The sequence below is a fragment of the Schistocerca cancellata genome, chromosome 6, assembly GCF_023864275.1.
Source record: "Schistocerca cancellata isolate TAMUIC-IGC-003103 chromosome 6, iqSchCanc2.1, whole genome shotgun sequence".
NCBI lineage: Eukaryota > Metazoa > Arthropoda > Insecta > Orthoptera > Acrididae > Schistocerca > Schistocerca cancellata.
Window position 1 is genome coordinate 238,147,718 of NC_064631.1, and position 144,179 is coordinate 238,291,896.

Below are 144,179 nucleotides of genomic sequence, written 5' to 3' on the forward strand. Positions count from 1 at the left end.
GTCCCATAGTGCACAGAGCCATTTTTTTAATTAGGTGAGATTCGACGGTGCACTCTCATGTGTAGTCTGACACAGCATGACGCGATGTAAATATGATCCAGGGAGATAGAAACATGTCATGTGTTAAAATAATGTGCTACTGGTACAACAAAATAGACATCTTAGATCTGTTTTATACATCAGTACAACTGCTTTTCTCTCGCGACGTATGAGTCGGTTATAGAGTTTATAGCTTCTTTTTTAATCGTTGACGCTTGAAGTTTCTGTGTGAATCAGTTGAAAAACTTACAATTTTCCTAACAGTTGCAACTTGAAAATTAAATGAAAATATTAAGCTTCTAAATGACTGACCAGCAAACAGGTATCTGAGAAGAAACTTGATTTAGTAAAGCACATGCCTTTCTTTCCAATGTACCGTATATTTACAGTTACGAAGTGTACTTTTCTAGAATAAGCTATTGTTAATCGCAAATTTATTTGTTTTTCATCAGCTGCAGTACGAAACAAATGGAAATAGGATCCGTAAAAAATGCAAGACTGCCTTGACTTCCATGCCAAAGTCAAAAATATGTATACTGCTGCTCAGTACTCAGCCCCGTACTGTTACCCCAAGCTCCCTCATGATTGTCTCGTAAAAGCGAATGGCCACGCTTTTCTTTAGCTGCTACCCTCTTCGACACCCATATGGTTTCCAACTACACCATCGTAAACGTACCTTGTTTTCGCTGCTCGAAGACGGAATACAAATGTCTATAGAACAAAGAAGTCCTTCGAATCATAATGCATTGACGAAGAATGAAAGTATTTACTATTACTAAAATAAACTGTCATTATGTTTGTTCAGTACTGTCTTGTGTGCACACTGTCGTAATTCTTCAGCGTGGCTGTCTGCAGGGACCGCACTGCAATACTCAGTTGGGAGATGCAGCATGTCAATCCGAGCGCATGCCTCACTTGGTCTAGCTATACTTCCTGCTGTGGCCATGGTGTGGTCCACGTCACGTTGAATTATTTACTTTCGTTTTCCTATTTTCGTCACTAAATAAAAATAAATATTTTTCTTTCAGAAGGGTAAGTTAAGTACATCACCTGCTTTAGTCGTAACATTCATATGGAAACAACAAACTGGTAGACGAGATGTGATTCACTGTAACGAAGATGAAAAATATATCATAGCTCTTGAACTATGCATTTTAAAACCTATGTTTACTAAGATTTTTGCTTCGTATGATCGTCCCTGTCATCTCTCTGAATGTTGACAATCCCTCCTGGGAAACCTTGTATGAACGTGCACGTAACTGTAGGTCAGGGGTGTTTCAGCTTACCTGGGCCGCACTGAAAGAGGATTAGTATTTTTGAGTCAAACATAATATATTTAACACCAACAATAATAACAGAGAAGAAAGAGGACGGTTGGAGGCATTAGTTAACACATTTAAGTAATTTAGTATCCATTAATTTGATGCTTTATTCTAAAAAAAGCAAGATGGAATTAACTTGAGACTTTATTAATAATTTTATATACAGTATAATTAATTAAAACTCATAAAAGTAATGTGACATTTGACTTTGAATCTATGAAACTAATTTGTCAGTATCAGGTTCAATCGATGTGGTTGCATTTCTCAGGGTGTTCCTAAGATGTTCGTCTGAGATTTTTGTTCTGTTTCTATTCTTTGTATACTTTACTCTTGAAAATAAATGTTCACAAACGTATGAGTTTCCACACAACGATAAAATACAGGGTGATTATGCTGTCCCTAACTATGGGTTTTATGCAACCCTCAGCAATTTCAAACACCAAGTGCAAGATTTTCGTATTATCTACCTCGCTACCTACAAACTATTAGCTCCACAGAAGAAATGAGCAGGACCTTTTGGTAACAAATTTAATAAACTTAAATTTTGTACTGGTATACGGTTTTCGTTAGAGGCCACAATTATCAAATTATTCAAGAAAAATGTACGAATGTGACCTCCAAACGAGTTTTTCTCTAATAATTCGAAAACACAGGCCTCCAGCGAAAGCGTAACCCAGTATAAAATTTAACTACACTAAATTTCCCTCAAAACAGTTCTGTCCCTTTTTTCTGTAGGACCAACAGTTTGCGTGTAGCTCGCGAGAGATTACGAAAATTCCGCCGGTGTTTCTTGAGTATATTGTGGGTTGTATAAAACCTATAGATACGGGCAGCTGAATCACACTGTACATGAAGCACGGCTGTGTAGCAACGGATATTTGTCTCTGTGCAGGAATAATTTGCAAAAGTCCAACAAAGTAATGTAATAAAATTTTTTCTTTTAGCCTGACGTCAGACTGCATTTCATCCGATAAACCACGTTATAAAGGACTTTCTCTGTTGTGGGTGGTATGAGGGGAAAGAGCATGATGATAGCTGCGGGCTGACGAAGGGCAAAGGAAGCTGCTTCCGCCATCACGTGTAGTACCAACACAGCTTGATTTGGTACGACAGAAACTGCATACGAAAAGTAATAAGATTTTGGGAAAGCCCATTATAGAAACGTTCGTGTTCAAATGAGGTTCGTTTTTGTAGCAATGGATATAATATGAAATTAAACCTGTTATAATAGAATTATAGTACTGTCAGGTAAACATTGACAGTAGTTGCAATTCACACGAAGAATTATAGCTCCTAGCGATTAGTAGTGATCAGAACTACGGAAAGAAAGGTACTTTATCACAATTGTACCGAAATAGCAAGTATTTCCTTGTATTTTCACAAATCAGTTTCATTATGTGTCTCTAAATCTCTCGTTTCACACTTGCAGCTGAATTAGCTGTGAGGCACCACCGCGTCTGACAGATTGGCCGCATATGAGAACGAGACTCTAGAGGTTCAGGTATAGCACGGGCGGCAGTGTTAAGAACAGGATTAACCAATGGGAGAATAACATCGTGTGGGCACTAGTGTCAGATTGAAAATACTCGATTTAGCATAACTTTACATAAACGGATTTTTTTGATAGGTCTTCTGATAGATGCTCACTTCTTGGGCCTCATGTGGGCCGCGGGTTGGACACCGCTACTGTAGGCTGAGGAAAAGACCGATTATTGACGAACGTTTGGCTGAATAGGTGGATACTCAAAGGCGGTTTATCCATATAGCGTTCGCCAACGGGCGCGTCACTGGTGGAGGACCTGCTGCCTTGGGCGTCAGCAAAAGTTGGGTGGAAGATACGAAAATTTCAATTTTTAATACAACTGATTCTGTGAGTTTGAGAATGTTTCATGCACCAAAAACTAAATCTGAAAGGCAGTCCATAAAATGTACTGCATCTCAAGCGACTGATAGGTAACCAGTGAATGTTGTTATTGTAGATTACGCATACCTAAAGGGTAAGCATATTCCATCAGCAGACGCCAAGTGCATCCTTTTATATCATCAGAACGCCTTTCTCCTCATTTAGTGCTGTCATGATTAAAATCTAACATATCCTGCGAGTTACTACAAACAAAAAACAATACTATTATACGTATACCGGTGCGGTTAGGTTGATACCAATAATTAAATATCTGAAATGGAAGAAAATCAGAATTATTGAGAACATTCTTGTTGTATAACAACAAAAATATAAAGCAAAAAATACCACATTAATCTTCCTGTAAGTGGCGAAAAAGAAAATGAACGTTAAAAAGCGATTATTCAGTTTTGATATCATCTATAAAACTTTTCTTGATTACAAAACTTTGACCATGTTTATTCTGGCGGAACCACAAGCGCCGGAACGAAGATGAACGCAAGAGAAGAGAAGGCGTTCAAGCGACTTCGGCCACTGGTGCGATGATTAGGACCGCACAACGACAAGGGAAGCCTCTTCAAGAGAAGAATATAAGCGCCACTCCTGCCAGATTCGGCCTCGGGCTATTTGCAGAGCTTTAGGACAGTATATGGACAGTCCTAGCAGAGAACGCTACGATAGCAGTTATTAGTGACCCACAAGCTGTGTGTCAAACCTGCATGAACACTGTATATAGCAAAGGACTCGTATTTATGTTGCATGTCACCCATAGCTTGTGATACCATTGTAAGTATAGGTTAAGTATTGTCAATTTACTTTATTGAAATTAAAACTACTAATGTTATTTGCTTGAACTGTTGTATTGCATTACGAGAACGTAGCATCATTTAGACACCCTATACGAGACGAGTGGGTAAGACCCCACAATGTTATTGGATTTGTCTCATTTTCACGCCTACCGTTATTTATTGTTGGCCGTCATAATTTAAGGTGCACGAATAATGTTCAGAAAGCTATATTTTTCGGCTGTTTCGTGGAAACCGTAACCTACGGCGGCATTTAGACCAGGTGATTGTGATAAACCTCCAGAAACCACCATCAAACTGACCATTATAGTCGACTTTTAGTAGCTTAGCTCTGTACTAAGGAGGTCCCAGTCTTCGCAGTTTAACACATTATTGAGCATATATGCCAATTGGACTGCAGGATTCGTACCTTTATGGCTGCATTTCGTGTTCAGTTGCACCCTATAGATTGAGAAATTCTCAATTCCTGCCATGGACATCTTTCCAGCCTTGAAATTTCACACTCTTTTCTTATCGTCTCGACTGATTCTCCTAGACACATAGATGAAATATAGATTATCACACATGCAGGATATTAGTGTTCTTCAGAATCTGCTACAAACACCTCTGCTGTGTATGGCAGAGTACAGACTCAGACAGCCGTCAGGCGTCTTCTTTGTCCACGGAGAAAGGGTAATTTATTGTTGTGATTACTCTTAAGGTGCACAGTAGGCGTATTTCTAAACTGCAGCCAAGTTGATGTTGTGCTGGGAGTTGTTGCTAGGATCTGCACGCCGTTGGGTTGGAGTAATGTTGCCATAAATGTTGGTACTAAAATCGACACAAAATCCACAAAAATCCAGTCGTAGGATGAAGGTGAAGAGGGACTTCAAACGCCAAGAAAAGTTAACCAATGCGCCACCACTGAGCATAAAACACTTGAAAAGAACAAAGGATAACATTATATTCTTGCAAACGCAATTGTTACACAGATCGGTACCCATGCGACAACATGCACTACGTAATATTCTCGCAAACGCCGCAATAAAAGCGGAAATTTTCCGGGGCTCATACCTTCGGTTTAACTGGTGATAGAAACCCTGCATAGCCCTTGGAATACGGACCATTTTTATACCCAACAGGAGGATCGCCTTACTGTAACTATTCTACTGTAAAGTATCAATTTTTTTTCAGTATTATTCACTTCCTCCGACTTACACAAATGGAACAAATCGGCAGGTCCTTTTTGGATTAGATGTGGAATACGGTGCGCCTTGACGGGCTTGTTGAAGCACCGTGAATTTCTAGTTCATTGGCGTTTCCTGTGAAAACTCGAAAAACATGGTTTTTGAATAATAAAATCAAGCCGCAATTCCAAGACATAGCAAATGGCTGAAATTCTTAAGATATGTTCTTACGATCCTGATCTCGAACAACCTTTAAAATTTTAATATCTTTATCAGTTCCCCAGACACAGGAGTTCTTAGTTAAACTACTTGCACATGTGAATTCGGTGTCAAGGGAAAACGTGGTTTCTAAAGTGACGTAGCATGGAGAAATATGCTGTAAAGTGTCTCCGTTCTCACCAGAATGGTTCTCGGAACCGCATGGAGTTGTTGTATTGAAGCACATGGAAAATTCCTGCACACCTAATGCTAAAACTACAGAGCAAGGACCAACTCGCTTTGAACATTTTTTATTATGGCAACTATAATAAACCACCAACAGTAACACCCTCTTCAAAAGCCGGCCGGAGTGGCCGAGCAGTTCTAGGCGCTTCAATCTGGAAGCGAGCGACCGCTACGGTCGCAGGTTCGAATCCTGCCTCGGGAATGGATGTGTGTGATGTCCTTAGGTTAGTTAGGTTTAAGTAGTTCTAAGTTCTAGGGGACTGATGACCTCAGAAGTTAAGTCCCATAGTGCTCAGAGCCATTTTGAACCCTCTTCAAAACAAAAAACAAAAAAAAAACAATAAGGATCCCTTCTGCAGATCCAGCGAATAATTAATTCCTATAATCAGAGTTCCCTTCGACTCTACCTGTACGACTGTTTCACGTCGAAGGCGGATACTAGCAGCAGCTGGTAGACGGCCTAACACGACGGAAGCGACGTATCACAATCATTGCAGAAGAAAGGATGGTAGAGGTGCCACACCGCTGGACGGGCCTATCTTCTCCGCACTTGGCGAGTCGAGAACTACCTGCTGAGCAGCCGAGCGCCAGCGTATCTAGCCCCAGGTGGAAGAATATTTCCCGGACTATTTGTACACACGTGATCGCCAGGAAATAGTTCGTTGATCGTCGTATCCCCTTCCTCTGCTGCTGGTTGATGCCCTCTGATGAACCTTGGCCGCAAGTACATGTTTGTTGTCAACTGTGGTACTTGGTTGTAAACACTCTTGCATTGGTCATGTAGGCGCCCCAGTAGTCCCGGTCGCCTACGCTGGACTGGATGGCCGAGCGGTGGACCTCTCCAGTTGTCAGGATGCTAGGAAATGGCTGTAGAAGCGTCAGAAACGCCAAAGAAACATTATTAATTCATAACACCTTTATTCCTGCCGAGTACAATGTGGTTTGGTGATATCAACGACCTTCCCTGAGTCCTCGCTGACTCGTAGCGATGACACCAGATCCGGGCCGCACAGTCTTTCTAGGGCAGCGCCGTGTGCTGTGACGTAGCGGAGGAATGTCCTTACTTCGGCCACGCGTGGCTGGCAGCGCCCCACTGGCCGGCCGGTTCGCGGCGGACAGCAGGCTGCTGCGCGTAGAGGCTCCGGGTTGGAGTCTCCGGCGCTGTCGGCACGAGAGGCGTTCTCGTAGTGTGGAGTGTACTCTATCCCACCCCGTCTTCTTCCCTGCTCCTCTGCTCCTCCTGGTGGCTCGTCCGCGGTGGACGGGTGCAACGGGCTGCAGTCCCCCAGCATCCCCCCAGGGGGTCCACAACTCTTTTGTGGATACGTGCGTAGCGAGCACGGGACCCTGAGCTAATGTGGCCTTCCTTCCTTTCCGGGCTGCATACCTTCCCTTTCTGCATCCTTCCCCATCCCGCATCGTCGCCCCTCCTCCCCTCACCTCTGGCTCTTTACTTCCCTTTCTCCCAATCTGGGAGTATGGTTTGTGCCTACGTCCGGAGACGGACGCTCGAAACTGTTCCAACTTCCTTGCTTTCTCCACTTGCAAGTCTTCGTCCTTCCTCTGTCCTTTTCTTTTCCTTTCCTCTTCTCTTTGCCCTTTTCTCCGCTGCGGCGTTTGAGACCCCTCTTCTTTCCTTTCCTCTTCTCTTTTTTCCTCCCTGTGTCTGAAGGCCGACCCACGCACCTCCATGCGTAGCCGGTGACGGGGTAACGCGTAATCCCCGCCCCGGGTAGACAGGTAGGACACGTACGTACCCCCTGGTAACGGCCAGGCCCAGGGAGGGGTGATTACCCGAGCTGATACCTTCCGAAAGTGCCGATTGGTCCCTCCGTCCGTTTGTCGGGAGGTGTGACCTGAGGTGTGAACAATCACCTAAGGCGGGAGTGCCCTCAGTGAGGGCCCCCACAAGGGAGGAGCGCGCCATCGGAGACGCCGGTAATCATGGGGAATTCTTCCGCAATGGTTTCCTCACCTTCCACTATGTCTGCTCACAAACGTAAGTATACTGAGTCTCAGCCACAGACGGTTCTTCCATCGTTGCCACAGATCCTTGTTGTTTCTCGGTCTGACGAAGGTCACGACTTCTCCACAGTCAACCCTTTCATTATTCAGAAAGGTGTCGACGCAATTGCAGGTCCTGTAAAGTCTTGTTCCAGATTACGGAATGGCACCCTGTTGTTAGAAACACACAGTGCCCTCCCGGCACAAAAATTGCTGCGTACTTCTCTGCTCCACACCTTCCCTGTCCGGGTGGAACCGCACCGTACCTTAAATTCCTCGCGTGGAGTCGTTTATACACGATCCCTCGATGGATTGTCTGACGAAGAAATTCAGCACTACCTGTCTAACCAGGGCGTAACGGCTGTTCATAGAGTTATGAAAAGGGTTGACACAAACATCATTCCAACCCGCACTGTCTTCTTGACGTTTGACAAAGTTCAACTCCCATCGAAAATCAAAGCGGGCTAGGAGATAATTTCCGTTCGCCCTTACGTCCCAAACCCTACGTGTTGCTATCGATGTCAGCGGTTCAATCACACCTGCCAGTCCTGTTCCAATCCGGCCAAATGTGTTACGTGTGGCAAGGATGCCCATGAGGGTGCTTGTCCACCTCCATCCCCTCGCTGCATCAACTGTATGGGTGACCACGCTGCTTCCTCTCGAGATTGCCCCGTTCTTAAGGACGAAAAGCTCATCCAGGAAATAAGAGTGAAGGAAAAGGTGTCGACCTTTGCTGCTCGAAAACTATTCGCCAGTCGACAGCCCACCGTGCCTCAGACAGGAAAATACAGCACTGTCCTTGCTTCTCCTCGGCCAACAAAGGAGGCGGCCACGCAGACTTGCGACCTCACCTTTAGTGCCACGGTCGTCAGATCGGCCAGCACAAAGATCGCCCGTTCAACCTCACCACTTTCGCCTGCCCACTCTATGGCTCACCCTTCATCGGGTTCTGCTAAATCTCGAGCCCAAAAGTCAGACACCAAGCCTTCCAAAAAAGAGCATACTCGTGAAGAGTTTTTACGTACCGCAACTTCCCAACCATCGGTTCCTCCTTCATCTAAACATCATACTTCTAAGAAGGCTACAAAGAAACCCAGTTCCTCTCCTTCTCCGCCAAGGCGTGTCCCATCTACAGCACCACCTGGCGGAAATCGCCCTCGGCCGTCTTCTGTGTCGCCGAGGCGCACTGCTGGTGGCCGGTCAACCGGCCGATCGCTGGTGGCAGGAGCTGCTCCTGACCAACCTATGGATCAGGATCTTCTGCCTTCGGCTGACTGCCATTCCATGCTGTCGGTCGCTAGCTCCGAACAGTCTTTGAGTTGACAGCAACTTTGGTCACATTCCTCCATTTTCTGTTCACCCCATGTCCATTATCCACTGGAATATCCGCGGCATTCGAGCCAATCAAGATTAATTGTCGATCCTCTTACGATCCTACTCGCCGGTCATCTTCTGTCTTCAGGAAACAAAGCTGCGTCTCCATGACCGCTTTGTTCTCCCGCATTTTCAGTCGGTCCGATATGATCTCTCCTCTGTTGAAGGCTCTCCAGCCCATGGAGGACTCATGATTCTTCTCCATGATACTCTGCATTATCACCCAATCCCCTTAAACACTTCCTTCCAAGCTGTCGCCGTCCGTCTTTCCCTTTCCGGATACACGTTCTCTCTTTGTACTGTATACATTCCATCGTCCACACCAATGGCACGAGCTGATCTCCTTCATCTTCTTGGTCAGCTTCCACCCCCCTATTTGCTGGTTGGGGACTTCAATGTCCACCACCCGCTTTGGGGATCTCCACATCCTTGTCCACGTGGCTCCATATTGCTAGACGTCTTCCACCAAGCGGATCTAGTTTGCCTCAACACTGGGGTCCCCACATTTTTGTCTGCCTCCACGACAACTTTATCTCATTTGGACCTTGCGGTCGGTACTGTTCCACTAGCTCAGCGCTTCGAATGGTTCGCCCTTGATGATACACACTCGAGTGACCACTTTCCATGTGTCCTCAGACTGCAGCCTCAACTGCCATATATGCGCCCGCGACGCTGGAAGTTTGCCCAAGCCGATTGGACACTTTTTTCGTCTCTAGCGACATTCGATGACCGTTGCTTTCCCAGCGTCGACGATGAGGTCACACATATTACCGACGTTATTCTTACAGCTGCGGAACGTTCAATACCACGCACCTCCGAATTGCCCTGGCGCCCCCCAGTTCCTTGGTGGAACGAGGCATACACGTTCTCTCTTTGTACTGTATACATTCCATCGTCCACACCAATGGCACGAGCTGATCTCCTTCATCTTCTTGGTCAGCTTCCACCCCCCTATTTGCTCTTCGCATTTTCCGTCACCATCCTACTTTGGCCAACTGTATCCGCTATAAGCAGCTCCGTGCGTGATGCCGTCGCGTCATCCGCGATAGCAAGAAGGCAAGCTGGAAATTCTTTATTATCTCATTTAACATCTTCACTCCCTCCTCGGAAGTTTGGAGTCGGCTTCGATGGTTCTCATGCCGAAACCTGGAAAGGACAAACATCTCCCCTCTAGCTATCGCCCCATTTCTCTCACGAGTAGTGTCTGTAAGGTTTTGGAGCGTATGGTGAATTACCCTTTAACTTGGTGGCTGGAATCCCGCAGTCTTTTAACACCTGCCCAATACGGATTCCGAAAGCATCGTTCTGCAGTTGACCATCTTGTTGCTCTCTCCACTTATATCATGAATAATTTTCTCCGGAAACGCCAAACAGTAGCAATATTTTTTGATCTACAGAGAGCATACGATACCTGTTGGAGGACAGGTATCCTACGCACACTGTTCTCTTGGGGCTTTCGAGGTCGGCTGCCCCTTTTTCTTCGGGAATTTATGGCAGAGCGCACATTTAGGGTGCGGGTGAACACTACTCTCTCCCGTACCTTCTCCCAAGAAAACGGGGTACCACAGGGCTCCGTGCTGAGTGTTGTACTGTTTGCAATTGCCATCAATCCAATTATGGATTGTCTCCTTCCTGATGTCTCGGGCTCCCTCTTTGTGGTCGATTTTGCGATTTACTACAGCTCTCAACGGACCAGCCTTCTTGAACGACGTCTTCAAGGATGTCTCGATCGCCTCCACTCTTGGAGCATCGAAACCGGCTTCCGTTTTTCTCCCAGTAAGACCGTTTGTGTTAATTTTTGGCGACGTAAGGAGTTTCTTCCACCCTCCTCACATCTAGGACCTGTCAACCTTCCGTTTTCAGACGTCGCTAAATTCTTGGGTCTTATGTTTGACAGAAAACTATGCTGGTCCTCCCACGTTTCGTATATTTCGGCTCGCTGTCTGCGATCCCTCAACACCCTCCGTGTCCTGAATGGTACCTCCTGGGGAGCGGACCGAGTGGTCCTTCTCCGCCTCTATCGCGCCTTAGTGCGCTCGAAATTGGACTATGGAAGCATAGTCTACTCCTCTGCTCGGCCGTCTATTCTTCGGCGTCTCGACTCTATCCACCACCGTGGATTACGTTTAGTGTCTGGAGCTTTTTACACCAGCCCTGTGGAAAGCCTTTATGCTGAGACTGCTGAACCTCCTCTGTCCAATCGGCGAGAAGTCCTTCTGAGCCGTTATGCCAGGCATCTGTCTTCCATGCCTGCTAATCCAGCCCATGACATATTTTTCGACGCCTCCTTTGATGTAGGGTATGCAGGCCGCCCCTCCTCCCTAGTACCACTGGAGGTCCGCTTCCGTCAACTGCTCCATTCTCTTTCCTTCCGCTTTCCTAAAACCTTCTTGACAATTTGGGGTACAGCACCGCCTTGGCTCCGTCCCCGGATCTGCCTGCTCCGTGACCTTTGTCGATTTCCCAAGGATGGTACCCTTTCACTTGTTTATCGTCGGGCATTTGCTGCTCTATGTGCACAAATGACGGAAGCCACATTTATTTACACCGATGGCTCGAAAACATCGTTAGGTGTAGGGAGTGCCTATGTTGTTGGCGACACCCCAAATCACTTTCGGCTTCCCGACCAGTGTTCGGTCTATACTGCGGAGCTTTACGCTGTTCTCCGGGCTGTCCACTACATCCGCCGCCATCAGCGGATACAGTACGTTATCTGCTCCGATTCTCTCAGCTCTCTCCTCAGTCTCCAAGCTCTTTACCCTGTGCACCCTCTGGTCCACCGGATTCAGGACTGTCTGCGCCTGCTCCACCTGGGGTGCGTCTCGGTGGCGTTCCTCTGGCTCCCGGGACACGCTGGTATCTGTGGGAATGAGGCGGCCTATATAGCGGCCAAGGCTGCAGTCTCTCTTCCTCGGCCAGCTATTCAGTCGCTTCCCTTCACCGATCTACGGAGCGGTATATGTCGCAAAGTTGCTCAATTATGGCATGCGCATTGGTCAACACTTCCCTATGATAAATTGCGGGAAGTGAAAGCCCTTCCTTGCGCTTGGACCTCTTCCTCCCGAACGCGTCGTCGGAAGGAGGTAATTTTAGCTAGACTCCGGATAGGGCACTGTCTTTTTAGCCATCGACATCTTTTAAGCGGCGATCCTCCCCCACTCTGTCCCCACTGCTCTCAGCTGTGGACGGTAAGACACCTTTTAATTGAATGCCCCTATTTTAATCCGTTACGCTCCCGTCTACAGCTGTCGCCTGATCTATCGTCGATTTTAGCAGATGACACGCGCTCAGCCGACCGCGTTCTCCAGTTTATTAGTGACAGTGAAATGACTTCAGTCATTTGAAGCTTTTTTTTGGGACAACCAACCCCTTTCTGTAGTGGATTTTTAAGCATTCCTTCTGCTTTTAGTTTCTCCAATTTTATGACTTTGTTCCCATTGCTGCTGGTTTTAAATTTCGGTTTTTTACTGTTTCCTAAGTCACGGGCTGGGCGCTAATGACCATAGAAGTTTTGCGCCCTAAACACCAAAATAAAAACAAAGTCCTCCAGCATCGTCGGCTCACCCGGTTGTGATGCCGGATGCACAGGGTCTAGGCCCCGCATGATCTCGACGACGGCTCACTGATGTGGTCAGCATTGGCGGCAAGTGAGTCTGCCGCAATGTCTGCTAATCCTGGGTTGATGATTCACAGCGGCAGCAGAGAGGACCAGAGCTGGTTCTGTCCCCTCACGTCTGCTGCGGGATGTGCCGCCCTTACTGCAACATCTCCTTACTAAAGATTAACACGTCAATCAGCGAGCTGAGCGCTACGCAGCGGCCCAGTACACATCTACACTCCTCAGGACTGCATACGACCGAGGCACACAGGGCCAACACCGGCATCATGGTGTGGGGAGCGATCTCCTACACTGGCCGTACACCACTGGTGATCGTCGAGGGGACACTGAATAGTGCACGGTACATCCCCCATCGTTCTACCATTCCTAGACCGGCAAGGGAACTTGCTGTTCCAACAGGACAATGCACGTCCGCATGTATCCCGTGCCACCCAACGTGCTCTAGAAGGTGTAAGTCAACTACCCTGGCCAGCAAGATCTCCGGATCTGTCCCCCATTGAGCATGTTTGGGACTGGATGAAGCGTCGTCTCACGCGGTCTGCACGTCCAGCACGAACGCTGGTCCAACTGAGGCGCCAGGTGGAAATGGCATGGCAAGCCGTTCCACAGGACTACATCCAGCATCTCTACGATCGTCTCCATGGGAGAATAGCAGCCTGCATTGCTGCGAAAGGTGGATATACACTGTACTAGTGCCGACATTGTGCATGCTCTGTTGCCTGTGTCTATGTGCCTGTGGTTCTGTCAGTGTGATCATGTGATGTATCTGACCCCAGGAATGTGTCAATAAAGTTTCCCCTTCCTGGGACAATGAATTCACGGTGTTCTTATTTCAATTTCCAGGAGTGTAACTGCGAGTCTAACTGCGAGTGCGAGTGCCTTGTTGCTATCGAAGCTGGCGTATTTAAAGGAAGCACGAGCGACGTCCTGATGTCATGCTCTTTTGTAATGAACGCATTCGTTCCACTTATACTGCTGATTCATCTGTCGTACTCGCCCCTTACGTGTTCTTGCGACAGAGTTACGTGTTGTTGCGGTAGACGTACTCGAAGTTGTGAAATGCAGTACAGCTGGCGCTATACCTCTGTCTTGCACTCTGCGAAAGTCTCCGTCTAACACAAACCCGCGTGCTAAGCAATTCTCTCGCCTGTTGTGTGTAACCAGGCCATTGCCCCTGCCTGACGACACATTCCATACATGTGCAATCCTCCTGCCTCTTGGCTAACCTACTGCCTCTGGCTCTCGGCATAGGCAACGAAACTTTGACAATATTCCACGTTTCCAACTCTTTACTATTCTGCAACACTACAGTCAGACTTCGCAGCGGAGTCGGCAACCCGCATCGCAGGTGTGTCAGCAATGTTGCCTATGCAATGGGCGTCTGGTGACTGCAGCACCTAAAATCTTTCTGAGGTGTAAAATCAGTACTCTATTATTTCAGTAAATTATCACAATTTAACTGACACACAAAACTCTTTTCATATGAGTGACATGTCCTGCTGTAGCAAGGAAAAGAAGGGAAACAGTTGAAAAATGCTCCTGTCAGAATACAAGAAAGGCGAATATGATCATGTTTATTAAAAGACTGTGATTGAAAAATTGTATACCAGCTGCCTCATTCTGCCTACCTCAGCACTTTAAAAAATTTCCTAAAAACTGTGACACGTGAACAAACACATTCGTGCTTTCTTTTATTGAGAGAGAAGGAGAAAGTGGCAGTGGGAAAGAGACAGAAAATTTAAAAAAGTATTGGAAGATAGCAGACGGTGGTTGTGTTACAGAAAGAGCAAAGGAGACAATGGCAGTGTGAGAGGAAGAGTATTACACACCTGGCAGTGGAACATAGTTAATAGTAACAGAGCAGAGCTAGGAAAAGAGTGAAGGAGACAGTGCCAGTAGAAAAGAAATGAACAGAAGGAGAAAGTGTAATTTGGTGAGAACCAGTGATAATGAGACAGTCTATGACAATGACAATAAGGCAGAGAGAGAGAGAGAGAGAGAGAGAGAGAGAGAAGTGGGAAGGAATGAATGAGATAGTAGTAGTAAGAGAGGGTGACAGTGACAGTGAGAGGAGAGAGTATTATTAGGACAGAACGAAGGGGACTGTGGTTCTGAGGCAGGGGGTTGTGACAGACGTCCAAAGAGCTAATGGCAATGAGTTGGACAGAGTGAATGAGAGAGAGAATTGGTGAAAGTGGATTGGTATGAGTGGCTTCAGCAATGGACTAGTGGGTGTCAGCGAGTTAGTTATGAGAGTTTCTGGGAGTGAGAGTTGGATTACATGCTAAAAATAGTGCACATGTGTTCACATGCCAAAATTTTTGAGAAAATTTTTAAAGGTGCTGAGGAAGCTAGAATGAGGCACTTCTCAGTCGGTCTTTCAATAAACAGGAGCATATTCGCCTTTTTTGTGCTCAGATATGAGCATCTTTCCGATGGTTACTTTACAGCCACTCACACTTTTCAGTTGATTTGACAGCCTTTAGAAGATCAGTTTGTTTATTTGCATAATTATAAAACTCTGCATAGATTCTTTTATAGTTACAAGTACACAACAAGAATCTCTCAAATGTTTATACATTCAAATGATTCCGTTCCTCAGCCTAGTGAGTTCCTATTAATTAAGAAATTCCCTCAACGTTAGAATTATGTGCTACAATTGAAAACATACACTCCTGGAAATTGAAATAAGAACACCGTGAATTCATTGTCCCAGGAAGGGGAAACTTTATTGACACATTCCTGGAGTCAGATACATCACATGATCACACTGACAGAACCACAGGCACATAGACACAGGCAACAGAGCATGCACAATGTCGGCACTAATACAGTGTATATCCACCTTTCGCAGCAATGCAGGCTGCTATTCTCCCATGGAGACGATCGTAGAGATGCTGGATGTAGTCCTGTGGAACGGCTTGCCATGCCATTTCCACCTGGCGCCTCAGTTGGACCAGCGTTCGTGCTGGACGTGCAGACCGCGTGAGACGACGCTTCATCCAGTCCCAAACATGCTCAATGGGGGACAGATCCGGAGATCTTGCTGGCCAGGGTAGTTGACTTACACCTTCTAGAGCACGTTGGGTGGCACGGGATACATGCGGACGTGCATTGTCCTGTTGGAACAGCAAGTTCCCTTGCCGGTCTAGGAATGGTAGAACGATGGGTTCGATGACGGTTTGGATGTACCGTGCACTATTCAGTGTCCCCTCGACGATCACCAGTGGTGTACGGCCAGTGTAGGAGATCGCTCCCCACACCATGATGCCGGGTGTTGGCCCTGTGTGCCTCGGTCGTATGCAGTCCTGATTGTGGCGCTCACCTGCACGGCGCCAAACACGCATACGACCATCATTGGCACCAAGGCAGAAGCGACTCTCATCGCTGAAGACGACACGTCTCCATTCGTCCCTCCATTCACGCCTGTCGCGACACCACTGGAGGCGGGCTGCACGATGTTGGGGCGTGAGCGGAAGACGGCCTAACGGTGTGCGGGACCGTAGCCCAGCTTCATGGAGACGGTTGCGAATGGTCCTCGCCGATACCCCAGGAGCAACAGTGTCCCTAATTTGCTGGGAAGTGGCGGTGCGGTCCCCTACGGCACTGCGTAGGATCCTACGGTCTTGGCGTGCATCCGTGCGTCGCTTCGGTCCGGTCCCAGGTCGACGGGCACGTGCACCTTCCGCCGACCACTGGCGACAACATCGATGTACTGTGGAGACCTCACGCCCCACGTGTTGAGCAATTCGGCGGTACGTCCACCCGGCCTCCCGCATGCCCACTATACGCCCTCGCTCAAAGTCCGTCAACTGCACATACGGTTCACGTCCACGCTGTCACGGCATGCTACCAGTGTTAAAGACTGCGATGGAGCTCCGTATGCCACGGCAAACTGGCTGACACTGACGGCGGCGGTGCACAAATGCTGCGCAGCTAGCGCCATTCGACGGCCAACACCGCGGTTCCTGGTGTGTCCGCTGTGCCGTGCGTGTGATCATTGCTTGTACAGCCCTCTCGCAGTGTCCGGAGCAAGTATGGTGGGTCTGACACACCGGTGTCAATGTGTTCTTTTTTCCATTTCCAGGAGTGTATATAGGCATATCTTTAGCAACTCTGACTTCTGAAAGCTGAAATATGTATTTTCGAAAAATTTCAGCCATTCGTTCTGGCAGGTAATATTGACTTACAATTATAATCTGAAACTTTTCAAGACAGAAAATTCTTCAATCATACATAGTGATCATACATTGCTGACTCACAAATATCTAATTCATAAACCAATGTCCTCTCTATTTTTTCCCGTACCACTTCTTTACTCAAAGATATCTACTCAAAAATATCAAAACCTAACAACTGATCAGATCATTTTGTAAGATAAAAAAACATGTTTATGAAACTTTTATGTCACCTTGAAATTTCTCGATGATTACTTCAAGAGCAATGGTCTCCTGCATTTTTTTAAAAAATTTCTTTAGCTTTCGCTCCCAAATAACCCAGTTTCCTTTCTGTTGTTATGAAGTTATTATTCTCAATAATGACCTTAATTTCTATCACATATATGTTGCTAGTCTGTTTTCTTTATTTGATTACTAAATAAACTCACTTGATGGTCAGTAAACCAAAAGTATGCCGTACTTAAAGGAGCAGAGAAAAATTCTACCAAGATCTTCAGTGGTTCTCCTCCTGATGAACAAAACAAGATTTCAAAGCTTCCCACAGCTGGAACATTCTCTCGAATATAGTCTTTAAAGACAGTCGTCTAGTTTTAGAGTGTGATAAAAGTTCTCTATAGCAGGTATCCACAGATTCATAAAAGTAAGAAAGATCTGAGGTTCTGTATGTGCAAATGGAAAACTAGTTAAAAAGTTACACCACAACTAACTCGATATCAACACACAAAATGTCTGCAGCAGTTGAAACAGTGTTATATAAAATGTGTTCAAAAATGGTTCAAATGGCTCTGAGCACTATGGGACTTAACATCTCAGTTCATCAGTCCCCTAGAACTTAGAACTACTTAAACCTATGTAACCTAAGGACATCACACACATCCATGCCCGAGGCAGGATTCGAACCTGCGACCGCAGCGGTCGCGCGGTTCCAGACTGAAGCGCCTAGAACCGCTCGGCCACCAGCGGCAGGCTATAAAATGTGTGCTAGAGAGCTCACTCCTTCAAAGTTCTTCCCAAGTTTCGATTTTAAGCAACTGAATATGTTTTCACTTCTACTGGTCAACCTCCCCCGGAAACATGTGTTCCAGCTGTGGCCACAAAGTGCTATACATTTTTGTGAATTAATTTTAATATCTGTGAGCGCTAAAATGCATAAGTTAGATACAGCCTGCGATGTTTTGTTTTGTACAGAATTCAGCTGAATTAGCTTAGTTTTTAGAGAGATTTGAGAGCGCACGGAGGCTTTCAGACAGTCGTTCTTCCCGCGAACCATACGCGACTGCAACAGAAAAGGGAGGTAATGACAGTGGCACGTAAATTTCCCTCCGCCACACACCGTTGGGTGTCTTGCGGAGTATGAATGTAGATGTAGACGTAGATTGATATAATGAACAACCGTAGACAATAATTTCAATGGTTTGTGATTGCCGCTATCACTTGCCTGACTTTTTCAAGTAAAAAGTGCAAATGGATACAGAATGAGGAACAAGTACATGTTCCTTTATTGCTGTGGCTTTTGTTCTTGGCACACTTTTCTTTTTATCAGTAACAGAATCAGGATACATAACTGAACACAATTTAGTCGTGCAGTCAAAGTGATTTCGATGAATGATGTTTTCTATATGTAATCAATTCAACGGTAGCAATGAGTACTTCCTCTCTTGCACCCGGTTTTACAAAAAAAGTTATTTCGAACTGGATGCCTCTCCTTCAGACCTTTTGTTCTTTTCGGTCTCCGTATGACGAGTTACGTCAGATTTCCTAGTATACGCAATTGGAAAAACAGGAACAAACTTTGCAAAATGATTCCCCAACTGTGTTGCTTCTTTTTATTTCTGTTCATCCGTCACAGAAAGAGCTTTTACGTTTCGCTTTTGGCATCGCAAAACAATGAGAATTCACACACTATAACAACAAATGGTTGTTATACAGCGTTGCCAACTGCAATCAGATAAACTAGATATAGTATGAGAATAAGTTACTGGCAGTTTCTTTTATGTTATATATTAATACATATTAATATATTGAATCAGTAGAATATAAATTGTAGATTCTCTTACTCGAAAATAGGGACATGTAGAGCCCCGACTGAACCATTTTTAGGTCAACGGGACACATAGTGAAGAATTGTAAGATTTCCGATTAATCAGGAACTCTCTGGAGCAGTTCTCTCCTGTAACTTGATATGGGATGTGCGAAGAAGCGACGGAAAAATAGATTGTGGAATATTTCCGTTCTCTTCCGTGAAGTTTCATGCCCACTTCGACTGCATGACAGCGCCAAAACCGCTGCATCGTCTACGTAACGGCATAATATCCCGTTTATTATGTCATAGCCAAAAGAGTCACAATAATATCTTCCAAGGTTTTCGTGAACGTTAAATCTGCCGTTTATTATAATCGCCGATAATCATTATCAGAAACTGGTGTGAACTTCAATGGGAATGAAAAACCTGTAGCTCAGATCCTACAAAGGGGGAACTCTCAGAGGTTTTTAACGGAAAGTAATACTGCATGAGATTATGTTTGCAAAATTGTACATTATTTTTAAAGTACTGAAATTAAATGTTACTGACATAAAATTGTTTTTATTTTGCAACGTTTGAGGTACATATTCGCTGTAATCGTAATTTCTTGCAACACATTTTACGTTTTATACATTGGCACAAGACTTTTATTTGTCGTTCCGCTTCCACTCTGGTTTGCCGTGCATTGTTACGAAATTGTGACTCAGTGTTGTCAACAAAGACATACAGATTTCTATTATTAACAAAGCTCAATAGACTTTACTTATTGATACACCTTCTCAGCAAATGACGTCGACAACTAGCGAAACTGACGCATAACCATGATATTACCAAAGCGTGGTAACGGTTGGTTTTAATCAAGGGCAACGGCAAGCTGACTTAACTTGCTGTTGTTTTGACGATCCTGTTTTATATTAATTTCACTAATTTTCAGACCGTCCACTGTATGCCTATAGAATATCTTCACCATGTTTCAACGCGTCCCTTTAACGTTTTCATACATGCTTTAATGAGGAACCCATTCAGATTTGTCGCGCTAGTTGTCTCCCGGCGAATGTCGCCATGTTGGGTTTCCAGCTTCCACCGCTAAACATAACATAGGTAAGTTTTTTCCAGCCAGTACTGTACTAAGGCATTTGTCGCGAAATTTTATTTTATTCAGCGTGCGGGTTTCCCACGATTTGTCCTAGTTTTGAGAGCGTCAGCGGCAGTCCTGGAGAGGGGGGGGGGGGGCGGGGGTGATTGTACTACTCTCCGCGGTAATCACAGACCTTTTTTGTGTCTGAAACAATACGACTGATTTGAAATCAGTGGATTTTAATAAATCTTAGTTAAAATTCACTAATGACGACTGGTGCATAGGTAGTTTCGTTCGTTTTCTACCAAGGAAACCAGCGGCAAGCACTCTTAGACACACCCCTATACACACATTGGTCTGTGCACGAAGGCGCGCAATGCAAATATGTTAAAAAAGCCTCGCTTGAAAATATTATTTTTCAGGCGGTCGTATCTCTATCTGTATTGATCACAGAGATAGTCTCAACTGCTTTCGATAGACCTTGGCCCTGTAATCGTTTGTATACCTATCCGAAGAACGTGTATACTGTACCTGTCCTACAGTACAGGGTCAAAATTTAAACATTACACACATCCTCCATCCCACGCAAACTGAATTATGTGTGGTTTATGCCGTACCTTAGGTGGTTATAAAATCGCCATTGTGTCCATGGGTGGTTCCTGAGAAAAAACCGTGCTTTTTGGGTATGTAAAATGCCAACTGCGGGGATCGCATGAAACGGTAGAAACCGGTGTTTAGCCTTTTTTGCACCTTGGGCGGCAATTATCTAAACAACTAACCACAGCAAATGGCTTAATTCTTAACTGTACGTTCATACAGAAACATATTTTTCCGTTTTCGTAAATTTGTATCCGTTATAAAAATACACCCGAAAAACCATGAGTTTTGAGTACCAAAAATATCAGTTGTGGGAATGATCATTCCACAGTTCCTATTAATGGCAAATTCTCGACTTTTTACTTTATCTCTTTAAGATGTTGTTCTGGAGGAACATTGAAACTGTTTTCGATATCATTATCCGTTACCGAGATCTAGAGATTCAAAGTCACCATACTTATTGCACGTAACATACGGTCTGAGGCGTAAATAGTTTTAACAGACGTAGTGAAAGCGTGGTAAGGGTTCTGCGGTCATCACAAGAGTTCTGAGGTCCCCAGACTACGTTGTTACTCAATATTTTTTCACCAATAAAACTTCATGACGCTCTGAATGTGTATATTGGACACTTCGCGTCGATACATACAGTTTCTGCACAGAATGGTAGTGCAGTGGCTAAAAATGGGCATGCCTGAAAAGAAAAAGTGACTGCCAAAAAATTTTGCAAAACTGGATAGACTGCAAATTCAGTACAATATTCATAATAATATTTTTACTCTTTTAAGACATAATCATAAGCCGGGCTTTTTCGATACATAGCGATTGATAACCAAAGTAGCCAGAGAAAATATAAAGCAAACAGTTTTCTGTTAACCTTATATTGTGTGTACTTATTTGCTGTTTACATGTTTCAAAGTAAATAAATTGTCAAAGCTTTACTGATTTATAGGCTATCCTAGAAAAACTGCGACAAGCTTTAACGACAGGTTCCTGACACCAAACCAAGAAAGAAATGTCTGGTAAGCATGTGCTCTAGTATACAATCCTTAAGAGCTATGAGCACTTCTTCAGTAGAAGACACGTTTCACACTAGCGAAGATGAACAACTGCTCATAGTTCTTAAAGTATGCATTTTAGTCCCCCTGTTTACTGCACTTTTTTTTTCTTGGTTTGGTCCGTACTACCTCCTCCCAAAATATGCGAAGCAAAGTCCTTCGATGAAAGAGATCTGTTTCGCAGCATGGAAGCTGAACTAGTGCTCATTGCTCTTAAGGTATGCATTTTACAGCCCATGTTCACCACACATTTCTTTCTTGTTTTGATGTAAGGAACCTATCCCTAAAGATTGTCAGTGGCTGTTTTTTTTTTTTACACCATGTATAGATTTTGTTTTACAGGATGCTCACAATAAAGTGTCGAACACCTTGAGATGTGGTAGTACTTACAGAAACAAGGAAAATAAGTCCAATAAAAACGCGTCCGAAAACGCATACTATCAGAGATAAGATGGGCCGCGCGACGCTTGGTTGCGGATATTAGCACAGTCGTTGCATTGGCACTCTGTCAAATGTGTCGACAGGATATTATGATATCTAAGTCACAGTACTCTACTTACAATTAAAAAACTCAACTCCGCGCGAAGAGGCCAGAAGGCCCAACAGTACTGACCGGCCGCCGTGTCGTCCTCAGCCCACAGGCGTCACTGGATGTGGATATGGAGGGGCGTGTGGTCAGCACACCGCTCTTCCAGCTGTATGTCAGTTTACGAGACTAGGGCCGCTATTTCTCAATCGAGTAGTTTGCCTCACAAGGGCTGAGTGCACCCCGCTTACCAACAGCGCTCGGCAGACCGGATGGTCACCCATCCAAGTGCTGGCCCAGCCCGACAGTGCTTAACTTCGGCGATCTGACGGGAACTGGTGTTACCATTGCGGCAAGACCATTAGCTGGTCTGAATTAGTTGTGTGGTTCGAGTCGTGTTGTAGGCTACGATAGTTTTCGTCGTGTTTGTGTGCCGCATTCTACAGTACTGTCAATCCTTGGTACGTATCACGGTATTCTACCTTCTTCTGTTACTGCGCTGTTTATACGTACACACGGTGCAATACATTCACATTTTCTCTCTTACATCATTTGTTAGCGTGGAAGCTTACTACTCGATAAGTGAAATGGTGGATATGATACTCTGCTATGGTATAGCAAATGGTCGTACTCTGCAAGCCCGTGCCCTCAACCCTGAAAACTATCCACAGCACAGAATGTCCTGTAATAAGCTGTCCCGCAGCGTCTTAGGGACACAGTTCCCCTTGCACCTTGGAAGGCTGACAGTGGAAGCCATCTCACAGTCCACACGCCTGACATGGCGGACCGTGTGCTACATTCGATGGAAGAAACCCCTGGGATCAGTGTGCAATGATTAGCAGCAGCAGAAGACGGGTCTCACTCTCTGATCTGGGTGGTACTTCATGAACAATTGCTGTACACTTATCATCTACAGGGCGTTCAGGCCCTAAGGCCACAGGATCATCATGGCAGACGGTGGTTCTGTCCGGCTGTTGCAGAGGTGTGCCGCAGATCCACTTTTCACACCCTAGATTTTATTTACGGATTATGCCCTAAATGTCCGTGTTTTCTATACCTGTCTGGGATCAGCAGTTTGAGAGATGGCAGGCCTAGCAGAAAGTCATTCTTCGCAGCTATAGAAAACTCCATTAAAGTTCCTATCTCCAACAAAAATCAGTACAAAAAACGAGAAAGTCACGATGAGCTATGTTTCTGTAGGGTCTCTAAGCATGCCAAAAATCCGTTCTCAGTTTTAACTAGAAATGAACGGAGTTAATTTTTCCCCTAAGTACGTAAATTCCTCGTGAAGGAAACAATTTCAGATTTACGTCATATCTCGAGAACTATTAAACTCACTACAACATCTTTCTCTTTTTCATTGGTTACCGAAATATCTAGTTTGGTAATGGATCAGTTACGTATCCCACTGCGTTTGCTATCTACATGTTTCAAAAATTGACATTAAGTAATTTTGTCAATATATGACTCTAAACAAGGGTAAAGTTTAAAGTCTGTATCTGCTACAAAAATCACGTTAATTTTTGAAATCAAATACGGCACTGATCTCTAATATCTAAATGTATCCCTAGTTTTAGTTAGGACCGGAACAGATTTTTCTTGAAACAGACTAAATTTTACCAACAAGAAGCGTCCCCTACTTGAGAAATGACAGTCACAATCGTTTGGGCAATTGAAGTAGCAACACTGTAGTAGCCGACAATGCCAGGCTGCCATTGATATAATGCTGGCAGGAGCAGTCCAGCATCTTGCTGTCTAATGGCAACTGGTTTCAATCGAATTAATAACTTTACAACTATGAAATACGACGTGTTTTACTTTTTAACCTGAAATGTAGGTATTTGTATTCAGTTACGGGACAGTCTGTACAAATTAGTTGCTGCAGCTGAGGGAATCTGAGTTCTATGCACTGGTGAATCGAGCTGTAGTAAAAATTTGATTTATGATTACCATGTTGTTTTCAAAAATATGTATTAAAAGCAATAATGTTCTTATCACTTGGTCAGTTACAGTGTATACACCACCCACTCAAAAAATTTTGAGACTAATTTTATTCTTAGTGTAATAGCGATGTCAGCGCATTAACTACTGTGGTAGCTTGAACTAACAACTGTAAACAATAAATGTCCCTTCCGCCAGTCAATTGTGAGCAAGTAGTGTTAATTAGTGGATCCGCGGGAGTAGCGTGTCAAGGTTGTGTTACAAGTAACAGTTGAACGACCATTCAAGACACTTTCCAGAATGTTTTGAAGAACAGAAAAGTGAGTGCAAAGTTTGTCCCACACATCTTGATACCACAACGAAACCAAAGACGCGAGGACGCTTGCCATGACGTGACTGAAACGCAAACACACAGCTGTTTTCAGAAAAAAAATCATCACGGGTGACGAGACTTGGTGCTCTCAAAACGGACTTACCACAAAAGGACAAAGTACAGAAATTCACATGAACGGTGAACACTTTGATGACATACCCGACATTCAAGCCGACGTGGCGGGTGAGTTGAATAACATCTCAAAGGAGGACTTTTCTGACCCAAGTTGGGAGAAACTATTTAGGGCACCTGACGTAATGAAACAACCATTCTTAACTTTCCGTAGTTTTTATTACTTCAGTCCATAAGCATTTTGGACTGATAGGGTACACGGCTTAAATAGCGATTGTTGCAAGTATTTTATTTTACTTTTATTGTGGAGAGATCTATGATTCACGAAAGGTAAGTGACTAATCTTTTCAGATTTGCGAGAGTATTGTCCAAGCAACACGTAAAGTGAGCAAAACGAAGGTTCTCTACAGTATTTACGAGAACATATAATACTTATACTAAATATAGAGCTGAATAGTAGCAATTTGGTTACCATCTGACCATTCGCAACGTTTTTCGACTCCGGTTTCAAAACCGGATCTCGTTTCTTCGCAGTTGATTGCTTTTGTCAATTAGGCAATCTGACAGTCAAAGATATGTTTGATCGAATGAACGGCATAAATCGAGACAGTTCAAAGAAGAGCAGCACGTCTTCTATTATCGCGAAATAGGGGAGAGAGTGTCACTGACGTGATAAAGTATTTGGGGTGGACATCGTTAAAACAAAGGCGTTTTTCGTTGCGGCGGAATCTCTTCACGAAATTTCAATCACCAGCTTTCTCCTTCGAATGCGAAAACATGTTGTTGACGTCAACTTACGTAGGGAGAAACAGGAAGAAACGATCATCATCATAATAGAAGAGAAATCAGAGCTTACACGGAAAGCTGTGTGTTCGTTTCTTCCGCGAGCTGTTCGAGACTCAAATAATAGAGAATTATTGCGAAGGTGGTTCGATGAACCGTCTACCAGGCACTCTAGTGTGGTTTGCAGAGTATCCATGTAGATGTAAACGTAGAAGGGACAAGGTGCTGGCAGTAGAACGCAAGCCTGGCAGACCCCCCCTGCAGGTTCGGGGGTTAGAATAGGCCCGCGGTATTCCTGCCTGACGTAAGAGGCGACTAAAAGGAGTCCACCCCCCTCAAGGGGGTAGTTAGCGCCTGCGTCCGGAGACGGACGGTTTCACGACCTATATTTGTGGTCTTTTTGGTTTTTCACTTCTCGTTTCTTCCTTCCTTTGGTTGGTTCCTTTCTTTGTTCTTCTCCATCTCACTGTCTTCCTTACTCTTTCCCTTGCCTTCTTCTCCTTGCCTTCTTCTCCTTGCCTTCTTCTCCTTGCCTTCTTCTCCTTGCCTTCTTCTCCTTGCCTTCTTCTCCTTGCCTTCTTCTCCTTGCCTTCTTCTCCTTGCCTTCTTCTCCTTGCCTTCTTCTCCTTGCCTCCTTCTCCTTGCCTCCTTCTCCTTGCCTCCTTCTCCTTCCCTCCTTCTCCTTGCCTCCTTCTCCTTGCCTCCTTCTCCTTGCCTCCTTCTCCTTGCCTCCTTCTCCTTGCCTCCTTCTCCTTGCCTCCTTCTCCTTGCCTCCTTCTCCTTGCCTCCTTCTCCTTGCCTCCTTCTCCTTGCCTCCTTCTCCTTGCCTCCTTCTCCTTGCCTCCTTCTCCTTGCCTCCTTCTCCTTGCCTCCTTGCCTCCTTCTCCTTGCCTCCTTCTCCTTGCCTCCTTCTCCTTGCCTCCTTCTCCTTGCCTCCTTCTCCTTGCCTCCTTCTCCCTGCCTCCTTCTCCTTGCCTCCTTCTCCTTGCCTCCTTCTCCTTGCCTCCTTCTCCTTGCCTCCTTCTCCTTGCCTCCTTCTCCTTGCCTCCTTCTCCTTGCCTCCTTCTCCTTGCCTCCTTCTCCGTGCCTCCTTCTCCTTGCCTCCTTCTCCTTGCCTCCTTCTCCTTGCCTCCTTCTCCTTGCCTCCTTCTCCTTGCCTCCTTCTCCTTGCCTCCTTCTCCTTGCCTCCTTCTCCTTGCCTCCTTCTCCTTGCCTCCTTCTCCTTGCCTCCTTCTCCTTGCCTCCTTCTCCTTGCCTCCTTCTTCTTGCCTCCTTCTCCTTGCCTCCTTCTCCTTGCCTCCTTCTCCTTCTCCTTGCCTCCTACTCCTTGCCTCCTTCTCCTTGCCTCCTTCTCTTTGCCTCCTTCTCCTTGCCTCCTTCTCCTTGCCTCCTTCTCCTTGCCTCCTTCTCCTTGCCTCCTTCTCCTTGCCTCCTTCTCCTTGCCTCCTTCTCCTTGCCTCCTTCTCCTTGCCTCCTTCTCCTTGCCTCCTTCTCCTTGCCTCCTTCTCCTTGCCTCCTTCTCCTTGCCTCCTTCTCCTTGCCTCCTTCTCCTTGCCTCCTTCTCCTTGCCTCCTTCTCCTTGCCTCCTTCTCCTTGCCTCCTTCTCCTTGCCTCCTCCTCCTTGCCTCCTTCTCCTTGCCTCCTTCTCCTTGCCTCCTTCTCCTTGACTCCTCCTCCTTGCCTCCTCCTCCTTGCCTCCTCCTCCTTGCCTCCTCCTCCTCCTTGCCTCCTCCTCCTTGCCTCCTCCTCCTTGCCTCCTCCTCCTTGCCTCCTCCTCCTTGCCTCCTTCTCCTTGCCTCCTCCTCCTTGCCTCCTCCTCCTTGCCTCCTCCTCCTTGCCTCCTCCTCCTTGCCTCCTCCTCCTTGCCTCCTCCTCCTTGCCTCCTCCTCCTTGCCTCCTCCTCCTTGCCTCCTCCTCCTTGCCTCCTCCTCCTTGCCTCCTCCTCCTTGCCTCCTCGTCCTTGCCTCCTCCTCCTTGCCTCCTCCTCCTTGCCTCCTCCTTCTTGCCTCCTCCTCCTTGCCTCCTCCTCCTTGCCTCCTCCTCCTTGCCTCCTCCTCCTTGCCTCCTCCTCCTTGCCCCCTCCTCCTTGCCCCCTTCTCCTTGCCCCCTCCTCCTTGCCCCCTCCTCCTTGCCCCCTCCTCCTTGCCCCCTTCTCCTTGCCCCCTCCACCTTGCCCCCTTCTCCTTGCCCCCTCCTCCTTGCCCCCTTCCCCTTGCCCCCTTCTCCTTGCCCCCTTCTCCTTGCCCCCTTCTCCTTGCCCCCTTCTCCTTGCCCCCTTCTCCTTGCCCCCTTCTCCTTGCCCCCTTCTCCTTGCCCCCTTCTCCTTGCCCCCTTCTCCTTGCCTCCTTCTCCTTGCCCCCTTCTCCTTGCCCCCTTCTCCTTGCCCCCTTCTACTTGCCTCCTTCTCCTTGCCCCCTTCTCCTTGCCCCCTTCTCCTTGCCCCCTTCTCCTTGCCCCCTTCTCCTTGCCCCCTTCTCCTTGCCCCCTTCTCCTTGCCCCCTTCTCCTTGCCCTCTTCTCCTTGCCCTCTCCTCCTTTCCTCCTTTTCCTTGCCTTCTCTTGGTCTCCGCCTCGGCGTTTGAGACAGTCTGTCCTCTCTCTCTTCCTGTTTCTCTTCTTCCTTCCTCCCTGTGCGCGCCTGAAGGCCGACCCACGCGTTCGCACGCGTTGCCGGTGACGGGGTAACGCGTAATTCCCCGCCCTGGGTAGACAAGTAAGGCACGCACGTACCCCCTGGTAAAGACCAGGCCCAGGGAGGGGTGACTGCCTGAGCTGATACCTTCTGACCATGCCGATTGGTCCCTCCGTCTGTTTCTCGGGAGGTGTGACCTGAGGTGTAAACATTCACCTAAGGCGGGAGTGCCCTCTGAGAGGGTCCCCATAAGGAAGGAGCGCGTCATCGGAGACGCTGGCAATCGTGGGGGATTCCTCCGCAATGGATTTCTCTTCTTCTCTCTCGACTTCTGCCCACAAACGGAAACATGACCAGCCACCAGTGACAAAAGTACTACCGCCTGCCCCACAGTTCCTCGTAGTTTCTCGATCTGAGGACGGAAAGGATTTTTCCTCTGTCAACCCTTTCGTTATCCAGAAGGGCGTAGATGCCATAGCCGGTACTGTTAAGTCTTGTACAAGGTTGCGTAATGGTACCTCGCTACTAGAAACTGAGAGCGCCTTTCAGGCACAGAAACTGCTTCGAGCCACACTCCTGTACACGTTCCCTGTCCGGGTGGAGGCTCACCGAACTTTGAATTCGTCTCGTGGTGTGGTCTATACTAGATCTCTTGACGGATTGACTGACGAGGAGATTCAGTCTTTCCTCGCTGAGCAGGGCGTGACGGCTGTCCATACGGTCACGAAAAAGGTCAACAATGACCTTGTACCGACCCGGACACTTTTCTTGACCTTTGATAGTGTTCAGCTGCCATCGCGCATCAAAGCGGGCTACGAGGTTATTTCTGTTCGCCCCTATGTCCCGACACCTACGCGCTGCTACCAGTGTCAGCGTTTTAATCACACTCGCCAGTCTTGTTCCAATGCGGCTAAATGTGTCACTTGTGGCAGGGATGCCCATGAGGGTGACTGTCCACCTCCGTCTCCTCGTTGTGTGAAGTGAACTGTCAGGGTGACCATGCAGCGTCCTCCCGCGACTGTCCCATCTATAAGGAAGAACGATGTATCCAAGAAATTCGGGTCAAAGAGAAAGTGTCCACCTCGGCTGCTCGCAAGCTATTTCCTAGTAGGAAGCCCACGCTGCTTCCAGCGGGTAAATACAGTACTGTCCTCGCCTCTCCTCGGACTACCAGGGAGGTGGCAACCCAGACATGCGATCTGACCTTCAGCAACACGGTCGTCCGTTCGGCCAGTGCTAAGATCGCGCGGTCGACGTCTCCTCTTCCTCCCATCACCCCACAGACACAAGCCCCTTCATCAGCTTCTGCTAAGACGAAGACCCAGAAGTCAGATGCACGGGCCTTCAAGAAGGAACCGTCCCGTGCGGACTTCCTACGTACCTCGACCTCCCAGCCATCGACCAGTTCTTCCACCAAACGACCTTCCAAGAAGGCTCATAGGAAGCACAGTTCTCCTCCTCCGCCACGGCGCATTTCTTCTCCTGCGCCACCCAGCGGTTGCCGCCCCAGGCCGTCATCCGTTTCGCCTGGCCGCACCGCTGGTAGCCGAACATCCGGCCGTTCACCAGCGGAGGAAGTTCCCCCTCCCGGCCATCTTACCAAGATGGCCGATGAACCTATAGCACCAATGGACGATGACTGTCCGCCTACTGATAGCGGCGGCAGTGCTCGCTCGAAGCCAGGCCCTCAGTGGCCTTCGAGGTGACCCCTTCTTTCATCTTCCTTTTCTTCTTACGATGGCACTTATTCACTGGAATATTCGCAGCATTCGCTCCAACCGAGAGGACTTGAAGTTGCTGCTCCACTTGCACCGTCCGCTCGTCGTATCCCTCCAGGAAACGAAGCTACGCCCATGCGATCAAATTGCCTTGGCACACTACACCTCTGTGTGTTTTGACCTACCCCCTGTGGTAGGTATTCCGGCTCATGGAGGGGTTATGTTGCTGGTCCGGGATCATATTTACTACGATCCCATCACATTGCACACCGGCCTGCAGGCAGTTGCCATCCGAATTCCTCTCCCCACTTTTACATTTTCCATTTTCCATTTGTACCGTTTACACTCCATCGTCGTCTGCCGTTACCAGGGCAGACATGATGCAAATTATTGCTCAGCTACCTGCACCATTTTTGTTAACTGGAGACTTCAATGCCCACCATCCCCTTTGGGGCTCTCCAGCATCGTGCCCGAGGGGCTCCCTGTTAGCAGACCTTTTCAACCAGCTCAATCTTGTCTGCCTCAATACTGGCGCCCCTACTTCTCTTTCGGACACATCTCACACCTATTCCCATTTAGACCTCTCTATATGTATTACCCGACTTGCACGCCGGTTTGAGTGGTATGCACTTTGATACATATTCGAGCGACCACATCCCGTGTGTTATCCATCTCCTGCAGCATACCCCCTCTCCGTGCTCATCTAGTTGGAACATCTCCAAAGCAGACTGGGGGCTCTTCTCTTCCAGGGCGACCTTTCAGGATCAAACCTTCACAAGCTGCGATCGTCAGGTCGCACACCTCACGGAAGTCATTCTCACTGCTGCTGAATATTCCATCCCTCACCCTACTTCTTCTCCACGTCGCGTACAGGTCCCCTGGTGGACCGCAGCATGTAGAGACGCTTTACGTGCTCGTCGACGTGCTTTACGCACCTTTAAACGCCACCCTACAGTGGCGAATTGTATCAGTTATAAACGATTACGTGCACAGTGTCGTCGTATTATTAAAGGAAGCAAGAAAGCCAGCGGGGCTGCTTTCACAAGCACCTTCAACAGTTTTACTCCTTCTTCTGTTGTCTGGGGTAGCCTGCGCCGGCTATCTGGCACTAAGGTCCACTCACCAGTTTCTGGCTTGACGGTCGCGAATGACGTCCTTGTGGCCCCTGAGGATGTCTCCAATGCCTTCGGCCGCTTTTTCGCAGAGGTTTCGAGCTCCGCTCATTACCACCCTGCCTTCCTCTCCCGAAAACAGGCAGAGGAGGCTAGGCCACCTAACTTCCGCTCCTCGAATCGTGAAAGTTATAATGCCCCATTCACCATGCGGGAACTCGAAAACGCACTTGCCCGGTCACGGTCCTTCGCTCCAGGGCCTGATTCTATTCATATTCACATGCTGAAGAACCTTTCTCCTGCTGGTAAAGGTTTCCTTCTTCGTACTTACAATCGCATCTGGATTGAGGGACATGTTCCCGCATGCTGGCGCGAGTCTATTGTTATCCCGATTCCTAAGCCGGGGAAGGACAAACACTTGCCTTCCAGTTATCGACCCATCTCGCTTACCAGCTGTTTCTGTGGAGCGAATGGTTAACTCTCGTTTGGTTGGCTGCTCGAGTCTCGACGCCTACTTAACAATGTACAATGTGGATTTCATAGGCGCCGCTATGCAGTTGACCATCTGGTTACCTTGTCGACCTTCATTATGAATAATTTCTTGCGGAAGCGCCCGACCGCGGCTGTGTTCTTTGATTTGGAGAAGGTTTACGACACCTGTTGGAGGGCGGGCATTCTCCACACCATGCATACATGGGGCCTTCGCGGTCGCCTCCCTCTTTTTATTCGTTCCTTTTTAATGGATCGACAGTTCAGGGTACGTGTGGGTTCTGTCCTGTCAGACACCTTTCGCCAGGAGAATGGGGTGCCACAGGGCTCAGTTTTGAGCGTCGCTCTGTTCGCCATAGCGATCAATCCAATAATGGATTGCCTCCCAGCTGATGTATCAGGCTCCCTTTTCATGGACGATTTTACCATCTATTGCAGCGCGCAGCGTACATGTTTCTTGGAGCGCTGTCTTCAGCGTTCTCTTGACCGTCTTTACTCCTGGAGTGTCGCCAATGGCTTCCGTTTTTCTGCCGAGAAGACGGTCTGTATTAACTTCTGGCGCTACAAATTCTCCCACCGTCCTTAAGACTCGGTCCCGTTGCTCTCCCATTCGTGGAGACAACAAAATTTTTAGGTCTTACATTTGACAGGAAACTTAGCTGGTCTCCACATGTGTCATATTTGGCTGCCCGTTGTACCCGTTCTCTAAATGTCCTCCGTGTTCTCAGTGGTATGTCGTGGGGAGCGGATCGAACAGTCCTACTTCGTCTATATCGGTCGATCGGCCGCTCCAAGCTGGATTATGGGAGCTTCGTATACTCCTCTGCACGGCCATCCATCTTACGCCGCCTCAACTCCATACAACATCGGGGTTTACGTCTTGCGATCGGAGCGTTTTATACTAGTCCCGTCGAGAGTCTTCATGCTGACGCTGGTGAATTGCCACTCACCTACCGGCGCGATATACTGCTTTGTCGGTATGCCTGACGGCTACTGTCAATGCCCGACCACCCGTCTTATCGTTCCTTTTTTGACGACTCTCTAGACCGTCAATACGGGTTGTACGTCTCTGCCCTGCTACCCCCTGGAGCTTTCGTCGCCTCCTTCAACACCTTAATTTTTCAATCCCTGCAACCTTGCGAGTGGGCGAGAGCCACACGCCACCTTGGCTCCAGGCTCAGGTTCGCGTTCACCTTGACCTCAGCTCGCTCCCAAAGGAGGTTACCCCCGGTTCGGTCTACCACTCCCGTTTTGTCGAACTTCGTTCGAAGTTCATTAATATGACCTTCGTTTATACAGATGGCTGTAAGACCAATGACGGTGCCGGGTGTTCTTTTATTGTCGGGGCACAAAGTTTCAAATACCGGCTCCATGGCCATTGTTCGGTCTTCACAGCTGAGCTCTTTGCCCTCTACCAGGCTGTTCTTTACATCTGCCGCCACCGACATTCTGCTTATGTCATCTGCTCCGATTCCCTGAGCGCCATCCAGAGCCTCAGTGATCCGTACCCGGTTCACCCTTTCGTGCACCGGATTCAACGCTCTCTTCAGCAGCTGGTGGACGTCGGTTCTCCGGTTAGCTTTATGTGGGTTCCTGGCCATGTCGGTATCCCTGGGAACGAAGCTGCAGATGCCGCGGCCAAGGCTGCGGTCCTCCAGCCTCGGACAGCTTCTTGTTGTGTCCCTTCGTCAGATTGTAGCAGGGTCATCTGTCGGCGCATTTTATCGCTGTGGCATGCCGATTGGGCTGTACTTACGGACAATAAGCTTCGGGCCTTGAAACCTCTTCCCGCGGCTTGGACGTCCTCCTCCCGCCCTTCTCGGCGGGAGGAGGTCGTTTTGGCCCGGTTACGAATTGGACACTGCCGGTTCAGCCATCGCCATCTGCTGACGGCTGCGCCGGCGCCGTTCTGCCCATGTGGACAATTGCTGACGGTCCGCCACATTTTAACGTCCTGTCCGGATTTTAACACACTGCGTCTTGATCTTGGCCTGCCATGTAGTCTAGCTGCCATTTTAGCGGATGACCCACGAGCAGCTGCTCGCGTTCTTCGTTTTATCAACTTGACCAACCTCTCTAAGGACATTTGATTATGCCGTTTTTTTTTTTAATCCTATGCCTGTCAGTCTGTCTTTTATCGTGTTTTCCCTTTAGTTGCTGTTTTAAACTTGTGCCTCGCGGTGCATTCCTACGTAGTCTGGGCGCTAATGACCATTGAAGTTGTGCGCCCTAAAACCACAAAAAAAGCCTGGCAGACTAAAAAACCTGTTGCAGTGCCTTGAGATGAGTTTCTCCATGGGTGCCCACAGGCTGTCCTATCAGAAGGGGCAAAACATTTGCCATATGCACCTGATTTAGAAATTCTGAGGACGCTGTTACGTGCTCTTCAATTTCTCTTCTTGGTTGCTACAGAGCAGTTTTGGAGCGTAGCCAATGTAATTAACATAAACAGCTCCGCAGTATAATGTCCTTACAGTCCCAGATTTTATGTTGTCCGCCATTTACGTTATTTTTCTTTTGGTGCCACCGTAAGTCCCATTCTCTAAAACATTATTTTCGTCCCAATTAAATTGCAGATGGATAACATTTACCACATTTGCATTTTGAAACCGCTACCACATGTTTCAACATTGATTATCAAATCCGGTTGTTTGGAATCTTTAATCTGTAAGATAATGCATCAAATAAAACTGCACAGTTTGTTTCAGAACCTAAGTCATTTTGAGCTACATAACAAATCTAATATTTAGGAAACGTTTTCGCAATGCCTCGTCACCAAACTACCCCCAACTGCAACAAATAATCAAAAACAGCATTTGAATTCGTTTTCCCTATTGAAGGCAAGTCATATAATGCACAAAACAATAAGCATGAAACAATTGATTTCAACCAGCAACTTAGCGCGATTAGTTGGTTACAGCTTCATAAGATTCTCACTGACGAGTTCTATACTCGTAGTTTCGGTTGCCATATCGTTAACAAAATTACTTGACTTTTCAACTACATCTTTATGCCATTCGGAATTGATATGCATTTTTTCAGGTATGTGAAACTTTTTGAAATTGCTGAATTTGCAGTTTAAGAATGCGGCATGATGTGTGCCATGTTTATACGTGGCTGGGAAAGAACATAACTTAAAATCGCACCTTTAATTGCTTTAGAATAAACCAACGATGGATTTAATGACAGCCAGTCCAACTGTAATTTTCTCTTTACGCCGTCTACGGTATTTCAGAAATTATAATTTTTGTCCGATTTTCATGGATTCAGCAAAATCTTGCAATTTAGGGAACTGACAATCTTTTTCTTTTCGATACAGTTTTCGATATCTGAAATACTATTGAAGGGGCTACTCCCCTCTTCATCAAATCATTTGAAGCAAAGATAGATACCAGCTACGACTCAACTTTCTCAATCAACACGATTACTGATTTTTTAATAGAGATATCTGAGTTTAATTCACCGTTTCTTTGTGATATTTCATAGCAGGAACTATATATTTTACATTTTTCTATTCTATCGGTTGCGTATGACTTCATACACGACAGTAAGGGGAGATGGGGTACAGAGTTGTAGCAACTGTCAACATAGGAAAGCTGGATAAGAGTAGTCACTAAACAAATATATTATACTATAACTGACATGTGATTACATTTTCACGCAGTTTGGGTGCATAGATCCAAAAAATCAGTACCCAGAACAACCACCTCTGGCCGTAATAACGGCCTTGATACGCTTGGGCATTGAGTCAAACAGAGCTTGGATGGCGTGTACAGGTGCAGCTACCCATGCAGCTTCAACACGATACCACAGTTCATCAAGAGTATCCCCCTGCGGGTCCGGGGATTAGAATAGGCCCGAGGTATTCCTGCCTGTCGTAAGAGGCGACTAAAAGGAGTCCATCCCCCTCACGGGGGTAGTTAGCGCCTGCGTCCGGAGACGGACGGTTCCACGACCTATAATCGTGGTCTTTTTGGTTTTTCACTTCTCGTTTCTTCCTTCCTTTTGTTGGTTCCTTTCTTTGCTCTTCTCCACCTCACTCTCTTCCTTACTCTTTCCCTTGACTTCTCCTTGCCTACTCATTGCCTTTTTCTCCTTGCCTTCTCATTGCCTTTTTCTCCTTGCCTTCTCATTGCCTTTTTCTCCTTGCCTTCTCATTGCCTTTTTCTCCTTGCCTTCTCATTGCCTTTTTCTCCTTGCCTTCTCATTGCCTTTTTCTCCTTGCCTTCTCATTGCCTTTTTCTCCTTGCCTTCTCATTGCCTTTTTCTCCTTGCCTTCTCATTGCCTTCTTCTCCTTGCCTTCTCTGGTCTCCGCCTTGGCGTTTGAGACAGTCTGTCCTCTTTCTCCCTCTCTCTCTTCTTTTTCCTCTTCTTCCTTCCTCCCTGTGCGTGCCTGAAGGCCGACCCACGCGTTCGCACGCGTAGCCGGTGACGGGGTAACGCGTAAGTCCCCGCCCTGGGTAGACATGTAAGGCACGCGCGTACCCCCTGGTAAAGGCCAGGCCCGGGGAGGGGTGATTGCCTGAGCTGATACCTTCTGACCATGCCGATTGGTCCCTCCATCTGTTTCTCGGGAGGTGTGACCTGGGGTGTAAACATTCACCTAAGGCGGGAGTGCCCTCTGAGAGGGTCCCCATAAGGAAGGAGCGCGTCATCGGAGACGCTGGCAATCGTGGGGGATTCCTCCACAATGGATTTCTCTTCTTCTCTCTCGACTTCTGCCCACAAACGGAAACATGACCAGCCACCAGTGACAAAAGTACTACCGCCTGCCCCACAGTTCCTCGTAGTTTCTCGATCTGAGGACGGAAAGGATTTTTCCTCTGTCAACCCTTTCGTTATCCAGAAGGGCGTAGATGCCATAGCCGGATCTGTCAAATCTTGTACCAGGTTGCGTAACGGCACCTTATTACTAGAAACTGAGAGTGCCTTTCAGGCACAAAAACTGCTTCGGGCCACCCTCCTGTACACGTTCCCTGTCCGGGTGGAGGCTCACCGAACTTTGAATTCGTCTCGTGGTGTAGTCTATACTAGCTCCCTCGACGGATTGACTGACGAGGAGCTTCAATCTTTCCTCGCTGAGCAGGGCGTGACGGCTGTCCATCGGGTCATGAAAAAGGTCAACAATGACCTTGTACCGACCCGGACACTTTTCTTGACCTTCGATAGTGTTAAGCTGCCATCGCGCATCAAAGCGGGCTACGAGGTTATTTCTGTTCGCCCCTATGTCCCGACACCTACGCGCTGCTACCAGTGTCAGCGTTTCAATCACACTCGACAGTCTTGTTCCAATGCGGCTAAATGTGTCACTTGTGGCAGGGATGCCCATGAGGGTGACTGTCCACCTCCGTCTCCTCGTTGTGTGAACTGTCAGGGTGACCATGCCGCATCCTCCCGCGACTGTCCTGTCTATAAGGAAGAACGCTGTATCCAAGAAATTCGGGTCAAAGAGAAAGTGTCCACCTCGGCTGCTCGCAAGCTATTGGCTAGTAGGAAGCCCACGCTGCTCCCAGCGGGGAAATACAGTACTGTCCTCGCCTCTCCTCGGACTACCCGGGAGGTAGCAACCCAGACATGCGATCTGACCTTCAGCAACACGGTCGTCCGTTCGGCCAGTGCTAAGATCGCGCGGTCGACGTCTCCTCTTCCTCCCGTCACCCCTCAGACACAAGCACCTTCATCAGCTTCTGCTAAGACGAAGACCCAGAAGTCAGATGCACGGGCCTTCAAGAAGGAACCATCCCGTGCAGACTTCCTCCGTCGCTCGACCTCCCAGCCTTCGACCGGTACTTCCACCAAACGTCCTTCCAAAAAGGCGCATAGGAAGCACAGTTCTCCTTCTCCGCCACGGCGCATTTCTTCTCCTGCGCCACCCAGCGGTTGCCGCCCCAGGCCGTCATCCGTTTCGCCTGGCCGCACCGCTGGTAGCCGTACATCTGGCCGTTCACCGGCGGAGGAAGCTCCCCCTCCCGGCCATCCTCCCGAGATGGCCGATGACCCTATAGACCCCATGGACGATGACTGTCCGCCTACTGATACCGGCGGCAGTGCTCGCTCGAAGCCAGGCCCTAAGCGGACTTCGAGGTGACCCCTTCTTTCATCTTCCTTTTCTTACGATGGCACTTATTCACTGGAATATTCGCAGCATTCGCTCCAACCGAGAGGACTTGAAGTTGCTGCTCCGCTTGCATCGTCCGCTCGTCGTAGCCCTCCAGGAAACGAAGCTACGCCCATGCGATCAAATTGCCTTGGCACACTACACCTCTGTGCGTTTTGACCTACCCCCTGTGGTAGGTATCCCAGCTCATGGAGGGGTTATGTTGCTGGTCTGGGATGATATTTACTACGATCCCATCACGTTGCACACCGGCCTGCAGGCAGTTGCCATCCGCACTACTTTCCCCACTTTTACGTTTTCCTTTTGTACCGTTTACACTCCATCGTCATCTGCCGTTACCAGGGCAGACATGATGCAACTTATTGCTCAGCTACCTGCACCATTTTTGTTAACTGGAGACTTCAATGCCCACCATCTCCTTTGGGGCTCTCCAGCATCCTGCCCGAGGGGCTCCTTGTTAGCAGTCTTTTTCAACCAGCTCAATCTTGTCTGCCTCAATACTGGCGCCCCTACTTTTCTTTCGGACACATCTCACACCTATTCCCATTTAGACCTCTCTATATGTACTCCCCAACTTGCACGCCGGTTTGAGTGGTATGCACTTTCTGATACATATTCGAGCGACCACTTCCCGTGTGTTATCCATCTCCTGCAGCATACTCCCTCTCCGTGCTCCTCTAGTTGGACCATCTCCAAGGCAGACTGGGGGCTCTTCTCTTCCAGGGCGACCTTTCAGGATCAAACCTTCACAAGCTGCGATCGTCAGGTCGCACACCTCATGGAAGTCATTCTCGCTGCTGCTGAATATTCCATCCCTCACCCTACTTCTTCTCCACGTCGCGTCCCCCTGCGGGTCCGGGGTAAGAATAGGCCCGAGGTATTCCTGCCTGTCGTACGAGGCGTCTAAAAGGAGTTTCAACTGTTTCGGCCTTCCATGTGATGGTCCCCCTTGGGGTTTGACCTCCATTTTTCTAAATTTCTACAGAAGTACGAGCCTTTTGGGGAAGGACACCTTACGTGGTGTACCACTGGTCCTAAGTGCACTCAGACCTTGGCACTCAGCATTGCACCGGCGTTGTAACCATATCCACTATTACTCAAATTGGGCCTCAACGCCTTTTGGGTTGTCCCAGTTACGCCCATAGTGCGTCTCCATCTGCACCAGCGATCATGATGGACTTTCCATGGCACCAGAAATCCAGCACGGTAGCCAGCCCGTTGTGGTGGGGTCGTCATGTACCCTCTAGGTTGTAGCCCCCTGACAACACAGGGATCGTACTGCCGATACCTGAGCTGCACCCTCCCCACGCCAAGGAGTAGATGCCCGTCTCCTTGGGGCATCAGGACTCCCGGCAATGGTCATCCTGCCAGGTGGCCCTTGCTGCGGCTGGGTGGCGCCCGTGGGGAGAGCCCCTGGTCGGAGTGGGTGGTATCGGGGCGGACGTTTCGCAGATGAAACGTCACCACGTATCGGGTCGCTCTGCGGCCGAGTCTTTCAAAAGAAAAAGTACCGTTTCTGGTTCTGGTTCTCCTGCCCCTTCCCCCTTGGCCACTCCATGGGAGGAGGGACAGGCCCGCCGGCTTGGAGCGAAGTACTTCCCCCGCTATTTGGTCTGTTCTCGAACCGATGGGGGGACATTCGCCACCTCCAAGCCCATGTTCTTTGTTCAGCACATTGAGGACATCTTCGGGGAAATCGAGGCTCTCAGCAAGATGCGTTCAGGGTCCGTACTTATCAAGACCACGTCCGCCACACAGTCGGCGGCGCTCCAGGCGTGCGACCGCCTAGGGGACATCCCAGTCTCCATTGTCCCGCATCTGGCACTCAATAGGACGCAGGGGGTTATTTTTCATCGTGACCTCCTGCTACAATCTGATGAGGAGCTCAGGGCCAACCTGGAGCGCCGAGGCGTGCATTTCGTCTGGCGAGTCCAGCGCGGCCCCAAAGACCGTCGCATCGACACTGGGGCCTTTATCCTCGCCTTCGAGGGGGACGTTCTCCCGGAGATGGTAAAGGTAATGTGCTACCGGTGTGACGTGCGACCCTACGTTCCGCCTCCTATGCGCTGTTTTAGGTGTTTGCGCTTTGGGCACATGTCGTCACGGTGTGAGGCTGAGCCCCTCTGTGGCGATTGTGGCCGTCCTCTTCGTGAGGAACATACATGCACCCCACCACCTCGGTGCGTTAATTGTCCTGGCGTCCACTCGCCTAGATCCTCAGACTGCCCCGCATATCAGAAGGAGAAGAAGATACAAGAAATCAAAACTTTGGATCGGCTGTCTTATTCTGAGGCCAGGAAGAAGTACGACCGCCTCCATCCCGTGCCATTGACCACTTCATTTGCCTCAGTTGTGTCCACTCCTTCCGCGGTATCCTCACCCCTCTCCTGTCCCCCTCCGCCTCCTCCGCCCATCAGGGGGCTCTGCCTCCGCCTCCCAAATCCCTCCCTTCCAAATCCTCCTCCCCCGTGGCCCCCACCACCTCTGCCCCAGGGGCCATCCTTCCTCCTCCTTCTCCCCACACGCCACCTGAGAAGCGATCCTCTTCTCAGGCGTCCATCGGGGACACGTTCCGGACCCCGGCTTCCGAGGTCCGGCGTTCCAAAACGGACCCCGCGCGTGAGGACCTTCTTCGGGTCCAGCCCACCATCCCTGTGCCTCCTCGGCCTTCCAAGAAGGCCTCCAAGAAGAAGTCTCTATCCCCCTCTCCACCCCGGCGCGTTTCGACTGACGCTCCATCCGTGAGTCGCCGCTCCCGGCCGTCCTCAGTTTCGCCGGGACGCTCTGCTGCCAGGCGCTCAGCTGGCCTTTCGTCGGCAAATGATGCTGCCCCTCCTACACAACCAGGGACAGCGGCCACAGCTGGCGACCAGTCGATGGAACCGGATCCGCCTCCCGTCAGTTGTAGCGTTGTTCCCTCGCAACCTGGCCCTCCGCGGCCGTCGAGGTGACCAGCTCTTCCCCCGTCTCGTTCCCCCAACTTTTTGACTAACGATGGCGTTGTTTCATTGGAACATAAGAGGTATTCGATCTCATCGGGAGGAATTACAACTGCTCCTCCGCCTGCACTGTCCGCTCGTCCTTGGACTCCAGGAAACCAAGTTGCGCCCGACTGACCGTATTGCCTTTACCCACTATACCTTGGAGCGGTATGACCTTACCCCTGTGGACGGTGTCCCAGCTCATGGTGGGGTCATGTTGCTCATTCGGGACGACGTCTATTACCATCCCATCCCATTGACCACCCCACTCCAAGCAATAGCTGTCCGCATTACTCTTTCTGCTTTTACTTTTTCAGTTTGTACCATCTACACTCCACCGTTGTCTGCCGTTAGTCGGGCTGACATGATGCACCTGATCGTTCAGCTTCCCCCGCCGTTTTTATTGTTTGGCGACTTCAATGCCCATCATCCCCTTTGGGGCTCTCCTGCATCCTGTCCAAGAGGCTCACTCTTGGCAGATGTCTTCAACCATCTCAATCTTGTCTGCCTCAATACCGGCACCCCGACTTTCCTCTCGGACTCCACTCATACCTTCTCCCACTTGGACCTCTCGATATGTTCTACCACTCTTGCCCGTCGGTTCGAGTGGTATGTCCTTTCTGACACCTATTCGAGCGACCACTTCCCCTGTGTCGTTCGTCTCCTGCACCACACCCCATCCCCACGTCCTTCGAGCTGGAACATACTGAAAGCTGACTGGGGACTTTACTCATCCCTGGCGACCTTTCCGGACCACGATTTTCCCAGTTGTGACAGTCAGGTCGAATACCTCACGGCTGTTATCATCCATGCTGCCGAACGTTCCATTCCTCGTACTACTTCTTCACGTCGCGTTTCCGTCCCCTGGTGGAACGAGGCTTGTAGGGACGCTATCCGTGCTCGACGACGTGCTTTACGCACCTTTCGCCGCCATCCTACGTTGGCGAATTGTATTGAATACAAACGACTCCGAGCGCAATGCCGTAGAGTCATCAAAGACAGCCAAAAAGCTTGTTGGGCCTCTTTCACCGGCTCCTTTAACAGTTTTACTCCATCTTCCGTCGTTTGGGGTAGCCTGCGCCGGCTGTCGGGTATTAAGGCCCACTCCTCGGTACCTGGCCTGACCTCAGGTAATGCGGTCCTTGTTGATCCGGTGGCTGTCGCCAACGCCTTTGGCCGCTTTTTCGAGGAGGTTTCAAGCTCCGCCCATTACCATCCTGCCTTCCTTCCCAGGAAAGAGGCAGAAGAGGCTCGGCGACCTTCCTTCCACTCGCTGAATCTGGAAACCTATAATGCCCCCTTTACTATGCGGGAACTCGAACGTGCGCTTGCACTGTCCCGGTCCTCTGCTCCGGGGCCGGATGCCATTCACGTTCAGATGCTGGCACACCTTTCTCCGGCGGGCAAAAGCTTCCTTCTCCGTACCTACAATCGCGTCTGGACCGAAGGTCAAGTCCCCATGCGTTGGCGTGACGCCATTGTTGTTCCTATACCCAAACCCGGGAAGGATAGACACCTTCCTTCTAGTTACCGCCCCATTTCTCTTACAAGCTGTGTCTGTAAGGTGATGGAGCGCATGGTTAATGCTCGGTTAGTCTGGATTCTTGAATCTCAACGGCTACTTACTAATGTCCAATGCGGCTTTCGTCGCCGCCGCTCCGCTGTTGACCACCTCGTGACCTTGTCGACATTCATCATGAACAACTTTTTGCGAAGGCGCCAAACGGTAGCCGTGTTCTTCGACTTGGAGAAGGCTTATGACACCTGTTGGAGAGGAGGTATCCTCCGCACTATGCACAGGTGGGGCCTACGCGGTCGCCTGCCCCTTTTTATTGATTCCTTTTTAACGGATCGAAAGTTTAGGGTACGTGTGGGCTCCGTATTGTCCGACGTCTTCCTCCAGGAGAACGGAGTGCCTCAGGGCTCCGTCTTGAGCGTAGCCCTTTTCGCCATCGCGATCAATCCCATTATGGATTGCATTCCACCTAATGTCTCAGGCTCTCTCTTTGTCGATGACTTCGCGATCTACTGTAGTGCCCAGAGAACATGCCTCCTGGAGCGCTGCCTTCAGCGTTGTCTAGACAGCCTCTACTCATGGAGCGTGGCAAATGGCTTCCGGTTCTCTGAAGAAAAGACGGTTTGTATCAACTTTTGGCGATATAAAGCGTTCCTTCCGCCATCCTTACATCTCGGTCCAATTGTTCTCCCATTCGTGGACACAACTAAGTTTCTAGGGCTCACGTTGGACAGGAAACTGTGTTGGTCTCCACACGTCTCTTATTTGGCGGCCCGTTGTACACGTTCCCTTAATGTCCTCAGAGTTCTTAGCGGTTCATCTTGGGGAGCGGATCGCACTGTCCTGCTTCGCTTGTATCGGTCCATAGTCCGATCGAAGCTGGATTATGGGAGCTTCGTCTACTCGTCCGCTCGGCCGTCCCTCTTACGCCGGCTCAACTCCATCCACCATCGGGGGTTACGTCTTGCGACCGGAGCCTTCTACACTAGTCCTGTCGAGAGTCTTTATGCTGAAGCTGCCGAGTTACCGTTGACCTACCGGCGCGACGTACTGCTGTGTCGGTATGCCTGCCAGCTGTCGTCTATGCCCGACCACCCCTCTTACAAGTCCTTCTTCGCCGATTCTCTCGACCGTCAGTACGGGTTGTATGTGTCTGCCCTGCTGCCCCCCGGAGTCCGCTTCCGTCGCCTGCTTCGACAATTGGATTTTGCCCTCCCTACCACCTTCAGAGAGGGTGAGAGCCCGACACCACCTTGGCTCCAGGCTCCGGTTCATATTTATTTCGACCTCAGCTCACTCCCGAAGGATGGTACTCCGGCTGCAATGTATTGCTCACGGTTTGCCGAACTTCGTGCTCGACTTGCCGGTCACACCTTTATTTACACCGATGGCTCCAAAACTGACGATGGTGTCGGCTGTGCCTTTGTCGTCGGGGCCGCCACATTTAAATACAGGCTCCTCGACCAATGTTCCAGCTTTACGGCCGAGCTTTTTGCTCTTCATCAGACCGTTCAGTATGCCCGCCGCCACCACCATTCATCATATGTACTCTGCTCTGACTCACTCAGTGCTCTTCAGAGCCTTGGAGCTCCCTATCCGGTCCATCCCTGATACAACGGATACAGCAGTCCCTCCATTCTTTGGCTGATAACGGTGGTTCTGTCAGCTTTCTGTGGGTTCCCGGACATGTGGGAGTGCCTGGGAATGAGGCTGCGGATGCTGCAGCCAAGGCTGCAGTCCTCCTGCCTCGGCCAGCCTCCCATTGTGTCCCGTCATCCGACGTTCGTGGGGATGTCTGTAAGAGGCTTGTGTCGTTGTGGTGGGATGCTTGGTCATCCCTCCAAGGAAACAAGCTCCGGGCAGTAAAACCGCTACCAACTGCTTGGACAACATCCTCCCGACCATCTCGGCGCGAGGAGGTCCTTCTGACCAGGTTGCGGATTGGGCATTGCCGGTTTAGCCACCGCTACCTGCTCTCCGGTGACCCAGCTCCGCAGTGCCCTTGTGGTCAGGCATTAACAGTGCGCCATGTTTTATTGTCGTGTCCCCGTTTTAGTCAATTTCGTGTTGTCCTGTCCCTGCCATCTACTTTACCGGATGTTTTAGCTGATGACGCTCGAGCAGCTGCTCGTATTCTGCGTTTTATAACTTTAACTGGCTTGTCCAAGGACATTTAATCTTTTTACTTATTTTGTCTGCATCTTTGTCGGGTCCTTCTGGTGTCCCCTCCATCCCCTTGAGTTTTACCAGATTCCATGTGCTCAAACAACAGTGACTGGGCGCTAATGACCTCAGCAGTTGAGCGCCCTTAAACCCAAACAAAAAAAAACAAAAAAAATCCACGTCGCGTACCGGTCCCCTGGTGGACCGCAGCATGTAGAGACGCTCTACGTGCTCGTCGACGTGCTTTACGCACCTTTAAACGCCACCCTACAGTGGCGAACTGTATTAATTATAAACGATAACGTGCTCAGTATTATTAACGAAAGCAAGAAAGCCAGCTGGGCTGCTTTCACAAGCACCTTCAACAGTTTTACTCCTTCTGTTGTCTGGGGTAGCCTGCGCCGGCTATCTGGCACTAAGGTCCACTCCCCAGTTTCTGGCTTGAAGGTCGCGAATGAAGTCCTTGTGGCCCCTGAGGCTGTCTCCAATGCCTTCGGCCGCTTTTTCGCAGAGGTTTCGAGCTCCGCTCATTACCACCCTGCCTTCCTCCCCCGCAAACAGGCAGAGGAGGCTAGGCCACCTGACTTCCGCTCCTCGGATTGTGAAAGTTATAATGCCCCATTCACCATGCGGGAACTCGAAACCGCACTTGGCCGATCACGGTCCTCCGCTCCAGGGCCTGATTCTGTTCATATTCAGATGCTGAAGAACCTTTCTCCTGCGGGTAAAGGTTTTCTTCTTCGTACATACAATCGCATCTGGATTGAGGGACATGTTCCCGCATGCTGGCGCGAGTCTATTGTTGTCCCGATTCCTAAGCCGGGGAAGGACAAGCACTTGCCTTCCAGTTATCGACCTATCTCGCTTACCAGCTGTGTCTGTAAAGTGATGGAGCGAATGGTTAACTCTCGATTGGTTTGGCTGCTCGAGTCTCGACGCCTACTTACCAACGTACAATGTGGATTTAGTAGGCGCCGCTCTGCTGTTGACCATCTGGTTACCTTGTCGACCTTCATTATGAATAACTTCTTGCGGAAGCGCCCGACCGCGGCTGTGTTCTTTGATTTGGAGAAGGCTTACGACACCTGTTGGAGGGCGGGCATTCTCCGCACCATGCATACATGGGGCCTTCGCGGTCGCCTCCCTCTTTTTATTCGTTCCTTTTTAATGGATCGACAGTTCAGGGTACGTGTGGGTTCTGTCCTGTCCGACATCTTTCGCCAGGAGAATGGGGTGCCACAGGGCTCAGTTTTGAGCGTCGCTCTCTTCGCCATAGCGATCAATCCAATAATGGATTGCCTCCCAGCTGATGTATCAGGCTCCCTTTTTGTGGACGATTTTACCATCTATTGCAGCGCGCAGTGTACACGTGTCCTGGAGCGCTGTCTTCAGCGTTCTCTTGACCGTCTTTACTCCTGGAGTGTCGCCAATGGCTTCCGTTTTTCTGCCGAGAAGACGGTCTGTATTAACTTCTGGCGCTACAAAGAGTTTCTCCCACCGTCCTTACGACTCGGTCCCGTTGCTCTCCCAATCGTGGAGACAACCAAATTTTTAGGCCTTACTTTTGACAGGAAACTTAGCTGGTCTCCACATGTGTCATATTTGGCCGCCCGTTGTACCCGTTCTTTAAATGTCCTCCGTGTTCTCAGTGGTATGTCGTGGGGAGCGGATCGAACCGTCCTACTTCGTCTATATCGGTCGATCGTCCGCTCCAAGCTGGATTATGGGAGCTTCGTATACTCCTCTGCACGGCCATCCATCTTACGCCGCCTCAACTCCATACAACATCGGGGTTTACGACTTGCGATCGGAGCATTTTATACCAGTCCCGTAGAGAGTCTTCATGCTGACGCTGGCGAATTGCCACTCACCTACCGGCGCGATATACTGCTTTGTCGGTATGCCTGTCGGCTACTGTCAATGCCCGACCATCCGTCTTATCGTTCCTTTTTTGACGACTCTCTTGACCGTCAATACGGGTTGTATGTCTCTGCCCTGCTACCCCCTGGAGTTCGCTTTCGTCGCCTCCTTCAACCCCTTAATTTTTCACTCCCTGCAACCTTTCGAGTGGGCGAGAGCCGCACGCCACCTTGGCTCCAGGCTCAGGTCCGCGTTCACCTTGTCCTCAGCTCGCTCCCAAAAGAGGTCACCCCCGCTTCGGTCTACCACTCCCGTTTTTTGGAACTTCGTTCGAAGTTCATCAACATGACTTTCATTTATACAGATGGCTCTAAGACCAATGACGGGGTCGGGTGTTCCTTTATTGTCGGGGCACAAAGTTTCAAATACCGGCTCCATGGCCATTGTTCGGTCTTCACAGCTGAGTTCTTTGCCCTCTACCAGGCTGTTCTTTACATCTGCCGCCACCGACATTCTGCTTATGTCATCTGCTCAGATTCCCTGAGCGCCATCCAGAGCCTCAGTGATCCGTACCCGGTTCACCCTTTCGTACACCGGATCCAACGCTCTCTTCAGCAGCTGGTGGACGTCGGTTCTCCGGTTAGCTTTATGTGGGTTCCTGGCCATGTCGGTATCCCTGGGAACGAAGCTGCAGATGTCGCGGCCAAGGCTGCGGTCCTCCAGCCTCGGACAGCTTCTTGTTGTGTCCCTTCGTCCGATTTTAGCAGGGTCATTTGTCGGCGCATCTTACGGCTGTGGCATGCCGATTGGGCTGCACTTACCGACAACAAGCTTCGGGCCTTAAAACCTCTTCCCGTGGCTTGGACGTCCTCCTCACGCCCTTCTCGGCGGGAGGAGGTCGTTTTAGCCCGGTTAAGAATTGGACACTGCCGGTTCAGCCATCGCCATCTGCTGACGGCTGCGCAGGCGCCGTTCTGCCCATGTGGGCACTTGCTGACGGTTAGACACATTTTAATGTCCTGTCCAGATCTTAACACACTGCGCCTCGATCTTAACCTGCCTAATACTTTCGATGCCATTTTAGCGGATGACCCACGAGCAGCTGCTCGTGTTCTTTGTTTTATCAATTTGACAAACCTCGCTAAGGACATTTGATGTGGTTTTTTAATCCTATGCCTGTCAGTCTGTCTTTTATCGTGTTTTCCCTTTTAGTTGTTGTTGTCAACTTGTGCCTCGCGGTGCATTGTTAGAGTAGTCAGGGCGCTAATGACCATTGAAGTTGTGCGCCCTAAAACCACAAAAAAAAAAAAATCAAGAGTAGTGACTGGTGTATTGTGACGAGCCAGTTGCTCGGCCACCATTGACCAGACGTTTTCAGTTGGTGAGAGATCTGGAGAATGTGCTGGCCAGGGCAGCAGTCGAACATTTCCTGTATCCAGAAAGGCCCGTACAGGACCTGCAACACGCGGCCGTGCATTATCCGGCTGAAATGGTTCAAATGGCTCTGAGCACTATGGGACTTTACATCTATTGTCATCAGTCCCCTAGAACTCAGAACTACTTAAACCTAACTAACCTAAGGATGTCACACAACACCCAGTCATCACGAGGCAGAGAAAATCCCTGACCCCGCCGGGATTCGAACCCGGGCGTGGGAAGCGAGAACGCTACCGCACGACCACGAGCTGCGGACTCCCTGCTGAAATGTAGGGTTTCGAAGGGTTGGAATGAAGGGTAGAGCCACGGGTCGTAACACATCTGAAATGTAACGTCCACTGTTAAAAGTGCCGTCAATGCGTACAAGAGGTGACAAAGACGTGTAACCTGGCGATGACGAATACACGCTTCCAATGTGCGTTCACCGCGATGTCGCCAAAAACGGATGCGACCATCAGGATGCTGTAAACAGAACCTGGATTCATCCGAAAAAATGGCGTTTTGCCATTTGTGCACCCAGGTTCGTCGTTGAGTACACCATCGCAGGCGCTTCTGTGTGTGATGCAGTGTCAAGAGTACCACAGCCATGGTCTCCGAGCTGATAGTCCATGCTGCTGCAAACGTCGTCGAACTGTTCGTGCAGATCGTTGTCTTGCAAACGTCCCCATCTGTTGACTCAGGGATAGAGATGTGGCTGCACGTTCCGTTACAGTCATGCGGATAAAATGCCTGTCAGCTCGACTGCTAGTGATACGAGGCCGTTGGGATCCAGCACGGGGTTCCGTATTACCCTCCTGAACCCACCGATTCCATATTCTGCTAACAGTCACTGGATCTCGACCAACGCGGGCAGCAATGTCGCGATACGATAAACCGCACTCGCGATAGGCTACAATCCGACCTTTATCAAAGTTGGAATCTTGATGGTACGCATTTCTCCTCCTTACACGAGGCATCACAACAATGTTTCACCAGGCAACGCCGATCAACTGCTGTTTGTGTATGAGAAATCGGTTGGAAACTTTCCTCATGTCAGCAAGTTGATGGTGTCGCCACCGGCACCAGTCTTGTGTGAATGCTCTGAAAAGCTAATCATTTGCATATCACAGCATCTTCTCCGTGCCGTTAAATTTCGCGTCTGTAGCACGTCATTTTCGTGGTGTAGCAAATTTAATGGCCAGTAGTGTACTTAACTTGTATGTCTCCAAACGCACGAAGACTCATTACAATTGATGCAACAAGAAATAGTCCAGTTCGTACAGTAGCAACAATGGTTATGTTGGAGCTGTGACTAGGCGGCTTCTGTGTGGCGCCCCATAGCCAACTGGCTCCAAGCACGAGAGGGCTACCGCCGGCCATCCTATATTGTGGTGGCAGAGTACGCTCGAAGTACAGACCTGCTGGAGGAGTGTCTCCACAGATGCGCTTCATGGGGTCCGCCATATCCCTCGCGACCACTATCGGCGTCTTAACGGAAACTTACCATTCCGTTACCAGTGTTGCGTCTTGGGGTGTGATATGTGACAACACTCTAACCACATTCATGCGTCACTGATCACTTGCAGCTTAGTGTTGATTAAGGAAAAATTTAGATGTAACGTAATTCACTGTTGGCAACACTCTCACATTATACCGATCAGATGAGTTTCCCGACAGTGCATTACAGGGACTTTCATGCTCAAATGTGGTGCTTATTTACAGTGGTGATTATGAAATTAATGAAATGGAGGCTGTCCTACAACAGTTACTCAAAGAGCACCATGCACTGTTAGATAACATAGTTTAGTAGCAGTTCAATTTGAATTCTGGAAGAGTAAGCTTTTGTCAAGTGTGTTTTGCTGTGCTGCCGTTTTGTTAAATCAATAACCATCTGAGGTTTATGAAGTTCTGCAAACCTAGTGACATGTGAACTGCAAGGGTGACTATTTTGGTTCCTAGGAAAGCAGCATCTTCGACACAGAACTCTCACCGTCGACGTCCTTCTTAATGGGACAGAATACACATGTAGTAGTTCCTCATTCAGTCGATCGACAGCTTCATTCCATTTTATTATAGCTTATTATTAAGATCCGGAGTTTGTTGACATAGAATCTTTCTTTCGTTATGGACCACACATTGTTCACAAGTACTAAAGTCGAGAATATTCTGGCCATCGAAGTCACAGTAGGCCCTATAGCGTCCCCAGTGAAATAATAGACTTAAAAAACAGTATTTAGAAAGAAAGACATTTAAAAACTGAATAACATACATTTTTCTCATGTATCCGTATTATAATAATTTCTCTGCGTAAGTTTCGAGGGCAAAGAAATATAACAAGATACGCTCTTTTGTTAATTTTTTAGTCGTCTTCACTTCTTCTCTTGTCTTGGTTGCGTGTAGACGTACATCTTGCGAGTGCTGGCAGATGTAAGAATATTTGTACTAATTAAGCAGATAATATATTGATTTAATATCATTGTTCACTTTTAATTTGTAAGAGGTGATCCCGATTTCATGTCCACCTTCCTTTGAATTAGCCTGCAGTCGAGTAATTTACAGTTCAACAATCGCAGCGGCCGATGCAGCCAACGATGCCATTACATGCCGATATTAACTTATAAAAATTAGCGGAAGCGAAATCCTCGCCCGCTATTAACATAATATACGGTTTTATCCACAGCCGCCCGACGCTGCAGAAAATACGCAGCTTTAAGATTCTTGTTTTCAGTACAACAGCCGAGAGCCAGAGCCAGGACTTCAATGCAATGGTTAACGGAGGTAAGAAAAAAATACTCTCGAGCGTGTATGGGCCGCAATTGTAATTAATAACTAAAGATTTTTTTGCTTTAAAGTGAGCTGACTAGCCGAGGAAATTAATATGAAAGGCTTATTCCATTCTTCAACTTATATGCTCATGTTTTAAGATTGAGCGAGTCTAAACGTTCATTAACGTAACAAATAATTTATACTGAAGATTAATATTGTTAAAAAAAGAACTTCACAAAAGCATTTAATTGTAAATCAAAATTAAATGAAATATCAGTTTCATTAAGGCCCACCACGTAAGTCGGCAACAATCAACGTTACCAATAAATTTTTGTGGTAAATAATATATTAAATTACGACGGCCGACAGACGCGAGATTAATATAGCGTCCCCAGCTGATCAGTAAGGTCCAGAGTTTGTTGACATACAATCTTTCTTTCGTTATGGGCTACGCATTGTTCAGAAGTACTAAAATCGAGAATATTCTGGCCATCGAAGTCACAGTAGGCCCATACTTAGGATATGAGCGTAGGAGGCAGACGCAAGAATCATACATCGCCGCTCATGGCAAGGTCCTAGTGGAGATGGTTTTCCGTCGCAGTTGCCCTCCAACCTGTTATGAAGTGTCAAGAACGTACCTCTTTCTTGTGGATGTTTGTGATGAGTGCTTGTGTAGTGTAGTGTTGGATTTGTGTTGTTACGAATCAGAGAAAGGGAACTGGCGAAACATAGCCAAATCTTCTCGACTAGCACTGTGGAGGCCACCGAGGTTGACGTCCCCATCCGAAGGGTGGATCATCGTCAACAGCGTCGCATCCACTCAGTTCGTCACACAATGTGGAAAGTAGAGTTGCGCTCTACCAAAACTACGGTCGGTAGTTTTGGTGCACCACATAAACGACGTAGTAAATGGTAGATTTAACGTTAGGGGTAGAATCATTCAGCGTTCGACCACCGTATGTTTTATATCCTTACAGAATATGCACTGATAAGCCAAAACGTTACGACCACTGACCACAGTGATGTTGGATGACACCTGGTAGCGTTGCGGTCACGTGACGTGGTAACAAAAGTTTATAAGCGGAGCAGACACGGACGGGGGGGATTACCCTAGCGAAGAAATGGGCCGCAAATGTGGAAATACACTCCTGGAAATGGAAAAAAGAACACATTGACACCGGTGTGTCAGACCCACCATACTTGCTCCGGACACTGCGAGAGGGTTGTACAAGCAATGATAACACGCACGGCACAGCGGACACACCAGGAACCGCGGTGTTGGCCGTCGAATGGCGCTAGCTGCGCAGCATTTGTGCACCGCCGCCGTCAGTGTCAGCCAGTTTGCCGTGGCATACGGAGCTCCATCGCAGTCTTTAACACTGGTAGCATGCCACGACAGTGTGGACGTGAACCGTATGTGCAGTTGACGGACTTTGAGCGAGGGCGTATAGTGGGCATGCGGGAGGCCGGGTGGACGTACCGCCGAATTGCTCAACACGTGGGGCGTGAGGTCTCCACAGTACATCGATGTTGTCGCCAGTGGTCGGCGGAAGGTGCACGTGCACGTCGACCTGGGACCGGACCGCAGCGACGCACGGATGCACGCCAAGACCGTAGGATCCTACGCAGTGCCGTAGGGGACCGCACCGCCACTTCCCAGCAAATTAGGGACACTGTTGCTCCTGGGGTATCGGCGAGGACCATTCGCAACCGTCTCCATGAAGCTGGGCTACGGTCCCGCACACCGTTAGGCCGTCTTCCGCTCACGCCCCAACATCGTGCAGACCGCCTCCAGTGGTGTCGCGACAGGCGTGAATGGGGGGACGAATGGAGACGTGTCGTCTTCAGCGATGAGAGTCGCTTCTGCCTTGGTACCAATGATGGTCGTATGCGTGTTTGGCGCCGTGCAGGTGAGCGCCACAATCAGGACTGCATACGACCGAGGCACACAGGGCCAACACCCGACATCATGGTGTGGGGAGCGATCTCCTACACTGGCCGTACACCACTGGTGATCGTCGAGGGGACACTGAATAGTGCACGGTACATCCAAAACGTCATCGAACCCATCGTTCTACCATTCCTAGACCGCCAAGGGAACTTGCTGTTCCAGCAGGACAATGCACGTCCGCATGTATCCCGTGCCACCCAACGTGCTCTAGAAGGTGTAAGTCAACTACCCTGGCCAGCAAGATCTCCGGATCTGTCCCACATTGAGCATGTTTGGGACTGGATGAAGCGTCGTCTCACGCGGTCTGCACGTCCAGCACGAACGCTGGTCCAACTGAGGCGCCAGGTGGAAATGGCATGGCAAGCCGTTCCACAGAACTACATCCAGCATCTCTACGATCGTCTCCATGGGAGAATAGCAGCCTGCATTGCTGCGAAAGGTGGATATACACTGTACTAGTGCCGACATTGTGCATGCTCTGTTGCCTGTGTCTATGTGCCTGTGGTTCTGTCAGTGTGATCATGTGATGTATCTGACCCCAGGAATGTGTCAATAAAGTTTCCCCTTCCTGGGACAATGAATTCACGGTGTTCTTATTTCAATTTCCAGGAGTGTAGATTGAGATACGCGACTTTCACAAAGAGTGGATTATTGTTACGCGCAGCCTGTGAACGACAGTGGAACCACCTCACATAATGTGGATTTCGGAAGCTTGTCTGCTCTCTAAAGTAGGATAGATGGTGATGTGTGGCATCTACGCCGGAAGACCACAACGCTGGTACACGCGCATGTGTTCCGGAGCACACCGTTCACCGCACATTGTTGGTCGAACATGGTGCTCCGCAGCAAGCCACCCCCACGTGTTTACATGTTCATCAAACTAGTATATCGTCAATTACGATTGCAGTCGGCACGGGACCATCAGGATTCGACCGTCGATCAATGTAAACGTGTCGTCTCTTCTGGTGAATCACATTTTTAATTCATTAGGTCGATGGTCGTCTCCATAAACGCGGTCATCGAGGTGAACGGCGGCTCCAAACGTGCAGCACGCCACAGACGCAGGCTGGTGGGAGCAGTATTATGCTATGGGGGACTTTCTCCTGAGCTTGCATGAGACTGTGGTAGCAATCGCAGACACGCTGAACGCTGCAAACCGCCTGCACCCCTTCATGCTCGATGCCTTCCCCGACGGCGATGTCATTTTTCAGCAGTATAATTGTCCGTCTCTTGGAGCCAGACCCGTTCTACAGTGGTTTGGGGAGCATTATGGTCAACTTAAAATAATTGTTCGGCACCCAAATTCGCCTGATGTAAATCACACGGAACCCATCTGGGTCGCTATCGGGGGCCATCCGGTAGCTGAGTGGTCACAGTTCGGCGCTAGCGGCCGTGCGAAGCGGAGGTCCGATACTTCCGCCTGTGCGGCGTGTGCGACTGTTTGTTTACTTGTGGACTTAGTCTGCGCGCGGGCTAGTAACAACGATCATGGCGAACAAGTACAGTAAAACTACATTACGATTCAATTTCTGCAAAGACTACGAACGACCAAAGCCTTTAGCAGTGGAACGATTCATTCGAGAGGACGTCAAGATACCGCCAAACGATATTGTCGGAATTCATCTGTCCATAGTTAGTTCCACGGTGTATGTTAAGATGGTAAATGACGCGGCGTGTGAGAGAATTCTACAGGTGACGAAAGCAGGTCTCCGATTTTGCCATAGTGACGGGAATGTCGACACGGTAACTGTAGAACATGCTGGTCTGGGTGTACGGACAATACGTGTTTTTGAGCTGCCATTTGAGCTCCCGGCTGACGAAGTTATCGAGGCTTTTAAGCCATACGGCACGGTACATGGTCACACAGCTGAACGCTGGACACAATTCGCCACGTACCCAGTTCTTAACGGAGTGCGACAGATCACTATTGATCTTCAGAAGCATGTACCGTCCTATCTGACAATTGGTGGTTGTCGGGCGGTGGTGATTTACGATGGTCAACCACGTACATGTTCTGGCTGTGGCCAGGAGGGACACCTCAGGTCGAACTGTATGCAACGGCGGATTACGCAACTGCCTTCAGATGTGCGGGAGCCGTCGCCGGTGATGACAGTACTACCGATCACCTATGCCAAAGCCTTCACTGCGTCCGCTGATGACCTAAAAGACACAGCCCTGGTGGAAGATCAAGCTGGCACTCTCCGAAACCTTGTAGCAGACGTCGGGATGACAGAGGATGCTGCTCCATCGAGCATACAATCTACGACGACAACATCAGATGAGATCGAGCTCCCACCAAGCACAACGATAGTACACGAAGCAGTTCCAGCCACTACGGATGCTGTTCCGTCTGGAACGCACTCTGTGACGACAACATCAGTTTCGACCGAACTCCCGCCAAGTACAACGATGGGACTCGAAACACTTCCTGTTCCTACGGATGCTTTTCTGTCGGGCAGCCGTGATTCCCTACAATCTGAGGACACGGAAGGAAGATCACGCAAACAACGTTCCCCGAAAAGGAGGAAACGGCGGCGTCGCACGACATCTCCTAGGGATGACTCCCCTTGCCCCGACGACGATGTGCCTGTGGACCAAGACGACACAACAGCCTCTACGAAACAGGATGAGGCAATGGAAACTGTTCGATCAGACCCGCAGCGGTCTGTCACATTGACGGTACCGGGACGTGGTGATGCTGAAGAGGAATCACAACCAATTGGCTCTCCCGAAGCCGATGCTGTGGCAATGGACACGAATATATTACCGCCTGCAAAGATGTGGTATGACGATATTGAGGAGGCGCCGGACGTCATACAGAGGCAGCCGGCACTCACGAAGACGGCCTAATAATTGCTGAAGGTGAAGGGGGAGGGGCGAGAGAACGTCTTCTAACTCAGCCCCCAACGCCGATGCAGGGAGATGGTGTTGCGCATCGACAGAGTGGGATTCAACGCCATGCGAACCGTATTGCGACATTAAATACAAATGACGTGCGTTCACCGGCCAAAATACACCTACTGAAGGAAATGATTTGGGCATCTGATGTGGATATTGCTTTGCTGCAGGAAGTCCACATAGCTGCACTCCCATACATCGCAGGTTACCAGTCCTATTCGTCACATGGAGATCATAATGGGAGTGGGGTGGCAGTTTACGTGCGAGATGGCTTCCTAGTGGAAAACGTGTTATCTTCCGTCGGACAGGGGAATGGCTTTCACGACGTTTGGGACACGCATCATCAATCTTTATGCACCGTCGGGAAACAATCGGCGGCGGGAAAGGGCGCGATTTTGTGCAGAGGACATTGCCCCACTTTTCCATGGACGTTATGAATGTGTAATAATTGGTGGAGATTTCAACTGTGTTCTCAGCGAGAAAGACCAATGGCCGCAAGCAAACATCAGCCAAGAGTTGCGAATCGTTGTCAACGACCTTGTACTTAGTGACACGTGGGAATTACGACATGGAGATGCACCGGGATACACCTATGTGACAAGTCATTCGGCGAGCAGGTTAGATCGCATTTATATCTCACGCGCTCATGCAAATGATGTCCAGGACGCGGAACGCTGGCCATTGGCATTTTCCGATCACAGCGCTTACATCTGTACGGTGCTTCTTCCCCGTAGAGAGGTGTGGAACAGTAAGGCCCCGTGGAAATTAAACATTCAACATCTACATGATCCTGAATGCCGTCACCGGATCCTTGAGACATGGACGATGTGCGAGCGAAGGGTTGGAAGGTATGCGACGAAGCTTGATTGGTGGCTGACTTGTGCTAAACCGGCGCTTCGCCGTACGTTCGTCTCATATAGCAGGGAGATGGCAGAATGGCGCCGCCGTACGACCGACTTTTATTTTGCAGCGCTGCGCGACCTGGACGATGGTCCGCCAGGACAGGACGTCTGGATCGAACGCAAAAGGATAAAATCTAAACTAGTGGCTTTAGCTCGGAAACATCTTCAGGGAACCATGGTGCGCGCCAGATGTCACGATACGATACTGCACGAGATTCCTTCCATGCACCACGTCGTGAATGAACGAAAGCACCGACGACGCGTTTTGGTACGGGAATTAATTACCCGCGAAGACCGAAGAGTGACGCGTCAAGCGGACATTGTCTCTGCATTCGTCGACCATTACCAACACATCTATCGGGAAGAAGCAGCCCCTGTCGATGACCTCGAACGTATAGCCACGTACGTCTCCCGTACACTGACGGTGGAAGCCGCGGGAACCTTACTGGAAGCCATTAGCTGTGAGGAAGTACATGATGCGATCGCAAAGGGTGCGTTGAATCGGTCCCCAGGCATTGATGGACTTCCTGCTGAATTTTATCGAGAATTTCGCAACGACATGGCACCGCGATGGACGGAAATGTACAACGAGATGTTAAATTCCGATGCGCCTATTCCACCGGCTTTTATGGAAGGCCTCTTGGTGCCAGTACATAAACCGAAGCCGGGAATTACGGTCACACATTATCGCCCCATCACCCTGCTTAATGCCGACTATAAGATCTTTGCACGGTTGCTAGCGTCCCGATGTCGTATGTTAATTCTTAGCGTTCTCTCTCCAGAACAGACGACACCGGGTGGATCGGTGAATGTGCAAACAGCTACTGGCGAATGCCGTGATGTGATAGCGCAGGCGGAGGAGTGCCGGCTTAAAGCGGCGATGGTGGCGGTTGATTTTGACAGTGCTTTTGATAAGGTGCGCCACAACTATCTGTACGCTGTACTGGAACAAATGGGATTTCCAGACCGTTTTACTGGTCTCATTAGAAGGATTTATGGGGGCGCACAATCCTTGGTACAGGTTAATGGGCGTATAGCAGGGCCCATTCAAATTCGACGATCCATTCGCCAGGGCTGCCCTCTTTCGATGCTGCTGTTCGCGATAGCGTTGGAACCATTAATTGGGAGGCTCACAAATTCTCTTTCTGGGATGGAACTGCGGGGCTACACCTTCAAATGTCGGGCCTATGCGGACGACCTCCTGCTGCTCGTTCGTTCTGAAGAAGAGGTGAAGACGGTCCTTGAACTGTTGTTGGACCACAGTGTGACGGCGGGTAGTGCAGTGAACATGAACAAATCGGCAGCAATGCCTGTTGGAAGGGACCTTACGCCAGAAGAAATCAGTCCGTTTCCTTGTGTGCAACGATTCCGCTATCTCGGCATAGACTTTACCTCACCTGTAGAACATACTGCGGCAGTTAACTACCGACGTATTTTACAGACAACACGTACCATGGTCCGACAACATCTCCTACGGCGCCTTGATCCTTTGCAGCGAGTCGAATATCTGTACACTTATGTGGTTTCTCGAATGGTGCATATTTCGCAGATCCTGCCCCTACCACTCACGCTCGGACGTCGCCTTCAATCAGCACTAGGCTATTTTGCGATGATTGGATCGCCCCTCAAGGTGCAATACACAACGCTCACGCTCCCTACGGACAAGGGGGGACTCGGACTTACGAATGTTCACTGCCGAGCGACAGCGCTCCTTCTAGCCACGATGTACAAGCAATGGCGTAGCGGGCGTGATACCCTTACATCCCGCCTACTGGATCTCCTAGTTCCAGCGTCCCTCACACCTCCGGTAGCGGTGGGCAACATTACGCCACATTTTGCGCATGTATCAACATTTATCGTGGAACTTAGTTATATCAGAGACGAGCTTCCGCGCACGAGACCACCATGCGCGAAGGATTTTTATGTTTGGCTGCAACGACGGATAAGTCGTAATGTCATTGAACTCAAACACCCCAAGTTGCATTGGCCGAAGATTTGCAGACATGTGCACCAAAAATTCCTTCCTACCTTCGTTCGGGCACTGTGGTTCTGTCACCTGTGGCAAGTTCAACACCAACCAACGACTCTATGCAATTGGACCACTGGACACTCCGCTATGCCCGAAATGTCGCCAAGTGGATGACGACCATCACCGCTTAACTTGTATCGCGGTGGAGGACGTATGGCTCCTAGGAAGACAGATGGTGGCTTGCTACCTCCGTGGGACCCCGCAACATATTACACCTGCTTCCTTCTTACATCCGGAGAGTGACTACTTTCCGGCGACTAAATCACACTCGATCATCTGGGTGAAAGGTTGGACGATCGCGTACCTCTATGGGGACGCTGCCAAGTCGCGACTCGACTTTTGGTATTTCTTGCAGCAAGCCCACAATGAGGTTTATAGATGGTCACACTATCGGAAAACCTTTGCCAGCTATCTTCAGGCAGTCTTCCTCGACCCCCCACGCAGTTGGGATGTGCCGGGTGCAGTCGGTGTGCACATTTGACAGCTGATAATGAATCTCACGCTTCTCTCACCGCTCCATATATAATGCTCATACTATACCATGAGATGATCTACATATTCCTATTAACAGAGTGATCTTTATGGAAAATAAATCAATAAATAAATAAAAAAAAGTGGTGAGCGTGACGGATTGCCGTCCTAGGGACTCGGGTTCGATTCCCGGCTGGGTCGGAGATTTTCTCCGCTCAGGGACTGGGTGTTGTGCTGTCTTCATCATCATTTCATCCCTATCCGGCGCGCAGGTCGCCCAATGTGGCGTCGAATGTAATAAGACCTGCTCCAAGGCTGCCGGACCTGCCCATCAATGGGCTTCCCGGCCAATTACGCCAAACACTCATCATCGGGGGCCATCACCGCGTTCGCAAATCAGCAGCCAGTTTTTTTACGCAAATTACGTGACCTGTGCGTTGACGTCTAACGCTACATATCTCCACAAACCTATCAACAAACTGTCAGATCCCTGATAAGCAGAATCAGTAATATTTTTCGTTCCGAAGGCGGACAAACAAGCTATTTTTGTTGAGGAATTGTTTTCTAGCACCATATGATGGATCTGTACCACTTCCTTTAATTTTGCTACAGCGTCGCTTTTTCACGTTACAAGTCAATTTTCGCGTAAAACCTGAATTAAACATTGACAGTTTCAGTTTTGCTATAAAAATTTTTTTATTCTGAAGTAACAGATAGGAGAATAACTACGAAGAACAAAAATGTTCCGTGCATTACCCGGTCCTTTATATACCCCCACACCGCTTCTACACGGTTCACTGCTTCCGGTTTTGAGGGCACGCTAGTAACACACTGATTGCAAACATAAAGAAAGCAATAGTTATGACATAACGATCTGTATGCAACACAACTAATGTACAGATAATGTGGTTACGACTTTAACTGACCGAAGCTACTAAGAAAACCAGCGTAGTGTACGTTTACTTATGGTAGTCTACGGTAGCCTACAATAGTTCTACAATTCTAGCGGAGAGGTTTGACGTATAATCCAGGGTACTGGCGCAGAGACGGGTGGTCATAAACTTTACGCCGCCACCTCTGTTCCCATTGCTGGCCAAGTACTGCCAGTGAAAATTTCATCCACCACACGCATTTTCTAATCCGGCTTAACTCCAAATAGAACGACTCTGCACAGGCGTGCGTTAGCGACCTTGCGTGAGGAGCTGAGTCATTCTAACCACAGTAATATAAATTTTCTATTTTTCGTCATATAGGTACCGTACAGTATTTAATTTATCAAGGAAGGTGCCATTCTTGGTCCGCCCCCATAGCTGATTGGTCACGTCTGACTCTTGAAGGACCTGGACGCAGTTCGCGGTGCAACCAGCGATTTTTCCTTTATGGGAAAACTGGGGCGGGGTGCATTCAACCTCGTGATGCCAACTGAGAAGTTATTTCAGAGAAATGTAGCGGTTCCAATGCCTGAAAAATCGTCAAAGTTCGGTAGAATGGTGTTCTGACACTCTGATATGCCATGCCATGCCATGCCATGCCATGCCGATCCGCACAACGCGCACTGGTCTCGCATTCGGGAAGTTGGCGATTCAAATCCGCATCCGGCCATCCAGATGTAGGTTTTATATGATTTCCGTAAATCGCTCCAGGCAAATTCCGGGATGGTTCCATTGGAAGGGCACAGCTGATTTCCTTCCCCAACCTCTAAATATACCGAGCTTGTGCTCGGTCTCTAATGACCTACACGTCAACGAGACTCTATCTTCCTTCCTTCCGCATGACCCCAGTAGCCAGAGGATGACACGGCGGCTGGTCGACGTCGGATGGTTTTCTGGAGTATAGTTTTAGAAGTCATTTTTAAGATTTCACTTCATTTGTTACGTTTGTGTTTGATGTCCCTTGAATGATACAACAGTTGATGTTTTTTTTAAAGTTGGCAAGAACTAACAGTGCATATACCTCTCGGAAAAACGCAAAAATTTCGTTAATAGAGTATTACTACATACAGAAAAAATTAGTTGTCCATCGGCTTATTGTCACTGTTGTTAGCTTGTAGAGATATGGGTACTGAAAAAAGTACAGATACTGCACCAAACAAAATGTCCATTTCTGAAATATACACTCCTGGAAATGGAAAAAAGAACACATTGACACCGGTGTGTCAGACCCACCATACTTGCTCCGGACACTGCGAGAGGGCTGTACAAGCAATGATCACACGCACGGCACAGCGGACACACCAGGAACCGCGGTGTTGGTCGTCGAATGGCGCTAGCTGCGCAGCATTTGTGCACCGCCGCCGTCAGTGTCAGCCAGTTTGCCGTGGCATACGGAGCTCCATCGCAGTCTTTAACACTGGTAGCATGCCGCGACACCGTGGACGTGAACCGTATGTGCAGTTGACGGACTTTGAGCGAGGGAGTATAGTGGGCATGCGGGAGGCCGGGTGGACGTACCGCCGAATTGCTCAACACGTGGGGCGTGAGGTGTCCACAGTACATCGATGTTGTCGCCAGTGGTCGGCGGAAGGTGCACGTGCCCGTCGACCTGGGACCGGACCGCAGCGACGCACGGGTGCACGCCAAGACCGTAGGATCCTACGCAGTGCCGTAGGGGACCGCACCGCCACTTCCCAGCAAATTAGGGACACTGTTGCTCCTGGGGTATCGGCGAGGACCATTCGCAACCGTCTCCATGAAGCTGGGCTACGGTCCCGCACACCGTTAGGCCGTCTTCCGCTCACGCCCCAACATCGTGCAGCCCGCCTCCAGTGGTGTCGCGACAGGCGTGAATGGAGGGACGAATGGAGACGTGTCGTCTTCAGCGATGAGAGTCGCTTCTGCCTTGGTGCCAATGATGGTCGTATGCGTGTTTGGCGCCGTGCAGGTGAGCGCCACAATCAGGACTGCATACGACCGAGGCACACAGGGCCAACACCCGGCATCATGGTGTGGGGAGCGATCTCCTACACTGGCCGTACACCACTGGTGATCGTCGAGGGGACACTGAATAGTGCACGGTACATCCAAACCGTCATCGAACCCATCGTTCTACCATTCCTAGACCGGCAAGGGAACTTGCTGTTCCAACAGGACAATGCACGTCCGCATGTATCCCGTGCCACCCAACGTGCTCTGGAAGGTGTAAGTCAACTACCCTGGCCAGCAAGATCTCCGGATCTGTCCCCCATTGAGCATGTTTGGGACTGGATGAAGCGTCGTCTCACGCGGTCTGCACGTCCAGCACGAACGCTGGTCCAACTGAGGCGCCAGGTGGAAATGGCATGGCAAGCCGTTCCACAGGACTACATCCAGCATCTCTACGATCGTCTCCATGGGAGAATAGCAGCCTGCATTGCTGCGAAAGGTGGATATACACTGTACTAGTGCCGACATTGTGCATGCTCTGTTGCCTGTGTCTATGTGCCTGTGGTTCTGTCAGTGTGATCATGTGATGTATCTGACCCCAGGAATGTGTCAATACAGTTTCCCCTTCCTGGGACAATGAATTCACGGTGTTCTTATTTCAATTTCCAGGAGTGTAGATTCTCGCGTGTCAATTTTTAAAATTCGTTTTTTAAAGTAAAGAAAAATATCAAAGTGCAGGCTCCAGTCGTTTTAGCAGATGTTAAATATGATTTCCTAACTATAAGCACGTGTTGTCCGACAATAGACGTTCCTTCACTTTCAAAACCCTCGACATGCTGCTCGTCGTACTCTGCAACAGACGTAAGATGGTAGTAAAACAATTTTCGTACATGTTCAAGGAATGAGATTTCTTAAGTGAAAACATTGGGATTTTAAGTTAATTAACCTTTGGGCTATGTAATTTCAGTTCCAACCGCGTATAAAGTTTTTCATTACTCTAGTTAATTTTATAATTTACTTTCCTCATGTTGTTTATGATTTTTACTTCATATTATCGAGATCCTCAGGAAATTTTAGTGGAAAATTTTCCAGGTATTTTAGGTCATAAGAATCTTGACCCTGAGTTACAGCACCATCTTTATATTCGTAAACTAAATGACTTCTCACTAGCGCAGATGTCCCTACTGTCCGCGCCACCCTCTCTGCGGGCGCCCTGAGTGTGTCTATTCCGAATTCTGCCAGCTGCGAGAAGAGCGTAATCAGATTTCTTATTGCAAAGGGATACGCGTCATTTGTAAAGAAACTTACTAATATGTACTACTGGAGTCGTGAGTTTAAAGCTGGCCGAACGTATGGTTGATGATGAGCAAAGGAATGGGCGTCCCTCAATATGACTGATAATATACTGGGCGAGATCGAAGTAATGGTCGCGGTGACTGTCGATTGATTTTAGATCAGATGAAAACAATGTTTCCAGAACTTTCCAGATCCCTTCTGCATCAAATATTATTACTGAAACACTAGTTTTTACGAAATTCTGTGCGAGATAGGTACCAAAACAGCCCACAGATCAACACGAAGTAATCAGAATCACGTATTCACGGGTTTTCTCTAGCACTTCCAACTGCAAGGTAAGCAGTTCCTTGATGACTGTATTGTGTCTGGCTACGAAACCTGGATGGCCCACTACTCCCCTCAGAGGAAAGGACAATTAATTCAGCGTCGACATTCCTCCTCATCGACGAAAAAATCCAAAATCGTTGTTTCAGCCCCAAAAATTTAGTCTTCCGCATTGAATTTTTGTCCCAGAAGGAAATAATTAATACTCTGCTGTACCACGAAAAAAAGAAAAAAACTGGCAATACGGAACAAAAGAGGGGAATTCGGTGGAAGCCATCTTTGTCCACTTCCGGGTTCTCATTTTTCCACCTCTATCAAATTGTTTACAGATGGAAAAAGGTTTTCTGTCAACGAGGAGATCGAGTGCTGCTGAAGCAATTGCCAAAGAGGCGGCGAGTGTCTTTATATATATATATATATATATATATATATATATATATATATATATATATATATATATATATATAACGAAGGTATCAGAAAACTCGTGCCTCGGTTCGCGCAACGCTTTGAGAACGAAGGCGCCTACGTCGTAAAATAATTTGATGTACATCTGTGAATCTGAAAATGTCTTGTTTTTTTTCTTTTTGTCTTTTAAACGATCGAATACTCTTCATTTCTCGACATGCCTCTTTGTTCGCTGTGGCTACTTTAATCTTTATCTATCAACCGTTCCCACTTTTGTGTTTTTCGTAAGTTACAGGAGAACTCTCGAGTGCTCGTTCAAAGAAACTCGGGGCAAATAAATGTGACAAAAAAGAAATCTGGATCAGTCTGTAAACCGTATTCAGTAAAGACGAGCATTTGCGAAAAGTGTGAGGTCCAGTATTTCAAACCCGTGTCTGGCACGATTTTGAGTGGTCATGTTGCAATAATCGAAACGCATGTTCAGCGTTAATGAGCTGCATTCGTTAATTTGATCAGCATAATATTCACGTATCGTGAGGAAGAACACAAGCAGAAGCCAGAGGCGGTATATCCATGTAGGACACGTTACGGACCCCACGCAATCAAAGGGCCCGGAAACAGCCCTGCTGTTTTTCGACGTAAAATTAAGCGTTAGCAGTTTTAAATTGAAAATAGAACTACTGTTTCGGATTATGCGCGCATAATTATACACTGTTTTTTAAGCACTGGAAATAATGAATCGTTGACATGAAATCGTGTATAGTTTCGAACATTTGAAGAATGCATTCGTCGAAGTTCTACTTTATTAACCATAGTTCATGTATCACAAAGGGGTACAAGAGTTGACTTTTTGTTTTCCAATAAGACCTAAAGTGTGTATTAACGAAATGGACCCAGAATATTGCCGACAGAGATTACGTATTTATTATTAACCAATCTCGACTAAAAATACTTTGTTTCCCTCACTCACAAACGATATCGGCCTCGAAACGAAGGAGCCGGACTGCCAGCAAACTCTCAAAATCGTTTGAATTAAGGTAATTGAAGTTCTAGATTGGTGATGTTTCTGTTATCCTGTTTTACGTTCCTACCGAGCGAGATGGTGCAGTGGTTACTCACATTCGGGAGGAGAACAATTCAAATCCCCGTCCGGCCATCCAGATTTAGGTTTTCCGTGCTTGCCCTTAATTACCTAAAGGCAAATGGCTTTGACAAGTGCACGGCCAATTTCCATTCCCATTCTTCTGAGTTTGTGCTCACCCGCTCTGATGAACTCGTTGCGACGGGACGTTAAAGTTTAATCTTCCATCGTTCTTTCCTATCTTATTTTAGCTTCTTCTCCTATTTAAGTTAAGCCATTGTGTTCTTTGAATTGTGTTTGTCGACCTTGTTTGAAAGCATTTTTCTCGAATTCATGGCATGTCGTGACTATGTGCCGACGCCATACCAACGAAATAGCATGGCGGGTGGCCTACCACTTGACCCCTGGAGTAGGCCAGCGGCTGCAAGCGACCTTTCGGCAAAGCTCAACAACTGGCGCCAAATGGCACCTTTGGCGCAGAGATCACGTGGCGAGGACGCACGCACACGACCGGCTTCATTTGCGGAGAATGCCGCACTACATTATGCTACCGCAAGCACATCGCGCAACCAATAGGAATCCCGCATACATCCGCCAACCGCGTATTTAGGGCCTCGCTGGCGGCTCCGCAAGGAGCTTCTTCGCATTCAGCTTTCTGATACCCTGGTCCACGCAGACCAGCAACACTGAGACGCCGCGCCACCCGGTCCTCGTCAGCCCACTCTGCCAGGACACCGTTCTGTTGGAAGTGCAGTATCTCATCCGTGTTTGCTTTTGACCGAACTGACCGGTGGAACTGTCTCAGGCTGTCGTAACGAACTTCAGCTCTACGAAGGCACTTCAGGTCAGACTTCAGGTTTTTCCACTGCAATTCAGACTACTCCTTATTCGCCGAGGAAGCCAATATTTTGTTGAACAGACTCAGTAGACGTCTTTATTAACAGATTGCCCGCAGGACAGTGTAGTAATCCAAGAATTAATCACTTCATTAATTTGGTTTGCAGTGATAAACCTTCACTTACCAACTTGTGCCTCAAACATTCAGAACTGAAGCTTATGAATAAAACATAGTTAGTTTTGGATATTCATGAGTTCTTGTTAAAGTGTCGCCACTATGGTACACTAGTTTTCATGTGTGCTTTAATGTTTAACCTATGGACATTGTAATTCTTCCGCTTATTCTCTTCCACCGAATGCAGAAGTGTTAGGTTGCCAGCTGCCACAATTGAGCTTAATATATGACATCAGTTTTTGCATCTGGTCTGATACGATATCATACTATGTCACAGACGTAAGTCCCGTGGACTGAATCTCAGAATTGTGGTCCATCCAAACGTCGAAACTTTGTTTGTTTATCATAAAAAGCACTTTACTTATTTACATGATCTGTAATTATTTATAATCAAAAATGAGATTTTCACTCTGCAGCGGAATGTGCGCTGATATGAAACTTCCTGGCAGATTAAAACCGTGTGTCGGACTGAAACTCGAACTCGGGACCTTTGTCTTTCGCGGGCATGTGCTCTACCACTTGAGCTACCGAAGCACGACTCACGACCCGTCCTCACAGCTTCAATTCTGCCAGTACCTCGTCTTCTACCTTCCCAACTTCACAGAAGTAGCACCCCTGGAAGAAAAGATATTGCAGACATGGCTTAGCCACAGAAGAGCTTCTGTGAAGTTTGGAAGGTAGGAGACGAGGTACTGGCAGAATTGAAGCTGTGAGGACGGGTCGTGACTAGTGTTTGGGTAACTCAGATGGTAGAGCACTTACCCACAAAAGGCAAAGGTCTCGAGTTCGAGTCTCTGTCTGGCACACAGTTTTAATCTGCCAGAAAGTTACATTTATAATCAATTTCGAGGGAGTCTACACAACGTAGCGTCTGCAACGGCGGGCAACTCTCAGTTAAGCTGACCAGTAAATGCCTGGAACTTTGGTTACTTTACTTATCCGACTTCGTGAAAGTAAGAGTAAAAACACCCTGATCTCTTTGGAAGTGTTGCACCACAGAAAGATATCCTGGGCAAACGTAAAATTTTTGAAGTCTCTCCCTGGCCAGCGCTGAGCCAAGACAAGTCCATGCGCCCTGTCCGCATTGGAATGACAAAGACAGAGGAGAGCCAATAATGCAAATAGCATGGCACACAACAGAGGCCATTGCAACATATCATTCAAGTGAGATGTCTGAATCACCAATTAGTCACTATGCCCTCACTGTGAAGGGAGTATAATATCATGCTCCTAACCACGCACAGTGGAGTAATAACACAAAAATCATACACAAGAATAACTTTCAGCTCACAGACACTTCACAAAGTAATGAAGTGAAAGCCTGGATCAAACGATTGGGGCAATATGACACAATGAAGAATGCTGATAGGTCCACAAGACCAGGCCACATTCGGCCATTCTAAAAAGGGGTAACTTCACTACCCCTGACAGACACCTACAAATACTTGGGCCTCTGAGCCCGTCTTTTATTCAGTTGCAGTGAACTTCCGCTAAGGCAGGACCTGCAATGGCGCTCGCCAGGCGACTATTACCTTTGAGACAACGGCCAGCTTGGAATTCATGATATTGTGACTCGCCATCCTCTCCTCCACTGATGTGAAGACTTCTAGCCTTCTACCATCTGCTCACAGGCTGCAAACTTAGTGTTTGGCGCACTGTCAAATGTTGCTGTTCTCAGGAGGTGCGACAGCTGCTGCTGCCACCGAACTTGTATCTGTGAATGGACATCAGTGCTCATCCATGACTACTTACAGCGGCTCCAACACTGTTTCAAAGAGGTGATTTAGGGAAATGACGTGACCGACAAAGCCACCAATGAAGCATGTCGGGATGGTGCTGTCCATCAGTGTCCCATCCAGTTGCATGCCACCATCACATTTTCTGACAGAACTGTCATGCGTCAGTCGGAGACTGACTGGTTGCAGGTGACAAAAAACGAACTGCGGTCGCCCAAATCGACCCCACAGGCATGGCGGACTTCGTGTCAGCCTCACTGCTGCAAGGATATTCTGCTCATCAGACTGCACATCGTACATAGCCCTTTACCGCATGGCTTGCTCCTCCAGAGGAGGAATCCACCGCTCTGTGAAGTTTGTGGCATGCTACTTTCACTTTAGCATATTTTGGCAACATGTGTCCTATATACTGATATTAGGGTATCCCTCATGGAGATCTACCCACCATCCTCGCAGATACTGATTCCAGTGTTGCAAGGGCGACGAAATTTTGTGAACCATCAGGCCTCATCCCTAAATTGGTGGGGAAGGGAGGCAGATTTTAATACATTATAAACTGCTCCGCCGTGGACTAGGAGTAGCGTCTTTGATTCATAATCAAAACGCCTTCGGTTCCGGGTTCGATCCCCGCCACTGCCTAAATTTGGATAAATAATCAGCATTGGCGGCCGAAGACTTCCGGCATAAGAAGTCAGCCTCATTCTGCCAACGGCCTTGTCAAAGAGGGCGGAGGAGCGGATAGAGGTTCAGGGCACTCTCTTGTCCTAGGGGTGAGAAATTGCCCCTAAAGGCGGAAGAATCAGCAATGATCAACGACATGAGGATGCAGAAGGCAATGGATACCACTGCATTAAAGACACGTAACGTGTAACGACAGGACATGTGGCCTGTAATTGAAGAAGTGTCATGATGATCTCTCCATTGGCAAAAGATTCCGGAATAGTCCCCCATTCGGATCTCCGAGAGGGGACTGCCAAGGGGGAGGTTACCATGAGAAAAAGATTGAATAATCTACGAAAGGGTAACGTCAGAAGCTTGAACGTGGTAGGGAAACTAGAAAATCTGAAAAGGGGAGTGCAAAGGCTCAATCTAGATATAGTAGGGGTCAGTGAAGTGAAGTGGAAGGAAGGCAAGGATTTCTGGTCAGATGAGTATCGGGTAATATCAACAGCAGCAGAAAATGGTATAACAGGTGTAGGATTCGTTATGAATAGGAAGGTAGGGCAGAGGGTGTGTTACTGTGAACAGTTCAGTGACCGGGTTGTTCTAATCAGAATCGACAGCAGACCAACACCGACAACGATAGTTCAGGTATACATGCCGACGTCGCAAGCTGAAGATGAACAGATAGAGAAAGTGTATGAGGATATTGAAAGGGTAATGCAGTATGTAAAGGGGGACGAAAATCTAATAGTCATGGGCGACTGGAATGCAGTTGTAGAGGAAGGAGTAGAACAAAAGGTTACAGGAGAATATGGGCTTGGGACAAGGAATGAAAGAGGAGAAAGACTAATTGAGTTCTGTAACAAGTTTCAGCTATTAATAGTGAATACCCTGTTCAAGAATCACAAGAGGAGGAGGTATACTTGGAAAATGCCGGGAGATACGGGAAGATTTCAATTAGATTACATCATGGTCAGACAGAGATTCCGAAATCAGATACTGGATTTTAAGGCGTACCCAGGAGCAGATATAGACTCAGATCACAATATAGTAGTGATGAAGAGTAGGCTGAAGTTAAAGACATTAGTCAGGAAGAATCAATACGCAAAGAAGTGGGATACGGAAGTACTAAGGAATGACGAGATACGTTTGAAGTTCTCTAACGCTATAGATACAGCAATAAGGAATAGCGCAGTAGGCAGTACAGTTGAAGAGGAATGGACATCTCTAAAAAGGGCCATCACAGAAGTTGGGAAGGAAAACATGGGTACAAAGAAGGTAGCTGCGAAGAAACCATGGGTAACAGAAGGAATACTTCAGTTGACTGATGAAAGGAGGAAGTACAAACATGTTCCGGGAAAATCAGGAAAACAGAAATACAAGTCGCTGAGGAATGAAATAAATAGGAAGTGTAGGGAAGCTAAGACGAAATGGCTGCAGGAAAAATGTGAAGACATCGAAAAAGATATGATTGTCGGAAGGACAGACTCAGCATACAGGAAAGTCAAAACAACCTTTGGTGACATTAAAACATTAAAAGCAACGGTGGTAACATTAAGAGTGCAACGGGAATTCCACTGTTAAATGCAGAGGAGAGAGCAGATAGGTGGAAAGAATACATTGAAAGCCTCTATGAGAGTGAAGATTTGTCTGATGCGATAGAAGAAGAAACAGGAGTCGATTTAGAAGAGATAGGGGATCCAGTATTAGAATCGGAATTTAAAAGAGCTTTGGAGGACTTACGATCAAATAAGGCAGAAGGGATAGATAACATTCCATCAGAATTTGTAAAATCATTGGGGGAAGTGGCAACAAAACGACTATTCACGTTGGTGTGTAGAATATATGAGTCTGGCGATTTACCATCTGACTTTCGGAAAAGCATCATCCACACAATTCCGAAGACGGCAAGAGCTGACAAGTGCGAGAATTATCGCACAATCGGCTCATGCATCGCTGCGTACAAGAATAATATACAGAAGAATGGAAAATAAAATTGAGAATGCGCTAGGTGACGATCAGTTTGACTTTAGGAAAAGTAAAGGGACGAGAGAGGCAATTCTGACGTTACGGCTAATATTGGAAGCAAGGCTAAAGAAAAATCAAGACACTTTCATAGGATTTGTCGACCTGGAAAAAGCGTTCGACAATATAAAATAGTGAAAGCTGTTCGAGATTCTGAAAAAAGTAGGGGTAAGCTATAGGGAGAGACGGGTCATATACAGTATGTATAACAACCAAGAGGGAATAATAAGAGTGGACGATCAAGAACGAAGTGCTCGTATTAAGAAGGGTGTAAGACAAGGCTGTAGCCTTTCGTCCCTACTCTTCAATCTGTACATCGAGGAAGCAATGATGGAAATAAAAGAAAGGTTCAGGAGTGGAATTAAAATACAAGGTGAAAGGATATCAATGATACGATTCGCTGATGACATTGCTATCCTGAGTGAAAGTGAAGAAGAATTAAATGATATGCTGAACGGAATGAACAGTCTAATGAGTACACAGTATGGTTTGAGAGTAAATCGGAGAAAGACGAAGGTAGTGAGAAGTAGTAGAAATGAGAACAGCGAGAAACTTGACATCAGGATTGATGGTCACAAAGTCAATGAAGTTAAGGAATTCTGCTACCTAGGCAGTAAAATAACCAATGACGGACGGAACAAGGACATCAAAAGCAGACTCGCTATGGCAAAAAAGGCATTTCTGGCCAAGAGAAGTCTACTAATATCAAATACCGGCCTTAATTTGAGGAAGAAATTTCTGAGGACGTACGTTTGGAGTACAGCATTGTATGGTAGTGAAACATGGACTGTGGGAAAACCGGAACAGAAGAGAATCGAAGCATTTGAGATGTGGTGCTATAGACGAATGTTGAAAATTAGGAGGACTGATAAGGTAAGGAATGAGGAGGTTCTACGCAGAATCGGAGAGGAAAGGAATATGTGGAAAACACTGATAAGGAGAAGGGACAGGATGATAGGACATTTGCTAAGACATGGGGGAATGACTTCCATGGTACTAGAGGGAGCTGTAGAGGGCAAAAACTGTAGAGGAAGACAGAGATTGGAATACGTCAAGCAAATAATTGAGGACGTAGGTTGCAAGTGTTACTCTGAGATGAAGAGGTTAGCACAGGAAAGGAATTCGTGGCGGGCCGCATCAAACCAGTCAGTAGACTGATGACAAAAAAAAACTGCTCCGCATGGGGGACAGCCTTCATCCCCACCTATGAGATTGGCATGCTGATTTTTCGTCAGGGTGCTGATGACCATGATGTCAAGCGCCCCTCATATCAAATCATCATTATCATCACCACAGACATCAGTGTCCATGAGCTTCCTCTGGTGGAGTACCCATGACTTTGCACCACCACTGCCATCTCTTGCAGAGCTGCTGAGAACTTACTGAGATGCTATCTTCGATGTCTGCTGGCAGCTTTGACTACATTGATGCCCTTCAAGATTGTTAAGGTGGACACATCAGTACGTTCCATGGCCACGTTCTGCTTCTACTGCCGTGGAGAAGATGGTTCAGTTGTAAAACCAAAACAAATAAACGTTAAATATGCTAATGCTGTCTCATTAGCACCCCAAGGCACCTGACAGGACTCACCACCACACTCCACACTTTGTCATCCTGCATCTATAGGGATCATATCCCACTGATTCCTCCATATTGGTGTCAGAATTGGCTATCACCCCAGGACTTTGTTGACAGTGGGACCATAACTGCAGCATCAGTTGTCTCACTCGTGTGGACTTCCAGACGAACTCGGTGGTGTGCAGTGAGTGAACTTTTTTCTGTTGCCAACTTTTGGCGCTCCTTAGTTATGACCATGTCAGAGATATTCATAGCACTTTGAAAGCGTCGTTTGTTAAATCACAGGAGCTTGCAGGCTTGTCGCAGTTTCTTCTAAATTTCAAGGAAACATTTTTAATCTCAGTAGTGTGTAAGTTCTGTATTTTGTCAGAGCATGAGATGTCGTGCACTAAGGCAGTGTCAGTTACACGTATCATTTGTAGACAATTTGGTCATTTAGTATAAGACTCTTCTGATTCCCATTCAGCAATAATATGGAGTAAAAACTAATTCCGTTTATTTTTTCTGTGTATGGTAAGTTCAGATTTTTCCCATTTCTCTTTTATAGTAATGACACTCCTGGAAATTCAAAGAATGCCAGACACACTTGCAGCCACTATGAATGAGATCGTTGTCACTTTATCGGAACAGGTAACCAGGTTATTGGAAGTTAATTCTCAGCAGAAAATACAATGAGAAATTATTTACACAATTGGAAGTATTGCAATCCATTCAACAGCAAATGCAATCCTTATGACTGTATTGGATACATCCCCTTCTTCTGTGGATCGATTAGCAGCCAACAAGATAATGTCTTTTCTGGGAAAACCATGAAGGATGTAACTATGTTATTAACAATGTTGTAGCTATCACCAAATTGAGTAACTGGTCAGACGAGTCATATCTAAACATGTCTAATTTACAGTTAGTGGGTGAGGCTAAGTCATACGTTTCGTATCACGAAATACTTAGTAAGGCAGAGATGTTTGAGCAGTTGGTTGTTGGCCTGTGTCAGCGCTACTGGGAACAGAATATCACGAGATTCTTCAGAGAAATACTTAGTTGTTTGGCACAGAAACATAATGAATCAGTGGAATCATTCTTGGATAAAATCTGAAAGAGTAATGCACAGACATATAAGCTGACAGGCAGTTTAGAGGCTGAAAGTCATCCTGCATGAAGCTGAAAACAGGATGATTGACATCTCTTTATGGGGTGTCCCCACTGATGTCATGCAGGATCAAGATGGAGAATTCATCTGATCTGATGTCAACTGTTAGAGAAAATCGATATCGCTACGAACGGATATAGTGACCGTTTGGTCTTCACCTCCAACATAAAATCTTACAGATGTGGATGTAAAAGCCATCTGCAGAAGCAATGTCGTCTGTCAGATTGCTATGAATGTGGTCAAGTTGGCCATAAGGCCAGGAGTTTAGAACTACGAAACAGGGAAATAGCATCAGCAGAAGGGTTCATTAAATGCAAACAGGCATGCATCACCTGTCGTAAAGCATTACCAATAGGACGCAATACTCCGCAGACATATTCAGAGATAGAATGCTGCTTCTCAGGCTTAGTACATGGCAAGAAACGTAAGTTTTCAGTAGACAGAGATGCACACATCAGTCATTAGCCTGGATCTTTTAGGGAACAAGTAAGGAAAACTTGCAAGGTGCACTGGTCATGAAGGTGTTACCAACTGAACTGCGAACACAGGTGCGAAAGATTGGTTCACAGATAATGTACTGTTGGTTACATGGAAATCAGTCTGCGTTACTGTAGGTATTGACTTACTAAAAGAAACACTGTATGCTGTAGAACCACTGGAGAGTAATGAGGAATTAGATAAATTACATTGTTTTATGCACAGAAGCGCAACCAGCCTTAGTAATATAAACAGTAAGTTTGTCATTCCTGTTAGCATAGATAACTTTGGCTGGTTGAGGTTAGTCTGCCAAAGAGCTTAATGACTGCCAGCTCAGATATTTTGGGTGAAGGAGGTACTGATAGGTCATGTGATGATCAGAGCCACAAGCAAACCGTTACTGCATATTGATCACTTACAAGATAGTGATCAACAAGCGATGGAAGCTTTATTGCTATGATTCCAGGATTTATTTAATACAAATGCTCCAGTAACAGCAACTCCAGTTACGCAACATTGTACACCAACGGGTGACAGTACTCTGGTCTATATGAAGCCATACCATGTGCCAGGGCATTACTGGAGGAATTGATTGATCAGCAACTAGTGGAGGGAATAATAGAACATAGGCCATGGTTGCAGCAGTAGTTATAGTTTCGAAGAAATCACCGGATTGTACCAAAAAATATAGATTCTGTTCTGACTACAGTTATTTAAAGGCAAGGACTGTCGCTTATGCCTATCCCATTCCAAACATTATTAAGCCGTTGAACAACTTATGCAAGTATTTCTCAATGATGGATCCGAATGGCACATATCATCAGCTAGAAATGGTCCCAGAAGATAGACCGAAATCTGCCTTCACTATACAATGCGGCCGTTATCAGTGTCAGAGAATGAAGTTCAAATGACTCACCATCTATTTCACAGAGACTATTACACCAAGAAATTCGAGGGCTAAAACTTAAGGAGTGTATGATATACTTGGATGACATCATTGTATTCTCGAAAAATATGGAAGAACACATGAGACGTATAGAAGTAGTATTCAACAGACTACAGACAGCATGTCTGACATTCAAAATGAGTAAATGCCTTTTTGCGAAGACAGAAGTGCACTATCTCAGGCATCCGATTAGTGGGAAATGGGTAAAAACTGAGCCCTGATTAGCATCAGCATCTGTGAATTCTCGAAACTACAAACACTGAAACAATTACAATCTTTCCTAGGCCTCTATAACCACGATATTACAGATAATTCATCAGATATTTTGCAGCACTGAATACCTTTCAATCATTTATTAAGAAAAGGGGCAAAATTTGGGTGATTGACAGTGTCGAACAGCATCTGAGACCCCTAAAAATATATTAATATCGGATCCAGTGATGACATTTCCTGCCTTTGAGAAAGAGTTCATCTTATCATGTGATGCCAACAGTAGTGTGCTAGGCTGTATTTTTAGCCAAAATATGGATGGTAAGGGACGTCCAGTGGCTTATGCATCAAGGCAACTAAACAGTACAGAACAGAACTACCGCACTGTCAAAATGATGATAGCAATTATTTACAGTATTTCCTACTTTTGCTGTTATTTTTAAGATCAGAAATTTAAGAAAGTAACAGATCATGCATCGTTAAAATGGTTGTTCGAATTGAAAGATCCTTCTAGTACACTGACATGATAGGCACTCTGAGTGAACCTGACTATGAAGTTGTTCATAAATCAGATGGGAAGCATACGAATGCAGATACTTTAAGCTGGAAAACTGGAGTGCTTCAGGCACTGGACAAAAGCGTGGCTGAATGACAGAAGGCACAAATATCTGATGCAGACTATGAGGCATTCTGGCTACAGCAGCAGTTCGTCACACATGACTGCTTACTCTGCAGATTGACAATGTGGGGACAATGCGTGGTGGTTCCAGCAGCAGGACAAGATTTTAAGACAAGTACATGTCCACATGTTAGTGTACCATGGCAGTTTCAGAACAATGGATAGACGAGTTCCTGAGAAATTCTGGTGGAAAAAGAGGTAACATAATGTGGAAGAGTATGTGAAAAACTGTCTACCTTGTATGCAAAATTTGGAAATTTGTCGTAAGGTCTTATGGGACCAAACTGCTGAGGTCATCGATCCCTTAGCTTCCCCACTACTTAATCTAACTTAAACTAACTTACACTAAGGACAACACACACGCCCATTCCCGAGGAAGGACTCGAACCTCCGACGGGGGGGGGGGGAGGGGGGGGGGAGGAGTCGCGAGGCCCGTGACAAGTCGCCTCTGACCGCTCGGCTACCCCGCGCGGTCCCTTATATGCTGAGGACTGATTTTAGAAATTGGAAAATCTATTACAAATATTTCCAGAGGCATCTAGGTCTTCTGAATTGATTGGGTTAGATGCTTTAGGACTGATTAATAGAACAATCACAAGGAAAAGGTATGTAGTGATGACAATATACCATTTTTCGTGATTCATAACAATGATAGCAATCCCTCATCAACAAGCTAACACATTGGCACATGAGATGGCGAACAATTCGGTATTCAAGTTAGAGTGCTGGATGCCCTAGTAAGTACCACAGTTCATGCATAGTTACTGAAATGACTTCACTAGTAAATGTTAATTTACTGACGCAAACATCTATTGTTCATCTGAGTGGAGCCAAGCCATTCAGAGAAGCCATGGACCCATTGTTGCAAGTTTCATCAGCTATACCAGTGCCAAAGAAAACATCTAAAGAAAGCTAGGAAGCGATTACATAATGATGATCAGGACACACACTGTGAACCTTGCACACTCAGGTAACAGTATAAGTCATGAATTTATTTATTCTTCTGTTATATATAATGGGTTTTGGAAGTTTTTGTTGTTGAATAGGGTTGTTTTTATGTATATGCATTTTCGGATGAGAGAGGGAATTGATAAAGGTTCCTTTCTCTTAAGTGGATACAAATACGAACTCAGGGAGTTCTCAGAGCAGACAGAAGTTTACTTTCTCATGTCACTGGAGAGAGACTGAGAGAAAAAAATTAAAATTTATCTACATCTACATCGGTACTCCGCAAGTCACCGTACGTTGCATGGTGCAGGGTACCCTGTACCACTACCAGTCATTTCCTTTTGTGTTCCACTTGCAAAAAGAGCTAGGGAAAAACAACTATCTATATGCCTCTATATGAGCCTTTTTGCTGCTTAAGCACAATGTATGTTGTCGGTAATAGAATCATTCGGCAGTCAGCTTCAAATGCCGGTTCTCTAAATTCTGTCAACAGCGCTCCTCGAAAAGAACGACGCCTTCCCACCAGGGATTCCCGTTTTAGTTCTCGAAGCATCTACGTAACACGCGTAGTTTGAACCTACCAGTAACCAATCTAGTAACCTGCCTCTGAAGTGCTTCGATGTCCTCCTTCAATCCGAACTGGTATGGATCCCAAACACTTCAGCAACATTCAAGAATAGGGCGCACCAGTGACCTATATGCAGTGTCCTTTACAGATGAATCACACTTTCCTAAAATTCCCCCAATAAACCGAAGTTGACCATTCGCCTTCCCCCACCACAGTACTCACATGTTCATTCCGTTTCGTATGCTTTGCAACACTATGCCCAGATATTTAAGCGACGTGACAGTGTCAAGCAGTACACTACTAATATTGTATTCAAACATTACAGCTTTGTTTCTCCATATTCATCCGCATTAACTTGCGTTTTCTCACATTTAGGACTATCTGCAATTCACCACACCATCTACAAATTTTGTATAAGTCTTCTTGTAGCCTCCTACAGTGTCATTAGAAAACAACTGCAGGTTGTTGCCCACCCCGTTTGACAAATTATTAATGTACACTACTGGCCACTAAAATTGCTACACAACGAAGACGACGTGATACGGATGCGAAATTTAACCAACAGGAAGAAGATGCTGTGATATGCAAATGATTAGCTTTTCAGAGCATTCAATCAAGGTTGGCGCCAGTGGCGACATCTACAACGTGCTGACATGAGGAAAGTTTCCAACCGATTTCTCATACACAAACAGCAGTTGACCGGCGTTGCCTGGTGAAATGTTGTTCTGATGCCTCGTGTAAGGAGGAGAAATGCGTACCATCACGTTTCCGACTTTGATAAAGCTCGGATTGTAGCCTATCGCAATTGCGGTTTATCGTATCACGACATTGCTGTTCGCGTTGCTCGAGATCCAATGACTGTTAGCAGAATATGGAATCTATGGGTTCAGGAGAGTAATACTGAACGCCGTGCTAGATCCCAACTGCCTCCTATCACTAGCAGTCGAGATGACAGGCATCTAATCCGTATGGCTGTAACGGATCGTGCAGCCACGTCTCGATCCCTGAGTCAACAGATGGGGACGTTTGCAAGACAACAACCATCTGCACGAACAGTTCGACGACGTTTGCAGCAGCATGGACTATCAGCTCGGAGACCATGGCTGCGGTTACCCTTGACGCTGCATCACAGACAGGAGCGCCTGCGTCGGTGTACTCAACGACGAAGCTCGGTGCACGAATGGCAAAACGTCATTTTTTCCGATGAATCCAGGTTCTGTTTACAGCATCATGATGGTCGCATCCGTGTTTGGCGACATAGCGGTGAACGCACATTGTGTATTCGTCATCGCCATACTATCCGCCCCCGGTAGCTGAGTGGTCAGCGCGACAAACTGTCAATCCAAAGGGCCCGGGTTTCTCCGCTCAGGGACTGGGTGTTGTGTTGTCCTAATCATCATCATTTCATCCCCATCGACGCGCAAGTCGCCGAAGTGGCATCAGATCGAAAGACTTGCACCAGGCGAACGGTCTACCTGACGGGAGGCCCTCGTCACACGACATTTCATTTTTTCATCGCCATACTGGCGTATCACCCGGCGTGACGGTATGGGGTGCCATTGTTTACACGTCTCGGTCACCTCTTGTTCACATTGACGGCGCTTTGAACAATGGACGTTACATTTCGGATGTGTTACGACCCGTGGCTCTACCCTTCATTCGATCCCTGCGAAACCCCACACTTCAGCAGGATAATGCACTACCGCATGTTGCAGGTCCTGCACGGGCCTTTATGGATACAGAAATTATTCGACTGCTGCTCTGGCCGGCACATTCTCCAGATCTCTCACCAATTGAAAACGTCTGGTCAATGGTGTTTGATCAACTGGCTCGTCACAATACGCCAGTTACTACTCTTGATGAACTGTGGTATCGTGTTGAAGCTGCATGGGCAGTTGTACCTGTACACGCCATCCAAGCCCTGTTTGACTCAATGCCCAGGCGTATCAAGGCCGTAATTACGGCCAGAGGTGGTTGTTCTGGGTACTGATTTCTCAGGATCTATGCACCCAAATTGCGTGAAAATGTCATCACATATCATTTCTAGTGTAATATATTTGTCCAATGAATAGCCGTTTATCATCTGCATTTCTTCTTGGTGTAGCAATTTTAATGGCCAGTAGTGTATATAGAGAACAACAGCTGTCCTCTCACACCTCGCTGGAGCACTCCAGATGACACCCTTGACTCTGATGAACGCTCGCCATCGAGGACGACATACTGGGTTCTATTACTTAAGAAGTTGTAGAGCCACTCACATATCTGTGAACTTATTCCATATGCTCGTACCTTCATTTACACCCTGCAGCAGGGCACAGTGTCAAATCCTCTCTGGAAGTCTAGAAATATCGAATCTGCCTGTTTCCATTCATCCATAGTTCACAATATATCATGTGAGAAAAGAGTAAGCTGAGTTTTGCACGAGCAGTGCTTTCTAAAACGACGCTCATTCGTGGACATAAGCTTCTCAGTCTCAAGAAAATTTATTATATTGGAACTGAAAATATGTTCAAGGATTCTGCAGGAACTCAAAATTGAAGATATTGGTCTGTAATTTTGTGGGACCGTTCTTTTACCTCTCGTATATACTGGAGTCACCTGCGCTTTTTTTCCCAGTTGCTTGGGACTTTGTGCTGGGCGAGAGATTCGCGATAAATCCACGCTAGGTAAGGGGCCAATGCCATAGAGTACTCTTTGTACAACGGAACTGAGATTCCATCCGGACCTTGTGACTTACTTACTTTCAAACCTTTCAGTTGTTTCTCTACACCAGGGATGCTTATTACTATGTCGTCCATATTGGAGTCTGTTCAATGGTCAAATGTCTGTATGTTTGTACGAATCTACTGTATGAATGATTTCTTGAACGCGAAATTTAGAACTTCGGCTTTTGTTTCACTATTTTCAACTGACTGGTCAACAAGGGACTGAATGGAAGCCTTAGACCCACTTAGCGATTTTATATAGGACCAGAATTTTCTCGTGTTCTGTGCCAGTTCTTTTGCTACGGTATGACGGTGGTAGTTGTATGCTTCGCGCACATGTCTTTTCACTGACACACGAATCTTTATTAACCTTTGCTTTTCATCCAGTGGGAGTGGTGCAGACTAACACAAGAGCATGTAAAATACAGTTCTTCTTAAGGGAAACGGAAGTGACAGTCCAAAGGGAAGTGCTGGCCACACAATCTCATTTCCAGAGAGCGGGAGTACATTGCTTTCATTCAGTTTTCTCACCAGAAATCGGAATCATGAACTGCTGCAAGAACGGAAAACCCAAAGGCATGACAAAAGTAGAGTTACAGAACAGTGGTGTATTAATAAAAAGTACAACTTGTGATATAGCAGGAGCATAGTTTCTCTTCCAACTACAACAGTACAGTAAGACCACAATTAAGTTATCACAAGCTGCACTGCATTGGCGTGAAAAACTGTTAGTAGTGTTACTAGCGCAAAACCTGACTTCCCGAAACACCACCTTGGACCCCGACCTATTACACTCATTGGAAGAGCTTATCACGCCAAATGGAGGACTAATTTCCATCGAACAAATGTTTCAATGTATCAAGCAATACTGAGACAAACAATGTTATGACTCGAAGGCTGTAAGTATTACAACCACCAGTGTTGTGATGGTTCCACTAACATTTTGTATATACTACATTTGCTTTAAATGTAAAACAGTTACCCATACATCATTGGCTTATTATCATAACTAAAGAACAGGAAGTGTAAAATAATGGAAACGTGAATATGTATTAACATATAAGGAGTAAAAAGACAGCGTAGGATTAGACAAATCAGTTCAGTGAACCTTTTATAAAAAATAGTGTTATACAATTAAGAAACAAAACAATAACTTTGTGGTTCAGCTCTCATGAACAGCCAGATAATACCTGTACAACGTATAATTATCAAGGTAAAAATATGTGTAACGAGATTATTTCAGTAGTCCGAAAAAATACAGTGCGAATTTTCTCAAGGACAAGGGAGTGTTGTGAACAGTAAGGTATCCTGTGCAAATGTAAACTTTTTGAAGTTCCTCGATGGCCGTCACCAAGTCAAGGTATGTTCATGCACAAAATCTGCATCGAAATGTCAAACAGAGTGGAAGGCCATTGCCACACAATGCTCTAGTGAGGTCTGCGAACTGCCAATGGTGTAGTATGAGCTCAGTGTAAAGGGAGCATAACGTCATTCTGCCTACCATGCACAGTGCAGTAACAACACACCAATCATATGCAAGAAAGACTTTCAGCCAACTGACGCTGCTGGAAGCATAGAGATGAAAGCCGAAAGGTCCGACACGGTGAAAAACGCTGACGGGCCTAAAAACTGGGCCACATTCAGTCATCCTCGTCAAGCAATAACGTCGCATTCACCAGATATCGATTACCATCGATAGAGCAGCCAGCCTGGCCTTCTGCTGGCGCCATTGAGACTGCTGTGGTGTGTGCATCAGCACATTCCAATTTTGCGTGGTGCTCCTGCTGCTGCCACCACTGCTGCAGAGGAGATGATTCTAATGTAACACCAAAACCAATAAATGTGTAATCCGCTAATGGTGTCTCAATTGCACCACTACGCATGTGACAGAACTCACCCACATACTCCATGCTTTATCATCGTGTGTCTATAGGGGTCACATCCCACTGACTCCTACACTATTTTTAGCGTAATCATGACTTAATTGGTAGTAATCGCAAGTTTCATTTCGGTTTTGTGAAGGAGACATAGGCCTCTGCAACGGAGGAGAGAGGGGGGGGGGGGCAATAGGGGGAAGTTGGCTCCCCCTGGAATCAGCACACAACCTTTTTATTTACTACTGATTAATTTGAATTTCTAGCCGCTATTGTCTGAAACTCCAATAAACTGCTCAGCTAACATTGTTGACAGTGATTAGAAATACTGCTGATTTACCAATCGCTACATACTTTGCATTTTCTTAATTTTTGAGGTGTCAGTCGATTCCTGACCTCACGCATCACATTTTTATTCCGTAAATTTCGTTAATAAGAGTCACAATAATGTTTTTACCACTTGATTTACACTTTTTGACAACTATGGTAATGACACCAGAAACTAGACTGGCCATGCCATATTGTCCTATTTATTAACCTTCTCTATTCTGATTGGGAACTTTTTGATGTCGATTAGTTAATGTCGTTTGTGCGCCATAGGTTGTGGAGCTAGTGGTACGCCACAGCAGCGACTGTGGGCCGAGTTACCTGTAGAGATACTTTGTAAGGAACAGGGGCTGACTTCTAAGGATCCTGTTGACTGGAGGTGGGGAAGTGCCTCTGGTCAGTCAGGTGCTCAGATACCCAACACTGTTCTGCTGCATGGCGTTCTGGCAGCCGCGCAATTTTTTTCCATGAGCCCTAGGCTGGCAGTGCGCGCAGCGTGCGTCTGGCTTAAAAGTGACAATAATAAACCGCGTAGCTAGTCTCCCGTAGCAAGTAAATGACCGTTTTGGGATCAGGCCCAGGGCGGTCAAAGCACATTTTGCCCAGGGTATTGTACTCAGGCCCGTTCAAGCGAAATTAAGCTGATTCGTTGGTTCGGCTGTGACTCTGCCGCTGATCAGCAGTCCATAACGGTACGAATCTTCACAAAACAGTGCCGAAACAATGTCTTCAACTATTTATAGTGCTCCGTCGTTCAGCCCTTCTAGGAATGCAGAAAGGAGCAAGTCTCTCACCCTGGAGCACGAATTCCCTCGCCGATTTCGAACTCATAAACATAGTAGCAGTATACTAGTAATTTACAATTTGTCTGTGTAAAAAGAAAACCAATGAAGCCTATTTGAGTCTGCATTCAATTGTACACAATAGAGCTGCTTGCATGAGGGCCAGAGGCGGACCCATGCATTATTAACTTGCTCAGTTTGTGAAATTCGTTCTCTTCTAGGGGGAGGGGGGGGGGGGGGTAGGACGTCAAACGGGCCGACTTATAGCAGGAGAGGCACCACAGGACATTTTAATTTCCACTGTCTGTACTTTTACAAATAAATTCATAAAAATTTGTCAGCATGACCAAGACGTATTCAGGATTCACACTGATAGCAGTGGACGTTGAAAAACATAACAAAAGCAATTTGTTTTATATGTGAAATTCGGCCATCTTTTCCGTTACCATTGGCTGCATGAATTGCTTTAGGTACACTTTTCTTCATAAGTAAGAGAGATTCTTCAATAAATTTTCCACGGCATACAAATCATACTTAATGGAGTATGAAACTCTAGAATTTATTTAATTTATGAAAAAATGACTGAGTTATTACATTTTAAACGTCATGTTTAGAAAAAACTCATATTTTATAGTTAATTATCCCAATTTTTAATAATTTGGAAAATTCTAAAGTTCTGCATTAATGAGTTTGTGTTTAATAAGCATACCAAGTTCGATAGTAACAGGATATTTATTTTGGATGCTACATGTACCTAGGTACAGAAAATTGTGTTCTGCGGAAAATCGCCGTTAAGTTTTCTGCTTGTATTTGGCATAGTTTTAGAACTATCCAGCACCATAAGCAGGTCCTTTTTCGTTTTCAATATCAGTTTCCTTCTTCTTCACATTCCTATGATGCACTCTTCTTGATTTTATGACCTCCAAAAATGATTTATCTGCTTTCACTACACGCTCTCTGTCTATTGCATACAAAGCTTTGATACAGTTCACTCCGGGCTTAATTACCATTTTCTCTAATACATATTTCCTGCTTTGCACACAGTCATTAAAATATGAAACTGCATCATAAACACCAATAGCAAGTTCATTTCTTCCCACAAAACGGTTTTTGGCAATGTTTTTCATACACATTGGTTAAAACTTTCATTTGGGTTTTAGGTACCACCATGAAGGCATTTCTTCAGTAAGTTTTCATTTGCAAGGTCCCTGAATATAGGTTTGATGGCTTCCATTGCAGTAATTGGTAGAGAATTCCACCACCAGCAATTGACCCTTGGTAACCGCACCATGATTCACTTCCTTTTGGGCATAAGTTGTGGATAGGGTTATTGTCTGTGGACATTTTGTGGAAGTATAAGACCCAAACTGCTTGCTTCATATTTTTTCAAGTCCCCTGTGTTCCTTCTTATTGCCAAACAATAATATGTCTGTAGTTTGTCAATTTCTGCATCCGTCAGTGGCCCTCTCCCTCTTATTCCCTTCCTGTCAGATAATTTTTTTTCCTGACAAATCTTGTCTCAGCCTTCTAAGTCTAGTGCCAAGTCTTACCTGTGCATGCCGCACACATTCTAACTTCTGCACAATAGTCTCAGCTCCATGTGGTGCACACTTTTGAACCTCAAGGAAAGCTTTACTGTCACCATCACCAAGGTACTTTACATAACGCAGGCCATGAGAGGCAACAGATCTGGTAAACAAGCTTCCAACTCCCTGCACTTCCATACCTCCACTTAAGCCTTTATAGTTCATATTATATACATGATCTGCAATCCCTTTCACATAACTATGACAAAATTTTCTCAGCAATTCAACATCTAGCACCTTACCAGTGTCAACAGATGTTGCTGTTACAACACCATTCAATGAAGTATGCCCTCTTTTTTGCCAGGTACCATCAAAATCAGCCACTATGTCCCTGTCACCATCATTTCCACAATAGATTCTTCTGCAGCACTTTTCACTGAAGATTCTGCAACTTCTTTTACAGCCTCAATCAGTAAGCCATATTACCTCTCAAACTGTGCTGGAGGAGGAGGAAGATTCATCACTGCACAAAGTGTTCTTGCTGCCTTCTGTCCCCTACCGATACAGCGCACGCCATATGCTACCCTCAAATTCACATCACAACCTTTGTTTGCGATTTTAGATGTCATGCAAGACGAACCAACGTTACATTTGCTGCATATCACAGATACGTTCGTAGCAAGGCCTTTCCTGGCACTCTTATCTTCCACCAAAGAAACACACTGAACATGCTTGCACATAACGTTGTCCAATATTAATTGTGACAGTATGTTAACATCAACGATAATATTACATGAATCTTCGGATTCACAGCCTCCATTTTCATTAGCACCAAAAACAAGTTTCCTTCTAGAAGCACTCGGTGGTGAATTGTTTACTGGCTCTGTGAGGTTGCATTCTTGAGCCACTGGTGTAACATTTGTTGTAACACCCTTTACTGTGTATCTGTTGCCGTGGTGACGTTGTTTACGGTTGATGCAACGAATTCTAGGCATCCTGTGCGATAATATGCCACAAACGAACATAAAACACAGCAAAATGAAAATTGTGTCGAATATCACCGCACCACACTGCACGCCTTTCAAAACATAGAACAAACAAAACCAGCGATCAAAACAACGCATGTCGATAGCAGCCTTCGACCATAGATACTAGTAGACTGGCCTTGCTGTGCAGAAGCTATAGGGCTGGTGTGGCTCCAACATAAACCACGTGACTGTTGGCAAAACGTGGCGGGATTTCAAATCAGCGGTCTGCCATCCTATGTTTGTATCGTATTTTACCCACAATTCTGAGTTGACTGCCAAACGCTTCCAACAAAAATTACTTTTTTATTTGCGAAAAATTATGTCAGAACTACATTTGACCTTGATTTGTTCACAGTACCATTTATAAAATCTAACAAATACAGCGAACGCCCCTCTCGTGGCCAGCGGGACGAAATTACTATAAACTATCAATTAAAGTAAAATGTCGTTACAATTCTTTTAAACGGTAAGAGTGGGCTCGTGTCAAAACTTCTAACATTGGATTCGCCGCGTTTTGAGCTCTAGTCACTTATAAAAGAAAATGGGATATGGGAATTACGTCAACTATAGGTGCCAAAATTGTCGACTTTAGGAGCAGGTCTATTTTAGAGTATCGATTTTAGATGCACTCTAAAGGTTCAGTTCCTATTATTTTTACAAAAGTTTAAACTATCAGTTAAAAAAAATTATTTTAGATGAAAGGTGAGACTTTGAAGTTTCAGTAAATAATTTTGGAGCCTACATTTATTTAATAGTATCAGAAGGTAGAAAAAAATTCTCTTCATGTGTCGACTATAGGTGCTCTTACGTTATTATAATCTCACTTGTATATACAAAAAGGCGCGTATGTGCAGATTGCTTGAAGTTTTTCCATTTCAGGGCCTGTATCCAAAGCTGCCTTCGGTTTTCATCCTTAGGGAACCTATGAGTAGGAACGAGAAACAATTATACTTACTTCTGTAACCGAATTATCACAGATACTTTCGAAAATGGAATATGAGTCTGACTTTACAGGCATCACTTTCAACACTTTAATTTACGTGATACTCTATTTCAAGTGTAAAAAAACATAGTCACTTCAGCAGATTTCCATAAACGCATCTGTACCATCACAGGAACACTTACACGTGAAATGTAATGCCATTTCCCCCGACAAAACGCTGAGTACAGCCGTAAGCGCAACACGAAACAACCATGTTTTGCCAACATTCACGTGACTTTAGCCCTGAGATGTTGGAGCCACGAAAATGACGTCAGGGCCAGTCTATTATATTTATGGTCGAAGATAGCAGCAGAGAAAGTATCGATATCGATAGTCCTTTGTTTCACGTATGACTATCTATGGCACAAATATTACATTCGAATTCTACAGAGCGAAATACACGTATGACAGAAGAATGCTGTGCTGAGGGGCGTGGCGCTGCACCTTCATACACTTAAGACCAAATTACGTGCCTTATAACTCCTCAAATATATATGTTTTATATATCAAATTATTCAGGAAGATGTGCGCTACAAAATAAGCATATTTTTGAAAAATCGATTTTTATTTTTTGACGCCCTACCCCCTTAATAAATCATCAAATTCTTCTGTAACTGTAATTACTTTTTGCTGTACATGTAAATCACATTTACAAATTTCCCTCCCATTAGGATAATGCCTTCATTGTGCGTCCTTTTTTTTGTCTTAGTGTGTATTTTTAAGGCAGATTACTGTGCTTTCTAAACGTTACACGTATTTCAATGCATGTGCGAAGTACTTGTTTAATGTTACTAATTTGAGTTTGCGTGCCACCTTTTTCATTCAATGAGCTGAAATTACTCCCTCGTACAATCAAATCCATTGTATTCGGAAGGACATAGTCATGCTATACTGTGTTTAAACATATAATTAATCCCAAACATATCACTCGAGAAATGGAAGTACAGTTTTCTGAGCCGGAAGAAAGGGGAAAAGTGTGAAATTTTACGTCCGAAATAATATGCTCTCCATGACTGTGACCTTTCCAAAGTCTAAGGGTGCAACAGAGCGCGACATGTAGTCACAAAGAGACGAATTCTGCACTGCAATTGCAATGCTACAAAATAAAGTGACTGGAGACACGAAGATTACCTTAAAACTGATTATGCCAGCCAATTAAAGGGTATTTTCAGGAGACTTATAATGTGTCATTTTTGTTGTTATCCAGCAGAATTTTCTCTACCCTTCTGACTTTATTTTCCTAAACCCGATTTTTAGTAAATTTAGATTAATTTACAATTTCAGCCTAACATTAGAAGAGTATGAATAAATTATTTTTGTGAATTTTTGCAGATTTATTTCAAATCTCACTGGACACTCTGGATTTAATTATATGAGATCGTAATTTCAGATTAATGAATCAAAAAGGTGGCATCGAATCTCATATTAATAACATTAAACATGCACGTTGCACGTACTACTGAAATATGCGTGACGATTAGGCAGCAAAGCAATCTGCCTTAAAAATGTACTCTAAGACAAAAAAAAACGACGCACCACGGAGGAACTATCCGAATGGAACGGAAACCGGTAGATGTGATGAAAACGTACAGCCAAAAAAAGACTAAAATTGATGAAGAATTGCATGATTTATTAAAGAGAACCAATTTCACAAACTGAACAAGTGAGTATCGCGCTGGTCCACTTCTGGTGGAGCAAGCAACTATTTGGCTTGGCATTGATTGACTGAGTTCTTGGATTCCTCCTGAAGGATATTGTGCCGGATTCTTTCCAGCTGTCACGTTGATCGTCAAAATCCCGAGTTGGTTGGAGGACCCTGCCCATAAAACTGCAAAAGCCCTCAATTGGAGAGCGACCTGGCGACCTTGCTGGCCAAGGTAAGGTTTGACAAGCATGAAGACAAGCAGTAGAAACTCTCACCATGTGCGGGTGGGCATTATCTTTCTGAAACGTAAGTCCTGCGTAGCTTTCCATGAAGGGTAACGAAAAGGAGCGAAGAATATTGTCAACATATCGCTGTTCTGTAATGGTGCCACGGATGACAACCAAAGGGGTCCTACTATGAAATGAAATTGCACCCTAGGCCATCAATCCTGAATGTCGATGCGTATGGCAGGCGACAATCAGTTTAGTACCCCATCAAAGTCTGGGGCGTCTCCAGCTCCATCTTCGTTGGCCATCAGGTCTCAGTTCGAAGCAGGAGTCATCACTGAAGGTAATTCTACTCCAGTTAATGAGATTCCAGCCCGAAAGCTGTCTGCAGACGCCCCAGAAAGCAGTAGGATACCAAACAGGCTGCCGCCTGCTTTGCGGCTCGGCATCCAGGCTGCCGCCTGCTTTGCGGCTCGGCATCCAGGCTGCCGCCTGCTTTGCGGCTCGGCATCCAGGCTGCCGCCTGCTTTGCGGCTCGGCATCCAGGCTGCCGCCTGCTTTGCGGCTCGGCATCCAGGCTGCCGCCTGCTTTGCGGCTCGGCATCCAGGCTGCCGCCTGCTTTGCGGCTCGGCATCCAGGCTGCCGCCTGCTTTGCGGCTCGGCATCCAGGCTGCCGCCTGCTTTGCGGCTCGGCATCCAGGCTGCCGCCTGCTTTGCGGCTCGGCATCCAGGCTGCCGCCTGCTTTGCGGCTCGGCATCCAGGCTGCCGCCTGCTTTGCGGCTCGGCATCCAGGCTGCCGCCTGCTTTGCGGCTCGGCATCCAGGCTGCCGCCTGCTTTGCGGCTCGGCATCCAGGCTGCCGCCTGCTTTGCGGCTCGGCATCCAGGCTGCCGCCTGCTTTGCGGCTCGGCATCCAGGCTGCCGCCTGCTTTGCGGCTCGGCATCCAATAGTGATGGTCTGGGATGCCATTTCATTTCATAGCAGGATCTCTGTGATTGTCATCCTTAGCGCCATTACAGCATAGTGCTATGTCAACGATATTCTATGCCCCATTTTGTTATCCTTCATGGAAATCCATCCTTGACTTACATTTCAGCACAATAATGCCTCCTCAATGGATAATGTTCAGAGCATTATGGACAGGGCCCTCCAACCAGCTCAGGATTTTCACGATCTAACATGACAATTGGACAGAATTTGGCACGATAACCCTCAGGTCAACATCAAACAACTTCATTAGTCAGTGCCAAGCCGAGTAACTGCTTGCACAAGGACCAGGTGTGGATCAGCGCAGTATTGACTTGCTCAATTTGTGAAGTTCGTTTTCTTGAATAAATCATCCAGTTTTTCTGAAATCACAATCATTTGTTTCTCTGTACATGTAAATCACATCTACCGATTTCTGTTTCATTCGGATAATTCCTTCGTGTGACGTCGGTTTTTTTCCTAGAGTGTATTAAGAAGTTAACTACCAATCTTTTGATATACAGTAAGTTTTTGTTCTCAGACACAAGTTTTCAGGCTCACTGAAGCAGTTAAGAAAAACTGGCAAATTTGGTTTCTTGGCCCCTCTTGGAAAAATTTCTGCAGTTACCCATGAATGGAGACATTATTTCTAAAAGTTGAAAAGTTGAAGAAAGCTTTTCCAGTGCTGATCCATCTACAAACAATGTAACCGAAAAGTTTGGATCTCTTCAGAATTTACGAGAATACACTGTTCTCATAAACTTATTGCTGAATATTCGCGAGGTGTTTAAGTGAGCTTTCATATAAAGGGTAAGGTAGATAACACAGGTCACCTCAAATATATCCAGAATGAATAAATATATTAGTTTGCGATTTTCGCCCAGTTTAGCGGACAATATGAGGAATTTCCTGACGCTCGAAAGTAATTTTTGTCGTTTATAGTCGCCGAATGACGACACCGACCTTTTTTGTAATTGTACCACCCAATTTCCTCTGTGGCATATGAAAGAAGCTTCTAAGAAAAGTTCAACGTCATATCATTGGTGGGAACTGATCAAACAGTATGAAGATAACAGCGCCGCGAACTACCGTTCGTCAGGAGAAGAAGAGGTTCCACAAATATCTGCCCTATTATACCAAATGTAAGCAGACAAGTAACTCAGGTACGATTTTTATGTTTACCTATGCACTTGAAGCCATTAGTCTGTGTTCTGTTAATGTAGCGATCACATAACTTGCTCGCAAAACTATTGAGACAGTCATAATGTATACGGGAGTCGAAAAGGTGAATATCATTTATGGCGAATGTCGCCAAAAGATCAGAGCATTGGTGCGGTTATACGCTGAAGAGTATCCAGGTCTTGGCAAGCACTCAGAATCTGTCTTTGCAAACGTTATGAAAAAGGTTATAAAAACTGGAAGTGCGGAGAATAAAATACGCCAAAGGAAAGGAGAGCAACTGATGAACGAAATTAATTTAACATTTTAGTACCAGTAACACACACTGTAAATGTCACCAAGAAGCGTTTCGGGAGTACGAGAAAGATAAACAAAACAAGTGTCCCATCGCATTTCATCCTCTTCACATTTCACTGCATCTACAGCTTCATGGTAATGACTTCCAGAATTGGTTATAGTTCTCCGAATGTTATCTACGAAAAGTGCGAAGTGATGCAGCGTATCTATGCAAAATTTTGTTTAAGCTAGAAGAATCGTTTACAAACCATGGGCAAGTCGATCCTCAATATGCACTTATCATCCGTCGAAAATCCACAGTGACTCAAAAAAGTGGATAAAAACAATGCTCTTCGTCTATCAACGTTTGATGCGCGATTTTAAAGTCCCGTATCACTGGTCCCTCTGGAAATCTGAATCTCGAGCTCCTAAGGTGTGCTGCCACCACAGTTATTGGAAGACATCCCACAGGACAGATACGGCAGTTGGTGTGATGCCAACAAGACGAATGTCCCTCCCATTCTGCACATGTAATGGCAGATCCTTTTAAGGGAACAATTGGAGAACATTGTAACTGTCGTTCAGCAGATGCAAAATGGTCTACGCACTTACCAAACTGAACGCTTCTATACTCTTACCTGTGGCGAAAATTACAACACCGACGACACCCGACGGCGGGAAATGTCTTGTAACACTAGCCTGCCGATAACTCCAGAAGAAACTCAACGCGCACTGTTGTTTCCCCATAATCACTTTATAGAGTGCTGCAACATTCAAGGTCAACATTTTGAGCTCTTAGTATGTGAGTCGTTACAATAAATACACGGCCCCTGCCTGAGTTTAACGTGTTTGCTCACATTTGGCACGTTAGGGCAGACGTTTGTGGAACCTCTTCTCCTCACGGCGGACAGTGGTTTGCGGCTCTTTATCTTGATACTATTGATAAAGTCTCATAAATGTTATTTTTTTTAAGTCTCCCAGAAACTTCTCTCAAATGCCACAGAAAAAAGTACAGGGTGATAATTATCGAACAACATGAAATAAAATCGCCATAACTTCTGAACGCATTGCTTTAGGGTGCTCAAAGTGAACAGTTGGCCGCGGGCATGATGGGAATTAGTATGCGCATTATTATTTGGTTTAGCCACGAAGCCCACTTTCATTTGGATGGGTTCGTCAATGGGCAAAGTTGGCGCATTTGGGGGACTGAGGATCCGCATCTCGCAATCGAGAAGTCTCTTCACCCTTAACGGGTGACTGTGTGGTGTGCAGTGTCCAGTCACGGAATAATCGGTGCGATATTCCTTAATGGCACGGTGACTACCGAACGGTACGTGAAGGTTTTGGAAGATGATTTCATCCCCATTATCTAAAGTGGCCCTCATTTCGACAAGATGTGGTTCATATAAGGAGCAGCTCGACCCCATCGAAGCAGGAGAATGTTCGAAGCCTGGATGAGCACTTTGAGGATCGCATTTTGGCTTGGGGTACCTAGAGGCCACTGCCATGGCCCTCGATTGGCTATCATATTCTCCGGATCTAACAAATGCGACTCCTTTTTGTGCGGCTGAATTAAAACAGCAATAACCCCATAACCATTGCTGAGCTGAAAACAGCCGTTCTGGTGGTCATCAACAACATCGATGTTCAGACACTTCAGCGAGTCATGCAGAATTTCGCTATTCGTTTGTGCCACATCATCGCCAATGATGGCAGGAATATTGAACATGTCATGATTTAAATCCGAATATCTGTAGTGACGTTTAAATGTCGAATAAAATGTGTGCACGCCGTAGTTTGTAAATTAATTTAAATTTTTTCATACAGTTCAATAATTGTCACTCTGTATATAGGTTCGTTGGGAAAAAAAGTCGGCGTCGTAATTCAGGGACTACAAACGATAAAAATTACTTAGTGACAGGAAATTCGCGACATTGTCCGCTTTAGCTTGGTGAAAACCACACCGTGACAGATTTATTCGTTCTTGATGTATTTGGAGTGGCCTGATTCAACTGCCTCATCATGGTTGTATCGCTTTGTGCTTGTTTTGTCCAAAGAGGATAACTAAAGTGCGAATTTCTCACCGACTGTATGAGCGCTGAAATTCATCTGCGTGTTAGCGTTCAATAGCATTCGTGATTTTTTTGTGCTTTTCCTGTTTTTGAAAAGCGTAACAGTAGCACAAACGTTTATCCAGTCTCTGGTGACTATGTAACGCAGGGTAACAGCCTGAAAGCCACACCAGAATAGACTGACAAAGGATGAAATCAAGACATCACTTGCTTGAAGTCTTACGGATGTGACTGACATGACACTTTGCTGGTTACTGCATAGCCACGTCAGAGGAATGACACTGTTCTTACCTTGAAAGAGCATAGAACAAGTGGTATAATTTAACTGTCCACTTGATTAAGTGCGAGATTCTCCTTGCTACATGAAAGGAGCTAATAAGAGGCACATGAGATGGGTAGTGTTAGCGCTTTGACTAATGCTACTAATGTTGGTTAGATAGAAGTTCAAGCAATCATTATGCATAGTAGCTGCTAGTGCTGAAATTACTGAAATAAAACTGCCTTCATATATCAAATGGAGGTACAAAAATGTGTATAAAAATGTGAGTAGTTATAGCTGAAAAGGACATCTGTGCTATGGGTTCCGCGCGATTGCTACCGGCTCTGGCAGAATCTCATGCGCCTTACACGCGTTTTAACAAATCAATAATTAATGTGTCGAAACAAACATAATATTTTGAGCGCCTATTGCGCTCACAAAATGAATCATTCCATGTGCAGGTAAAATGGTTTTCCATTTCTGGCAAAGCTTTGCTTGTTTCGTGTAACACAGCCACATATTGAGAAACATCTGTGGTACACATCAGATGCAGCCATCACAGTGACAGTAGCAGGTGACTTTTCCAAAATAACAACGATAATCTTTCATTTGACTGTCAATATGACAGGTTTTCATCCTTCGCGCATGACGTCGTTTGACATGACCCCTACGTTCAGAAAAAAGGACTCACCCACTTCGTTAATGCAGATCTGTTTACACTCTTGATGTCAAACATGCTGATACTGTGTAGAAACTTACAACCCTATTCTTTACATTTTGTTATTATTAGTATTACTAATAATAATGTTTTGAGACGTGGCTTCAACAACAAAAATTATGGAAACCATTATTGTATATTATCCGAATTGTATATTTTGTATTGATACAGCTGATGAATAACACATCTGTTCCTAGCTTTGAAAATTAACTGTTCTCATAGATATTTTACCACAATTACGTCGTCGTTTTAATTTTGTGCTGTAATTTAGAAATCAGATGCAAGGATTTCACATTCTCTTCACATACAACATCTCAATCTCTGCACATACAGCTCACGTTCTTTCGTGTTTAGTGTTACATTATGAAATAGTGTGTGTAATGTGTACAGTGACTGAAAGTGTGGAACGAATGAACAGTATAGTAGTAACATTTTACATTCCTGCTGTAAGGCCACAGCTGACTACCTGGACCATCTTTGTCTATATATATATATATATATATATATATATATATATATATATATATATATATATATATATATAATATTTAGGTTTGCTTTTGTTTTTCTAGAATTTCAATACCATGGCTTGTCCAATGTCCTTGCAAAAGTGATCTGTAGTGACTAAAACCTCAACAACTACTGCTACTACTACTACTCTAGCTACCACTACTACAACATTTTACAGAAATTTTCTACTTAAAAGCCTATTTTTAAAGATTTTGTTCAAGATACTGTGTACAAGGTATTAATTAGTTAAATGAAATTATCATCATTTAAACAGCGAAATAGTGATAATTTTCTTTCCTTCCAGACGATATGTACTGCAAGTTCCTCCTCATATGGTGCACTGAAAACTGTCGGGGTGTTGTGATAGTCCTTGGTTAAACATGTTCTGTCATGCAACCTGTGGACTGCCAGTCTCTTGTATTGGTGATGTAAGTGGAAGTTGGCTTCCTTCCATTTGTTATTTGTTATCGCGCAGATTTACAGGAGTCCATAATTTATATCCCTTGCCTTTTGTCTCATGCCTTCGTGGAGTCATTTGTTTTGTGGGGTTCTCAGGTTATGCGCTCCCATCAGGTCTTCAGTGAAGAAGATTGTGTCTGCCAAGAAGTATGTTATTCTGCTTTAAGTCTATTTTGAGACGCACAGTATTCTTTTCGGGGTGCTGACTTGACTCCCTCTAATCGTATGGGAGTGAGTATCTGAGATATCTCCATCTAAGTTATATGCCATATGATGCAATGAACGTGACCTTAAGTTATATAACGATTGGGCATCTCTTACGTACTCAGTTTGTTCGGTGGATTCTTGGGACCGCGTTAATCCACCATGTATTCTGATTGTGTTTTCTCGGAGGATGTTTGTAACGAACTTGAGGATACAACTTCCTGCGTCTAGTATAAGCTGTATTTTTTTTATACCCTACACCTGTTTATCCCTTCGAAACATTGTTTGTAATCAACAAAGAATGTATATGCGTGACCTTTGAGTTCAGACAGGGCTTCGCTTATGGATTGGAAAACGCGTCCCGCTACTTAGGCAGTCGACCTTAAAGGACTGAAGCCTTGCTGTTCCCAGGATATCACAGTCATTATGTTGTCAAACACCTTTTTATGTATGATGTTCATTTTCTTGAGAGATGCACATTCCAAGGCGATCCCTCTATGGGAATCCGATGTGTTCTGTGATCCTCTTCCTTTGTAGACATTTTAACTGGTGATTCTCGTCATATATTGGGGATGTCCGTGATTTCTAGGCACTTGTTACGTAGGGCTGTCCAAAATTACATAGTGTGCACCTTTGCTCCTTTGATTAGATCATACGAGAAATCGTCTGGGCTGACTGCCTCATGGGATTTGCTATTTTCAGTTGCTTTCCAGACTTCATCTTCTGTTATTCTTTCGTTTTCAGTTAAGGGGATGCTTTCCCCGATATCCTAATGCGACATCTTCTTCTGGAGTAGGTTTAAGAAGTGGTTTTCCCATACTATCATGGAGATGTTTGGGGGTCACCTTTGTTCTCCGTGGTTCCAGGGCTAAGTAAAGCTTTGCTTCTACTTGCTGGAGTAATTCTTCTTCCTTGATCTGGGTGTGTTGTTGTTTTCTTTCTTTCAGGAGTGAGTGCTGTCTTGTTCTTCTATGTATATTGCTGTGTCTCAGATTTCTGTTGGTTATGTCTGGGTTTTTTTTTTCAGCTCGTTCAGTTTTTCCACGATCATGTATCATCTGTAGCATTCACTGTCAAATCACGGTTTGCGTTTCCTCTTTGTTGCTTGTGTGGTGTCACCGCCAGACACCACACTTGCTAGGTGGTAGCTTAAATCGGCCGCGGTCCATTAGTACATGTCGGACCCGCGTGTCGCCACTGTCAGTACTTGCAGACCTAGCGCCACCACATGGCAGGTCTAGAGAGGCGGACTAGCACTCGCACCAGTTGTACGACGACTTTGCTAGCGACTACACTGCCGAAGCCTTACTCTCATTTGCCGAGAGACAGTTAGAATAGCCTTCAGCTAAGTCCATAGCTACGACCTAGCAAGGCGCAGTTAACCATATCTGGAGAGAGTCTTACTTGTATTCACCATAAACGATGTATACCAAAAGGATGGATTAAAGTTAAGTATTCCCAAAGCAACGTACTTTTCTTATTAGCATTCATTGAGCATCCTGTTTCAGACGTCACGCTTTTCTGGGTGAGCTTATAGCGTGCCTATTCGGCCCCTTCAAAATAACACTGTGTCGGCACTTCTGTCGACACATAACAGCTTGAGGAGACACTGAATGCATCATTGATTCAGCTAGCCGCCGCAGTGCATCGTCAAGGTTGCCTCTTTCTATTGTTTCGTAGTTCTTCATCACTTAAGTCCTGTCCTAGTAGGTCGGGGGTGACTTCAGAGTCCATCGCCGTTCAACTTGTCTCTCTCTTTATTATCGTCATCTGAAATTTTGCCCTCTCAGGAGTGTTTTCTTTTAGGAGTAACTGGAGAATATACGGTGGTTGTTAAGCTTTGCAGCTCTACCTCATTTCCGAGGCAAAATATAAAATGTATAGTACTAGAGCTGTTTTGTGAGATGCAGGTTTTATTTTGCGCATGGCTGATGTGAATAATCCTTCTTCTATGAGCTCTATAAAGGTTTGTGTTTTGCTGTTCGGTCTATTAGGCAGTTCAAATGTTCTGCCAGCAGGGTTGGAATACCTGAGTCAGTCTGGTCACGATGATTTCTACTACTTCGTCTGAATAATGGGGTCTTACACAGATTCCTATGATTTGTAGTTTCCATAACTACACCATCACGGTGATTTATCTCGTCTCTGTGTGCTTTGCTTGCCCTAGTGCTGGTTGTACCAACATGTCGCTCCTCCTGATAGTCTTCCTTCTGTCCCAGCTTTATCTAGTGTGTGTATTGCATAGGAGCCATTTATATTCCACAGTTTCTGGAGAAAGATTTCACATAAGATACTACTGTTGAAATTTCTTTCGTCTGATACAGTACTAAGCCGGGATTTTAAGCTTTGTACGTTAATACCATGTTTTCTTATATCATTCTCTTTTTAAAAGCCTACAATGCAGCAGTTAACATTAATTATTTTATGGTATGGATTTTTTTTCATGACTTGATGAGATTAAAAAAAGGAAATAATTAAGATCATTAAGATTTCCGCCACAATTTGTTAATTTTAAAAATAAAATGTTAGAATAGTGTATCCCTGGTACATGGCATGAAACAGAATATCTTCTTCAAGCCTAGACCTGTTAGAAAGGCTCTCGCAGAGAAGGCACTACATAAAGGCACTAAGGTCCCTAATTACAGGCGCGGAAACCATCGTTGAATCTAATACAAAGTATTAACGGGCTGACATCCCAAATCCCCCTTTTTAACCTCAGGTACACATCGTTTATGGACTCACAGTTCAGTGTATTTAAGAGGTTTCTCTAAGAATATCTGGTGGTTCTTTTCAGCTTTTCTTATTTTTCAGTTGTTCTAGATTTATAATTCCGCAGATAAACCTACAGATGGGACACAGGTCTTGAAACAGGGTTGTAGTTTGATTTTTAAAAATAAATAATCTTTACAACGGTAGCGGATTTTATCGTAGATGATGAATATCATCAGTTCAGGATGTCCCGTTAAGAGAAACAATTTGTTAAAATTTCTGTGACAACTCTACCAAAAATATAAGGACCATGACCATGCAAAAATGAGTATTTAAATTTTAAAAATTAGCATATTGTAAGTATAAGCGAAAGATGTCAGTAAGGCAAATAAAAGATAACACAATGAATGTAACAACGAGGCCATTTTTATTTACATTTAACTCAGGTACAATATACTCCCAAACATCCTTTCTTAAAATGAAAATTTCAAATAATATTATTGGTTAATTGGTTTCCACCTACACTTTATACTTCTTATAACATCTGCATAACGGAGCAGCTGTCGTAATTCTATAAAAGACGCCAAAGTCTTTTTTGTAGTGGTTTCCAGTTGGCAGCAGTAGAATTAGTAAGCAGAATTTTTTTGTAGAAATATTTTCGCATCTTTATATTAAACTCACTTGTTTATTAGATGTTTCAATGGCCTGTTAAACGCACAAAGAGGACGTGCAACTTGCTTTGGCGTCACGAGTCAGTAAGCTATTTGTCAGACGCTGTGGAACTTAACTGCGCATTTACTTATTCGTTTTAGCGCAAAGGAGCGCACGGAGTTGTGCAGATTGCATAAGCCCGTTATTCCACCCAGTTACTGAATTCTGCGTGGAATCTAAGGCTTGAAAGCGCATACAGTGTTACACGAATGCTGCTGATAGAAGCTGAAGTGTTTACTGACACATATGACTTTAAGCGGTGAAGAGGTCTGCAGCTGTGCGCTTCGTAGTTCCCGTGGGGTGCTGACGAAATTGTTTCGAGAAGAATATGGAAACTTTTTTGCAAATGAAACATGAGTGTTTTAATTGAGAATGCAAAATGAGGCTGTGTCTTTTGTGATCAAATTATCACAATAGGAATAAACTGAATATAGAAAATACGCTAGTTCAGTGAGTATAGACTGCAGACAGAGGAGGAAATTTGAAAAAAAATAAAAACTCTGAGTTCACAGTAGTGCCGAGAAAGACGTTTCACTGAGACCTCGAAGAAAAGTGGTGCTGGCATTGAAGATGTTTACTAACCACAAGGATACTTTCCTGGCAGATTTCGATTCGCCAGTGGCTCGGAATCTTAGGTCGGTGTTCCGCCTACCGGTGTGCCGCGGCACACCTAGGGAATGGTATGACGCGACTATTTACACATTATTGTAAGAAAATAAGGAATTTTGTTTTTGTACATACCGCGGATTTTTATGTTTTAAAGAAAGTAAATATAATTTATTTCCTTCCATTTGAAGTAATAAGATGTAGTTTATTCTTTAATTATTTAATATATATTGATAAATGTTTTATTTTCATAGAAATTAAATGTTATTTATTTACTCAGCACTGTTGTCATACTTTGCTTATCTTACGTCAAATGTACGTATTCTCCCCTTACCACTGCACCCACAGTGGCGTCTCGTGAACAAACCTGATGGACGTGTTGTTGTTCAAGAGTGGAGGAGGGGGGAAGGGGGGGAGAAGGAGAGGGAAGGTAATTTGCCTGGAAGTGTCTGTAATAGTTATACTGAGCACTCCTCGGTAGAGGTGTGGTTCGCAGGGAGAGGGGGAGAAGCACATAGACTACCGTAGGAGGGGGGGGGGGGGGGGAGAAGTTGCAGAGGTACTGCTATCGTAAAATGATAAAAAAAAAATTCACATAGAAGTATAATCAAACTTTGATCAACGATCACCTCCCAAACGAGTAGAACAAACTGTAAATTATTGACTCGCTTAACGTTCAGTGTTTCGGACAAGGAGTCTTTTTTTTTCATTTTTCCGTTTTAATGGCCATTTCAAAAGCCAGCTTCTCACGTAGATCGGCCTCTTTGGCTTCTATGAACGGACAATAAATCACACCTGCTACCTACTGCGTTGTATAGCAGAAGGTCCGACAACGCAGTATTCAGCTGATCGGCGCTTCTGTCTCAAGTATCACCGGTGCTGCATCCGCGGCGCAGTTGCATTTCTTCACGACCAGCTTCTACACGCTTCAACAGCGCCTGTCAGTTCAATGGCCTTACGGTAATAGTTTAAGAATTCCAATTCTGATTTGCTGTCGTAACGACCGGCAGCACAGCAACTCTGAAAACGGTTTACCGTGGTTTGCCGTTGTGGTGGGAAATGTTGAGGCTGCACCTCAATGAAGCCACGAGCGCTATCTTCCCAGTCATAGTTTTTTCCATCCTTCCGTTGCCGATAGCCTTCAGGCATGAGTGCCATGTTAGACCTTTAGTAAAAAATTGAAAGACAAAAATTAAGAGACATAAATCAGCAACAACAATTCGAGACAATTACTTAGTTACTTGGCAACGGCCTTGCCGCAGTGGGTACACTGCTTCCCGTGAGATCACCGAAGTTAAGCGCTGTTGGGCGTGGCCAGCACTTGGATGGGTGACCATCTAGCCGCCATGCGCTGTTGCCATTTTTCGGGATGCACTCAGCCTCGTGATGCCAATTGAGGAGCTACTCGACAGAATAGTAGCGGCTTCGGTCAAGAATACCATCATGACGACCGAGAGAGCGGTGTGCTGACCCCACGCCCCTCCTATCCGCATCCTTCTCGGAAGATGACACGGCGGTCGAATGGTCCCGGTAGGCCACTCGTGGCCTGAAGACGAAGTGCTATATACTTAGTTATTTGAATTGCAATTCCATTCCTCCGTCTTTCTGCAAGAATTTGGATTTAGTATCATCTCGCTGCTTCGAAAGCGACTGTTTCTCAATGGGCATGAGGCTCAGATTATCCTTTCGATGCTGGGTTTGTGTAGCAAATTTCTAGTAAATGATTAACAATTTGACCTGGTGTTTTATCCGGTCTTTCATCAGAACCATACCATACGGAAAGTTCATTCTGGAGCTTGGTCAAATTAAAAAGTTCTCCATAGATTTCTTGTAATTTTTTTCATTTAACGAGGAGGAAAATTTTCTGTTTCCTTAAAGTGGCTCATTTTTGATGGATTTATCAAAATGAAGTACTGCAACTTCTCAAAAGATAATCTAATTTCTCTTTGATTTCCAGTGTTATCTATGATTCTGAAATACAGTCTTCGAAAATAGTTCTCACTGATTCACCATTCCGCCTTCCTCTTTTTATTGGTGTCAGTTCTTCATCCCCATTTTTATCGAAAATAGATTGCCACAACGATTCAAAGTTCTCTTTTTTCCTTTTGCAGCTGTTGCCGAAACTCACTATTTTATTACGGCAGTACAAAAGGTCAACATTCGTAGACTTTAGTACGCCGAATAGTATATCTGAAAATGCTAGCAAGTTTGACAATAATTCTATTAAAATATATATTTGAAATCCTTCAAAAAGCCATAAAATCTTCTAGCTGTCATTTCAGTCACGTTGTCGATATCTCCACTTTCACAGACATGTTCAGAGAAAATTATCAATACATCCTTGTCCATCGGATATGAGCTACTTCTGGACATGAATACCAAACAGTCTTTTAGGAGAACGAGAAAAGAAAGATGGCAGAGATTTAAGACCACTGAAGAAGACTTTAAGATCTTTGTTGGACCCTAGAGACTGTTGGAGTACCAAACTAATAACATGAGCATAGCGACGAGTGAAGAGAGCTTTAGAGTACTTTTCTAATACTTTCGTCAGAAGACCATTAACGCGGCCACTCATCACTGAAGCTTCATCGTACGTCTGTCGAATTAATCTATCGCCATATTTAGTTCTTTTTTTTGTGACACTAAAGTATCGCAACAAGGTAAAGAGCTGAGACTTGGTGCTCGCATGTGATGTCTCATCAGGCACGATGGTCACAAAATCCGTTTTCTGAACATCGTAAACCTTCTCTCAATACATCAGCAACTGAATTTAATAAGTCATTCTGATTACTTGCTGAGGTTCCGCGGAAGACTGTAGAAGCTGGTAAATGTTCTTTCAGTGTAGAATAAAACTCAGCACTTGCAGTACGAAATTCCATATAATTCCCCCTACTGAAGGACTCTTCATTTTCATTGTGACCTCGTAATGGCATTTCCTGTTTCCCTAAAGATCATACTGCATTAATTAGCTTCTTTAAATCTTCCTGTTTTTTCGCACTTTTCACTGTACAGCTCGATTTCGGATCTTCGTTGGCAATCCAATAAAATATCAGTTCTAGCAGGAGACGAAATAAACTAGTTAAATTTGAAAAAACCGGAAAGATCATGAATTTAAGACTCACTGTGTCTTTCACAGCAGTATTCAGATCCTCGTATCCTTGTGATTCTATACAGCTTTTTTTGTTTCAAAATAGCAAACGTGTCCAACAGTAAAATGTGGTCACCACATCACATCTATAAAGCCACTCCGTTCATACAATTCTCTATGGAAATGTATTTCGAACTCTCCTCTCACCCCCTGCACATGTGTTTGACGTTTTGAGACCTGGCCAAGGTCGGTCCCTATCAGTTACTTGTTTCTTTACATTATAAGAAAGGGTTGAAAAACTGCTGTTTAGTAAGTGTCTCACTATACTTCCTCTACCCATATTATACTTAAACTTCCGACTTGATTGCGTAAGCCATAACACACTCGCGTGCAACAACAATTAACACAGAGCGCTGGAAACCTAATCAACGCCTTCGTCAGGTTTAGCAAGCAGAAGGCAAAGAGAACTTAAGAGTATATGCGCGCACGCACTTTTCCGCAGAGTGAAGCTGCTGAAATGTTGGAAACGGATAAAATGCTCTATATAGTGGTTGGTGTGGCAATAGCAGACAACTGCACACAGTGCACAAAGTATCGTTAGTATAGGGCGTGGAACAATGATTTATAATAAAAGGAAAACACACTATAATGAAATCTAATATTTAAACAAACGAAATAAAATAATTTATTATTTTTCCTTCGATTTTAATTGGGCGCTAACAAACAACTTGCACACCCTGAGAAAATTCCACTGTGCACCGTATATGCCACTAGGTGAGAATATTTGTAACACCGCATCTTTTGTGTATGGCTGACCGTGCGTTTTTTTCCCTTAAAAATCAAGGAATTAGCGAAATTTCCCCTTTATTTCCTTTTTTCATGTATTTGTTGCACTTTATAGCAGCTAAGACCTGCCTTAGCTGGTGCTGGGCATATCCACATCCCCCCCCCCCCCCGCTCCTACTCCAACATAGGTTATACACCTTTGTCACATTCAAAAGTATTCTAAGTTTCATCACTGACATACTACCAACATATCAAAAGACCGTTACTACAGCGGACCCACTGTTGTGACAGGGAAATAATTAATAGGACAACGAATCTTAATAAGTATGGTAATTACTAAAATGTTAATAATAAAAGCTAACTTAGCTACAGGAATCCTTTCAATTTGGTGAAATTCAAAATCAAATAAGGTTCACTAGTGTTGCTCGGAATATACACTTAAATATTTGCATCACTTGAAATTAAATGTGTTGTAGGTTATAAACACTTTGGGTTTTCTGCTTTACACACCTTACACAAAATATCTTTTGTGGTGTCACCGCCAGACACCACACTTGCTAGGTGGTAGCCTTTAAATCGGCCGCGGTCCGTTATCACACGTCGGACCGGCGTGTCGCCACTATCAGTGATTGCAGACCGAGCGCCGCCACGCGGCAGGTCTAGAGAGACTCCCTAGCACTCGCCCCAGTTGTACAACCGACTTTGCTAGCGATGGTTCACTGACAAAATACGCTCTCATTTGCCGAGACGGTAGTTAGCATAGCCTTCAGCTACGTCATTTGCTACGACCTAGCAAGGCGCCATTACCAGTTACTATTGATACTGTGAATAATGTACAGTCAAGAGCGACGTTCACCATTTATGGATTAAAGTTAAGTATTCCACCAGCTACGTCCGTTTTTTTCTAAATTCTAATTTCCTTGTCCTGTTCCAGACCTCACGCCAGCCTGCGTGAGCTAAAACGCGTGCCTTCCGGCTTCCTCTTGTAACCCGGTGTTGGCTCTCCTGCCAACCCACGACATCTTTTCCTTGCTTTTTGACGACCTAATTCAACAATAATATCTTCAAAGTTCATTTCTGAAACAACGTCGTGTTCCACTAACAGCATGGCAAGAGAAGACAGGCCTTCTTGCGAGATGCTACTTCTGAAATAATTCTGCATAGGCTTTAAACGTGAAAAACCCCTTTCTGCTGGGAGACAGTCACTGGCACGCTTAGAAGAATTATGTAGGCAACATAAATGTTGTAAAATGGGTTTCCAATGTCATTCAAGTATTTCAATACTCACGTAGGAGTTTTCACATCCCCAGGCGCTTTTTGTCTGAACACTTTAATTTCTGTCAAAAGGCCTGATGCAACAATGTCTTTCGAATATTCACCACTTACGTTTACACTTCGCTCCTCCTCAAGGTTTTTACATTGCATGTATGTATTTTAAACTTTATGGAGGAAAACAAAAGCCGAATATTTCGGAATACGTAGACAGATGGCCAAACCTTTCTCTCAAACTTTTAACATTGTGTCAACGACAGGGTAAAAATCGATTTTGTGTTTCTCCTTTGCAAATCATGTCGTCACTTTCATAATCAAATTGCTTAGCCTTCTTGCCAGTTCTACTTTCTCCAAATTTTGGTTCAATCTATAAACTTTCAGCTCTCTCTTTCGATGGTATCTGCGCACAAACAAACCTTCCTCAAAGAAATTCTCAATAAACTTCACTAGACTTTAGAGGGATTTCGTTGCTACTTTCATGACTACGTTTTCTGCTTGAAGTGCCTTACTTGTTGCGTTAATGATAAAGAGGTCATACCATATGACAATGCCTAGAATAAATCGAAGTTTCCTAATTCGTTCACAGCAAGCGTGTGTGCTTTGCTCTTTCAACAGTTCTTATGTGGTACCTTATAGCTTTGACACTCTCCACTCTACTTTCCATCGAGTGTCTGAAAGCTTCTTCACTTTTGACGTTGGTACCCAGTTCAATATTGCTGCAGTAATAATTTGTTGATAACAGATATTGCTATAGCGTATCAGTATCCCAGTCTGATTTCCTCGTCTCCGATGCAGGCATAATTTTCTGAGACGTATTCCAGTGGTCATAGTCGTGTCACAATGGGTGTATAACTGAATTACACTACATTAAAAGTAGTTTCAGAAATGCCTTACTTTATTTTTTCAGTTCATCTGTAATAACAAAATTACGGATGACAGTTTTCAAATTACCTTCTAATGTTTCGCGCGCCGCCCCTAGAAGTGGGGCCCTGTGCGATTGCACCGTTTGCACATGGCTAAAGGCGCGTGTCCACTAGCAAGTAAACTTCCGCAAGTCGCTTGCAGAAGCTAATTCTGCAAGTTCTTTGCATGTGGAAACACCCACAGCAAGTTGACATCCGCAAGTTTCGTCATCTTGGAGAAGTAGCTTCCGCAAGCTAGTGTAAACGGTTCTCCGTAGCTTGCTGTAATTACTTGCTGGCCTTGCCAATTGCGGGAGGTTTTTTCGGAACTTGCAGAAGTGTATACAGTACGAAATGCCAGTCTGGAAGTTTGTGTGGACGAATGAAAAAACGCAGTAGCTTATTCAGCGAGTGGAGTGTTTCCCCGTATTGTGGAACACACAACACATGAACTTCAAAAATCGGTTAAAAAAACAAGACGCACTGGAAATTATTGCGTCAGAATTCGACACTACAGAGCCAGAAATACGGAAAAAAATCCACAATTTGCGTACACAGTATAATCAAGAACTAAATAAATCGAAGAAAAAAAAGTGGACAAAGTTCAGACGACTTATATAAAAGTAGAGCGGAATTCTTTGATTCCATGAAATTTAAGTTTCGTTCCTACACACCAAAAGAAACCGAAGATAAAACGGCAAGTGAAACATTTAATATTCTGCATATAATATTTATTACTTCTACTACAGATGTATTTATGTTTACACTTTCATCAGAAATCAATTGAAATTTAAAGGCGTCTGTATTGCCAGGCTACTTCCCCTTCTGGTGAAACAAAGTAGTGTGTAAATTAATTTCTGACTTCCTTGGTCATCTGTGGCCTATTATGTATGTTTATTGGTTCCAGGGGTACATTCGTTTCTGTCCATATGTCTTTGCGCCATTTTCCTTGCGTCTGTAAATCTTGAGAATCAAATATGCCTGCACCACAAATTACATTTTTTACTTTGAATTTTTGTGGTGTGGGCCCCTTGCATTCGAGATAGCGTGTAAATAATGCCCTATATCTGCACAACGTTTTAGACCACATCAGGAGTTTAGTCCTCAAAGTGGCAGAATTTGACCTTTAGTACCAACCGTGTGGCTCATATAATATCACTGCAGGTCAACACACTGTTACAGAACAGTGTGATATAATTCTACTGAATTGGAAGTTCTCTTCATAAATCTGAGAGTGATTGCGATTACTTCATCAATTTCATATCGATTGCTTCAGATGAAAATGCTTTTGTAAACTATCACCTAAAATTCCACAAATAAAGGATGGTTCTGACCAGGGACGGTGTAACGCATAAGCAACAGAATCAGCTACTTGAGGTGCCAAGCTGAGAGAGGCAAACCTTAATGACAGAATTACATAATTTCAGTTTGAGGACAATGACTACCGGTATTACCCACTCGCAAATGACATGAAAATTATGTATCAGTTGATGCAGCAGACGACATATTGACTTGGTATATTCAGCTGTTTTGAATTATAGGTTGAAGTGCGCTATTTCAAGGCAACAGTGCACAAATGTTTTATCAAAACGTGTCACTCTTGTAATAAATGCCAATTGATGACGCATCAACGATAGAAGCCTTCAAGAGATACTATAATAACCGACACAAAAAATGAAAACTGCGTTTCTTTCGTGGAGCGTAATGGATAAGGACGTGGATTACACAAATTAAGGAAGTACGTTTGCACCCCGCTATATGTTTTTCTTATTTTTTCGTCTTAGCGTTTCTAACAAATTCTGGGACTTTCTTATGAATGTAATACAAAATCGTTCTGCAATATACGCTACTGGCCATTAAAATTGCTACACCACGAAGATGACGTGCTACAGACGCGAAATTTAACCGACAGGAAGAAGATGCTGTGATATGCAAATGATTAGCTTTTCAGAGCATTCACAAAAGGCTGGCGCCGGTTGCGACACCACAATGTGCTGACATGAGGAAAGTTTCCAACCGATTTCTCGTACACAAACAGCAGTTGACCGGCGTTGCCTGATGAAACGTTGCGATGCCTCGCATGAGGAGGAGAAATGCGTACCATCACGTTTCCGACATTGATAAAGGTCGGATTGTAGCCTATGGCGATTGCGGTTTATCGTATCGCGACATTGCTGCTCGCGTTGGTCGAGTTCCAATGACTGTCAGCAGAATATGGAATCGGTGGGTTCAGGAGGGTGATACGGAACGCCGTGCTGGATCCCAACGGCCTCATATCACTAGCAGTCGAGATGACAGGCATCTTAACCGCAGGGCTGTAACGGATCGTGCAGCCACGTCTCGATCCCTGACTCAACAAATGGGGACGTTTGCAAGACTACAACCATCTGCACGGACAGTTCGACGACGTTTGCAGCAGCATGGACTACCAGCTCGGAGACCATGGCTGCGGTTACCCTTGACGCTGCATCACAGACAGAAGCGCCTGCGATAGTGTACTCAACGACAAACCTGGGTGCACGAATGGCAAAACGTCATTTTTTCGGATGAATCCAGGTTTACAGCATCATGATGGTCACATCCGTGTTTGGCGACATCGCAGTGAACGCACATTGGAAGCGTGTATTCGTCATCGCCATTTTGGCCATTTGCCATTGGTTACACGTCTCGGTCACCTCGTGTTCGCATTGACGGCACTTTGAACCACGGACGTTACATTTCTGATGTGTTACGACCCGTGGCTCTACCTTTCATTCGATCTCTGCGAAACCTACATTTCAGCAGGATAATGCACGACCGCATGTTGCAGGTCCTGTACGTGCCTTCCTGGATACAGAAAATGTTCGGACGCTGCCCTGGCCATCACATTCTCCAGATCTGTCACCAACTGAAAACGTTTGGTCAACGGTGGCCGAGCAACTGGCTCGTCACAATACGCCAGTCACTACTCTTGATGAACTGTGGTATCGTGTTGAAGCTGCATGGGCAGCTGTACCTGTACACGCCATCCAAGCTCTGTTTGACTCAATGCCCAGGCGTATCGAGGCCGTTATTACGGCCAGAGGTGGTTGTTCTGGGTACTGATTTCTCAGGATCTATGCACCCAAATTGCGTGAAAATGTAATCACATGTCAGTTCTAGTATAATATATTTGTTCAATGAATACCCGTTTATCATCTGCATTTCTTCTTGGTGTAGCAATTTTAATGGCCAGTAGTGTAACTACACATGCACCGAGGAATTTGTTTCTCCGATTTCGTGACTTCCGTCTGATTAGAAAACTAAGGATGATATTAATTTTTTTTCCGAATATGTGGCAATTTCCGAGTGTGTTGTTAATCAAGACCAACGAGCAAAGCTTAAATTGTTGCGACTGAAACGAGCTATGCTTATGGTACACAAAAGTCACGAAGAGAAAGATATTCCAAATGTTACAAAAACTGCAGGAACTTTCGGCTAGAATAATTACGATCATACGCGGTATCTAGTGACATTTGTGACTGGACTGAGGACTTTTTAGTAGGGAGGACGCAGCATGTTAATTTGGATGGACAGTCATTGTCAGAAATAGAAGTAATTTCAAGTGCGCCCCCGAGAAATGTATTGGAACCCTTTTTGTTCATGTTGTATATTAATGACCTTGCAGACAAGAATAATAGTAACCTCAGACTTTTTGGAGATAATCATTTATCTATGATGAAGTACTATCTGAAAGAAGCTGCATAACAACAAGTTATACGTTGCTTGTGGGGAACTTGGCTTGTCCCTAATTCTGATATTATGTTAATACACTTTTGGCCACTACGTAACATTCCTTGAAATTATCCATCATTTCCATATCAACCATTGTACTCGTATTCCAAACAATCTGAGGTGAAATAACAACAATGAAATAGAATGGGTGGCTTCTCACCCCACAGAGGAAGAGGACATGTTGAGCAGCAGACAGGCACATTTTGAGTACATTTAAAACTTGAATAAGTGATACTTCTTATGTTCCTTCACTCATTATGTGTACGACTTCAGAGATCGTGCATTTATAGTTACAGTTTTCACCAAATGCATCCACTGTTGCTCAGCCCCTGCACGCGCATTTCCGTACAAATTTGCCCATTTTCTGGTCCCCAGCTTGTGACTGAGCACTTGCTTTGCGTGTATCTAAGTTTCGATCTGCCTGGTGTTTAGCCATTTTTCAGCTGGGTCAACATCTCATGTTGCCTCTCGGCATGGTCTTGGCATGGTGCTGGCACACAAATACGCGAAAGGGTCTGAACGACTCATTTCTTATGCTTCTAAGACTTTTAACTCCTGCTCAGCAGTGGTATTCTCAGATCGAAAACGCAGCATTAGCAACTACGTATGTCCGCACTCAAGAAATTTCACGTCGTCTTGTATGGTTCCCTTTAATTCCGAATCACAAGCCACTGGTTGCTCTTTTCAACCCTTCGGCTTCTGTGCCAGACAAGGCAGCACATTGTTTGCAGCGGTGGCCTCTCCCGTTATCATTATCAGATCCCTTACTGGCTGTCGGCGCAACATGCCAACACTGATGCCTTATCTCGCCTTCCGATCGGGCCGGATTCGGTATTTGGTATTCGATCAGGATGAGTTGCTTTGTTTTTATTTAGATATTGAGAACCAGATGTAGTCGATCGTTTAACAATCACTAGTGCTATAATAGCATCGGTTATATCCACAGTTCCTTTACTTAGTCGGGTACTCTCCACAGTGCAGCATGGGTGGCTGGAAAAACCCCGGGGTGTGCCTCGGATCCCTTGCATAATTACTTCTCCCTCCAGCGCTGCCTTTCTGTTTTTGCTGGGAGTCTTTTGTTACCTACTGAGGACCCTGCTGCCCGAATTGTGATTCCCACTTCCTTATGCTGTAACGTACTGAGACTTCTGCATGTCAGTCACACCAAAACTTTTGACCGCCAGCATGTGTATTGCCTGGGCATTGATGGGGCCATTATGCGGCTTATCGCTGCTTGATCTCACTTTCCTCAGCAACAGGCGGCCCTGCAAGCATCTTTTTCCCCCTGGCCGACTCCGCTACACCCATAGGAGTATCTACATGTCGTTTCTGCGGAGCCGTTCCTCGTTCGTTGTAGCGGATGCCTATTCCAAGTTTCCCTATGTAGGTGTTGTCTGTCTACATGCATGGTGGCAACTATTTCTGCCTTGTGTAAGATTTTTGCAATTGTCGGATCTCCGTATTCCGTGGTTACCGATAACAGCCCCCAGTTTGTTTCTTGAGAATGTTCACCTGTCTTTCAGGTTAGTGGTGTTTGCCATCTAACAGCTTGCCCGTTTCATTCTCTATCTAATTGCAAGGCCAAATGCATAGTTCGGACATTTAAAACTCAGATGTGGAAGCATGTATCCAGCAGGTTCTCTGAAGCTGCTTTAGACTATTTTCTCAGTTCATACCGTTTCATTCCAGTGGGGGACAAGAGCTGTTATGTGGATGCCAACCATGGATCCTCCTTCATTTGCCACATCTGACAACACATCAAGTGGCGTTGCCAGCTCTGTGAGAGTTCCAGCTGGATGCGCTTATCTTGGTTTGCAGTTTTGGCCACAAGCCAAACTGGTTCCTGCTGTCATCGAGTGCTGCCAGAGCCAGCACCTGTGGTCATCCACAGTCCTCATGGGTGGACATTCCATCACTTTGGCCGGCTGTGGCTGTGCATGGCAGGGTCTGCTCCGAAGGTCCCACTGCCTTCCCTGCGCTCACCACCACTAATGCCTGTTCCTGTGCCCGGTTTGAGCCACAGTGGTGGTTGACACATGGCAGATAGCTGTCTGGGGTCCTTGCCTCTGGTCCCACTACTCAGCTACCATCACCGGTGCAGCCCCATTGCACTTGTCATCGCAGCTGCCGCCATTGCCTCCGTTACTAGGCTACCCCCACTGATGGGTTTGGCGCCGACCTCTGACCTAGACTGGAACATTGCTATGGAGATGCCATCCCCAGTCCTACCATATGACATCTCAAGATAGGAGGACAGCACACCAAACTGCCTCCTCATCACCTTTGCCTCTACTTGCTGGTGCCCACCTGCCACACGCTGCAGCAGCCGCAATTTCAACTAACCACATTTCTGTCTAAGTGATCAGAACACCAGTTACATATAAGTCTAAAGAATTCGTTTGTGTAAGATAATATAGCAGTTCACAATAAACATGAATGCACCACGAGTTAAATGACAAGATCTGCAACAAATCAACATAAAAACCACAGAATACAGAACATACCACAGTTGAAACAAGATTTTAAATTAGGGTATACAGTGTGTATCAAAAAGGACTTTACAACTTTAAAAGTTCTTATAAATTTATTGAAAGAAGATAGAATCAGGTTTAGTGTTATTTTGTTGGGAAACACATCAAGTTTTTTTACCTTAAACAAAAGATGTTGTTTGTGACTCCCATTGGTTATCCTGCACACATCCCATTTTGAAGTCAGTTTCTTCCCAAACTCACTGTGCCATTGCAGGTGTAATTTGCTCAGTGGGTTGATGAAATTCTTGCTCTAAGTTCAGATAGAGATGCCAGCACAGAAGATACATTTTAACACAATATCCTTGATGAATCCCCATTAAAAAAATAGTGATGTCATGTCTGGGGAACATGAGAGCCATGCATCTGGTGCATCACGGCCAATCCATTGACCTGGAAAGCAGTCACTGAGTAAATCCCTGATGTCAGCCAAGTAGTTTTGTGAGCACCATCGTGCATGAAGTAAAAATTTTGTACCTGGTCATCTTCAGAGGTATCAAAAATTTTTGTAACATATCCAGGTACATTATCCCATTGATGGTTCTCTCACAGAAAGAAAGTGACCTACACTTTGTTCTTGCTCAATGCACAAAAAACTTTCAGTTTAAGGCTATCAAGATTATGTGGCAATGTTTGATGTGGATTTTCACTGCCCCAAATCCTATAATTATGTGTCTCAACCTTGCCACTTAAGTGAAAAGTTGACTGATCAGAAAAGACGAATTTGGCCAAGAAATTTTCATCTTCATATAATTGATTTAACATACCTGTACAGAAATTCTTGTGAGCAATTTTATCAGTGTCTTTTATTGGTTGTATGTTCGTCAATCTGTATGGTTTCAAATGTAAATGGTTTCTCAACACACGCAAGACAGTCTTATGTGGGATTTGCAGTTCGCGAGATGCTCACCCGGTCGACTTCCTAGAGCTGTCTACAGAGCCTTGTCTTACTCGTTCAATGACATCGTCAGATGTGCTTGGATGACCTGATGATTTCCCATGTTTTACCGAGCACCCTGTTTCTACAAAACATTTATGCCAGTTATAAATTGTAGGCCTACTAGGAGGACCTTTAGCGTACTTGGTATGGAAATTATGCTGAACTGTTGTTGCCGGCTTTGATTCTTCAAACCAATACACACAGCCAGCATGCTCGGGTCCAGTGAAGACAGCCACCTTTAATGCAACTGCCACTAGTGCTCCTTACAGTACGATTCAGCACTAGCGAACTATGCAAGACAAAATTTGATGTATTTTCCTACAAATTGTCACTATTCACCTGTGCCCATTAATAAAAAAGAGAATTCAGCCACATGCTGTAACTGGAAACTGGATATCAAGTTCAGTCATTGAGGCTAGAGAAAAACTAAGATGGTATGGGTATCCTATGTTAAATGAGTTGAGCAATACAAAATTAAAAGAAGAGTTCAAAAAGTATCAGAAACACTATATAGACCTCCTAATTTCTGAAAAACAGAAACATTTTGAAAGTGTCATTCAAAAGTCAAGTAATATTTCCAAAACATCATGGTCACTAGAAAAAGAGAAATAAGTAAATCTAGGAAACATACAACTAAAAATCTCTTGCTGATAAATGGCACAATAGAAACTGATCAAATAAAAATTCAGAGCAAAACCAGTATCAGAAAGTATAGTTTTGACACCAACAAGTGAAAAAGAAATAATAAAATTAGTGAGTAGCTTGAAGAATTCGCATGCAGCAGGATATGATGTTTTAAGTCTGGACATACTTAAGAAATGCATTCATAAAATTGTATCACCTTTATCAGCAATTATCAACTTTCATATCAAAGATTGGAAGATGGAACTCCGCCAAAGCTAGTCCCAAGCCTGATTGAAAAAGGAGGGGGGGGGGGGGGGCAGGGTGGAAGGGTAGTAAACTTCGTTAAAAAACCTTGGTTCACCTGGCCCAGGTGATAGTACGTCGTGAGGGTCCCTTGACAGGGAAACGGTGAAACCTCAACGGCAGTGAAGGCGGCGATGAAGATCATCATAATGGCGGAACTGGTGGAAGAGGCAGGCTTTTGTATAAAAGCACCAGACTGTAGCGTCTGTTCCCACAGTGAGCAGAAACAAAAGGCGTCTGTCCCACATGTTAGTGGCGGCCTCACTTTTAATTTTAAGCTAAATGCTTGAATTTTTACCATCAAAAGTTTCAACTACCTTTCCCCAAACCAAACTTTAACCTAAGACATGATGGTAAATTTCAAAAGGAAAACTGCTCCAGGAAGTAACAAATCTTCCATCGCTATTCATGGCAGTGCAACTAGGCCTTTGGAATCTGGAGAGCCTAGAACATCATGTAAGGAAGAGTCAGAGCTTCCTGGCACTTCTTCAAAGATAAGGCCCAAGAGAAAACATCTACTGGGGACTCTGAACATCAACACACTTATGAAAGTTGGGAAACTAAAACACCTAACAGACACTTTCAATCAATGCAACATACTCATATTAGCACTTCAATAATCAAGGTACCTGGATGAAAATGCATTTGAGTCAGGTGGGTACAGGATCTACAAAGGAAAACCAGCCATTAAAAATTCCAATAATATGACTATATTAGGGACCGCATTTATGGTCAAACAGCAACTTATGGAAACAATAAATAATTTTAGCTCCCCATCTGGACGAACTTCATTTCTGATGTTCGTCAGGCAATAAACGGTACGCTATTATAAATGCACATGCACATATCAACCAACATAACAGAACAAATGTTAACAAAGTGGAAGATTTTTGAAAAATATTAGAACACAAAACATCCATATTACCAATATTTCTCTATTTCTCAAAACTCGATGTCCATCTGTACTTCCAGCTCCTAAAATGAGATGTTATTTGTATCTTCATTCACTTCAGCATAATCATGATCTGATCCTGTAATATATTTTTTCTATGGTTTCTTTATCATTCAGGTTAAATGGTGTCACAAGTTTAAAACCACCCTTAACCGATATGTCTAGTAGCTTGGTTTCATCACACTTGAGTGATTGTTGTAATGTTACAGTCTTCAATTTTACATCTCACCTGAATATAACTGAATGCATGTCTGGGAGGTATACACAATAGCCTCAACTAAATAATCTTCCAAAGATTTGGCATCAAACTTCTTCCATTTCTGTGCTGCAATCCAGACAAAGCATTCCACCCCAAATACTTTCAGATGATCAAACAGACTCTTCTTTCAAAAAAATTCTATTGGTGTTTTTCCCTCAACACTTGTTGGCCCAGTTCTGTTAAGAGTAAAAGTTGCAGCAAGCACAGCTTCATACCACAATAAGCAACACCATTTCGGCAAGGTGTAGAGATTGTTTCAACCCAGTTGACTTAGAATATCTTTTTACATCATATTTATCAAACTTCTTGCCACCATCAGTTCACAGTTCTTTAAAATTCATTTGAGTTTGTTTTTTCACCATCTCTATGAGTATTAGTAACTTCTTTCTAACCTCATCATTTTGCTTTAAAAGAGATATCACTTTGAAACCAGAAAAATAATCCTTAAAAACATGAAAATATTTATAGCCAGAAAATATTGATAGCCAGTTAAATCCTTTTCTTCCATTAGACCACAGATACTGGCAAAGATTAATTCTCCAGTGTTAGTTTATTTATCAACTAGGTTACCAAAATTTAGCCGTTGTCATTTACCTAGTGTACAACCTTTACAAAATGTACCATTGACCTTTACATCAGTACCATGTCCTGTCAAGAATGCTTTATATGGTGTTTATTCTGATGCTCAAATCTTTCATGCCTTTGAAGAGTGTCAGTAGCTCCTTTTACAACAAAATACTTTTCTTGTTGAATCACTTTCACTGTCAAATGATAAAGTTCGTTCTTGCTTTCAGATAGAGCTACAGCAACTGATATGTTGTCTCTGTAACACCATTGTATGTTACTTTCATTTTTGATACTTAGATAAATACCTTTTTCTCCAGCCTTTCTAACAGAGACTAAATTACAAGCATCATATGGAGAGCACCACACACGTTCAAAATATCATCTGGTCCACCTTTTTCCATCTAAAGCTTCAACATCAGAATGACCATTTCCATATGGTTTGATGTGCATATTATTCTTGGTGCTGTCCATTTTCTTTGGTGAATCAAGAAGAGTGTACAAAATGAATCAATCTCGATGGTTTGTTACATGATGTGCACAGCTATCACAGTACCATTCATGCAAAACCCAACAATGGAAAATCCAGGATGTAATAGAAAAATATTATGAAAAGGGTATTTGCTACTCACCATATAGCAGAGATGCTGAGTCGTGGATAGGCACAACAGAAAGACTGTCAGGAAGTGAGCTTGCAACCAATGAGGCATTCATCAGAAATAGACGAGATATGCACACACCCTCACACAAACCATTTCCTCCTCTGACTCTCCACAGCTCCTTTTCCTTTGTCACATGGTGCCCCGCTCATCACTATACATGCCACTTCCTTTACACTAACATCCCTAATGCCCATGGGCTTACTACTTACTGCTTTCCCAACACCCAATGGATTCCAAACCTACAACCTCCTCCCTAGTCACCATGACCAAATATAACCTCACCCACAATTACTTCTCCTTTGAAGGCATTACCTACAAACAAATCCAGACACTTTCATGGCACTGTCCTATGCCAACCTATTCATGGGCCATCTACAGGAATATTTCCTAAACACCCAGAATCCAAGACCCCTCACCTGATTCAGATTCATTGAAGACATCTTCATGATATGGATCAAGGGCGAGACAAACTATCCACATTCCTCCAGAACCTCAACACCTTCTCCCCTATCTGTTTCACCAGGTTCTACTCAGCCCATCAAGCCACTTCCCTCAATGTTGACCTGCACATCACAGATGGCTATATAAGTACCTCCATACATATGAAACCTACCACCCACCAGCAATACCTCCACTCCAACAGCTGTCACCCATTCCATACCAAGTCCTTTCCGTACAGCCTAGCCAACCAAGGTCATCCCATCTGCAGTGATGATCAGTCCCTTTCTAAATATAGTGAGGGTCTCACTGAAGCCTTCACAGACCATGATTACCCTCCCAAACTTGCTTTAAAACAGATCTCCCATGCCATATCTCTCTACTCACCCACCAACTCCCATAGTCCCACCATCCAGCCAGAGAGAAAAATTCCCCTCATGACTCAGTACCACCTAGAGTTTTGACTACCTCTTGTTGTGCCCTGAAATGAGGAATGCGGTACCTCCACAACAATGATATTCCACCACTCACTGAATCTACACAATATCCTCATCCATCCTTACACAACCCCTGCTCCCAACCCCTTGCTTCACAGCGTGTATCCCTGTACTAGACCTAGATGTAAGACCTGTTCCATACATCCCCACCACCACCTACTCCAGTCCAGACACAAGAATCACCTATCTCCTCAAAGGCAGGGCTATCTGTGAAACAGTCATGTGCTCTACAAGCTAAGTGCAACCACTGTTCTGCATTCTACTTGGATAGGATAATCAACAAGCTGTCTGCCAGCATGAATAGCCACTGATAAACTGTGGCCAAAAAACAGCTGAACCACCCCACTGCTGAGCACACCACCTAAAACAACCTTCTTCATTTCAATGACTGCCTCACAGCCCTGTGCCATTTGGATCCTTCCCACTGACACCAGCTTTTGTGAATTGCACAGGTGGGAACTCTCTCTGCAATATATCCTATGTTCCCATAACCCTCCTGTCCTCAACCTTCGTTAGTCATTATCCGTATCCATCTATCCCCTTCCCTGTTCCCATTCCAACACTGCACAGCCCTCTATTCTGACAATGCACCCACAGTCTTTTTACTTCTCTCCTTTGCTGCCCCCCCCCCCCCCCCCCTGCCATCTGTCTAACCTGCTGACTGCACCTAGAGGCCCTATACTCTCCACCTCACCCTTGTATGCTCCCTCAAGCAGCACTTTATTATCCCCTACTCCCACCCTGCTATCGCTCCCTCTACCTGCCCCACCCTCCTCCTTACCGCAACCAATTTGTTGCTTGTCCCATCATTCACTGCTGCCCGTAGTGTGGCCTCAACAGCCAAAGACTGTGGTCATATGTAAATGAGTTATGTTTGCAGGAGCATGTATGTGTATGTTGTCTATTTCCAATGAAAGACTTGTTGGTTAAAAGCTCACTTTTTGACCTTTTTTTTTTTTTTTGTGCCTATCAGCGACTCAGAAAATTCACTATATGGTGATAACAACTATCCTTTTCACAGTGATGTACCATTCATCACACACTGATATAGCTATATTTGGAGGTAAATCAGCCTCAACAGCCAGAGACTGTGGTCATATGTAAATGAGTTATGTTTGCAGGAGCATGTATGTGTATGTTGTCTATTTCCAATGAAGGACTTGTTGGTTGAAAGCTCACTTTTTGACCTTTTTTTTTTTTTTTTTGTGCCTATCAGCGACTCAGAAAATTCACTATATGGTGATAACAACTATCCTTTTCACAGTGATGTACCATTCATCACACACTGATATAGCTATATTTGGAGGTAAATCAGCCTCAACAGCCAGAGACTGTGGTCATATGTATATGAGTTATGTTTGCAGGAGCATGTATGTGTATGTTGTCTATTTCCAATGAAAGACTTGTTGGTTAAAAGCTCAGTTTTTGACCTTTTTTTTTTTTTTGTGCCTATCAGCGACTCAGAAATTCACTATATGGTGATAACAACTATCCTTTTCGCAGTAATGTACCATTCATCACACACTGATATAGCTATATTTGGAGGTAAATCAGATATCTTGGACAAAATATTTCTTGGACTTACTTCTGATGATATTTTCATAGCTGATAAAGTTGCAGAATCACCACAGTTACAACAGTTCCTGGATAAATGACCTTTACCTTTGCTTTTAACATCCACTAATCCTGTTCTGCAATCTTTTGAAATGTCTCCACTTTTACCATAGGAAAAACCCTACTTCACATCTTGTTTCCTTGATTTTTTCCCTGTTTGTGCACTAACTATATTTTTGCCCTGTAGTTGAGATGATTTACTTGCTCTTGAAATCATTGCAGTTTCTATGTTGGTTTAATCTCGTTCTTGTATCTGCAACTCATAATTTAGTCATCTTTTCTGCAATTTATGCTTATTTTGTCTACTTGTGGAAGATCACACCAAGTCACATCAATGTGATCACATTCTTTTGGCAATTTCTGAAGTAAACATGTACAAAGATCAGCTCCATCTATTGGTTTATTTAGCATAGACATCTTTGTTTGAACTCCATCAAATTTTGCTAAATGACCTTACATACTACCTGAACATTCCCATCTAATATTATGAACGTTATGTCATAACAAGTCAATATTTTCTGCAGAGTGACTATTATAGATGTCATGCAACTTTTCCCATGCATCTTCTGCAATTTCACATGTAGCAACTCAGAGTAATGCGTTTGTATCTAGTGACAAAGTAAGACTTTTTGGAAATTTCTTTTGTCTGAGTGGCTAATTTTGCAGCATAACCTTCAATGTTTGTTTCTTGTTTGATTAAAATACCAATTACCAAGTCATAATCTATGTCACATTCCAAAACAACCTTCATGAGAATATGCCAGGTTGCTCAGTTCTCTTCACCGATTAATTTTTCAATTTGTTTTCTTCAGACATGATTTTCTTTGTACCCACTCACATCAAGTGGGTTCCTTTTCCTTTTCTGTGCCTTCTTTCAAACTCACAAAGATGTCCTATGATTTCATAAGCTTTCCGCAATAATGTGGGATAACATCACAATCTGTCTGCTTGAATTCCTGCTTTCTTATAACTCTTTTTCTAATTATACATCTCAATTATTGAGCAAATCAATTTTTAGCAGGACCATGCACATCTGCTACCATGTCAGGAATGTAAATGACAAACATACATGCTGCTCAAACAAAGACTTATTCATTGTTCTAAAATCAACTACATGTTACTCTTAGCAACATGCACACAACACCTGAAGAGTTCAAAGAAAGAGAAATCACACAGCAACACGGATACTGATACACATACATTAAAAATATGAAACTGTAATTTATATAATCTTCAACAGTGCAAAACAAATGCATTATGGATAATGGGGAAAACAATGAACACTAGTCTTTTACAGATGTATCACCAAAAAATGAAAAATTCACAGTATCCTTGCTTGACAAGTGTTTCTTCTCTGCCTTTAGGTAACAAGTCATAATTAATTTATATTTGTTACTTCTCATACACAATTCTGCTGTCTGCAAAACATTGACACTGTTAGATCATGAACTGATACAGAAAGAGCAATTACGCACCAAAAGATCAGTGCTGTATACCAGAAATTAACTGTACTTTTCAAATAGTGTGCGTGTACCCACAATCTATAATTCTGCAGATTTTGGTTCAACTGTTTCTTTCTTATTTATGAAAGAGTACCCTCCTATACATTTTTCTTCCCCGACTCCACAACACAAGTGGATAGATGAGCTAGTTGCAGTTCAGCTGTCAGTAATTTATATTTGTTACTTCTCATACAGAACTCTGCTGTTTGCAAAACATTGAACACTGCACTTGATTGATGAGTAGGTGAGGTCTCTATAAACGACTTCACATGCAAATACTTGATGGTAGACATACAGAGATTTCCTCAGATGGTAGAAAGCTCTTTTGGTACAATCTGCAAACCTTATGACATTTCATTACTTGCTTAACAGTGTGTACACGTAAGTGTGTACATGTAAGTGATAGACTGCTGCTCATCATCACATTTCATGCCACTATCTGGCTCATAATTTTTTCAGTGGGCTGTATCAGTTCTCCCAAATACTACTTTCATCAGTTTTGTCACTTCAGTTAATGGCAGCTGATAAGAATGGAGCGAGAGAAATAACTCAAGATGCTGATTTGAATTCTCATGGATTTGGCACAAGTTTTTTTGGAATGGACAATTGAAAATAGATTTTCTAGTGCACCTTGTGCAAATCTCCCAGTCAGTACAAATCAAAACCCATTCTCATTCAGAAATGTGTCCTGCAGTCCTAAAATACCTGCATTTGCAAATGAAGAATTGATTGGATTGGATTCCAAAAACCCCTCTATCTGATCATCAGGTTTTTGGCTAATGAAATTGTGTCATTCAAATGGCAAAGTGCCTTGTAATATGTTTGTTAGCTGGAGCTATTAATGTCATGAGACAATACCAATTATGAACATGCTTGAAGAACCATGCTGTGGTCAAAGGATTCCTCGGAAGTTGCCTTGTCTGGACAGCATACTTAGTGGTAGCAGCAGTTTGGATGTTAATCAGTACAGCTATTGTGCCAGTTTCAAGCTCAAATCACTATCTATCTGTTTCACATTACCAGTTTGTACCTCATTTCGTGAAATACCATTTTTACATTAATATTTTGGGAAAGGAAGATTGACTGCCGATTGACTAACTGATTCTTCGAAGTTTTTAGTGTAAATGGTGTACCAGATAGGAAAATTTCAAAGGAAACTTTGCAGGCAGTATATTAGCATTTCTGATGATAAAGAAATAAATGTTGTGTGGCGAGGGCCTCCCGTCCAGTAGTCCGGCTGCCTGGTGCTAGTCTTTTGAGTTGACACCACTTTGGCGACTTGCGCGTTGATAGGGATGATATGATGATGAAGACAACACAACACCCAGTCCCTGAGAGGAGAAAATCTCTGACCTAGTCGGGAATCAAACTCAGGCCCCTTTGCACAGCATTCGGCTGAGGTGACCACTCAGCTATTGAGGTGGACATTTCTGATGATACAGCCAATGAATTGTACTATAATGGTGAAGTGACACTAACATTATCGGTCATAAGACCTGCATGCTTTTCTTCTGGTAATACGAAGTCTAGTTTGAGCTTTAGGGACCTCTTGATCTCTCTCAGTATGCCAGGTCTAAGCTTCGCGTTGTGTATTGTAAATCTGAGTGTTCTATCCAAAAGAATGTCAAATTTGTTTTCTAACAAGACGTTGTACCTTGTTTTACCACAGCCGAGTGTTAACTTTAGAGCTTTCTGCAGCATTTGAACTGACCACATGCTATCCTTGCAGGTTCCCTTTGCTAAACTGTGAGTTGGTCTGCAGCAAACAAAACACACAGAGTTGAAAAGAGGGTTAACTGTGGGGTGTGACGTCACTGCTACCAAGACTCGCGAGCAGAGGGGAGAGACGCCATTGTCGAGGGAGACACGGCTGTGCGGTGCGGTCAGACGGAGCCGACCTGCGGCGGGGCTTGTTCCGCCACTTGGGCTTGGCAACACAGCTTGATCTGGTTGCGTATTGTACTACTGGTGCCAGCTGAGTAAAGTCGTGCAGGCAGTGAACTTGAATTATGTGTTTTGAGTATGTTTCTGCTGGCGACAAACTGCTTCCTCAGCTAAAATCTTCTCTGCATTTCCCGAGAGAGGTGCAGTTGTTTCTTCAAAGTATTTATTTCATCCTGCAGCAATTATGCAAGGTTCTTAAAGGCTTAACTTCATCCTCTGTTGTGTCCAAGTTAACTACAAAATACTGACTGAGCTTATTTGAAGCTTCTGCAGTCTCTGAAACAGATGAAACATTACAATCTTCAAAAATAAACTGAATTTAATCCTGTAGTAAATCATTATATTACTGCATTGGCCACAATTTTTTTTTTGACTGTGGCAGACATAAAATAAGAAGCTGTAATAATAATAACAATAATAATAATAATCATATAACAAAACGTAAAAAAAAAAACAAATCTATAGTGATCTGTGCGGCTAACAATAATTAAGTGTTGCTATTATGAAGAAAGCGGAGTTGTTATTGTTAATGGCCTTCATTAATACTGTTAAATCCCATCTGGGTGATGCATACTGCAGTAATGATTATGAATGAGCTTAAGAACATTTTATTAACAGAACAATTTCACAATATGTTGTGACTCGCCGATCTTTCAAAGTGCCGCCGCACAGTTACGCGCATCCTCTACTTGCGGCCCTGTCTGCCAGTGATGAAGCAGCCACGCCACCTAAGCGGCCAGCCAACTAGCGGCCGCTAGACTTAGACTCAGTCCTGATTTGACTGTTACCGTGTACACACGTCTTACTTTGTCTACTTGCTCTGTGACTTACATGTATTGTGTCATCTTTGAAATATATGTTCAACTTGACATTATAACAATTGGCGACGAGGATGGGATTTTTTCTTTTCATCGTTGACCCACAGGTTTCCATGGCTACTTTAGAGCAACTATTGCACGGTCTCATTGAACAGCAAAAACTTCTCACATCAGCGATTCGTGATTTCGTCGCAGCATCCAATGCGGGGAGTCTCTCATCATTGTCTATACCTCCTTTTCCTCCTTACGATGAGATAGCGGAAGACTGGTCTGATTATGAAAAACGTCTTTGACAGCACTTCTAGGCATTTCACATCATGGATGAACAAACATGTAAGTCTCTGTTCCTTTCATGGATTTCACCTCAAATGTATCGGTTGTTGTTTCAGTTGGCTCCTTTGAAAGATCCTGCGTCTTTGTCCTTTGCTGACATGTCCTCACTTCTGTCTGTATATTTTCAAAAGCATACGCATGTGGTAGCCTTTCGTGTTGCCTTTTATCGTTGTCCAAAACAACCGAATCAATCCTACCGTGCTTGGGCTGCTGAACTTCACAGCCTCAGTAGAAAGTGTCAATTTGTTACTGAAGTTAACAAAGAATCCTATGCCAATTCCATGGTATGGGATGCTACTATCCGGTCGGCGCCCGACAAAGAAGTTAGGCAACGTGCCCTTCAGTTGGCAAATCTGACTGTAGATGAAGTCCTATCCATCGCACAGTCTTTTGAAATTTCTCACGCCACTGGAGCGCAAATAGAGGCATGGGGTGATGTCGGGGAAATACAACCTCTGTGCACTGTTGACGACACTTGCAGCGTGTCCCCGCCAGCCGACGTGGCTGCAGTACGCTCCCAAGCACAGCCTCAGCCTAACCATAAACAAACCTCTAAGAAACTGCAGCAAAACCCCCGGCAACTTCCTTCATGTCCACAGTGTTTTATGAAACATTCATGGGAGGATTGTCCCCAACGTTGGGCCGTGTGTCACAATTGCAAAAAGAAGGGTCATGTGTCATCCGTTTGCAAATCCGACCGCATACCTGATGTTCATGACCGTGACGCTGATTCTGCTTCTGTGTTGTCTGTCAATGGTACCTCTTCCCTTTCAGGGAAGTTATTCCTCACTGTCCAAATACTTGGTCGGGATGTTCGCATGCAGGTGGATACTGGTTCTGCTGCCACTATCATCAATTCTCATACATATCTTCAGTTGAGTGCTCCAACCCTATCACCTGTCACAAGGCAATTATGAACGTACAATAAACAGAAGATTTCTCTCTTCAGACAATTTGATGCTGAGGTATCTTACAAATTTGTTGTTCACACTGTTACCATATTTGTGGTCGACCATAGTTACATGGAGAATCTTTTTGGTTTCGATGCCTTTTGTGTTTTTGGGTTCTCAATAGATGACTCTGTCAATATCATCTCTGATGCCATTCCTTATCCTCAATTGGATTCCTTGTCGATGACATTTTCGTCCCTTTTTTCTCCTGGGTTAGGCTGTGCAAACGACTTTGAAGATCATGTCACACTCAAACCCACTGCTCGGCCTAAGTTTTTTCGGACATGGCCCCTTCCTGTGGCCCTTCATTATTGGGTCAAACAGGAGCTGGATTGTCTCACTGCGTCAGGGGTCTTGCTTCCTGGCACTTCAAGTGAGTGGTCCTCTCCTGTCGTTGGCGTTGCTAAGCCCAATGGTGATATTTGTCTCTGTGGCGATTTCAAAGCCACTGTAAATGCTCAATGCCTCATCGACACTTACCCTATGCCCCGATCTGAAGAATTGTTCACTAAACTTGCTGGAGGCCGGTATTTTTCTAAACTTGACCTGTCAGAAGCTTATCATCAACTTCCTCTCGACACTGCTTCCGGGCAGTTCCTGGTACTTAACACGCCTTTCGGCCTCTATCAATACCAATGATTGCCATTCGAAGTTGCCAGCACCCCTAATCTCTTTCAGCGATTCTTGGAACAATTATTGCTCCCTGTTCCTGGGTGTATAAATTACATGGACGACATTGTTGTCACTGGCTCCAACACTGAAGAACATCTTCAGAATCTCTGCACACTTCTTCATGTCTTACAGACTGCCGGTCTTAAGTGTAACCTTCAGAAATCAAAATTTTTTCAGCCATCTATCACGTACTTAGGGTTTCAACTCTCTCGGGATGGTATTTGTCCGCTTCAGCAAACTGTCGCTGCAATTGATGCCCTTCCTCGGCCTACATCTGTTAAGGAACTGCATGCCTTCTTGGGGAAAATAGCATACTATCACAGGTTTTTACCGTCTGCTGCTTCGGTGGCTCAGCCGTTGCATCGCCTGATGCATAAAAATGTGCCTTTTCACTGGTCCGCGTCATGCGATGCGGCTTTCCAGAAATTGAAGACTATGCTGAAACAGGCCCCGTGCCTGGCTACTTTTCGACCTGGCCAACATCTTGTTCTTGCCATGGATGCCTCTCAATATGGGGTTGGTGCAGTCCTTGCACACCATTTTCCTGATGGTTCTGAACAACCCATTGCTTATGCCTCCAAAACGCTCACGGATTCCCAGTGAAAACATTCTCAAATTGAAAAAGAAACTTTGGCCATTACTTATTCTCTTCATAACTTTGGTGTTTTTCTCTACGGATCTAAATTTCATCTTGTTACGGACCATAAACCACTTGTTTCGTTGTTTCATCCATCAACGTCACTTCCCGACAAGGCTGCACACCACCTCCAGCGTTGGGCTCTTTACTTGTCTCGTTTCAATTATGAGATTCATTTCCGGCCGATGGCTCAACATGTGAATGCTGATACACTGTCTCGCCTTCCCATGGGTCCTGATCTGGCATTCAATAGGGACAAACTTTTGTGTTTCCACCTGGATGTTGCCGAGCAGCAGGTTGTGGACGGGTTCCCCATCACCGGGGACTGGCTGGCGGCTGCTACGGGTTCTGACCCTACCCTCTCCCGGGTTTTACAAGGGTTGGCCAGATCGTCCATCCGCTAAGACTTCTGATCCATTGAGGAACTACTACGTTTTGCACTACCGCCTCACAGCTAGGGATGATGTTATCCTCCTTTCCACTGACAATGCTTTGCCGCGTGTTGTGGTACCTGCGTCTTTGCGTGCGTCGGTCTTGCGCCTCCTTCACCAAGGGCACTGGGGTGTCTCTCGCACAAAATCTCTGGTGCGCCGTCATGTGCAGTGGCCCAGCATCGACTCTGAAATCGCGCACATGGTCGCTGCCTGCGGCCCTTGTGCGTCACAGGGCATTGCCCCGAAGTCATTTTTGTCACCGTGGCCTTCGCCTGAGAAGCCCTGGGAGTGTATTCATGCTGACTTCATGGGACCTTTTTTAGGTACTTATTGGCTACTCGTAATTGACGCCTACTCTAACTTTACTTTCATTGTCCGTTGCACATCTCCTACCACTGCGGCTACCACCAATGCTCTAGCTCGCATTTTCAGTTTGGAAGGCCTTCTCTCTACTCTTGTTACTGATAATGGTCCGCAATTTGCCTCTTCCGAATTTGTGGATTTTTGTGCCCATCATAGCATCATGCATGTCATGGCCCCTCCATTTCATCCACAGTCAAACGGTGAGGCTGAACGACTGGTCCACACATTTAAGGCTCAGATGAGGAAACTCCTGACTTCTTCTGCTGCTGATGATGCGCTTCTCCAATTTCTGGCTTCTTACCGTTTCACCCCCATGGGCGACCACAGCCCGGCTGAGCTCTTACATGGCCAACAGCCCTGCACGCTACTTCATCTTCTGCGGCCTTCCACCTCACGGCCACTGGTGGCTTCGCTTGGCCGGTTCACTGCCGGCAACCTTGTATGGGTATGGGGATATGGCAGGCGACCGAAATGGAGTCCTGGCCACATCTTACGGCACCGTGGCCGACGCCTGTATGAAATCCAGATGGACACGGGTGTTACAGTTCGTCATTCGGACCAGCTTCGGCCTCGTGTGCCGGCAACGCCTGTTCTGAATGTCCTTACACCACCTTCGGCTCTACCTGATGCCCAGGATCTTGGCATCTCTCATTACTCACAACGCAGCCCTCTCACCATCATCTCAGTGCCAGCACAAGAACGGACGCCACCAGGAGACGTGCCCATGCAGGAACCGGATGACCATCATCTGTCGGAGCAACTCTGCTCGCCTCCTTCTCCTACGGATGCCAACATATCGCCAATGTCTCCTGTTATAACAACCAGAATTGCCACAATGGACAGATTGGTGCACGGGGTCCCAGCAGATTCGACCCCTACGTCCCCTGTCATCTCGACCCGTTATCATCGGGGACACTTCCGTCCGTACAGGAAGCCTCGTCCTCGAGACTTTACAGCCAGTCAAACAACACCTATGGACGTTAGCAATCTACAGGCCACTTCCATCAAGACCAGTGAAAAAAATTCAAAGGGGGGAAAAGTGTTGTGACTCGCCGATCTTTCAAAGTGCTGCCACATAGTTACGTGCATCCTCTACTTGCAGCGCTGTCTGCCAGTGATGCAGCAGCCGCGCCACCTAAGCGGCCAGCCAGCCAGCGGCCGCTAGACTTGGACTCAGTGCTGATTTGACTGTTACCGTGTACACATGTCTTACTTTGTCTATTTGCTCTGTGACTTACATGTATTGTGTCGTCTTTGAAATATATGTGTTCAACTTGACATTATAACACAACTGAGGATAGTTCTGATAACTGAAATACCATTCACAATCACTTGAATATATCAGAAACAAAATGGTGTGATATCAGTAATGAGGGAGGCATCATTCTGAGTGGCTGTAGATACAGTGTCCCGGAAGGCCATGTTGCATAGAATACTGGAAAACAGTGCAGTGATGCAGTGTAGAGTGGAGCATATGGGCTGGTCTCAGCAAGTTCCAATCAACGAGCTACAAGGTGTAGCTGGTTCCCTGGTGGAATAGAGTAATAAGTTGAGTGGTGCTGCTGGAGGTTGTGCTTGGCCTTAAGCAACTAGCAGGCAGTAGTAGGGTGGTGAACATGTAATGTGCAAACAGTACTAATTACCTCAATATAAGTGTTGCTAGTTTCCTGATGTGTACGCTGCTTGGAAGCATAGCTGATGCCCTCTGGTGGTCCTTGTAAAGACGGTGTGTTTACATATTGTTTTTGTACAGTATGGCACCCGTAATATGTGATACTAATATACATCTACATCTATACTGTGCAAACCACTGTAAGGTGCAAGGCAGAGTGTATGTCCCATTGTACCAGTTATTAGGGTTTCTTCCTATTCCATTCATGTATGGAGTGCAGAAAGAATTCATGTTTGAATGCCTCTGTGCATGCAGTAATTATTCTAATCTTATCCTAATGATCCCTATGTGAGCAATATGTGGAGGGTTGTAATATATCCCTAGACTAATCTTTTTAAAGCTGATTCTTGAAACTTTGTTAATAGACTTTCTCAGGATAGTTTACACCTGTCTTCAAGAGTCTGCCATTCAGTTCCTTCACTATCCCTGTGGCACTCTCCTATGGATTAAACAAACCTGTAGCCATTCATGAAGCCCTTGTCTGATTACATTAAATATTCCCTGTTAGTTCTTCCTGATACAGGTCCCACACACCTGAGCAATATTCTAGGATGGGTCACACGAAAGATTTGTAAGTAATCTATTTTGTATACTGATGGCACTTCCCCCAGTATTCTACCAATAAACTGAAGTCTACCACCTGCTTTACCCATGACTGAACCTACGTGATCATTCCGTTTCATATCGCTATGAAGTGGTACACCCAGGTATTTATTTGTATGAGCTGGCGAATTCCAACAATGACTCATTGATATTATAGTCATACGATCTACATTTTCCCGTTTTGTGAAGCGCACAATTTTACATTTCTGACCATTTAGAGTAAGTTTCCAATCTCTGCACCATGTTGAGGTCTTATCAAGATCTGACTGAATATTTATGCAGCTTCTCTCAGGTAGTACTTCATTACAGATAAACACATCATCTGCAAAAGGCCTGATTTTACTATCAATATTGTCTGTAAGGTCATTAATATATAACATGAACAGCGAGGGTCCCAACACAGTTCCCTGGGGCACACCCAAAGTTACTTCTATATCTGACAATGACTCTCCATCCAAGATAACAGACCATGTCGTCCCAACCAAAAAGTCCTCAATATAGTCATAGAAACCGACCTCGGGGAAGATCAGTTTGGATTCCGTAGAAATGTTGGAACACGTGAGGCAATACTGACCTTACGACTTACCTTAGAAGAAAGATTAAGGAAAGGCAAACCTACGATTCTAGCATTTGTAGACTTAGAAAAAGCTTTTGACAATGTTGACTGGAATACTCTCTTTCAAATTCTAATGGTGGCAGGGGTAAAATACAGGGAGCGAAAGGCTATTTACAATTTGTACAGAAACCAGATGGCAGTTATAAGAGTCGAGGGGCATGAAAAGGAAGCAGTGGTTGGGAAGGGCGTGAGACAGGGTTGTAGCCTCTCCCCAATGTTATTCAATCTGTATATCGAGCAAGCAGTGAAGGAAACAAAAGAAAAATTTGGAGTAGGTATAAAAATCCAGGGAGAAGAAATAAAAACTTTGAGGTTCGCCAATGACATTGTAATTCTGTCAGAGACAGCAAAGGACTTTGAAGAGCAGTTGAATGGAATGGACAGTGTCTTGAAAGGAGGATATAAGATGAACATCAACAAAAGCAAAACAAGGATAATGGAATGTAGTCGAATCAAGTCAGGTGATGCTGAGAGAATTAGATTAGGAAATGAGGCACTTAAAGTAGTAGAGGAGTTTTGCTATTTGGGGAGCAAAATAACTGATGATGGTTGAAGTAGAGAGGATATAAAATGTAGACTGGCAATGGCAAGGAAGCGTTTCTGAAGAAGAAAAATTTGTTAACATAGAGTATAGATTTAAGTGTCAGGAAGTCATTTCTGAAAGTATTTGTGTGGTGTGTAGCCATGTATGGAAGTGAGACACAGACAATAAATAGTTTGGACAAGAAGAGAATAGAAGCTTTCGAAATGTGGTGCTACAGTAGAATGTTGAAGATTAGGTGGGTAGATCACATAACTAATGAGGAGGTATTGAATAGGATTGGGGAGAAGAGAAGTTTGTGGCACAACTTGACGAGAAGAAGGGATCAGTTGGTAGGAAATGTCCTGAGGCATCAAGGGGTCACAAATTTAGCATTGGAGGGCAGCGTGGAGGGTAAAAATCGTAGAGGGAGACCAAGAGATAAATACACTAAGCAGATTCAGAAGGATGTAGGTTGCAGTAGGTACTGGGAGATGAAGGAGCTTGCACAGGATAGATTAGCATGGAGAGCTGCATCAAACCAGTCTCAAGACTGAAGACCACAACAACAACCATAGGGATCATACTTTTGACAATAAGCACAGGAGTGATACTGAGTGAAATGCTTTTTGAAAATCAAGAAACACTGCATCTTCCTGGTTGCCTTTACCCAAAGCTTTCAGTACGTCACGAGAGAAAGGTGCAATTAGCATTTCACATGAACAATATTTTCAAAATCCATTTTGGTTGGCATTGAGGAGGTCATTCTGTTCAAGACAATTCATTATATTTGAGCTCATAATATGTTCTAAGATTCTACAACAAATTGATGTCAAGCATATTAGACAACAGTAGTTTTGTGGATCACTTCCATTACCCTTCTCGTAAGCAGGTGTGACCTGTCCTTTTTCCAAGAACTGGGCTTGGCTTTTTGTTAAAGGGTCTACTATAGATTATAGTTAAAAGAGGGGCTAACTCAGCAGCAAATTCAGTACAGAATCTGATAGGGATTCAATTTTAACAATTTCAGCAGTTTCTCAACACCACTGGCACTTATTTCATTCATCTTTTCAGTGGTATGAGGATTAAACTAGGGCAATTATCCCGGGTTTTCTTTTCTAACAGAACATTTGAAAATGGAGTCAGACTTTTCAGCTTTTGCTTTGCTGCCCTCACTTTCAGTACCTGTCTCATTCGCTAGGGACTGGACACTAACTTCGGTGCCACTAACAGCTTTACATATGACCAGAACTTCTTTGGATTTTGTGCAATGTTATTTGACAATATTCTGCTACAGCAGTCATTGAAGGCATCACACAATGCTGTCTTGACAGCCAAACACATTTCATTCAGCATCTCTCTATATATAGCCCTAGGCTTTGTTTTACACCTATTATGCAGTAGTTTCTGTTTCTTTACAGTCAATGTATACCATGGTGGTTCCCTCACATTATTAACCCCCCCCCACCCTGTGGGTCTGGGGGTTAGAATAGGCCTGAGGTATTCCTGCCTGTCATAATTTCGGCCTTTATGTGATGGTCCCCTGTAGGTTTTGACCTCCATTTTGCAAAACTTTCCCGAAGAGCGAGCCAATTGGGAAAGGGCACCTTACATGTTGCAGCCTATCCATCATGCACTGAGATCTACTGCATCCATCGTCAATGTGGGTCTGCACATCTGCTCATTCTCCAACTGTTGGGTGAGGTCACTCTCCTGGGTGCATATTTTTCCATCAACTGTCCAGCATCATTTTCTACACTGACGATGATAATGGACTTGTTTGATGGTTGCAGCTGATATCCAGCACAGTAGCCAGTCTGTTGTGGTGGGGCTGTATGTATCCTGTTGGTTGTAACACCTGATCACACAGGGTCACTCTGCTGATGCCTGTGCCATTAACTCCCCATGTATACTGAGGAGTAGATGCCTGTCACCCTGGGGCATCGGGACTCCCAACAATGGCCATCCTTCCAGGTTGCCTTTGCTGTGGCTGGGTGGCTCTCGTGGGGAGGGCCCCTGGTTAGAGTGGGTGGCATCAGGTTTAGATGACATGTGATGAACAGTAGTACATCATCTCTTGCTGGTGTTCAAACACCATCTCTCTCTAAGTGTTCACGGGCTCAATTCAATACACAGAAGTATGGCCCCAAATCGTTCCCCTCCCTGGCCACACCATTGGAGGAACATTAGACTAAGGGTGGCACCAGCTCTTATTTGCCCTGGTACCTTGTATGTTTGAGAGCTGGTGGGGAATCTTTCATGACGATGAAGCCTCAAATTTTTGTTGAGCATTTAGAGGACATGTTTCTGGAGGTGGAGGGCTTGCCCAAAATGAGATCTGGGCGAGTCTTAATCAAAACAGCGTCCTCTGCCCAGTCATGGGCGTTACTGGCTTGTGACAAGCTGGGGTATGTTTCTGTAACCATCACGCCCCATAAGAACTTAAATATGGTCCAGGGTATCATATATCACAGGGACCTTCTTGTGCAGTCTGACGATGAGCTGCATGCCAATTTAGAGCAGCAAGGTGTACATTTTGTTTGGCTTGTCCACTGGGGTCTGAGGGATAATCAGGTTGCCACTGGACCCTTCATCTTGGACTCCGAGGGTGATACATTACCCGAGAAGTTCAAGGTGATGGTCTACCACTGTGATGTAAAGCCCTATATTTCTCCCCCAAAGTGGTGCTTTAAATGCTGGAAGTTAGGCCACCATATGTCTTCCCACTGTACTTTCACTGTCACATGCCAAGATTGCGGACGCCCATCACATCCCAATACTCCATGTGCTGCACCTCCCACCTGTGTCAACTGTGGAGAGCACCATTTGCCTTGCTCGCCTGACTGCAGGATTCTCCAGAAAGAAAGGAAGATCATGGAGTACAAGACCCTGGACCAAGTGACATACACTGAGGCTAAGAGGAAATTTGAATGCCTGCTATCTGTGTGTATGACAACATTTTACGCCACCGCTTAACAGTTCTAGCCCCATCAGCACCGCCAATCCCAGTCACCTCTCAGAGCAGTAAGACGATACCTGCCCCCTTGATGCTGGGTGGCACGTCCCTCCCTGTTGCTCCTGCACCAACTTCTTCAGGAACAACCCCTCCCCCCCCCCCCCCAACCATTGGGGATATCAGTCCCCACTTCTGTGCCAGAGAAGCGTAAGTCTTCTTTGGATTCTCTTGCTAGGAAGGGGTCCCTTGGGTCACACTCTTCCCAGGTTTCGTCTAGTTGGAAAGATATCTGCCACTGGCTGAAGAGCCCAAATGCAGCTGGTCGTGGGGCTTCACACTCATCCTCCATCCTGGAGACTGAATCAGTGAAGTCCCCAGCCAGGGAAACCCAAGGAGTAGCGAGAGAAATCCAAAAAGAAAATCCCCAAGACCAAGGGAATTGTAGTGGCACCCACACCACCTCTATCTACAAGCTCTGCGTCTACGGATGAGGTGGACATTCTGGTGTCTGCCGAGGACCTAGATCTTGCCGGACCCTCAGACATAATGGATACAGACTCCTCAGGCAATACATCTGTGGCAGCAGGAAACCCTGAGGCATAAACTGCCTCGTTAAATGTTCCATGCCTTCCCAGTCTCACGATGATGTCATCCTCCAGTGGAATTACAGCGGTTTTTTCCACCACCTGGCTGAGCTACGGCAGCTGTTAAGCTTTACACCTGCTTTCTGTATTGCCCTCCAGGAAACCTGGTTCCCGGCAATGTGGGGATATTACAGGAACTGTAGCGACTATAATCAAGTGTCAAGTGGAGTTTGCTTTTATGTCCTAAACTCAGTCTGTAGTGAAACTGTGCCCCTTCAAACCACTCTGAAGCTGTAGCTGTCAGAATAAGGACAGCAGAGGAAATAACTGTCTGCAATGTATATCTTCCTCCAGATGTTACAGTACCACTGAATGTATCAGTTGCACTGATTGATCAACTCCCTAAACCTTTCCTACTTTTGGGAGATTTTAACACCCATAACCCCTTGTGGGGTGGCACCATGCTTACTGGCTGAGGCAGACATGTCGAAACTTTACTGTCTCAGTTCGACCTCGGCCTCCTAAATACTGGGGCAGCTACACTTTTCAGTGTGGTTCATTGTAGTTACTCGGTCATTGATTTATCAATTTACAGCCCAGGACTTCTCCCATCTATCCACTGGAGAGCACTTGGTGACCTGTGTGGTAGTGACCACTTCCCCATCTTCCTGTCACTGCCCCAGCATCAGGCCCATGGACACCTGCACAGATGGGCTATAAACAAGGCAGACTGGGAAACTTTCATTTCTGCTGTCACCATTGAATCTCCCCCACACGGTAACATCAATGTGATGGTTGAGCAGGTGACTACAACAATCGTCTCTGTGGCAGAAAACACGATCCCTCACTCTTTAGGGTGCCCCCAGTGGAAGGCAGTCCCTTGGTGGTCACTGGAAGCTGCTGAAGCAATTAAGGAGCGTTGGCGATCTCTACAACAGCATAGGTAGCACCCTTCCCTGGAGCACCTCAAAGCCCTCAAATGGCTCAGTGTCCCAGTTCGCCAACTTATCAAATGACGGATGCAGGAGTGTTGGGAGAAATACGTCTCGACCATTGATGCCATACATCGCCTTCCCAAATCTGGGCAAGGATCAAATGTGTTTTCTGGTACCAAACCCCAACAGGTGTTCCTGGTGTTAACATAAATGGCGTGTTATCTACTGACTTAATCGTGATTGCTAAGCATTTTGCTGAGCACTGTGCTCGAGCCTCTGTGTCGGAGAATTACTCCCCAGCCTTTCACACTCTAAAACGGCAGCTGGAAGGGAAAGCCCTCCCATTCACTACACACCACAGTGAATCCTATAACGCCCCATTTACAGAGTGGGATCCCCACAGTGACCTTGCCCATTGCCCCAACACTGCTCCTGGGCCACGTCAGACCCACAGTCAGATGATTAAACACCTCTCATCTGACTACAAGTAACATCTACTAGTCATCTTCAACCGGATCTGGTGCGATGGCGTCTTTCCATCGCAATGGCGGGAGAGCACCATCATTTCAGTGCTCAAACACGGTAAAAACCAGCTTGATGTGGATAGCTATTGGCCCATCAGCCTCACCAATGTTGTTTGTAAGCTGCTGGAATGTATGGTGTGTCGGTGGTTGGGTTGCGTCCTGGAGTCACGTGGCCTTCTGGCTCCATGTCAGGGTGGCTTCCGACAGGGTCACTCTACCATTTATAATCTTGTATCCCTCAAGTCTGCCATCTGAACAGCCTTTTCCAGACGCCAATACCTGGTTGCCATCTTTTTTGATGTACAAAAAGTGCATGACATGACCTGGCGACATTATATCCTTGCCACATTATACGAGTGGGTTCTCCAAGGCCTGCTCCTGATTTTTATCCAAAATTTCTTGTCACTTCGTACTTTCTGAGTCCAAGTTGGTGTCTCCCATAGTTCCCCCATATCCATGAGAATGGGGTGTCTCAGGGCTCTGTATTGAGTATATATCTATTTTTAGTGTCCATTAATGGTCTAGCAACAGCTGTAGGGCCATCCGTCTCACCTTCTCTGTTTGCAGATGACTTCTGCATTTCATACTGCTCCACCAGTACTGGTGTTGCTGAGTGGCACCTACAGGGAGCCATCCACTAGGCACAGTCATGGGCTCTAGCCCACGGTTTCCAGTTTTCAGCAGCAAAGTAGTGTGTTATGCACTTCTGTTAGTGTCGTACCATTCATCCGGAACCAGAACTTGACATTAATGATGATCTACTCACTGTAGTGGAGATATGTTGAATCTTAGGACTTGTTTTCGACACCCAATTGACTTGGCTTTCTCACCTTCATCTGCTTAAGCAGAAGTGCTAGCAGCACTTCAATGCCCTCCACTGCCTGAGCTACACCAACCAGGGTGCAGATCGCTCTACACTGCTGCAGCTCTATAGAGCCATTGTTCAATCCTGCCCTTACAACAGAAGACTGGTTTATGGTTTGGTGGTGCCCTCAGTGTTACGTTTATTTGACCCAGTGCACCACTGTGGCGTTCACCTGGCGTCAGGAGCTTATAGGACGAGTCCGGTGACCAGCATCTTGGTGGAGGATGGAGTCCCTCCATTGCAGGTTAGGTGTGTACAACTTCTGGCCACTTACATTGCACACATTCATAGTTCTCCTGTGCATCTGAATTACCATCTCCTTTTCCCACCCATGGCGGTTCATCTCCCACATCGGCAGCCCAGGTGAGAGCTTCCAATTGTAGTTTGTGTCTGATCACTTCTTTTTGAACTGGAATCCCTGCCTTTACCACCTATACTTGAGGTCCATTCATGTACACCTCCATGGTGTACACCTAGGCCGAAGCTTTGCCTGGACCTTTCACATGGCCCTAAGGACTCAGTTAACCCTGCGGCTCTCCACTGTCACTTTATCTCAATTGTTGACATTACTGGGACCATGAAGTGGTTTACACCAATGGCTCAATGGCTGATGGTCATGTTGACTTTGCATGTGTTCATGGAGAACATATTGACCAGCACTCCTTGCCAGATGGCTGCAGTGTTTTCACTGCAGAGCTGATGGCCATTTCTTGTGTTCTTGAGCACATCTGGTCATGCCCTGGCAATTTGTTTCTTCTTTCTACTGACTCCTTGAGCAGCCTACAAGCTATCGACCAGTGCTACCTTCGTTATCCTTTGGTAGTGACCATCCAGGAGTCCATCTGTGACCTGGAATGGTCCAGTCTTGTCTGACCCTCAGGCTGTGTCAGAATCCCAGGCAATGAACTTGCCAACAGGCTGGCCAAACAGGCTATGTGGAAACCACTTATGGCAGTCAGCTTCTCTGCAACTGACCTGCATTCAGTACTATGCCGCAAGGTTTTGCAGCTTTGAGAGATAGAATGGAATAACCTCAGTATGCACAGCAAACTGCATGCCATTAATGAGACTACGAATGTGTGTAAGACCTCCATGCGGGCCTCTTGCAGGGACTCTGTGATTCTCTGTTGACTTGACACTGGCCACGCTTGTGTCACACACAGTTACCTCCTGCGCCATGCTGACCCACCTCAGTGTCAGTGCGGTGCCTGGCTTACAGTGGCCCGTATCTTGGTGAGCTGTACTCCTGTGGCTGCCCTGCAACAGACTCTTCAGTTACCGGACTCATTGCCATTAATTTTAGCTGACAACGCCTCATTGGCTAACTTAGTTTTACGTTTTATATGTGACTGTAGGTTTTATCATTCTATATAAGTGTTCTCCACTCTAATGCTTTTAGGCTGGGTGTTTTAATGTGTCGCAGAGTGGCTGGTTTTTCCTTTTCATTCTCATGGTCAGCCACCCATGGTCATCTACTCTCTTGTTTTTTTTCTCTTCTACCTGTTTTTTGCTTCTCTCTGTGGTATTCTTTTCCTGTCTTGTCCATAGTAGTGTTGGTTGTCTTTCTGTCATTCTTCTGGTTCTTCCATTCTCCTGTTGTTGTGCTGTATGTCTTCTTTCTTTTCTTCTTTCCCTTGTCTAATTATTCTACCGGGAACAAGGGACCAATGACCTCAAAGTTTGGGCCCTTCTCCCTTTTTTAAACCAACCAACCAATTCATTATGAACTGTTCTACTGGATACATATATACCCAGTGTGTGGTCAGCTATTCTTTTAAACTTGAGCCAGAGTTCCTCTACATGCTCCTGATGTAACTGACCTGTGCTGAAAGTTTCAAGTTCCTCACTGATTTTTATTTAGTTTACTGAACATATATATCTTTCTGCTTGTTTTAGCTTTCCTTTGTACTTTGGTAATCATTGTTGCCACAACCGTGTCATGGTCACTAATACCAGTTTTTGTTGTGGGCACCCTCAAAGAGGTCAGGTCTATTTGTTGCCATTAGATCCAATACAGGGTGTATCATAATTAATGGCATAAATGCATACAGTTGAAAGTACACGATACTAGAAGCAAAAAAGTCTCAGTAAACATAGGGTGAAAAATGCATACCTTAAGAGCTACGAGCAATTTTTTATCTTGAATACTGTGAAGCAAATCTCTTCTACTTCAAGCTCTTTGCTTTCCACATTTTGGGAAGTGATAATATGGACAAAAACAAGAAAAAAGTCTGGTAAACATGTGCTCTAAAATGAATATCTTAAGAGCTATGAACACTTGTTTATCTGTGGTACTTTGGAACACAACTCTCCTAATGAACAAGTGCTCATAACTTTTAACATGTTTACTGAGAATCTTTTGCTTCTAGTATCGTGTACTTTCAACTGTATCCATTTATGCCATTAATTATGATAGACCCCTGCAAGCATGCAGAAGTGTCACAATGAGAGGTGGCATGGACTCAACTGTCTGAAGTACTGCTGGAGGGAATTGAAACCATGAATCCTGCATGGCTGTCCATAAATCCATAATAGTATGAGAGGGTGGCAATATCTTTTGAACAGCAGGTTGTAAGGCATCCCTGACATTCTCAATAATATTCATGTCTGGGGAGTTTGGTGGCCAGCAGAAGTGTTTGAACTCAGAAGAGTGTTCCTGGAGCCACTCTGCAGCAATTCTGGATGTGTGGAGTGTTGCATTGTACTGCTGGAATAGCCCAAGCCCACCAGAATGCACAAAAGACATCAATGGATCCAGGTGATCAGACAGAATGCTTACGTATGTGTCACTTGTCAGAGTTGTATCTAGACATATCAGCTGTCCCACATCACTCCAACTGCACATGCCTCACACCATTACAGAGCCTCCACCAGCCTGAACAGTCCCTTGCTGACATAAGCTTGTCTCCATACCTGTAGTGTCCATCTGCTCAATACAATTGGAAATAAGACTTGTCTGACCAAGTAACATGTTTCCAGTCTTCAACAGTCCAGTGTTGGTGTCGACAGGCCCAGATGAGGTGTAAAGCTTTGTGTCATGCAGTCGTCAAGGGTCCACAAGTGAGCCTTCAGCTCCAAAAGCCCATATTGATGATGTTTTGCTGAATGGTTCTCACACTGACTCTTGTTGATGGCCCAGCATTCAAATCTGCAGCAATTTGCAGAAGGGTTGCACTTCCGTCATGTTGAATGATTCTCTTCAATCATCATCGATCCTGTTCTTGCTGGATCTTTTCCTGGCCACAGCAATATTGAAGATTTGATGTTTTATCAGATTCCTGATATTCATGACACACTTGTGAAATGGTCGTACAGGGAAATCCCCACTTCATCGCTAACTCAGAGATGCTGTGTCCCATTGCTCATGCACTGACTATAATACCATGTTCAGACTCACTTAAATTATGATTGTCTGCCATTGTAGCAGCAGTAACCATTCTAACAACTGCACCAGACACTTGTTGTCTTATATAGGCATTGCCGACCACAGTGCTGTATTCTTCCTGTTTACATATCTCTTTATTTGAATAAGCATGCCTGCACCAGTTTCTTTTGTACTTCAGTGTATCTCCACCATGAGTGAGGTTCCTATCTGTTCTAGGTCATTTTCAGAGAAGGAATTTAGTAAAGTTTCATAGGATGTCTTATCCAACCACCACTAACAAAACTGTAATTATCCCAGTTAATTGTTGGATGATTAAAGTCTCCACCGATGACTGCAGTATGATCAGAGAAGTTAAGTACAAGTGAACTGAGGCTTTCTCTAAAGTTTTTGGTTACATCAGGAGATGAGTGTGGAGGGGAACAGAAGGATCCACTAACCACTTTATGCCCATCCCTGATACTGATCTTTGCCCAAACAGCCTCACATGCAGCTTCAATTTCTACCTTGGCAGATTTGTGTTTCTTGTCCACTGCAACACACACGCCACCTCCATTTCCCATTTGCCTATCCTTTCAATATACACCAAAATTTTCCCAAAAAATCTCACTGCTATCAATTTCAGTTTTCAACCTTGTGGTATTAGTAAATAGACTCCAGTGTAGAGACACCTGTGGGTCAAGGGTAACTAACTCACAGAGTGAATATATTGTACTGGCAGCATACATAGTCACTACCACCCCTTCCCCTTGAGAAGCTGGCCAAGCCAACTCAATGAAGACCGCAGATCTGACATCTGAATTTCCCCTGGGTGATGTAAGAGGTCCAACAAGATGGGGAGTCCAGAACAGCTGCCACCTGATCCAGAGAACCCAAGACCCAAGGATCTGAATGAGCTGCTGGTGGCAGAAGTGGTTGCAGAGGCTGGCTGGAGGTCAGCTGTTGTCAACTATCAGAGTGTAGAGGAATAGGGATGTTGTAGCACAGGAGTGCATGAAGAGTGTGGGAATGTAGAATGGGGTCCAGAAGGAAGAGACTGGAGGACAGGTACACTTGTCACTGAGTATGGTGTGTACCAGGGCACTTGAAGGGGCTGGCCTAAGAGAGCCCAGGGAGCACAGGAACATAGGACACAGGAACAATGAGAACCAAAGGTTGGCCTGGGATGGTGGTAAGGATGTCAATACTGTGTACAGTGGACATGGTAACACCTTGGCAGAGGGATCAGCGGGTTGTGGATAGGCATCACCTGGGGGTGTGTAAGAGCCTGGCAGAAAATTGGTTTGAGGGTAGCCAAGGCAATGTAAGTGTCATCATCAAGGGGTGTGTAAGAGCATGGTAAGAATCTACACTGCAGAGGAGGATGTGTACCACCCAGAAGTGCTGTGCTGCCTAGGAGAGGAGGAAGTCGCACGTGGCTGCATTGGCCAGAAACGGCAGTGTATGTTGGCAGCCACCATTGGGCTTGACTGTGGGCAGACAGCATCAAGTTCAGCTGGCACTGTTGACTGCACAGTCAGCAACAGTGAGAGTGCAGCAGCACCCTGGGAAGAGAAGCATGCCATGGCTACACCAAGGAAAAGGCATGAGAAAAGAGCAGTGTCAGGCCCAGCTGAAATAGAGCAGTACAGGACAACAGTTGAGTCATGGTTGTGTGTGCAAAGAGACATCATCACAGATACTGTTGCAGGCACAGTGAAAGTGAATGTAGTGGTAACATCAGTGCTAGAAGAAGTGGTGCCACTCTTGGGAGAACGACCGACCATAGCTCAAATGGAAAGAGCAGCACTGGGCACGACTGTAGGGGTGTGGTGGATGGCCACTGGATGAGACAAAGAGGTGGCGCTAGAGCCAGCCAAGGCGCTGGAGCCAAAGGAGGTTCCTCTGATGAGCCAACCTTCTTAACATTGTTTATCACAGACAGGTATGCCAGTAACGAACCATCCACATGGCACTGTTTTGCCTCCGACAATGATCCCCAGAAGTACAAAGTGAATAGCAAACAAATATATGGTAAGAAAGTCGACAGAGACTAAGAGAGTGAAAAACATGTACACACAGCATGAAGTCATCACTCACACACAATACCCAACCTGAGCAAGAAGGAATGACTCTAGCAGAAAAATGACTCTAGCAGAAAACACATTTTTTATCTGTGTCACCAATTTTTTATGGCATTAGCCATTACTGTTAATTTCTGTTTGGGTCATGCACACTCCAGTAATTGATTACCAGATTGAACTTAAGTACACTTCATTAATGGCACAAGTTCACAATAAAGGATTGTTCTGGTAACAACTGAAAGATCATTCATGAGCACTTAAAAATAACAGAAACAAAGTACGCTGACATGATACCATTCTGAGTGAAGCTTTATCCATTCAGAAAAGCTGTGCTGTGTGGCATATGGGAAGCAATATAGATATGATGCATTGTACTGTGGAGTGTCCATACTGGTCTTAGTGAATTCCAATTGATGAGCTACAAAGTGTAGCTAGCTCCTGGCCTGGAACTGAAGCAGTTGAATAATGTTGCTAGAGGCTGTGCTAGGCCTTAAGTATCTAGCAGGTGAATGTATGTCCATGACTGTGTGATGTATGAATCATACTTATTACCCCAAGAGCAGTGCCAACAGTTTCCTGATGCACACGATGCTTGGAAGTGTAGTTGGTGCCCTACAGCAAAAACTATAGCAGCAATGTATCAACAGACTGTTTGTATACAGTATGATGTCTGTAATATGTAATGCACATGGTACTAGTAAATAGTCTCTGGAGGATAGATGCCTATGGGCCAAGGGTAAGTAACCTGCAGAACAAAGCATCATACTGGCAGTAGTTGACCTACTATACATCCCCTACCATGTACTACAGTGGCATAACAGAAAATGTACATAATAATTATACCTTTTGGATATGACTTCATACAATTGTTATTTATAAACCAATAATTAAGATCAACAGGCAGTTTCTTAAAATATGTAAAGCGTACAGAAACACAAACTTCCTAGACATGGAATTCCTGCTAAGGGAATGCTTCACTAGGCATGGTATGCATTTAAATATTCATCGTTAAAAGTTTCTAATCTCTAAAGTAAAATAAATGGTTTAATTTATGTGCATAATTGTATTGTAACAACACAAAATGGAGAAGGCAGCCCATTTGTAATAAAATACTGACAATAACATCAGCAGAAGCACAATCACTCTCCAACAACAGCAGCTATAGTCAAACTAGACACTAGATACAAATCAGAGCAAGAGGAGGCATCACAAATAAGAAAGCCACCCACTCAGTCCAGACATACAACAGCATGGTGTGAGATTTTTTGCAGCCCCAGATCAAAAGTGTTTCCTTATAAATTATCTTAAAATAAGAAACAAGTAAGCCAAAGGAAGGGGGCAATCAGAAGTAAGGAGTTTTCAGAGCCAACTGTATCTGAAGAAAAATGGCAGGACAATACCCCTACTTACTTGAAGAAGAAGTCATATTTCCACAAGTTACAAGAAATTAGCTAAAATACTTGAATAGTACAAAAATGTTCTCATACATTAATTGTGCATATAGCTGAGTATAAAGTTGATAAACTTTGATACTGGTAGGTAAGCTTAAACTACATTGTGCTTTCTGTAAATGAAAACTAACTTTCCCATAAAGATCTAAAATCAAGCAAAAATTATGATTATGATTGACAGGATTTACTGTAGAACAGATGTTAAACATGGTGGTGTATCTGACTATGATGAAAATAGTGTGTACACGAGCTATGAAGCTATAGATCTAAGTGAACTGTGCATAGAGGCAAAATTGGAAGCTGCAGCTATAATGTTGAGAAAACAGGAAATTTTAAATGATTAATGGAAAATCTCATATAAAGATGTGAAACAAATACTAACTAAGAGATAGAGGGGCAGGCCAGTACTTACCTCAGCTCAGTACAGCCAACAGGAAATTTTAGTAGCTTTGGTATACTACTGCCTGAAGCACACTGAAGATTTTATTTTGGAACTGCTGGAGAAATTTATCCTCTTGTTTCTCAAACATAAATTACACAATATTAATGTTTGGTGATATAAATATAGACATTAGGTTTAAGAATAAGAATGTTAACCATTTGTTAAATATATCAAGGTCTCTCAACTTCTGCTGCACTGTGACAAACCCACAAAGGTGGCAGCACATCTACATAACATGTAATTTTCATCAAAACAAAACAAAATTTGACATGAGCAGGCTACATTCTCATCATAAGGGACTATGACTCAGACAGACTCTTAACAGTAAAATAAGTCTGTATTGAACACAGAAGAATCATAAGACCTATTAATATGGTGTTGTACCTCAATAATATAGAAGGTATTTCAGCTCATTTATTTGACAGAAATCCCTAAATACGTTGTAATGATCTATTTATGAATAACAGGCCAAACTATTGTACATACTACTGACTAAACCATCGAATTGGAACTGTTAATATAATATTTCAGGCAATCATGATTCAGCAGTACATGATCTTATAAGTAGGATTTAAAAGTTAACTGAAAATGTAGGCTGAAAAGTTATTTTTTATTTTACCTGTTTTCTCAGGACATATTTCAAACATGTTTCCTGTCAGTGGGTGTCTGGCATACCATTGGGGGGTTACAATGACAAAAATTTGTTGGAACAGCATGGGTTTAAATATTACCAGTCCATCAGCTCTTTTGGTTACCAGCTTATGAGGGGTAAAATGATTGTGGGAAACAGGAAAATTACTATTAACTAATTTCATTATAAGTTATAAAAAGTGACGAAATCTGTTAGCTCTTTCAGTTATCTTTAGAAGAAAAAATATGTTCATCTGTAGAATAACATAACTTCACACATGTTACTGACAACACATATTGTGAACAACACATTTGAATAATAGGCCCACACTGTAAACTTTCATATGGGATATGTTACATAATAAACTGGCCAAAAATAATTTAAATGTAAAGAAAAAAAGAAATTAACTTCACCTCTTAACTGACATTCATTCTTTGGCATTTAATTTTCATCACATTCCACATATACTATATCATCATCTTAAGCATACATTGCACCTAGTATTTGCATTTGAGTTTGTCAACTGGCTGTGGAGTTATTGGTCTCCTCCCCCTCCCCCACAAAAAAAGTCTTGACTGTGGTGGCAGACTGACCTGCAGTGTAAACTAATGTTTGCATTTGGGAATCATTCAAACACACTTTACCATATTTAATGCACTTTTTATCATCTAAACAAACTGTAAGGCAAATTCAGATAACGCAATGGACAAGCCTTTGATGAGTATTTTGTTTCATGTTATGAACAAATATCACACACAAACTATGAAAATTGTAAGAGGGTATAATCTATGTAAGTTTTACTGAAACTGTTATAAAAAACTGAGAAATTAAAGGAATTGGCTCACAACTCCAAATACTTTTGCATGTCTCATGTTTTCCTTGTCCTGTATCAATTCTTTCTTGACTTTAATGTACACTAAACACATGTAAATGAATGTGAGAATTTTGCTTCCGGAACTGCACATTAACTACAAAGGAACTTACATTAACTGCAACTGTAAATGAGAATCTGTTTAGTTCGCTCAGTTATATATCACTTTTTTTTGTACTTTTCCAGCAAATTCCCACATATAGAAGCAAGGATACATCAAGAATTTAATGTCACAACATTATGCAGCAATTTTCATCACAAATTTATTCAACTTAAAAAAGGCAATATTCCTAAGATGACCTCAAATGAAGTACTTCTTGTGGGAGTTATTCAGTTCATTTTACTAAAGATTTCATGACAAATCATGAGCATATGCAAAATGTGTCTACTGTGTATGAACAGCATCCTGATTGTCATGACACCATTGCTTTTTGTTGCTTGAACACATATTGACAAAGCAAAGCAGCGTAAGTATATTTTGTAGTTAATGCATAATACACTCCTGGAAATTGAAATAAGAACACCGTGAATTCATTGACCCAGGAAGGGGAAACTTTATTGACACATTCCTGGGGTCAGATACATCACATGATCACACTGACAGAACCACAGGCACATAGACACAGGCAACAGAGCATGCACAATGTCGGCACTAGTACAGTGTATATCCACCTTTCGCAGCAATGCAGGCTGCTATTCTCCCATGGAGACGATCGTAGAGATGCTGGATGTAGTCCTGTGGAACGGCTTGCCATGCCATTTCCACCTGGCGCCTCAGTTGGACCAGCGTTCGTGCTGGACGTGCAGACCGCGTGAGACGACTCTTCATCCAGTCCCAAACATGCTCAATGGGGGACAGATCCGGAGATCTTGCTGGCCAGGGTAGTTGACTTACACCTTCTAGAGCACGTTGGGTGGCACGGGATACATGCGGACGTGCATTGTCCTGTTGGAACAGCAAGTTCCCTTGCCGGTCTAGGAATGGTAGAACGATGGGTTCGATGACGGTTTGGATGTACCGTGCACTATTCAGTGTCCCCTCGACGATCACCAGTGGTGTACGGCCAGTGTAGGAGATTGCTCCCCACACCATGATGCCGGGTGTTGGCCCTGTGTGCCTCGGTCGTATGCAGTCCTGATTGTGGCGCTCACCTGCACGGCGCCAAACACGCATACGA

The 144,179-nt window shown here is 45.2% G+C and overlaps 1 protein-coding gene across 1 annotated transcript; it reads right to left on the reverse strand.

The window, feature by feature from the left end:
• Nucleotides 1-23,059: 23,059 nt before the first annotated feature.
• On the reverse strand, nucleotides 23,060-88,294 carry LOC126088262 (ribosome-binding protein 1-like). The gene is made up of 3 exons (XM_049906392.1): nucleotides 87,796-88,294; nucleotides 25,932-27,715; nucleotides 23,060-23,140 (listed from the first exon to the last, which is right to left on the reverse strand). The coding sequence occupies exons 1-3, from the start codon at nucleotides 88,292-88,294 to the stop codon at nucleotides 23,060-23,062; spliced, it is 2,364 nt and encodes a 787-aa protein (XP_049762349.1).
• Between the last annotated feature and the right edge of the window lie 55,885 nt (nucleotides 88,295-144,179).

What these genes read in the sequence shown, in the direction of transcription:
- LOC126088262 (XM_049906392.1), bottom strand. Translation starts at nt 88,294, where the DNA reads ATGCCGAGCCGCAAAGCAGGCGGCAGCCTGGATGCCGAGCCGCAAAGC. An exon ending in AGCAGGCGGCAGCCTGTTTG is followed by an intron (nt 27,716 to 87,795) that starts GTATCCTACTGC and finishes GGCAAGGAGAAG; the next exon opens with GGGGCAAGGAGAAGGAGGCA. An exon ending in AAGGAGGCAAGGAGAAGGAG is followed by an intron (nt 23,141 to 25,931) that starts GCAAGGAGAAGA and finishes AATAAAATCTAG; the next exon opens with GGTGTGAAAAGTGGATCTGC.